We start from the raw sequence: 144,179 nt of genomic DNA, 5'->3' as shown, positions 1-144,179 counted from the left end.
CTTTGATACCATAAAGAGAATGTGGGGGATAGGGAGATCTTGAGTTCCTTGTAAGGAACTCAAGCAATGTGGGGGAGAGGGCGAGCAAGCTAGCACACACACACACACACACAATGAGAGAATAAGACACAAAAGAGAGATGGATGGCTGAATTTTCTTCTATCTTTTTCTCTTCTCTATAACCATTGACATAAAGACATAAGGGTGCATGTACGATAAGGAAAAGTACTCTCCTACTATAACATATAATGGTCGGTTCCATAGTGTGAAGCCAACTATATGAGCTGACACTATAACTATGCCATACTCTAGTAATCCAAATATGGCTATAACATAACCTATCGTCCGCCCCACCGGTCATAAAATCACCAACCATGCCAATGGCATAAGTGCAAAAGCTATCACCCAAGTGGGTTATTAATATCCGCGGCTGCAGCACTAGTTGAGCTCGATATCTCAACAGGATTTCTCCTTGCTAAAGGGATGAAGGAAGAGCTCTCTTTTCCTAGATGGAGGCAAATAGAGGTTCATCTTTGGCAGTGGTTCTCTCTCACAAAAGCCAGGGAAAGAAGAAGAAGCTAATGCAAGAGGGAAACCTACAAACAAACCTATCTAGCATACAAACATTAAGCAAGCAGGATTTAATAATTTACATGCAAGCAAGAATAGAGAAAAAGGGGGGCTCACAAGTATTCTATTACAAGGGAATGATTATATATATTTCTTAGTGGAAAAAATGGCATATACAAGTGACTATTTTTCATACTAGGCCGACTAAATTAAAAAATGGATCTGCTTGTATTACTAGTCTTAAGCAAGTATACACAAAAGTCCTTAGACTTTCCGTATTTGACATTAAGCAAGTATCGTTCGGCATCTATTAGTAGTCTTAAGTAAGTATGTATGAAAAGTCCTTAGACTTTCCCTATTTGAGTTTATTCTCATGGTAAGGCTCATTTATATGTTCCAACACCATCTTATAAAGGATAAGTACCTATTTGAGCGAGTAAGATGGTAAAGCATCTTATGGTAGGTCAAGTGGGTGAAACCATGTTAACCTACCGAGTAGTTAACATTCATGTCACTTACCATTAGACTTCATAGGTTAGCATGGTTTCACTTGCTCGATAGTAAGATGCTTTTACATCTTACCCACTAAAATGGGAACTTATCCTTTGTGAGATAGCAATGGATCATATAAATCAGCGTTATTATTAGCTTAATGAAAAGTCTAATGACTCTGTGTAATACTTGCCTATCATTAGCTTAATGAAATGTCTAAGGACTCTGTGTAGTACTTGCTTAAGACTAGTAATAGAGGCCAGATCATTTTTTAAGTTTGGCTGACGTACTGTAAGAGCTAGTCACTTGTAAGTCACTTGTAAGAGCTAGTCACTTGTAAGTCACTTGTAAGAGCTAGTCACTTGTAAGTCATTTTTGACATTAAGCAATACACAATCATTCCCAATATATAGAATACTTGTGAGCTCCCTTCTTCTCTATTTTTTCTTATATGTATGCTATTAAATCCTACTTGCTTATGTTATTGGTTGATGCATGTTAAATAGTTAGGTTTCGCTCTCACATTAGCTTCTCCTTCTTATCTTGCCTTTTATAAGAGACAATGACCACAAAGATGAATCTGCATTTGCCCCCATCTAGGCAACGACGAGAGCTATTTCTTTACCCCTTTAACAAGGAGTAATTTGGTGTGACAATGGAGCTAGTGCACCCACATCATTTTGCGGCTCTAAGGCAAGGCCCAATAATGACAAATGATACGGCAAGGATAAGTAAGCTCTTGATGTGAATGCCAGTCTAGTTGGATATGTCTCCCTAATACTGGGAATTTCCTTGTAAAATAGAACTTATTGGGACGACTCGGATCTTAGAGGACAAAAAGGTTCGGAGGCTTGCTATGTCATCTTGCACAGGCGATAGTCACACTCCCTTGGTTACTCACTCAAGTGGGAGGTGGTGCCTTCTCGGTGTCTTTGAAGCAGCAGATGAAGTTGTCACCTTTGAGCCAATTGAGATTTTGTTTTGGAAAGAATGTGTTTTAGCTTGAGGCTCCGAAATTGGAACTTTTTGTGTTCTCTTGAGAATGGTTGCAGGTTTGGTAAAGACCTTTGCAGACTCAAAGGTTCCCTTATAGGTTCTATGATTGGCTATGGGATAGGTAATATGTTATTGAAGTCTCTCACCCTTTATTACACCACACATGTCTTCAAACAAGGAGGCATAGTCAATGGCTAGAGGCTGTTTTGGATATCTATATGAATCATATTGCTTATATGACTCATAGCTCTCCTATTTTTTCATACTCTTAAGTTTGTCAAGAAAAGTCATTGGAGTATTATTGTACTAGTGCGGTTCTAGGATATGGTAGTAATAGAAGAGGTGGCTATGACATTGGTGGAGGCACGTTTAGAATGGATGGTAGGGTTAGTGGTTTCTTTGGTGTTGAAAGCATGTGCTGTGTGGTGCGTGAGTCCACCTTGTTAGGTTTCCTTGGTACCAAAAATGGTGTCGGGTTTCCACCCTACGAGGTTTCCTTGTTACCAACAATCGTGCCGCAATCCACCCTACTCATTTTCCTTTGTGTTGCCAACAATAATGGGATGTAATATTGTGGTTCTTGTGGCACTAATAATGATGCCTAGATATTTGTAATGACAGGGACACTCTTGTTGACTATGGTTTCGACTATAAATTATACATGAAACCATATCTCTTTGTGGTTCATAAGTGTGGGTGTCTAGCTTGAGGATCTAGTTAGGGATGTGGCCTTGAGGTTTCCCTTAAGGATAGCCTTACCACTACTAGTCTATTATCTGTTGAGTGGTTTTTCTACCAACTCATCCATGCTTTTACTTAGATTTTAGAGTTTTTTGAGGTTTTTTGGAGTTAATGAGGGGCTATTAAGGTTTTTGGGACTTGATGAGGGGTGATAAAGGTTTTTAGTCCTAATTAATAGTGGTTATATAAGGAATTAAGTGTTTTTAATTGTTTTTTATTGATTTTGCACGCTTTTAAGCTACTAATTTCCAACAATGAATGAAAATTTATGAAATGCATGAATATAAATTTATACTCTAATAATCCATACTTAATGGAGCTCAAAGCTTATTATCTCTTTAGAGTGGATTTCACTCTTAATCACAATTGCTAAGCTATTTCTTGAATGAAATCTAGATGCCAAAATCATGTAAATCACCATAAAACCAGGGTTTTCCATTTCCCCTTCTAAGGTGTAAAACTAGAATGCCCTAATACAAAAAAGCTTCAAAACAAAATAAAAAATAACAATTATATCCAAAGCTCCAAAGATGCATGCCTTTTAGAGTATGAACTCCTAATCAACACTGATCAATATAGGGTGATGCCAATAACTTAGAATGGATAGAAGAATGGAGGTAAGTCCTAGGCTAGTCTCTATCTTGGCAACGCTAAGTCAAGATCTTACCTTAACCTTACTGAATCAAGTGTTATTGGGTCTTACCTTAAGACACAAATGGAACTCCTTGATGTGGGTATGCTAGCTCATTCATCACCTCCTCACTCCGTTGTTACACCATAATGCTCCATGGATATGGGGGTGAAGGAAGAGCTCTCTATGCCTAGATGGAGGTAAGAAGAGATAACCTTTGTGTGGTGGTCCTCTCTAACAAAAGGTGGATGGATGGATAACCTTCAAAGTAAAATAAAAACAATAAACACATCTAAAGCTCCAAAGGTGTACGCTTTTCGGAGTATGACCTCTTAATTAGCACAGTTTTGGTGATCCTCAAGAAGAAAACAAAAACATTTATGTTTTATCGGGCTTTTGTCCCATATTGTAAAAAATAGATACTTCTATAAAAGGTATTGAGAGCTTTGGCTCATTTCACAGATTTCTTGAATGAATACACTTCTCATTATGAACTAAGCCTTGTGCATCTCTCGTCTTCTCTCTCTCACACTCAAGAGCTTTGTTTGGTTTAATGCTTTCAAGTTTAGGATTATAGCTTGTGAGTAGATGAGTGTAATCTATTGTTGTCTTGAGTTTAGAGCTTTCCTTTTCCTCTTGAGTGTAAGATTCCTCCTCAACCTAAATAATGAATAGGCTCTACTTCAATCCCCTATAATCATTCCCTGTTTCTGAATACAAGAAAATATTATTTTTCCTTGTTTTTGTCTAGTGAGATGAAAAATTCTAGAGAGTGGCAATTCAACATTGAGATATTTTTGGATAAACAAATTCTCTTAATATCAAAAATATGTTTCCCTGAAATAAAAAATTTCCTATAATCATTCCCTGTTTCTGAATATAAGAAAATATTATTTTTCCTTGTTTTTGTCTAGTGAGATGAAAAATTTCTAGAGAGTGGTAATTCAACATTGAGATATTTTTGGATAAACAAATTCTCTTAATATCAAAAATATGTTTCCTTGAAATATGTTTCCTTGAAATAAAAAATCAAAATAAATTTTCCAAGGTGCATTAGGAATCAATTGAAAATGATTTAAAAGACCTTAGCCTAAGGGTCAAGATTTTTTGAAATTTTTGGATTATCGTCCAATTAAGGTTCCTATGGGCCAATAAGATTAATCCAAGTGTTGAGATGAGATAAATCCAATGAATAAAAGAAAATACCCAAAAATGAGTAAATGTCTACATAAGATGAAGAGTTGACTAAGTACAAGATTTATTAGTTAAAAACTATGAGATATTACTAAAAATTTAAGATTTTAGAGTAATCATACAATTTTGACACCTTGGTAAGGAAAGGGGCAGACTTCAAGGAGGTGTCTATTTCACACATGTGAATGAGTTTTAAAATAAAAAATATTAGGATATTTTTATCTCTCCTCTCTTCTGGATCAAACTAGATCAAACTGGATCAAAAAGGGAGCCAAACTGGTCCAAATCTTGTCCAAATTCAGCCAAACTGAAGCTGGAAAATTTTGGCCTCCCCAACCTATAAATAGACCCTCATTATTTTGTATTCTCATCTGTGAACTAGACCATGCCAGTATTACCTTAATATAAGTATATTTTCTATTATCCTCTAAAAATCCTCTACAATTTGGAGAGATTGGAGCTTCTCTCTCTCTTCAACCTTCCTTGGAGCTTTCCTCTCAACATACTAACCAATTGATTGGTTGGGAGCCTCTCCTAAGAATAGAGAAGCAACCAAAACAAGAGGTAAGATGTGACTTTATGGTTTTTCTTTAATCTTCTAAATGTTTTTCACTTCTCAACCCCTCTCAAGCTTGAGAAGTATTCAAATGAATGGTTTTTCAATGCAGATGAAGCTCTCTAATGAATTCTAATGATTAATCATAAAAAGTTTACATTTATGCTTAAATAAGGATGTTTTTAAGTATATCTCTCTCTCCCCCAAAGAATGGTAATTCCTATGACCAACTCTCTATTCAAATGATGCTTCTCATGGAGCAATTGTCAATTCTAAAATCAAACTCTATGCTAGTCAAGCTAGAGGCTAAAGAAATGGCTTTTTAATGCTTTTATGTTACATAAATTATGATAAAATTATGATTTAGATCCATAAATTGGATTTAGATCTATTGATAGTTAATCTATCATAAGTGTATTACTAAGTCTTATGCTTTTTAAAATTATTAAAAATTATCAGTAATAGTAGTGGAGCTATGGAAATTTTTTTGAAAATTAACACATAAATCATTTTTGTGCATAATGTGAAAAGAGGACTTCCTACCATATTTTAGGATTAGTCATCCTATGTTAAATGAATAATTCTTGTCATATCCATGAAAAATTAATTTTTAATGTTTATGTATAAATAGTTAATTAGAGAAAAAGAGGAATTTTCAATAATTTTATTTTTATGATAAAAGAGGAATTCCCATGATAATTGAGATCCATGCATTTCAATGGAGAAAGAGAAAAAAAAGGAATATTAAAATAATGTTATTTTATTTAAAATTAAAGAGAAATTTTAGTTAAATTTATTTCTATGCATAAGAAAAATTTAAATGATAAAAGAGGAATTTCCATCATATTTTTAATTCAATCATTTAAATGGAAAAAGTGGAATTCTTGTCATATTAGGATTAATGGATATTTTTATTTAATTTTTAAGAGAAATTTTAGTTAAAATTATTTTATGCATGAATAAATTTAAATAATGAAAGAGGAATTCCCATCATATTTAGAATTCAATCATTTAAATGAAAAAAGAGGAATTCTTGGTATATTGAATATTTTTATTTAATTTAAAGAGAAATTTTAGATAGATTTATTTTATGATAAAAGAGAAATTCCCATGATATTTGGATTGCACTCATTAAATGAGAAAAAGAGAAATTTTAAGCTTATTAAAAAATAAATAATTATATTTAATTAAAAGAAGAATTTTTATGATATTTAAGAAGAGAAAGATTTGAATTAATTTTTAATGACAAAAGAAGAATTTTTCACCATAATTCCACCTAGGGAATTAAGGTTGAGAAATTAAATGGTAGAAAGAATATCTCTAGATATTTTATTTGGTTAAATCACTAAATTGGTATTTATCCAAAAATAGATATTTATATGAAGAAAATCCTTGTTAGGACTAAACTGAATGATTTTGGTTAGACTACGAGAGGGACGGACAGTAAACCTACTTGTCCATCTCTCGATTTGAATCAAGCAAAAACTTTGTGACCAATTCCAGTTCCTAAATAGAAAGAATAGACCACCATTGAATCAAACTAGTTTTCCTTTAATCGAAATCACCCAGAATCTAGTTGGACAATCAGTCAAATGATGGGTAGATTACCCTGATGAGAGATCAAGGATTCTCATTATAAAATTGGAAAATTAAGGAAAAAGGGATTTTGTGGAACCAATCTCAAACTGGGAATTTTACTTGCATAGAACCTCTGTTTTTCATTTAAAGAACTGTTTTATGCGAGAATGCTGGAGGAAGCATTTGGCATGTGTTTAACTAAGAGGAGGTTCGTTGTTGCAACAGCTGTGGTGGCAAGAGTTGTCGAGGGACGTCGCTCGCGGCAAACCTTGCTGAGGTCTTGACCAGCCTCAGTATGGTTAAGATGGTGCGCTCGGTGTATGATGGGCGAGGACCAACGAAGCGGTCCTCCCTGAGTGAAGTGCTAGGACACCTAAGGAGGATCCTAGAGGGTTCTGACCAGGTGATGCACGGGCTCGCGGTTGCTAGGACACCCATGCGTGCGTCGAGGAAGATTCAGATGGACTAAAAAGAAAGATTTTTGTGAATCAAATTTTAATATTGGATCTCATTGGTTGGCCAGCTGGTCTTCAACAACGGAGAGTCTAGATGACATATTTTGTAACACAATGGACTTGGTAATTTTGGAGGATGATGATCAGTAATATTATGATTTTCATTGAAGGATTGTTTTAAAGACAGTCGAATCTGTTATAAATGGCAATTTCATATCGGGTGTGTACGTGGTATGCCTACTTTAAATTTTGCTTGAGAGCCGACTAGGGGACTTGGGAACTCTTTTCCTCGGTACCCGGGTAAAACATAACCAAATCTTTATAAAGGAATCCCACCAATACAATGGTCAAGTGGTTGGCTAACCCATGGGCCGGTTGGGGTTAGGCTGGATCATCGGGGGATTCCTGCGAAACAATTAAGATACGATTAGTTATGTTAGTTAGATTTAGTCCTGAGAAGACCCTTGTTCTATGGGAGGGAATCAACGGCGGCTGTGCCTCGTTCAAGAAGAAAAAAATTGGTGATTCTATGGATCAAGTGCAAGTCTCTTCTTTGATCTAACCATGTGACTTTAGGTTCAGTTGGATCAGTTTAACTAGTTAAGACTTTGACTCGTTATATTAATTCCCTGTAGAAGATTTTCCCATGGCGGAATTGCCCGTGCCTTCCGGGCGAGGAAAGTTTTTTCGAGCTCGGTTTTGGAGGAACCGCCAGGCTAGTCTCTTGTCCGCACATCCACAAGTAAGGCCCCGAGTGTGGATCCCCGCCCCGCTGCTTCCGCTGTCAGCACCCTCGGAGGGGATCTCACAGTTGGTATATTAGAGCTTTGTTGAAGGCTAATAAGGACAAATGAATTCTTATCAAGAATTGATACATTAGGGCCAAAAACGTCTCAAAATTGGCTGTGTAAGGAATTCGCTAACTTGCTAATTAGTAGAACGTTGACGATCAAAACGGCTCCAAATTTGACCGTTTTGGATATTTAAAGCGTATCTATGTGATTGAACACGTATCTAAGTACATATTTTAAAATCTAAAAAAATATATCGTTTTCATGCTACTCTTTAATGGCTCGTCTCGAAATTTGTCCTCTTTTAGTGACTTCGCGGGCAAATACTTATTTCTCTTACTTTTGAATGACCATTCCCTCCGAACGCGCTCTCATCCATTCTCTAAGAATTTCACAAGCTACATCTCATTCTCATTCTTCTGCGTCTCTCATCTTCTAATAGCTCTGCTAATATTTTTAGCTCTGTTAGTAATGAGTGATACATCTAATCGTAAGTTTCATTTGAATATCAAGCTCAACCAAGAGTATGCAACTACACGGAGTGTCTACCAAAGACCCCTTTCATGTGCGAATGAAGCTCAACATCTTCGCAACGAAGGAAAGAAGCATATTGACCTATGGACAGATGGAAGTCTATATCCACCGGATCCCAGAACAGGAAGGTATCCTTCTTTTCACACACCACATGATTTGATGAGATTTGTTGGTGATGGCGTGGATGGCTTACTTGGTTATAGTTCAAGACTATCTCAATCACATGCAGAACATATTACATATCTTCAAAATACTTTATCTTTGAATGCAACAAAAATTATAGAACTTGAAAACAAAATAGTGTCTTTGAAACAAGAAAATGATCGATTGAAAACCTTAAAAGAAACTCCAATAGGGTTAAGAGCACGAGTAAAACGAATGCGGGATGTAGTTAACTTGACAGAGAGATCTGGACAAAGGAAAAAAAGGTTAAAACTTGTAAGAGATCATGTTACTACCCTTCTAGGATTTGACATGTCTAATGCTCAGGAAAGGGTAAGATTTTTGAATGAGCTTATGAATAGGTCGGATATCTTGAAACTTTTGAAACTTCCTGAAAATCAAACTAAAAAAAAACTAGTCTTTCAACATCTACTAAAAGATATGGACTTATTGGTCCAGCCTTCCCAAATGCAAGAAGTTTGTGACACAGTGGGAGTGAGTAGAAAGGGATACAGAGCCATCTCTAAAACCTGGTTCAGGGTCCTTAAGTATTACAAAATCAAAGCTTTTGGGTTGCCTAGACCTCACAATGTTTGAAAATATAGAACTCTGTTAAATGAGGAAATTTCCAAACATTTCGGAGAGTATTTCTATATTGAGGGAACAATGCCATATGAGAGACAAAAAAAAAATCGTCTTTTGAATACAACGTTTATAATAAGAAGATTTTTGAGCAACCATGACACCAAACAAGTCAATGCAATGTGGAACTGCTGGAAACATCTATGTGTCATTACCACAAATGTCAAAAGTAGACCAGATGTAGCCAACAAACGTATGGAAGTTTGGAAAAAACTCGACAATTTTTTCGAAGTCCTAAGACAACAAGTTGGTTCAAATACTTATGCAGATGATTTCAAAAAAGCAATAAAGCTTTTAATAAAAGCTATCATAGATGCTTGGGGAGAAAAAGACATAACTTATTACTTGGTGAGTATTCCGACTTATCAAAACAGTTAAAATTAAAGTGTAATTTCTTAAATTTACTAACAAAGAATTGTCTTTGTAGCATATTCTTTACTTGCATGGACCATATTTTGCTACAGAAGGACCCCTTGCAACATGGAACACACAAGGAATGGAAAAGTCTCACTATCAAGCGAGAACTTCCTTTTTCAGATGTACTAGAAGAGGAGGTGGTCAAAGAAGAAGCAATGCACTTAAAGAATTATTCAATTGGTTCTACAGGAGGCAATTACAAAGGATGAGATCAAAGAACCAGCAATCTGAAACTACACAAACACCTCAAGATAGAGACTAATGATTTACTAACACATTTGTACCTCTTACAAAATATTTGCTGAATTATAATCAATCCTTGTAAAATATTGTGTGTACATTAGTTTTTGATTCTCTTGGGACTATTCGGCATGTCACCTCTATATTCTCAAAAATTTTCTCCTTCTATAACCTCCAAGAAGATTGATATCTGACTCCTCAGCTCTGCTGCAGCTGCATAGCTAGAGTAGCAAAGAAAGTATCCTGCTCTTGAGGCATTGAAACCTGCAGCATATCCAAAGATTCTAAGAGCAGCAGCTCTCTCTAGAAGCAAGACCTTGTTAGCATTTATTTGAAGGGGAGTGTATCCCATGAACCTTGACAACACCTTCAAGGCAAATATTGGCAACTCAGCATCTTCAGAGAAGTTCATGTGGAATGCACAGAACACAGCCTTATCCAATGTAGGTAAGTAGTGCATGAGAGCAGATGAAGGCCTTCTTGACCTAGTCCCTGTAGCTTTCACTCTGCTGCCTTTAGCTCTTCCTAGAAAATCATCCTTATCAAGCAATTCAATCTGCAAGACAAAAACCTCACTTTAAAAAAATTACAATCACAATAACATTTTACAAAAGATTAAAAGGAAACTACCTTCTGCAACTCATCCTCACTTACTACTTTGTCTTTCATCAAGTTACATGAGCCAACCCTTTCCAATTTATCAGAATCTACCTGAAGCTTGAAATCTCTGCCAAAAGACTCTACACCTAACTCAATAAGCCTGTTCTCAAAATCCTCATCTCTAAGGGAAGGTTTCTCCTCATCCACTCTTTTAAGGCACAAGGCAAGTGCATCAAGAGTAGGGATAAATGAGTGGTCAGATATTTGCAAATCAAGTGCCAAAAACTCTTCCTTTGACTCTACTTCTGTATCAATAAAGTCTTTGGTCACCTCACAAGCTTCTGAAATTGCTGCAATACAGTAGTCTTCCCTGATATTGAAGAGACATTGAAGATAGGACAAAGGAATAAAATCTTTCTCATTGATATAGAAGAAAGGAAGGCTTGGAACAGTAACAGAGGATTTAGATATGCTTGCTTCCTCTAAGGGCTCTTCAGTAACAGTGAAAGCCCTAAATTCAGCAACATCAAGATTTGCACTTTCTTTCTCCTCAGCTTGAACATCAATTTCTTCCTCTTCTAAAATCTCACTTTTCTCTAGCTTTGAGATTGTGGTGACATTTCAGTTTTCTTCCTCCTTCTCTGCATCAATATCTAATTCTTGCTCTTTATCTTTTATTTCTGCTCTCAAAAATAGAAAGAAAAGAAAGGAGACATCTTTGGGGACAAGGTTACAAAGCTTCTTATGAATTGGACAAGAAATGGATGAAGGGCATGTGAAAGAGATTCTATTTGAAAATCTACTGAACCTCTTTGTAACTTTGGCTTTCTCCACTGACAGTTGAGTAAAATCTGTAAGGTGACAAAAATCATTGTCTCCGATATGAAAACAATGACCTTCAATTGACATTTCAAATTGTTTGTACTCCTCTTCAAGAATGTCCTTAAGCTTCATCAAAACATCTGAAAGAACAAACCTTGGATTGAATATCTCCACTGCATCTGCGTATACCTTCATGTCATGACCATCTTGCAAAATAGCATTCAAGAGTCTTTCACTTGGGCTTTCTTCAACAAGTTCATGTCTTCCCTCAACACTTTTACTCATTGTGATATTTGAGAAAAACGCTGGAACAATTCTGAAGAAGGCTTGGAAGTCACTATATGGCAGAGCCCGAACTAAGCGAAAATAAGTGGTCCAAAATATTTGGAATGCTTCTATCGCTTGGTGCGGGCTTTGGCAATTTGAAGGTTCAAAAAAGAGAGAGAGAGTTTTTGCAAAATAGAGCTTGCAAAATAGGGGCCGACTAAGCGAAAATAAGTGATCCAAAAGTAAAGGAATGTTTCTATCATCTGGTGCGGGCTTTGGCAAAAAAAAAAACGAGAGAGAATTTTTGAGAATATCCGACGGAGCACGTGGAGCGTGGCAAAAATACCTTAAATAGTGACCGTTCGTGCCACATGGCAAAAATGATTGCATGACACGTGTATCCAACGGTCCTATATGTACGATGGATTCGAGGTATAAAAATTTAATTTTCTTGAAAACATTTTTATTTTTCACCGACACGGTATCAAGCAAAATCTCCTTTTACCCTTCTCACCCATATCAAGCGATAACGCTCATCCGAACATCTCGGACCTTCTTCATCGCTTGGTTCCGGATCCACCCCTATCACTTGGAAATTCCCCGAATGAAGCGATTGAGCTATTCCAATGCTTTTGGAAGCTTTTCATCGCTTAGTTCCATCTCCTATTGTCTCAGCTCGAATCAAGCGATAGAGCTAATCCAAACAATTCGGATCCGCCCCATCGCTTAGTTCGGGCCTTTGTTAGTTTTTTTATCTCAATTCACAAATCACCCCGATCGGGTCTATTCTTTTTCTTTAACTTCAATGGCGAGGACAAAACAGACTGCAAGGAAAGTCTACGCCCCTTTGGAGACTGAAAAAGCTCAAGACAAACCAGGATCTTCCAAAACGCCAGTTGTCGATGAAAAACAAGAAAAGCCACCTCCAAAGCCTCGTGCTAGGGCAAGAGCAAGAAAGAGATTAAACTATCAGGTGAAGTCACTAAGAGAGATCAGAGCGGCACAGAAATCTACTAATCTTCTCATCCCTCGACTGCCATTTATGGTTGGCAGAATGAGAAACACAAATCTTGATAAAGTCCGATGGGAGTCACAGGCCCTTATGTGTCTTCAAGAGGTTGCTGAGGATTTTTTGATCGACTTTATGAATGATGGATACATGGCCCCACTGATAGACCCAAATCTGCAAGTAGCTTCCTCAACCAAGCTACCTCACATGCTGCCATAGCAGCTCCTCTGTACTCGGCCTCTGTACTCGATAGAGCAACCGTAGGCTGCTTCTTGCTGCTCCAAGTCACAGCAGCACTCCCCAAAGAAAACATGAAGCCACTGGTAGATCTTCTATCTGAGATACTACCAGCCCAATCAGCATCTGTGTACCCATGTACACATATCTCTGTCCCAGTCTCATAGAATAGTCCACAATGCAAAGTAGACCTCACATACCTCAGTATGCGTCTCACTGCATCCAAATGCGATTTCCGTGGAACCTACATAAACTGACTCACCAACCCAACAGCATAGCTCAAATCTGGTCTGGTGATCGTCATATAGATCAAGCTTCCTACTATGCATCTATACATAGTAGGATCCTCCAAGATCTCTCCTGAATCTGCACTCAACTTGCCATTCTGATCCAATGGCACAGAAATAGGCTTACAGCCTGTCATACCATACTTGGACAACATGTCCAAGCCATAATGTCTCTGCAGTAATCCAATACCATGTGGTGACCTAATCACCTCAATGCCCAAGAAGTATCTGAGCTCCCCCAGATCCTTCATCTCGAACTTCTGTCTAAGCAAGATCTTTACATCAAAGATCTCTGCATCATGGTCCCCCGTAATGATCAAGTCATCTACATAGATGACAACAAGCACAACTCCTCTATCACCATGTCTCACATACAGCCAACTCTAAGTCATTGCCAAAAGCCAAAATGCACCAATGCCATAAGTGTTCAAAAGTCAAGTCACCAATTGCCAAAACAATCCTAAGGTATAAGAGTCAAGAGTCAGGTTCTGAAAGGTTAAAATAAGCCTATGTGTAATTCCTTATAGGGATTCACATCATTGGTACATCAGCGCCACAATTCTTTTTTCCACAAGTCAAGTTACTTTTGCTAGAGAGAGAAGTATAAGGATGCAGTTGAGTCTCATGTGCAGGATAGGAATAAGAGTCAAGTCCAAATGAGTCACGAAGTATAAGGATGCAGTTGAGTCGCATGTGCAGGATAGGAATAAGAGTCAAGTCCAAATGAGTCAGGAAGAGCAATGGAACTACACCTTTAAAATACACAAAGGGACCACACATAGGAATAAGAGTCAAGTCCAAATGAGTCAGGAAGAGCAATGGAACTACACCTTTAAAGTCATACACATCCTACACCAATGTAGGATGTGTATGACTTTAGAAATGATGTATTTTGTATTCTTGTATTTATCCTAGCCTATATATAAGAGAGGCACTCTCTAATGAAGAAATGCACTAGATTTACTCCTCTAATGATACAAGAGTTCCATTAAGCTCCTTATCACTTCTCTAATCTCATTAAATATGTGTTAATCATATCTCTAATCAAGCTTATGTGTCTCCTTAATCCACCATGAATATGTTACTCTTTCTCATGCTTTAGTCCTCAAATCCCCTTTAGCTCAAGGAGTTGAACACTCTTGGAGGGACCACCAATGACCAGAGGAGCCCTATAATGTCTCACATCCACCTTAACATAAGTTCCTAATAATCATAGTAAACAATTATCAAAGATACCGATGTCATGAACATTAAAAGTAGTTCAGATAAGAGTTGCCTCCCTTGTGGAGATAACAAGGGATCTCTCGCTCAAACCATCTCTTCCCCCGAAAGAGAAAAAACCGTTTCCTTCCAAAGAAACTCAAGGAGTAGCCCAACATTGTGTTGGGGGTACTAGAGAAAGAGATAATGAAACAAGCCCAAGAGCTTAGGAAGGTGCAGGTTAACCCAAAGCCAGTACTTAAGCAAGTGGTTGAGTATAAACTACTGATCCTACCTACGTGTATCCCATACCCAATTCTAGAGCTAAACCTATGGGGAACCTTAAAGCATGCCAAAAGCACTGACCAAAACTGTAACCATTCTTAAGAAGCTACAAAAGAGCTAGTTTTAGAGCCTCTACCTTTGGAATCAATTCACACAGACCCTATATTGCTAGATATAGTAAGAAGGACTCAGTGGGAGGTAAGTCACCATAATATTTTCTCAGAGGTGTTTGGATGACTTTATTTTGACCTCATTTGAGGTGATTATGATTCGTGACCACTTTATTTTGACCCCATTAGTAGAGGCACTACATCCTAGGGGATCATTATGCATTCCTTACATGTTGGCATGTCCAAAGCCCACCTCTAAGTGAGTACGAACCAAGTTAGTATGAATATTCTCCGAGGTCTCATGCCTTCTTGTCCTCAAAAGTTCGAGTCCCAAGATAAGTTCTCTTTTACAAGAAAATTTTAAACTTTGGAGAGACTTATTCGACTTGATGACTAGGAACCTAAGAGCCCACACCTTGCACCTTGTACCTAAAGAGGAGAATTAGTTGTGCCGCATTGAGCGCCCTCCTCCACACACCCAAAAGGAATGGACAAGTGCCCATAAACAAGTTGGGAAACTATTTTGAAAGCGATGAAATGAATGTCACGTTACTTGTCATTTATAAAGGAATGATGATCTACACAATCTTGGATGATGGTGGTGCTATGTTAGCACAATCACCAGGCATAAGCCTCCTGGTCAAAAGAACACAACTAAACCGAACCTTTGGGTGTCTTTTCACTTCAAGAAACCCCAAAACAATAGGGCCATAATAACTTACCTAAGGGGATTAAATGCTCAAATATATCAGAACTCAGATTAAAGCCTTTAGGCTAAGCTTCCACCACACATTTGTGGTGATGGATTTTCAAATAAGAGAATTATACACCATGATCCTCAGAAGGCCTATGAGAGATGAAAAAGGCTAGTTTACTATTGGGAAACCAATTACATTTACATATGTAAAGGTAGCCAATCCTTGAAAATAAACTTGAAAATAGGGAAGACTCATCTCATGGGTCAAGCATTTCACCAATGAGTTTGAAACAACTGTTTGGATTGCTTGAGTTAGTATCTAGAGAGCATACAACACATAAGCTCACACCATGTCAATTAATATTTGTAGAGCTTGTAATAAGATGTTTCTGGTAAAGATGAGGACCAAGCATTTTGCCACAATGAGTTTTACATAACTGTTTGGACCACTTGAGTTGATATGTAGAATGCATAACTGTTTGGACCACTTGAGTTGATATGTAGAATGCATGTGCACATTTGCTTGAGTGCTCCTATATGGTTTGTAAAATAATAAATATGCATAGTAGATCATATAAGGCATTACTAACTATTGTAACAAGATAACTTCACTCTAGTAGGGATTTTGCTGAGTGGTCTTTGAAGCACTCACTCTTCTCAACTAGGGTGCTGATCTTCTTATTCTAGTACTTGGTCAATGTGGGTAGGTTTAGTGCCTATACCAAATTAGATTTGGTCTTGATAGCATGTTTCTCTGCCTCATTCTCAAAGCAGTTGATGGCCACACATTCGGTCTTCTGGTTGTAAGTGGTAATGTCCTCACAACATCTTTTGAGGTCCGTGCCCCAAGGTGGAAATTCCAAGATAGGGCACCATCCCTATCTTGTCAAAGCAAAAATAGTTTCCAAAACCTTCTTTTTCCCTTGGGGTATGGGTTGGATCGCGAGGCCATATTGCTAATGCAACAACTTGTGTTATCAAAGACTTATGCACCCCTCAATCGATGCAGCACTATATCCACCTACAAAGAATTAATGGCCAAGGTATGCAGCCTTGCTATTTTATAGATAATCAATTGTTTATAAGCACAATACCACTACTAGACATTCAAGGCAATCCACTACAATAATTCCCCATGTTAGATACAATTGTGTTACAACTTCATGTAATCCTTTATTGCAATATGGTTCTTTCACTTGGCACTTTGGAAAAATTCAAGGCAATCCAGTACAATAATTCCCCATGTTAGATACAATTGCATTACAACTTCATGTAATCCTTTATTGCAATATGGTTCTTTCACTTGTTGGCACTTTGGAAAAATTTTATGGCCGCCGATAAGGGATGACAAAGACATCCCCTTCTTATAGGGCATAAACTGGACCACATAATCCAACACCACTTCTCTGTGTATCCACCATAACTTGCAAATGAGTATGCACTACAATACACCCTAGTCCTTGTGTGCCTTGTGTCTTCCACCACACATAGTCTAGCCATAATTCCAACCATTTCTCTATTATCCACAATGAAAAAAAACTACATGTGGTTAGTCGTCTCAGTAGAGGTGGAGGTGGAGAAGACAATTGCAGTCAATCGGGGAAGCATGCTCTTTGTGCTCTCCACTCATGAGATTTGTGCAATTGGGGGTTTGAGTATTTATAGTTGGTCGATAACATGGCATAAATGATGGTGGAATTGGATGATTGGAAGGAAATCGGATGATTGGACACTAGAGTTGGGTAATCAAAATCACTTGGCTAGACTAGCGATTGCATGTTGGATTAGATGATTAGCCTTAAGTCGATTGGAGATAGTGATTGGCCGATTGAAGCTTTGATGATTAAAGTGGGAACCATCGACAAGACTATGCTAATGATTTGAGGTCTTGTGATTCATCTTGGTGTGCGATTGGAAATTGGGGGTGTAGAATTGATGATATAAAAGGAGGATCAGCCCCCACGATTGGAGATTCGGATCGTTTAATTTAGATGTTTCAATCGGAGAGTCGAATCATTGAATTGGACCTTTCAATAATCAAAGATCAGACCTTTTTTTGTGTGCCTCTTCTTAGTGCATTAATCCCAATAGTTTAATTAGTTCCTAAATGCATAGGACCTTTATTGTGGACACTCCTAGGTATGATTTGAATCCATGAAACATATTGTACAAGTACACCTATAGTGAGGGGGTCAATGGGATTTTGATGGCGAGGATCATCATGGCCATGCACATACTCAAGATATGTGTATGTGTTGAGATATTAACCTCAACTAGCACTGCAGACATTGATGACCCGCCTGGGTGATATCTTCCACACTTATGCCACTGGCATGGTTGGTGAGATTATGATTGATATGTTGCTAGTAGGGATGATAGGCTATGTGACATCCACTTTGGAGTACTAGAGTTATGGCATAGTTAAAGTGCCAACTCATATAGTTGAGTTTACACATTGATTGTGATTGTATGTTATTGTAGGAGAGTACTTTTCCTTATTTAGTATATACTCTTATCTTTTTAGTTGTTTGGTTGTAGAGAAGAGAAGAGAAGAAGATAGAAGAAAATCCAGCCATCCATCTCTCTCTTGTGTATCTTGCTCTCTCTTGTGTGTGTTTGGTTGTAGAGAAGAGAAGAAGATAGAAGAAAATCCAGCCATCCATCTCTCTCTTGTGTATCTTGCTCTCTCTTGTGTGTGTGACTTGCTAGGAACTCTAGCTCTCCCTCTTCTCCACATTCTCTTTATAGTATCAGAGCGTGGTTCAAGGTAAGGAGCTTAGCGACAAGCAAAGGAAGTAGTACATGGGTAAGAGCATCATCAGCTCTTCCCCTTCTTGTTTAGGTACAACACCCCTTGGGTAGCTCTAGGAGCTACACATCTCCGATTGAGGAGTTGTCTTTGCAAGCATGTAGGTGCCTATGTGGTGCGTAGTACCTTGAACTATACTTTGTACTATAGTTCTACAACTAGATTTGCATTTCAAACGTGTTGCGGTCTCCATTTGGTCATTATTGTAAGGTGTTTTTGAGCAATTCTAGGGCATTCTGATTGAGAATTGTCTCTACTCAAACCTGGTTATTACAGTGCAACAGTGTATTTTGGGAGTGCAAATAATGTTTGCACATGTATTACTAATCTTGTGTGTATATGCATGTACTGTGGTGACATACAGGTTGTGCTGAAGTACCGCTCGGACAGTAGTCACAAAAGATATTGTTGTGTTATAGGTTGCATGCAAAAATTATCTATTTACAGGTTTATGGTTGCTGCAAGAAAACATGTCTGATGGACTCAATTAGATTGTTAGGTGAGAAGTTGGACAAGAACAACTTCCATGCTTGGAAGTTCAAAATGACCAATTTCTTGATGGGTAAAGTATTTTTAGACTATGTCGAAGGAGATAATAAGGAGCCTCCAAAGTTTTTTGAAGAGAATATCACTCCAACACATGTAAAGGCACTCAAGGACTAGAACCAAGGTGTAAGGAAAGTCATGTATTGGCTTTCAATCAGTGTCACATACACAATGATAAGACACATATAGGATGCCAACACTCCATTAGTTGCATGGTATAACATGATGCAGATGTTCCAGACTAACGTTCCAGCAGTTGCACAGTAGAACCTGATAAAAGACAAATAATGAGAGAGCACACACACATGAGAGCCAACCCTAATAGATTTATGTAACCCTAACCATAGAGGAAGCCATATCCACTCTCACACAATGCATAATAGAAGAATACTACACAACACCACACACTACATGTGATGTGTTCACACACCAAATAATCCTATCTAATGTCCACACACTGTGGGCCAGCTAGACATGGTTATTGTCACACACATGCTACTATCTACCATGCCAGCACATATCATGCCTGCTGGCTCTAGTTGTCTCATCGAGCTTGTAATCTCAACAACCCCTCTCAAACTCATGATACAGCCATAGATGAAGATGAGCTTATGCTATCAACACTCCCCCTCAAGCTCATCGCATGTACTCCCACTTCCAACATGGTATGGAAGTACTCAAGCTTCTCTCTCTCAAGTGGCTTCGTAAATATGTCAACAACTTGCTCTTCAATCTTCATATACCTCAAGTCCACTGTACCATCCAACACTTTCTCCCTGAGAAAGTGATAGTGGACCTCTATATGTTTGGTCCCTGCATGAAAAACTAGGTTATTGGCCAACTGTATGCTGCTCATGTTGTCATAGTGTATGACAACCTTGCCCTCAATAGGCTCACCCAAATCAGTCACCAGGAGTTTCTTTAACCATACTCCTTCACATATAGCTATGGCTCCTCCTCTGTACTCAGCCTCTGTACTAGATACAGCAACAATGGGTTACTTCTTGCTACTCCAACTCACCATGGCACTCCCAAATGTAAAGGCATAACCACTAGTAGATCTCTTGTCTCATAGGAGCTATCTACCCAATTTGCCTCCATGTAGCCATATACATCTAAGCCTTTACCATGCTCATAAAGAAGACCATAATGTGTAGTGGTCTTTACATAACGCATGATCCGTCTCACTGCATCCAAATGAGGCTTCCTAGGGCTTTGCATAAACTGACTCACTAGCCCCATAGTATAACTCAAGTCTGGCCATGTAATAGTCATGTAAATGAGGCTGCCAACCATCTTCTTTTACATAGATGGATCTTCTAACTCTTCACCAAAATCATCCCTCAACTTCACATTTTTCTCCAAAAGGGTGTACTCATGGGTTTACACACAGTCATCCCATATCTAGCCAACATATCCAATGCATACTGACGCTAGACACTAGCCATATTCATGCAAAATCACCCAAGTTAAAACTGCCCACTCAATGCCTTCTTGACATGCATAATATCTATAGCATGATCACCTGTCAGAATCAAGTCATCCCCCATAGATGACAACCACAACAATCCCATGATCTGTCTTCTTCACATATAGTGAAGAATCTGCCATAGAAACCTGAAAACCAATAGAGATAAGATGTCGGCTTATCTTATCACTCCAAGCACGAGGTGCTTGTTTCAGCCCATAAAGTGCTTTCTCCAACCTACATACATGAGTGGGATACCTTGTGTGTACATAACCTTCACTGCTCCATAAAAACTTCCTCTTGCAAATCACCATTTAGAAATGCATTCTTGACATCCATTTGATGCATTTCCCAACCATTTGCCAATAGCTATGGCAATAATTGACCTCACAGTTCCCATCTTTGCTCTACAGGGCTAAATGTCTCATCATAATCCAAGACTTGGGTCTATGCATAACCCTTAGCAACCAGTCATGCTTTATGACGCTCAATCAAGCCATCTAACTTGCGTTTCACCTTGTAAACCCATTTACAGAGCCAATAACATTCTTGCCTTGTAAGGCAACCAAATCCCAAGTATCATTATGAACCAATGCATCCATCTCCTCATCCATTGCCTTTTCCCATACATGCTTTCCAATAGCTTCTACATAGCATGTAGGTTCCACATGCTTTACCAAAGAGGTCATATATGCATAGTGCATAGCAAAACCATAGTATGTCAATCTATCAACTGGGTATCTGACTCTCTGTGATCCGCAAAGCTTGTGGATCACTCTGTACACCTATCACTCTAGCATGTGGAGATACATATCTCTCTTGCTTTGTACCTAGTGTGCGTAAGACTAGTATGCCAAGTTCCTCATCCAAACTCTTTGAACTAGATGACTCGTATCCTGTAATTCCAATACCTTCAACTTTCTTCTTTCCTTTGCCTATAGCACTACTAATAGTGCTTCCACTATCATGCCTCAAACGCCTTGACCACATGGACGTACACTGCTACCACTTGACTCTTGTGGCCCACACATAGAAGTAGAACTTGCTTGTGGCAAGTCCACATGCACATCATCATAACACTCAACATGCTATCACTCATGTTGGGAGTGTGCCATTGGTGATGCATAATGGCGAGGTGAAGCCTATGTCAGTTGTTTTGTATGTGTCTTCCATTACAAAGAGTTTGGCTTCTGTTGGTCAAATGGTTGAGCAAGGATTACAGGTATGATTCAACGAGCATGATTGCTTCATTGAAGACTTTAAGAATGACTGTAGAGTTATTGCCAAGGGCAAGAAGGAAGGCATGTTATTCAAATTGGATGTAGGTATTCCAGAGTTAAAGTAGGCTATGTTTAAAAGCCGTAATGTGGTCCAAGATATTGACTGTAGAGTTATTGCCAAGGGCAAGAAGGAAGGCATGTTATTCAAATTGTAGGTATTCCAGAGTTATGTTTTCTAAAAGCTGTAATGTGGTCCAAGATATTGAGACGTGGCACAAAGGTATTGGGCATGTGAACATAGAGAAGTTTAAGAATATGCAATCAAGATGCATAGTTGGTGGGCTGTCCAAGTTCAAATATGATGGGAGTATGCATGTATGTGATGCTTGCCAGTTTGGAAAGTAAGCAAGGTTGCCATTCCCTAGAGAAGGCAACATGAGTAGCATGCCACTTGAGATTGTTCACAGTGATGTATGGGGGCCTGCACAAAGCCCATCTATTATAGTGGCATAGGTACTATGTAACCTTCATGTGTCATCATAGAACCCAGTACATCCTTCATTGCAAACAAATGATTTGCACTACCATCATGAATATTGGATGCAAATTTACCACCATGTACTCTACCCCCTCTCAAATCATGCGGTTTGCAATACAGTCATGAGCCATGTGACCAAACTTTCCATAATTGTGAACAATCCACATGCTGCATAGATGATTGTTGGCCTTGCCAATGACCTCTTCCATGAGCATTACCTTGACCTCTTCGGGATGCATAACCACAACCACCTCTAGCACCGAATGATGGCTGAAAATTCTATTGAGACTGTGGTGACCTATCGTGCCAACCACGTCCACCTGTATGTCCTCTTGTACTAAATCTCCCCTTGCCTCTAGCACCTCGATAAGTATAAAATGCTTGATCCCGTGCATGTTCATTTGTGCTAGATGAGGCACCTGAACCAAGTTTCATCGCTTCCATGATAAGTAATGAAATCGGCTCATCAAAATCTAGGGAGTCTCCACCTCTAACCCTGATAGAAGTTTCAAATGCCTTGTACTCCTTGCCCAAGCCATTCAATGTAATGGTTACCTAATTATCATCATCCATGGGGGCAACAATAGATGCTAATGCATTAGCACATTCTTTGATCTCCTACGCATAATTATTTATACTTCTATTTTTGCAAGTCACACCATGTAGTTTCTGCTTTAATTGCATCTTCTTTAGTGTTGTATTCGTATCATACAACTTTACCAAAGTATCTCGTGCATCCTTGGGATTATGTGTGTCATGTATATGGCATAACATGGTGTTTGTTACACAAATCGAGAAATAATGCAACACTTTGAAGGCCTTATCTATCCGATTTTGATGTGTTGTAAGCTAAGCAGGAGTTGCATTCATTTGGGAAACCCTTGGATCCATCTCCGTGCTTGTCACCAAGTTCCATAGTCCTTTGCCTTTGAGGAAATTTGTCATATGATACTTCCAGATGTGGAAGTTATGTCTCTCAAGCTTTTCACCAACAATTTTATCAGGACTGTCACACATTTTTCTTAGCACAATGTTCACTAATTATTTCCAATGATCAACTCAGACATGCACATAAATACATATACTTTGACACCCAATGATGTCCACACATCCTCCAATTTTTATGGCGATAACTTCCACGACTCAAAAACAATGTTTGCAAACAACTTGAGGCCACTCACAAAATCTAAGAAATGCATCTAAAATAGTCCTCCATTTTCTTAAAATCTTAAATTTGTTCGTATTATGCATGCAAGATCATCCAAGTAGCATTTGAGCTCAACTATGTACGAATAGTCCACTCTACCCTATTGTGATGGGTTTTGCCAAGCCTTCCAATCCTCCAAATCATTGGGAAATGATCAAATCAAGTGTGGACCATGTACATTGACATCCATATATCCTCCATGTTGCATATAAACATCATCTGAGATCATTACATGCCAAACACTTGCCAAATATTGTGCTCTGTTTTGATAAAAACTTGTAAACAATGATTTTCAGTCACTAATCCTGCTCTAATCTCTTCAAATGAGATCCAAATTCAAAGCCTAGGCATTAATTAGCTCCGTATGATGTTGATCCACCTCCGTGTAAGAGGAATTGCTCCAATTTTGAGTATTGAAGGAGTAATTGATGATTAGTAAGCTCTGTTTTGCTAATTATAGGCTTACTCCTTTGCTAATTTGCTCCAAATCAACTCCAATCTTGTTGTTTATCATAAATGAACTTCTAAAAAGCTTCTCCAAGCTCACATACACACAATTACTAAGCTTCATATGTATCTAACCACCTCATATAGCTCAAAGAGGCATCAAACAAGTGTAAAATGGTAAAACATCTACTCCAATGGCCTGTTTTTCAGCGCTGCCTGCTCCTAGTGAAGTTGGAAAGCTTTTCAATCATCAATGAGTGCACGTCTAACTTAGCAATCCACCTATGTATGCCCCCAACACATTAATTGTTCCAATTTTACCAAGAATCACCTCCAATGGCATCAACTTTGGGCATATACTCTCTGGTTTGTGAAGCTTCCAAAAACAGTGATTTTCCCTCTTGTTCAATGCATCAAATGTATTCAAATCAATGCTTGTGCTTGCTCCCAAGTTGCTATTGCATCACACAATGCCACATACATGTGTCCTTCACCTATCACATTCATTTTCCTCTTCCAATCAAGCTCTTAAGCTTTCCATTAAAGCCTGCAAAAAACCAAAATTTTCACTTGCTTTGGGCAACTCAAATCCTACTTTGCTTGTGTCAAATCACCTGCAATCTTCTCAAGGGTGTTTAGCTTTGCTTACCCGTGGTCCTTAGCTTTCAGATCTATTGAGTAGTTGTGTGCTCCAAGATTCTCTTTGCTCCAAGCTCCAAGCTCCAATGGATAGCTCCAAAACAGAATTTTTCCTCTTCTTCACTCACTCACAAAACCCTAATAGAGAGCACCAGGCTCTCATACCATGATAAAAGACAGATAATAAGAGAGAACACACATATGAGAACCAACCCTGATAGATTAATGTAACCCTAACCATAGAGGAAAGCCATATCCACTCTCACACAATGCATAATAGAAGAACACTACACACCACACACATGTGCTATGTTCACACACCAAATAACCCTATCTAATGTCCACACATTGTGGCCAGCTGGACGCGGTCATTTATTGTCACATACATGCTATTTTCTACGATGCCAACACATATCATGCTTGGCTCTAGCTATCTCATAGAGCTTGTAATCTCAAAAACCCCTCTCAAGCTGTATAGCCATAGATGAAGATGAGCTTGGGCTATCAACAAAACCTGGTGTAGATATTCCAGACTAACACAAAGGCAAGGAAACTATAACTAAAACAAGAGCTACATATTGTGGAGAAGAAAAGCATGTCTATTAATGAGTATGCTTTAAAGATCATGGGCATTATTGAATCTCTTGGGCCTATCAATGTATCAATGGAAGATGATGATTTAGTGAGCGTCTATCTGAATGGACTTGGCAAAGAGTACAGTGAGCGTCTATCTGAATGGGCTTGGCAAAGAGTATAAGCCATTTAAGACCTCCATTGTAGTTAAGGAGAATGTTCCCAACTTTTGGGACTTAGTGTCTATGATGTTCATAAAAGAAAAGTCTTTGGGTGAGGATTCATATTCACAAAGCAAGAACACATCAGAAGAGGCCTTCTACTCCAATTGAGATAGAGGCAAAGGTAGAGATCGTGGTCGAGGGTAAGGTGGTGGGTGGCCAACATGGAAACCAGAATTATGGACAATAGTCCAATGATTTGAAGCAGCAATCATGCACAGTTGAAAGAGGCCAATCTAGAGGCAGGGGGAGCCAGAGGGGCCGAGGTGGTTGGCAAAGAAATCAGAGTGCAAAGAGCATAAAGTGCTATTATTGTGGAAAACCAAGGCACATGGCAAAGGACTGCTTTTCAAAAGTAGAATGACATTAAAAGTGGAAAGTTGCAAGTAAGAAAGCTATGCATCATCTAGTAAACATGGTGGTGATGACAAAAGTGAGCAACTGTAATTTGTGATGCAACACATGCTCAGGAGATGTGTCAGGATCTAAAGATATATAGTATGTGGATTCTGGCACCTCTAACCACATGACCAATCACGGTGAGTGGTTTAGAGACATGCAAAAAATAAAAAAACCAGGTTATGTGGAAATAGGTAATGATACTGCACATCCGATTGTGCATGTTAGTAAAGTGCCATTGTCTATGCAGGATAGAAAAATAAAGTACTTGGTAGATATACTTCATGTTCCAAATATTATACAGAACCTGGTTTCTGTTGGATAAATGGTTGCGTAGGGTCTACAAGTGAGGTTTAATCCTCAAGGATGTTTTGTGAAAGATTTCAAAAATCAATTCGCTTAGTTGTTGCAAAGAGTAATAGAAATGAGAGCATGCTTACTTTGGATGTGAACATGCCTAAGGTAAAGGCTTCCATGTTTGTAGTCATTTGTAGATATTAACATATGGCACAAGTGCAAGTACACTCCATAAACACAATGGTGAACATTGTAGAAAGAAAAAATAGCACATTGCAAAAGGGGCATGTTCTTGATGTCTAAAAAGAATATGCCACATTATTTTGGGCAGAAACAGTAGTAGTAACTGCTAGTATGTACATTATGAACAGGAACCCCTACAAAGTTGTTCATGGTATGACACCTGAACAGAAGTTTATAGGCATAAAACCAGGTGTATCTCACTTGAAAGTATTTGGGTGTATTTCATATGTGCATGCTCCCAATGAAATGAGAACAAATTTGGATCCAAAGGCAGAGAAATGCATCTTCATTAGTTATGGTTTAAAGCAGAAAGGTCATAGATGTTATAACCCTACCACTTGTGATATGCAAGTAAGCAGAGATGTTATCTTTGATGAGGTGAGTATGCACTAGTGAAGGCAACAAAAGATGTAGATGTAAGAAGTACTGATAATGCACCACATGCAGAGTAGCAACAATCATAGGTGCTTAGTGGACCTGGAGATTCCTCTAACAATGGTTCTAGGGTTAGTCTAGTCCAGGGAGGCAGGTTGAAGATAGATGTAGATACACATGTAGCATGCAAAGGGAAGGAAAAGGTAGATCAACCTTTAGTACCTGATCTATCTGTAGGTCACTCATATGTGGATGGTGACTTTAGTGGCTCTCAACAGAGCCTTGTGAGGAGCTTGGCATTCCATTTGTAGTTATTCCTAGTGTAAGGAGAACCAGGGTTGTTTTAAGGACACTTGGTAGTGATCCAGGTGTATGCAGGTCTACGAGGGTTAGGTACCCTATTTGACAAGTTAAGATATAATGGATATACAGTCCATCATTATGCTTACATGGTTAAAGCAATACAGGATTTGGATCCTACTTATTTTGAGTAAGCACTTGGAAATAATAAATGGGAAGATGCCATGAATGAGAAGATAGTAGCATTAGATGCAAATGGAACATGGGAGTTAGCGCCTTTGCCTAAGAAAAAGAAGGCAATCAGATGTAAGTGGGTCTATAAGGTCAAGAATAATGCAAATGGTTCAGTGATGAGTAGGGGCAAGATTAGTTATCAAGGCCTAAGAAAAAGAAGGCAATCAGATGTAAGTGGGTCAAGCATAACGCAAATGGTTCAGTGAGTAGGTATAAGGCGAGATTAGTTATCAAGGACTATGCGCAAACCTATGGCATTGACTATGAGGAGACATTCAACCCGGTTGTGAGAATGGAAACCATGAGAGCTGTCATTGCTATGGCTGCTGAAGGGTTGGTCTTTACATTAGATGGATGTAAAGAATGCCTTCTTGCATGATGATTTGCAAGAAGAAGTATACATGATGCAGCCACCAAGTTATGAGAGTGATACATACCTAAATTTTGTGTGCAGGATACGTAAAGCCCTGTATGACTTGAAGCAAGCACCGATAGCATGGTCAAATAAGATCGAGGAGTATCTTGTTACCATTGGATTTTAGATATCCAATGTAGATTTTTTACTTTATGTGAAAAAGACTATTAACCACTCTAGCTTACATTACTTTTCAAGCATGGCTACGCTTATTGTACTCATGTTTTGTAACCACGCAAAGCGCTTAATGTAAAAGAGACATGGGATGAGCAAGCTTATGGCTTGTGTAATGCCGGTCATAAAGGAATAGTTGTACATAAAGCTAGAAAGACTAATTTTGGGCCCCCAATTGTAAATAGGCGAGTGACCAACCGTTGTAAACTATGATCTCTTGTATATAAGACACTTGATGAAATATGAAAGGGGACAATCCCATTAGTCTCATTTGAGTCTTGTCCCTAAATTTTGTGTGCAGGATACGTAAAGCCTTGTATGACTTGAAGCAAGCACCGATAGCATGGTCAAATAAGATCGAGGAGTATCTTGTTACCATTGGATTTTAGATATCCAATGTAGATTTTTTACTTTATGTGAAAAAGACTATTAACCACTCTAGCTTACATTACTTTTCAAGCATGGCTACGCTTATTGTACTCATGTTTTGTAACCACGCAAAGCGCTTAATGTAAAAGAGACATGGGATGAGCAAGCTTATGGCTTGTGTAATGCCGGTCATAAAGGAATAGTTGTACATAAAGCTAGAAAAACTAATTTTGGGCCCCCAATTGTAAATAGGCGAGTGACCAACCGTTGTAAACTATGATCTCTTGTATATAAGACACTTGATGAAATATGAAAGGGGACAATCCCATTAGTCTCATTTGAGTCTTGTCTCTCTCTCACTCACTCACTCACTCTCATGAGCTTGTGGTTGTATGCTTACTTGTTGTGCTTGCATGTTTGATTGTTGGTGTGTACTTGTAGGGATGGTGATTCTTTAGCTTCTCTCCTTCTCTACCCTCTCTTTTCTCTCTACCAAGTCCCTCTTGCATGCATGTGGCATGAGGTGAAGGTTGAGCTTTCCATAGCTCCTTCGCTCTTACTCTCTACCTAGCCATTGAATCTTTACTTGGGTGACACAAGTAGAGGTGGAGTGAGCCCCTAGTGGCTTCACATCGAGGAGTTAACCCTCATTTGGGTTGGCAAAGTGCAACCCTCTCCAGACTTGACCCTCGCATGTTCTCTCTCTCTCTCTCTCTCTCTCTCTCTCTCTCTCTCTCTCTCTCTCTTGTGTGCAAGGTATTATGTTAGGATTCAATATATGGCGCCGCTGTCGAGGAATGCATTTAGCTTAGGGTCCTCCACTTTGTGCATTTGCTAGAGTCCTTATTTGGCCCGGTTGGAGTGCAAATCCACCGGTTGGTTGCTTGATTTTAAGCTTGTTTTTGTTTGTTGATGGTGATTCCATGGAGCAATGGAGGTTGATCGAGCATTGGAGCATTGAGATCTTCACCAAGCATAGGAGAAGCAAGTAAGTGCTCAAACATAGCCCTTGACATTCATGCAAATCTATGATTTTTTATTCTTTTTTCATCAAGTTTGCACCTTAGCTTAGTTAACAAATTAATCTTAATTAGTTAGGTTTCATTAAGCATTGTAGGCATCAATAGATAGCTTAAGACTAGCTCTCGCTCTCTATTGAGTCAAAAATCCAAAAAATTAGTGGAAAGATACCTGAATTAGCAAGAATCTGAGGGAAAAACCAAGGGAAAATCGCATTCTCCACGCAGTTTTGAGAAGCAAACATTCCTTTTACAAGCCACGGCCATGGCACTTGTGCCATGCTAAGACTATATCAATAGAGTCAGATATCTCCATTCTCACTACAGTGCAAGAGACAAGTTCTCTGATGAAAGACTATTGGGGAGATTCCTGGAAGGTCTGGATGACATGCCCTTGCAGAATTCATTATATGTCATGGCCCATACCACCTTCGAGCAATGTTGTAGGAGTGCTATGGACTTTGAGGACAACTTCAAGGGAACATGTTCCCGAGAACTTCATGAGGGTACATCAGACGCCTCATCAAGACCACCATTACCAAATTTGATTGAAAGAGCAAAGAGTCCGTATACCTGGACAGCAAGTTGAGTAGTTAGCCGCACCACTGCATTAATGAGCAATAGATGATCCAACACTAGAGAACCGGCCAAGGTGAGGATGGGGTTGGCCAAGTGTTGCATGACGAATGAAGATCAATGCAAGGATGCAACAAAAAAGACACTTAGGGCTCTTGTAAAGAGTTCCAAGTTGTAGATGAATGTGGGAGAGGGCTTGACAATAATCCCACATGGGAACTTTTGGGAGTTTTAGAGTTTTTGTATAAAAAGTGGCTCATTTGAGAGCTAAGAGGACTCTTTGGTCATTTGGTTGAGAGGCTCATAGAGAGAGCTTGCTCCATAGCTCCTTCTCATGTGCTCTCCCAAGGCTCTCCATCTCCATTCTTGCTTCAATCTTGTACTCTCTATTCTCTACGTATTCAATGATTTGAGGTTGTGGTCTACACACTTGCTAATCTAGATTTCTTAATGATGTTTTGATGCTAAAATCTGATTTGTGAATTGTAGAGTGTATGTGATGAAGCTTGTGCATGAAATGATGTGTAGTTGAGGCTTGTGTGATAGCTCTTTGCATGTTAGATTCTTTGCATAAGTTGCATTTTTATGCTTAAGTGTAGCCTAATCTTGATGCTTTGATTATGTTAGATTGATTGCTTGAGTGTTGAAGAAGGATTGAGTAGGACTAGAAGTCATTAGTGTGTGGTTAACTAATCTTCTCCCATTCGGGATAGCCTCTAAGCGCTAACCGCATGGATTGACAAAGTGTGTGGGTTGGAGTGTAGCCTCCGCTATGCTATGATGTCCCAAACAATGGCGCCGCTGCCGGGGAACGCACACCTAAGTTAGTGAAGGGTGTTAACCATTACTTCTTACTAAGTGCTCCATTGATTGCAAAATGGTGGATTAGGGTAGATTAGAGTAGAGTTTGCAAGGGCATTGAGTGTGTGATCTCAAGGGCGCCTTGTGTGTTTTCTGTTTTTTTGATTAGAAGCAAAAAAAATTAAAACCCCATTGCGGTAGAGTAATCCCGCCATTAAGTAGGTTCAAGTGATTTCTGTTTTTGTATTTTTCAACGTAGGGGCTGTAAGAGGTGTGTCATTGGAGGCGCAGCAAAGAAAAATAAATAGATATATATATATATATATATATCTATTTATACATATATATATACCTTGCAGCGGTTGGGCGGCCGGCTTATAGCGAAGGCTTGTGGGAGGTAGAACATTGGAGGCGGCTTTATAAATATATATATATATATATATATATATATATATATATATATATATATATATACATTGGAGGGACGTAGGCTTTGGGTCGGCGGCTGTAGGGCAACCGCAGGGAAAAAGCTGGCCATAAGCGAAGGCCGGAGAGGCTGTGAGGCGGCTGGCTGTAGCGGTGACGTAAAGGTGAAAATAAATAAAACAAAAAAACAAAAAAAAGGCCACCTGGCCCGCTGAAGGGCTGTGTGGAAGGCGACTGGCCTGCACAAACCTGCAGATTCTAAGCACCAGTGCAGCTGTTATGATTGATGCTTTAGCAGTTAGTTAGCTGATCAATCGGCCATAGCCAGTACTAGCCAAGGTAGCACTGTAAGGAGGAAGGCGGCGAGCTTCAGCCTGCTGGGCGGGGTCAAGTGAAGAAGGCCGGCTGAAAGCTGAGGAGCAGAGGCGGCTTTAAAAAATATATATATATATTCTTTTATACGCTGACGTGGTGGCAGCCGCTGCAGAAGTGAAGTGAAGGGCGTCGTCTGCATCGAGCGCAGCAGCTAGAAGGCATCGGAGTGGAAGGCGTCGTCTGCATCGAGCGCAGTGGGGGGCGTCTACAGAGCTAACGTGCCAGTTGAAGAGGAGCAGGCGTCGAATAGAGCGGTTGACTGGTGGCGTGGGTAGCGAAGAGAAGCAGGCGCAAAGGAAGTGGAGGCAAGAAGGCGGACGTGTAGCATCAGCGAAGGCAGCTGAGGAGGCGGAAGACATGGAGTTGAGAGGGCTGTAGAGGCTGCAGGCAAAAGCGTGTGGAGGAGGCCAGGTGGCCGAGCGAAGGAGCGGTGAAGAGAGAAAGCGGTGCATTGAAGACGCCGGCGAGAGCGGTGAGGCGCAGAATCCGGGAGGCAGCGAGACGAGAGGGATAAGGTTGGTGCATTTTTATTTTTATTTTATTTTTTTATGTTTTTGTATTTTTTAAATAAAATAATAATAATAAATAAATAAAACAACAAAACAACAACAAAAAATTATATAAATTTTTTTTTAAAAAAAAGAAGAAGAAAAAAAGAAAAAAAAAGAGAGAAAAAAAAGAGAGAAAAAAAGAAAGGAATTTTAAAAAAAATATTTTAAAAAAAAGAAACAATTTTTATTTTCGTATTTTGAGTCCATTTTTCATTTCTTAATTTTTTGTTTAATTTTTTATAATTAAAGTAGCTTGCATTTTTTTAGAATTTCTGTAAATTGTGTGCATAATTAGTTTGTATAGCGTGATTCATATTTTTTTGTAATTAGAAAAAAAAAGTAAAAAAATATAATCATTTAAAAAAATATAATAAAAAAAGAGGATAGATAGTTACACCACACATACTCATTTTAGTTGCATTTAGTGGTTAGGTAGGGTAAAAATATATATATATATATATACATATATATATTTATTTATTTATTTATAAAAAACAAAAAAAACAAAAAACAAAAACAAAGACAAAACAAAAAAAACAAAAACACATAAAAAACCAAAAAAATTTGACCTTATGCACTTGCGGTCGGGACATCTTATAGATTCTGCCATAGGGCCTAGGGCACCTTCTAGAGTACCTACGCAGGAAAGTGGGACCCAATCGGTAGGAAATTTGGCAGATATTGCTGAAACCCTTTCTGAATCCCAATCCGATACCCTTTCCTCCAGAACAACTAGCTCATTGTCCATGGACAATCTAGGGCCGACAAATAGTCATCCCTTAGCCCCAAATAGGACACCTGCAAGATCTTTTAATCCATTTGAAGCCGACACCATGGGGTTAACACTTAATGTGAGACTCCAATATGTCTACACGAATGCTCAAGGAGCTGAGATCTTTAGGGATCCACAACAACGGTATCTTGTTAAGATCGCAGACATTTTCTCAAAACTTGATAGAGCACCTCTAGTCAATGACCAGGGTAACATGTACATGGGTGGAGATGGTGTTCGCTACGAAGTCACCTACCATCCAGAAAATGTAGACAAATTAGGGGAGCTCTCTAAAACCAAGTTCTTTGACTTATCGAAGCTTTCCAGAGCAAGGGAGTCTAGAGATGATTGGCTCATTGAGCCGGACACGCCTGGACCCTCCAATGCCCAGTCCCCAAAGCCATCCATAGATGATTTACTTCTTGTAGATCTAAATTTGGAAAGGGATAGGAAAGGCAAGAGCAAAATGGATCAGGGGGCTGAGAACCAATGGGAGTTTGTACGACAAATTCCAATGACAAAGGTCTTACAGGATGACCCACTTCAAGAGGTCTATAAGGACTCGTTAGAGGGATATTATGCCACAACTAGATTGCCACAGCTCGATCTTCCTCTAGCACTGGTGGTGGTAGTTGAGAAGCTTGCAGGACACATGAACCGAATAATTGATAAATGGGCCAATGAATACTGAACCTTAGAGATTGGAAAGAGATTCGGGAACTCACGTGGAAAGGACAACCATTATTCATGGAAGTGTTCTCAACAAATACAGCCAAACCAGGAGAGACAGCCTTTCTTGGAGAAACTGTTGCTCCTCCCCTACGAGAGTTCACTAGAGAGGGACCCTCAACATCAAAATGGACCACTACTAGTAGCCCAACTCTAGCACCAAGATATAGTCCTACACCAAATGTGCGACCATCGGTCACACCACAACAACATCTTTCTCACTATGACAATCGGAGGAGAGGGGAGCCAACTCGGCCTCCCATAAATGCACCTCCTGAAATGCGGGTGACAAGATCTTTGGAAGGGTTTGGTGAGGCTGGTAATAGGGGACCCACACCAATTTTGGATGCATGTGGACCATCTTACCAAAGAGAGGAACAATTCCCACTGAGAGTGAGAGGCCGTAGGCCCTATGATGAGTATTCAAGACAAGTAAGGCCATCAACTCTTCAGAAACTGGTAAAGAAGTATGAAGGGTCGGGAGATCCATATGACCATGTGGCAGCATTTAGGCAAGCAGTTCGAGCTGAGCAAGTGGCTGACAAGCATACTCAAATTGAAGGATTTGGACTCACTCTTGAGGGAAAGGCCCTTGCTTGGTTTCAGGCACTAGAGGTTTTAGACAAATCTTCTTTACGAGTTTTGGAAGAGAGATTCATTGCTGCATTTTCCTTGATGGGAATTCAACATGACACGGTAGCACACATCTACTCTTTCAAGCAAGGCGAGAATGAGAGTGTTAGAGACTGTGTAAATAGAATGAAGCAGTACATTAATCGTTGCCCAGAAGATAAGAAGCCCGCCCAAAGTCGATTAATTTCTCTCTTCTTAAAAGGACTCAAAAATTCAACACTGCATACACATCTCTATGCGAAGAAGCATACAAATTTCAATGAGTGTTGCCATGATGCTATGGATTTCACCGATAACTTCAAATTCCAAGATGGTTCTGGCCCTGAGGTGAAACCTAGAGATCAGTGGGGTGATGACCAAAGTTTAGGGTCTAACGCTCTAGTAAATCCAGACCAGATAGCTAACCTAGTACTAAGGAGATTGGGACAGACCTATCGTCCACCCATGCAGTCACAACAACAACAGCAGAGAATGAGGAGTGTACTTCCTACACGTCCACATCTTTGTGGAGCATGTGGCGGTAACCATAAAACTGAAGAATGTAATACCTTTTCTCCTCTAGTCACAAACCAACCCACAAAGAAGTGGTGCCAAGCCTGTGCTTGGAACTTTACCCACACCACACAGGAATGTACTCGTATTGCAAGAATGAGACAGGAGCGTGAGCAGCCAAGGGGTGGAGTGACTCCACAAATGTATCAACAGTATACTAATTTTTAACGTAAGCCACCGATGGCACAAGAGCAAGCACGACCTGTTCTTGGTGCTCAACCTCCTGCTCCTGGGACTGCTCCTATAAGGGTTGTGGACTACGACAATTCAAATATGTGTAGAGACTTGGTAAATCCAGGCTATGTGGAAGAGGAATATGTATCATATTCATCCAAGGAAATCTCTTTGAAAGTCCCGCATACCCAAGCCAAGCACTGGTGGCTCAACCAGGGGAACAAAACTCTTTGATGTTGCTAGGCGGCTACCAACCTAGGACTCCAGGCCCCTCAGGTCAATGGCAGCCAAGGAAAGTAGAGGCTAAACCAATGGGCCCCTGTTATGAGTGCGGAGAACCCCATTGGGCTCGTGATTGTCCACATCACTCAAGGCAAGCATCTCGATCCAATACAACAGTACAACAGTTTCCACCAATTGAAAGATATTGTCTAGGGTGTTGTGTAGAACACTTCCCAAAGGATTGTCTGCTGAAACCACTTGAGGAAGGCACCTCTCAACCAAAGGTCTCACTCAACCTTGTAGGGACAATTCCATCACCACCTTCATCTGAGAATGAGGATGTCGTGCCACTTAGAGTCATGACTAGATCACAGACACGAAATGCTGAAATACAGACTGATAAGACACCTCGAACTAGGGATGCAAAGACAAATCTAGTGGACAAGACCCTACAGTCCAATAGAAAAAAGACCACTAGGAGGAAAAAGAACCGAAACAAGCAAACTAAAAGTGCATCCACTAGTTCTCAAGAAGCCTCTAAACAAAACATGAGGGATAAAACTTTTACATCCCAAGACATGCATGAGGAACATCAACCTCAACCAGGACCTAGTGCTAAACAAGATGAGACTAGTACGACCGAGGATAGTTCTGGGGGTTCTGTTTTTGTGGATAAAGTGAATGAGACTTTAGATGCCATCATTGATGCTCATAGAAGTCGCATTGCAGCTTTATCTGAGCTACCCAAGAAGCTTCAAGAATACCCAAACCCTCGTGAGGAGAAGATCAATCTAGCTGTACATCAGCAACTCATTAGGGAAGCTCAGTCAATACTTGAGGGACCACCACCACTTATTCCTCGGGGCCCAACCTCTCTTAAGCCAACATTAGAAACCATACCAGAAGTGTCATCAAGTCGGGAAATGAAAAGTGAGCTCATTTCACAAGCTCATAGCGAAAGGTCTGCACCAATTGACACCCAATTGAAAGGAGGTATTCGGCCACCACCTAGCCTTGTCTTCCCATGCAATGATGAAGTTATTGATGCTAATGAGGACATGGCAAATGAGATGTGGGTCGCGGTTCATGAGAAAGTTAATGAGAACATGTCCTCTATTAGTTCGCCTCCATTCTCTGAGGTGGATTTTACCAGGGGCACGGAAAACAACTTGAGACGCCCAAGCATCCAGGAGGAAGTTCAAACAATGGCTTCTCCTAGAAGTAAGCATACACTGAAAACCTTACCATCATATCTGGGAGAATAAGAGAACTGTTCTCAAACCTTGAGGATGCCCTCCATGCATAAAGGTTTAACAAAGGAGAAGGATATGAGTATCGTGCAAGCTATTTTGTCAGCACCAGTGGCTTGTACCTTACCTTTGCTTGATTTGATAAAAATTCGACCTGAGTTGTGGAATGAAATTGCCACATGTTTGTCAGAGCCGGTATTGCTACAAAAGGGTCACAATGAGTGTACTATACACCCCGAGACAAAGCATGTTATGCCAGTTCCTATCAACAAAGTAGGAAAATTTTGTGAGGACGATCAGGGAAATGCTACCCTCCCATTAGAAGTGCGAAAAGTATCTTCAACTGCAATACTTGATAGTGGTGCAGGAGTGGGCATTGTGACAAGGTCCATTTGGGAAAAGTGGGGCAAACCAGCTATTAGGAGTACCAGGATGCGCTTGCAGCTAGCAGATGGAAGCTTAGAACATCCCCTTGGGCTGCTTGAGAACATATTGGTCACCACATGTGGGATTGAATATGAGCACACCTTTGCAGTAGTGGATTTTGGAAAACATCCAAACTATGAAGTGATATTGGGTAGATCATTCATGCGACAATTTAAAATGATTCAAGATTGGGGATACAATTATTTGTACCTCCGACATGATTCTGTCATCACAAGGGTCAACCTAAGGAATCACTCATATCGTGATGTAACAAGGTCTCCAATAGATGAGTTTGATTCTGCTTCATCTGAGGGCTCAAGAGTTACATTGTCAGATGGGCGAGAAGATCTGTGGATGTGTGGAGCCTCATGTAAGGATTTCAACACTGAGAGACTTAAGGGTAATCGAAGTGTATCAGATGAGGCATACATTCCACAACCTTTCCCTGAGCATTTAATTGATCCACTAGAATGGAGTCATGTCCTTTTTGCAACATTATCGACATGTGCTTTACCGAAGCCAATTCAATTTTGTGACTCAGATGGATATGATATTATACCTATACGAATGGTACAACCACGTGCCCTTCTAGATGATTTGTACTATAGGGATACATCCACAACAGCACTGCAAGTAGAGGAAGTCTCTGCTAATCCACGAGCTTTATCATGTAAAAAGGGTGGTGTTTCTACCCTACACAACCCACTTTCAAAATTTGCTCTTGAAGCTCCAACACAAATGATGTGGATAATTGATGAGTACTCAAGTGAGGGCCATGGCTGGCATGTCCCAACTACTCTAGTCGCTGCTCAAAGAGGGCCAGGAAAGAAGGAATTTTCAATTTGGCTACCCAAAGATGCGTACAAACTTGTACCATCTAGCAAAGTTGCTAAGCCTCCTAAAAAGCACATCCTTTCCAAGCCCAAGCCTCAGATTGTTACTCGTTGGGTCCCAAAACATGTTCTTAAAGCACAAGGCTATTATGAGGGTGCAACAGCGATTTGGCTTCCAAAATGCCATGGTTTGCTAGGGGTAAAAGAATGTTTCAGAAAGATTCCAAAAGCCACCCTTGGTTTTCCATATCAGTGGGTGCAAAAGAAATCAACACAAACTCTTCAAGATAGGATAGGTGGCTGTGATAGCACCTACAAATCCACTTGTGTTGATCCTCCTAAAACATGTATTGAAACACCAGTTGTCTCAATTTCTCCTTGTTACACAATTCCATCATCAACTGGTGTACCTAAGACAAATCAAACTTTACATGAGTCTCATTTGAGCATAGATTCTAGTACTTCAATGCCTAAATCCTCTTATCTTGCTCAAATTCCAAGACAATTGATAAAATTCCCACCCAAGAAGGACATATCTAAAACCAAAGATAAGGCATTAACACTACAATTGAAGCTCTTTGGTAGATCAATGTTTGAATAGTGTGGTTCCTTATTCCTTATAGAGGATTGTGTTCTTTTTGAGATGATCTCCACCACCAGCGCAAGGGTAAGCTCAGCGACTCCACAATAAGATCGACAAGCCAGGGCACTTTTCTCCCACTGGGTTTTTTCCCCTCGGCTATATTCAGTGATTGGCACCAATAGCAAATTTTATTTCTTTATTTTCTTTTCTTGTTTGCTAATAAAAATTTTGCAGAGATCTCAGCTAAACAAGAGCATCAAAACACGCCCCAACAGTCCACCTACCGTACACACAAATTAGGAAGGGGGGAGACATGCTACGACTACAAAGACCAAGGAGGAGCAATCTGCACAAAATCAGTAATGCATCAATGCAAACGAACAACATCAACGGGCACTACAACAGGTGTATTCAAATCTTAATCTTTTGTTCTTTATGTGCTTTTATCTTTTGGATATATGGTTTGCATGTTCACACAATATTGGCTGGTTTAAGTTTTTGATTAGTTGTTAAAATATGGTGAGTGAATTCTAGATTCTTAGTGAACTTAGTAGAAGATATTTCTATTTAAAGACAGTGTAGGATATATACCAATGGAGTATGCCAAGTTCTTATGCTTTCAAGGTATATTAGTTATCCCTAGTGGTAGCTACCTCTTAGGTATGAGCTAGGTACTAGGAGTAATAAAAATTTATGAAAATATACCCTAAAAAAATATATACAAAGTGAATTGAGACATGACCTGTCTACAGTCATGTGGAATGCTTGGTAGGACCTGGGGTTGTCTTAGCACCTTGGGGCCGATGCTTTGGTTTCCATGGGGAATGTCTAAAAGCTTCAGAAAAAGACCTTCAAGGAATCTATCGCCTTGATAGATGTTGGTAGGACTCTGGGGTACACTATGGGCCCTCGAGACCGATGCCCTCATCTTCATGGGGTACTCCTTATGTCATAAAAGAAAGAAAAAGGGTCTGTCGCCCTTGAGATACTTAGCGATTTTTAGATTCTCTTGGCGGAGGTCTCTTGGCCATTGCTTGGGTCTCATTGGGATGGAACCTTAATCTTTATCACCTTCTACACACACATCAAAAAAAATAAAAATAAAAATAAAAATAAAGAGTTCTAATCACCTTTGCTCATATTTAGGAGTAGGTTTGCCACTTAGGAATAACTTAAATACTTGTAGGACATTGAGACTGCGGTCATAACCGGCGGTGTACAAGCATACTTGCCTTTGCATAGCACTATCTACCACTTGGTGTCTCACTTTGACTAGTCTTTACTCACCTATTTTAGTACTCTTTAAAACTTTAATCAGCCTTGCACTTGTATGCTCACATGTGAAATTGTCATTGCTGTTTTTTCTTTTCTTCTTTTCTTTTCAATAAAAGGCTTTAATGTATCCATTGTTTTTTTGCAGCTCTTACTACTATCGCGCTCGAGGACGTGCGCAAAATAGGAAGGGGGGAGTGTTGCATAACGAAGATCAATGCAAGGATGCAACAAAAAAGACACTTAGGGCTCTTGTAAAGAGTTCCAAGTTGTAGATGAATGTGGGAGAGGGCTTGACAATAATCCCACATGGGAACTTTTGAGAGTTTTAGAGTTTTTGTATAAAAAGTGGCTCATTTGAGAGCTAAGAGAACTAAGAGTTTTTGTATAAAAAGTGGCTCATTTGAGAGCTAAGAGAACTCTTTGGTCATTTGGTTGAGAGGCTCATAGAGAGAGCTTGCTCCATAGCTCCTTCTCATGTGCTCTCCCAAGGCTCTCCATCTCCATTCTTGCTTCAATCTTGTACTCTCTATTCTCTACGTATTCAATGATTTGAGGTTGCGGTCTACACACTTGCTAATTTAGATTTCTTAATGATGTTTTGATGCTAAAATCTGATTTGTGAATTGTAGAGTGCATGTGATGAAGCTTGTGCATGAAATGATGTGTAGTTGAGGCTTGTGTGATAGCTCTTTGCATGTTAGATTCTTTGCATAAGTTGCATTTTTATGCTTAAGTGTAGCCTAATCTTGATGCTTTGATTATGTTAGATTGATTGCTTGAGTGTTGAAGAAGGATTGAGTAGGACTAGAAGTCATTAGTGTGTGGTTAACTAATCTTCTCCCATTCGGGATAGCCTCTAAGCGCTAACCGGGTTGCATTCACGGATTGACAAAGTGTGTGGGTTGGAGTGTAGCCTCCGCTATGCTATGATGTCCCAAACACCAACCCCATCTCTATCCGAAGAGGGAGCTTGTATGGTGCCTGATCTGTCGAGCTAACCATACTAGCAAGGAGTGTCCACATTTGCGACCCCATCCCAACCTCTATTGCACATATTGCCAAAGATGGGGCAATCACGACGAGGTGTTAACCGCTCTAGTTAACATTACTTTTGCAAGTTTAGCTACACTTATTATACTCATCTTTTTGTAACCGCGCTAAGAGCTTAATGTAAAAGAGACATGGGATGACCGAGCTTACGGCTTATGTAATGCCGATCATGAGGAATAGTTTTACATAGAGCTAGAAACACTAGTTTTAGGCCCCCAATTATAAATGGGCGATGCCATTGTAACTATGAGATCTTGTATATAAGACATTTATGAAATATGAAAAGGGACAATCCCATTAGTCGAATTTGAGCTTTGCTTCCTTCCTTCCTCTCTCTCTCTCTCTCTCTCTCTCTCTCTCTCTCTCTCTCTCTCATTTAAGCTTGTGTATGTATGCTTGCTTGTGTTTGCTTGCTTGTGTTTGTATGCTTGCTTGTGTTTGCTTACTTGCATGCTTGATTGTTGGTGTGCGCTTGTAGGGATGGTGATGCTCTAACCTCTCTCCTTCTCTTCCCTCTCTTTGCTCTCTATCAATTCCCTCTTGCATGTATGTGGGATGAAGTCAAGGTTGAGCTTTCTATAGCTCCCTCCTTCTTGCTCACCTAGCCCATTGAATCTCTTCTTGGGTGACATAAGAAGAGGTGGAGTGAGCCCTTAGCAGCTTCACATCGAGGAGTTAACCCTCATTAGGGTTGGTTAAGTGCAACTCTCCGAACTCGACCCTTGCATGTTGTCTTTCTTCTCTTCTCTCTCCCTCTTTTGTGCAAGGTAGTATGTTAGGTTTAACATCTTTGGCGCCGCTGCCAGGGAATGCATTTAGCCTAGGGTCCTCCACTTTGTTCATTTGCTAGAGTCCTTGTTTGGCCCGATTGGAGTGCAAATCCATCGGTTGGTTGCTTGTTTTTGTTTGATTTATGGTGATTCCATGATGGAACATTGAAGGTTGATCGAGCATTGGAGCATTGAGATCTTTGCTGGGCATGGGAGAAGGAAGTAAGTGCTCAACATTGCCCTTGACATTAATGCAACTCTTTGATTTTTTGTTCTTTCCTAGTTTGCACCTTAGTTTAATCTACAAATTAATCTTAATTAGTTAGTTTTCACTAGGCGTTATAGGCATCAATAGATAGCTTGAGACTAGCTCTAGCTCTAGCTCTCTATTAAATCAAAAACACAAAAAATTGGTGGGAAGATACCTGAATTAGCAGGCTTAGGAGGGAAAAACCAGGCAAAAATTGCAGCCATTCCCTTTACAGGCCACGGTCGTGGCACATTTTCCATGCATGTTCCCTCCTCACTGGCCAAATCTAGGAAGATCTTTACCCCTGAATGTGGTAGTTGCATTAAAAATGGAATAATTGCATTAAATTGGGCATAAAGAGCATTTAATTTCATTCAACCAAGTTGGTACAACTAAATTTGTCAGGGAATATAGTGGGTGGCTGTCAGACCTACAGCCTTAAATTCCTGAAATCCCCTAAAAAAACTTTAAAAATCTCTAAATCTAACAGTACCACGGCCGTTCTTTCTATGCCATGGCCATTCCTTCCTGAATGGTATGCTCGTTCCAGAACTTTCATTGTGTTTGCCACGGCCATGTCAGTTTTGCCACGCCCATACAATCTCTTTTGCACCTCATATTCCGAAAGCGTACAGTCGTTCCACTTGTGGCGCGATGCCCGTACCACTTGTCCTGTCCAAAGTGAATGCCAGACGGACTTCAGTAGATCAGGTTGTTTTGCCTAAAGCGCATGCCCGTGGCAAACTTTCCACACTCATACTCTTCTCGGCCCCAACTTGGTATGCCTATTCCAAGATTTTCCATGCCCGTACCTTCTCCATGCCAAACCACACACGCGTTCCTTTGTGAAGCCCGTACCTTCTCCATTCCAAACCACACACCACTTCCTTTGTGAAGCCACGCCCGTGACCTTCAGAAAGTGAATGTCCGTGCCATCTGCTCCCTGAGAAGCGTATGCCCATTCCCTTCAGCCTCTTAAAGCATGTTCCCGTACCATCCCAAAGCGTACGACCATACCATTCCCACAACAACAAAAGAAAATAGACTTTTCACAAGGGGGGTTGTTCTGCATAGTAGTTCCACATTTCCACGCACCTACACTTAGGTAAATTGGTGCGAAATAACCCATTTTTTTACGAAGTGAACTCTCCCGAAGCTCCTTGCTTATACAGTTGGACCCATCGGTCAATACCGTGTGGAGTCAAACGGTGCTCGTCTTTGACAGCACTAGTGAAAGTGAAGACCACCCCAGTACGAGACACAAAACTCTTGACCTCGATATAGGAGAGCTTGAACCTTAGTGCATGGACAGACCACCTATCCAAGAGCAAGCTCCTCCCTCTCCCACACATTCACACAGAAGCCTTGTTTCGGGGGTCAGCAATTTTATCATGGGAAACACACAGTCGAAAGAATTGCAACCCAAGGTGAGAGGTATGGACCACCCACAAGAAAGTGAGCCCACGCTATCTCTAGATCCTAGAGCAAAATTAGGAGAGAGTGAAAGCCAATACACCTAGACTAAACCACCAGTCTCTAGAGAGCCATGCCTATTTCATGAGCGGTTGATTCTTATAGGGCCCAAAGACCTATACAAGACCTAGGGCCAGGTCCATCATCTCAAGGACCAGAAACATCATACCAAAGAGAAAGGGTCTACCCAGGCCCTTCACATCAGTCCAATCTACCTGTATATTAACAGTACCCCCACCACATGGAGGATACCTTGGGTACCACATGGGACCACAAGGGGCACAATCTAGCCCACCTATAAGACAAGGGCCTCCAATTGTATATTATCCTCCTAGCCCCGCTCCTCCTCTAACCTTTCCTCAAGCTACACTTGCTCCAAACATGGCAGGGATAACCCGAGAAATGTTAAGATTAGCCATGGAAATAGGGAGGGGGTGGCTATGGGCATCATGGCCCCAGCACCAATGCAACCTGCCAAGATTAGAGTAGAACAAACCTACCAACATCTCAAAGCTTATCACTTTTTGATGCGACTAGAAATCCCATTCCACATTAAGAGATGTTTAATCAAATTTGTGAAGCCTTTGGCCACGTGGAAGATCAGGTTAAGTTGAGTGCCTTCGGCACCACCGTCGATGGTAAAGTATGCCAATGGTTTAGGACCTTAAAATCTCAGAATAAAGCTACCTTTGAAGCCTTGAAAGAGGCCTTCAAAGTAGGATATTCTCACCAAGGCACCAGATGGAGTCTAGTTGACGAGGCGAGACGAGCAGTGACACAATGTCAGACAAAGGGATGGTAAAACCATCTGAGATTACATCAATAGAGTTAGATATCTCCATTCTCACTGTAGTGCCAGAGACAAGTTCTCTGATGAAAGACTCATAGGGAGAGTCCTAGAAGGTCTAAATGATGTACCCTTCCTCACGGAACATCCTCCGCCCCTAGAGATATTGCTGGTCTCTCTTCCTTCCTTTCCTCTCAGATCCCAATTTCTATCGGCACCTTGCTTCAAGGTAGCCCAAGCTTATGGAAAGATCTGAAGGTCTGGATGGAGGGATGCCTAGGGGCAGACATGCAAGAATCCATGGAGCTAGATAGCTCTAATGAGTATGAGGAAGAGGAACTTGTTATATCCCACGAAATCACTGGCACCCCCAAAGTTTGAGTAAATAAGCTTGGACAATACTTCGAAGGAGACGAATTGAATACGGTTTTGCTGATAACCTTCGGTCACAACAACGATCCTCAATGGGAGAGCAAGAGTAAGCATTGTTACAAAACAATGCTGAGAAAAATAGTGCCATGGATGACGCCCCATTGCTAGTCAAACTCGTAGATGGAGCCACAACAAGACCCATTGGTCTATTGAAGGATTTAAAAATAAAGACCCTTGGAACCACTTACCGCCACACCTTTGTGGTGATGAATTTTGGACGTCAGCCCGTTTCTTATGATTGCATCCTTGGATGACCATTCATGAGAGAATCTAAGATGATCAATGACTAGGATACCGACCACATTTACATTTGAATAAAGGATCAAACTGTAAAGATCGACCTACACACGTGAAAGGTACACCTAATGAGTGGCAGACCCTTCGCAGAGGACTCACTAACAACAACTAGATCTACTGCAATCCATATGTGTCAAACGTGCCACAAGACACTCAACAATGAAAAAGATAGTGAGGAATGTGCACCTCTTCTGGAGCCGAAAGACTTTGAGAATTGGATGCATATCCTTGCCACCCTGGACATTCTACCTAGACGCACTGGCACAAGGTTTTCTGTGCTAGACAGGCAAGAGATCACATCCTTGCCACCCTGGACATTCTACCTAGACGCACTGGCACAAGGTTTTCTGTGCTAGACAGGCAAGAGATCACATCTCTATACATGCTTAGCTCAGCATACTTACCTAGCGTTACCTAGCCAAGAACTTGAACATGCCATTAGAGCGGAACCATCAAGGAACACACACTCCCACAGGAACCACAAAGCGCAATGGATTCCCCGGGCGAGAGCGATATGTCTTCCCAGATGATTCAAACACCCACTAGCTAAAGTATGTTGAGGATGTTGAGGATGATTCAGACACCCACTAGCTAAAGTATGTTGAGGATGTTGAAGCACATGACCACTTCAACAAAATATGGCAAAAGGAGTTCACCACCAGTAGCTCCCTTTTGGTCCACATGACCACCCCAAAGCCAATGGAACCCATTGAATCCACAGTAGAACTAGAAAAGCTTTGCCGCTCTACACACAGAGTATGCAATAAACTGTTAGCGCTAGAGCAGAAAAAGAAGCCAAAAGGATAGTGGAAGAAGAAAGCGCAAGGGCAAAAGAGCCCAAACAGGTGCCCAAACATTTTAAGACCTTTCAAAGGGCTGACAGATTCGTCCAATATGACTCGACCCAAATGTCTCACAATGGACAACTAGGGACCTCATATGATGGTTCAGCCAAGGTCAAAGAAATAAACCTGGCAAGCCTGAGCAAAGACCCGAGGCCAATATATATTGGAGAAGACCTCTCTATAGAGGAAGAGATCAAGCTCATTGCTCTGCTTACAAAATTCCAGGATTACTTTGCCTAGAAGTACACAGATATGAAAGGTGTACCTCCCGAAGTAGTAGCACACCATCTCGATGATTGATGGAGAAAGTCCGGTCAAACAAAGGGCATATCCGCCGATGAACCCAAAATATTCCAAGATGGTTCGAGAAGAGATTGACAGACTCATTAATGCTGGATTCACCTATGAAATAGAACATATGGAATATTCGGAATGGGTATCACCCATTCCGAATATCACCCATTGTAATAGTGCCCAAGAAGAACGGGAAGGTAAGGGTGTGCATAGACCTCAAAAAGTTCAATGCCGCCATCATAAGGGATCATTACCCCTTACCCTTCACTGATCATGTGCTAGAATGCGTAGCAGGAAAAGAAGCCTACAACTTCCTTGATGGATTCTCAGGTTACAACCAAGTGTTGATCGACCCCAACGATTAGCACAAAATAGTCTTTGCCACCAAATGGGGCACATATGCATACCATGTCATGCCCTTCGCGGTTTGCCCCCACCAGCACCTTCTAGCATTTGCATTGCCTACAAGGAATATCTTCGGAAATTCCTAGAGGTCTTTATGGATGACCTTTTTGTTAACTCCTCCTGGAAGGCACACCTTGACTGTTTGCGTAGAGGTGTTAGAAAGATGCAGGCTGTATCACATCTCATTGAACCCACTCAAATGTCAATTTTGGGTTAAACATGGAGTGATCTTGGGACACATTGTCTCTAGGTAGGGAATCTCCACAGATGATAGCAAAGTGCAGCTCATCCTTGATCTACCCCCACCCACTAACTTTAAGGGAGTCCAACGCTTCATGGGACATGTCGGCTACTATAGACGATTCATTTTTATGTATGCTAATATAGCTCGCTCCCTTTATGGGTTCTTGATCATTTTTTAGTGGACGGAGGAATTCCAACAGGCCTATACGACCCTCAAGAAAGCCTTGGCAAGTGCTCCAATTTTCAGGTCCCACAACTAGGATATTATCTTTCATGTCCACATCAATGCCTCCACTTTTGCTGTTGGATGTGTGTTGGACCAACCAGGTGAACACAAGATGGACTTCCCCATCCACTTTTCCAGCCGCCAACTCAATGAATCGAGCAAGGAGGTAGCACACTTTTTAGCCAACGACTTACCAGTGGACCCCCTCCTCAACAAGGATCGTGTCCGTCACCTAATTAAGCAGGCATCCCCCTACCAACTCATTTTTGCAGGACAACTCTACAGGTAGGGGGAAGACAAGATTCTTAGACATTATGTCTGTGAAGACGAATATACCTTCCTTCTAGAATACGCTCACTCTGCATGTGTTGGTGGGCACTTTACATATATCATTGACGTAAAGTCCTCAGAGACCTAGGTTATGAAGTCCAACTTAATGGCGGATGTAGTAGAATATGTCAACAAGCGGTGTGACGAGTGCCAACGTGCGGCGATTCCCCGCTTTAAGGACAACATGCCCCTAAACCTTGTAGTGTCCTTACAACTATTTGAAAAATGGGGCATCGATTTCATTTGAGCCATCAGTCCAACATGAGATACACTCAAGCCAGATATATAATTGTTGCCACGGACTATTACACTAAATAGGTTGAAATTTAGGCTACCCGTAAAGTTGATGCATGATTGACTACCAAATTCCTTTATGAATCAATCATCACACACTTCGGTTGCCCCCTCGAGCTCTTGAGCGACAATTGGACACATTTCATTAATGAGGTTATCCAATTCCTCTTGCAAGAGTTCCTTGTCACTCACAGAAAGTCCTCCCCCTATTACCCCCAAGCGAATGGCCAAGCAGAGAGCATGAACAAAGTTTTGTGTGCCATTCTGACTAAAACTATAGAGGCCAGGTGCAACGACTAGGAACAAAAGTTGCCAACAACACTGGGCTTAGAGAACTTCCTACAAGGTAGCTACCAATGCCACCCCCTTCAGTTTAACTTATGGCACTGAAGCGGTCATGCCAATGGAGTTCTTGATCCCCAGCTTACGCATTGTAATACAAGAGAAGCTCACCCGAAATGTCTTAGACTATCGCCTTTTTGAGCTTGAATGAAACATGCCTTCTAGCTATATACATCATGATTTTTGAAAAGCTAAGGCATAAACAATGGTTCGACGACCAGCTAAAAGAAAAACAAATGAACGAGGGCAACATGGTCCTCCTATTCAACACAAAGATGCACAAAAAGAAACTCAAGCTCAGAGGCTTAGGAAGGTGTTGTGTGTATTGAGACACTTGATGGTAACAAAATGGCTAGTATTTCAACGGTAGCAAATTAAAACGCTACTGGCCCACTCACTGAAGCCACCTTAAGAGCCGTCCATGAAAAGAAACGGTGCAAAAAGGCCCATGAGAATATGAAACAAGCCACCCACAACAAGAGGCCAAGGCGAGGCAATCTAAGCTTTGGCAAAAACAAATCATGGTCAATATGACCCAAGTGGTCGACCTCAAAAAGAGGAAGAATGGGAGGTGAAGCCTACCCGGTTTTGGTTAGGAATGACCACCCCAACAAGCTTCCTCCAAAAATTAGCTCTTGTAGATATAGGGGCTAATTACAATTTAATGTCACACGAAACATGGTGTTCCCTCGGGGAGCCTGCACTAAAAAATACCCCTGCCCCACAGTCAGAACAGTGGCATCACAACATGTTCATTGCTTAGGCATAGTCACACTTAAATTCCACATTGGAAATAATCCCTTAGAAGGGAAGTTCTTTATGATGCTTGTAGGAACAATAAGGGAGGAAATAGTCCTTGGACGAGGTTGGATGGGACATAGCAGGTGTAACATCGATTGGGACGTAAGGACGGTGACCTTACAGTTGGCAAGTTATGATCCTCATAAACAAATGAAGAGCCTGTATACCCGCTGCTGCTCCCACATGCCAAGAGGTCACCCCCCCCACTCCCCCTCATCATTCCTTCTTCAAAATCCCTCAAACCCATCCCACTTAGGCCGCTCACACTTCCAACCACACCATTGCCTCTTACACCCTCCCCCACTGCACTCAGTCCACTCCAACATATCCACACCCACACAAGCTGCTCGCCCACCACCGAAGACTAACCATACTAACACTTCTAATCCAACTAACACAAAGCATGCCATCTCCCCTAAGAAGCTTCTAATAGCACAGGGCTATTATGAGGGAGCATCTACATTGTGGTCCCTCGACGATCCAACTCTCACCCTCATCCACCACAGGCACCCTGAGCTCCTCATCCCCCTCATCTCAGCAACCAATTCACCAACCACAACCTTACAGGAGGGTACGAGACAAACGTCAGCCCAAACGCTCTCCACGTCATCCCTATCCTCAATCAAACCCTCAGTCGTGCTGCCCAAAACCAGCATTGAGGTGGATCCTCAAACCTCTCATATAAGGCCAACATTTCTACGAGAGTAATCGTCACATTTGGATCCCCAAATCACCCCAACTCCCACCTCGTGTCACTCAGCAGTCATCGACCTTTCAATGGAAACCCAAGGTGGCCTTCACCACAAAGACTGCCCAAGAAAAAGGAAAGAAAAAGCTTCACAATGATACTCTAAACCCCATTCTTCCCGTCGACTCGACAAACCTTACCAATGATATACCCTCAACATCAACAACTCCTCCACCATCATGATGATAAGGCTACCTCGGAGTACTCCAAAGCCATTGTCAACCTCTTCAGTTTCAGGTACTCCTTTGTCATCATCCTCTGCAGCACACAAGGAATCAGACGTCCCCACCTTGCCATCACCCAATTGGAACCGACTCCTAACTTTGGCAAATTGGGCACAAAGTCAGTACAAAACCTGCAATGGGGTATAAAATCCAACTCAAGGTGCCCCCCAAAAAAAATGAATGATGAAGCGCCACGGCCGTACCATTCACCTCCCCCATTTACCATGGCCGCACCAAGCAGAACTTCAGATTTGCCTCGGCCATTCCGAATATTCCACAACTACACCAACATTCATTGAAACTGCCACCCACGGCCGTTCCAACTTTTGATCAACTTGCCACGGCCATACCAACCCACAAAATAAACTATTGCGGTTGTTCCATCATCAAACCCAACTGCCACAACCGCACCAAATATTGCTCAAAATGCCACGGCCGTACCATTCCCCCAATTCAAGTGCCATGCCCGTTCCCTTCTCATCCAAAGCTTGGTACACCCGTTCCAACAACTGCCACGCCAGTACCAAATCCAAACCAGGATGCCATAGCCGTTCGCTAAAGATGCCATGCCCGTACCATTTAGGTTACCATAGTCGTGTCCTTCTAGAACAGTATAAATTGGGTCCCACCCCCTCATTTCCTCATTTTTAGCTCTCTGTGTAGCCAAACTCTTATAGTTTTTTCCCTCAAGCCCTCATGTTCTCGCACCTTTTTTCCCCCAAATGGTTGATACCTCGGACTCCTCCCGGAGGTCCAGCACCACCCCACCCTCAGGAGGAAGCGCTCGGCGGGGGGCTGCTTTGAAGAGTATGCCCACCACCTTATAAGTAAACAAATTAGACAATTAGACTAGTAAAGTGATTTTTATTAGATGACAAAATGTATATAATACACCACAGTAATAATCAAGTACATTTTGTCATCTAATAAAGTGATTTTTATAAGTAAACAAATTAGACAATTAGACTAGTAAAGTGATTTTTATTAGATGACAAAATGTATATAATACACCACAGTAATAGTCAAGTACATTTTGCCCACCACCCTATAAGTAAACAAATTAGACAATTAGACTAGTAAAGTGATTTTTATTAGAAGACAGATAGGAAGAGAGCATAATAATCAGAATTAGAATCTTTAATATTTCTTAAACTTAATCAAGATGTAAGTTTTTTACATATCAAGTGGCATGTTATTATATATTGATTCATACACTACATCTGAAATTTAAAAAAGAAAACTTCCTTTCATCGTTGACTGATTCCATCTGAACAATTGGAAACTTGATGGCCCTGATAAGGTGTGAGTAAGTCAAAACTTCAAGTTGGTCATCAAGAAGGCGACGGATCTGAATTAGGGAGGGGAGTATGTTAACCGCACTGGTTAACATTGTATTTAAGTGTGGTTACGCTTCATGAGTATTCACGTAAGTTCATCCCAATAATAAGCCATAGTCTCCAAAAATACAAAAAGTGTGCTTTTCCTTGCATGGCACTCTCTTATGCTCAAAATAGACTGTTCATAAATTGAGGCTAGCATCAAAGCATATAATGCTTTACAAAAATATTAAAGTTTGAATGTTCAAGTCTAAGCTTGATAAATCTAAGCATCCAAACTAAATCAAAATGTGCACAAGCTAGCATAAATATATACACTCAACCAGACCCCAATTGTATTAAAGACAACACATGCATAAGACACTACAAAACTGGAGTGATTTTAATGAACAATTTTTTTTACAAAGACGTATTATAAGACCAGATTATTACAATAGAAAGTAATGCAAATAGTATCCTCATCATCATAGATTCCTATGTGGTAAATGACCTCAGGCAAGTTGGAATCGATTTGGGTGAATTGCACCATATCGGGCACATACAATAAAATAAACCACTCATATTCAGTATGATATGACAACACCACCAAAACCGGGAAACCAATATATATGAGCCCTTGCACCATGGAAAGAGTGCAAAACAAACCAAGGTCGTGGGGCTTTTCCCAACTACTCGGTTTTTTCTTGGATGGTTTTGATCCTTCCATGATCAAGATAGTGTGCTGAACCACCTCGAGTGGTACACCCTTCATTTCCATGTATTTCCAGGCAAAACAATCCTTGAATTCTTTTAAGAGAGCAATGAGCTCTTCTTCTTCACCTGTAGTTAAGTCGTTAGCAATGTAAACAGGTTTGGGATCCTCCCTAGCTCTGCAATGTCTACCCTCCTTAACTTCAATTGTCCCGTCTCATAAGACATGGATTGGCCATTTTCCTTCACTCTTTTGGCCATCAATTGAACCACTTTTCGTTTGTCAATGGTATAGGTTTTGAAATGGTCCAGCACAGAGAACAAGTCTAGCTTGTCATCCTCATCATCTTCTGTCCGGGTCATCACCTTCTTTGCCTCTCGCTTGACTTCAATCAGAGCCTTATTTCGTTTTCTTCGTCCAACCTTGGTAAGTTTAGGCGGATTAGGCTCTTAAGGAGTAATTTATCTTCTTGTTTTCCTTCCAAGGTTATCTTTCCTCACCCCAGTTCTTAGATAACTCCTCACGCACCTTAATGACTTCGAGATATGGCAATGCCTAGCTCCCTAACCATGCCTCTAGCCATATGGACTTTCTGGGAGGTGATTAAGGTTCCTAATCTTAGTTGATGGCGATTATGTAAGTAACTAAGTGTTCTTTAATTATTTTTTATTGATTTTGCATTCATCTAAGCTACCAATTCAAACAATGTATGAATAAAAATTACTATCCCACTCTAATCCACACCTAATCCACACCTAATAGAGCTTAATGCTCATGTTTTTAGAGTGGATATTCCACCCTTAATCATACTTAGTAAGCTATTAATGGCTTAATGCAACAAGATCAAAGCCTCATGGGCTTCAAAATCACGTAAAATTCTAAGAAACCAAGGTTTTTCCCCTTCCAAGATATGAAAAAGAATGCCCTAATGTAAAAAGATTCAAAATGAATTAAAAAACAACAAAACTAAACACATTAGAAGCTCTAAAATCGTATGTTTTTTTGAAGTGTGATAGCTTTGAATGGATAGAAGAATAGAGAAAAGCCCTACGGTGCCAAATATGTTTAAGGCAAGAGCTTACCTTAACCTTTGCCGAATCACATGTTGTTGGGTCTCTTGCCTTCGAGCCGCAGTGTAACTTTACGATATGTGGGTCTGCTAGCTTATCTATTGCATCCTCACTTTGTTGTCACACCAGATTGTTCCTTGCTAAGGGGCTTCGTGGTGGTTCTCTCTCACAAAAGGTGGGGTGAAGAAGAAGAAGCTAATGCAAGAGGGAAACCTCCAAATAAACCTATCTAGCATGCATCCATCAAGCAAGCAAGATTTAATACTATATATGTAAGTAAGAATAGAGAAGAGAAGAGCTGACAAGTATCTTATTACAAGGGAACAAACGCATCTTTCTTAGTGTCAAAATGACCTGTAAGTTTTTGCACTAGGCCGGTCAAACTTATAATTGTTCTAGCTACTATTACTAGTATTAAGCAGGTATGTATACAAAGTCCTTAAGCTTTCCCTATTTGACATTAAGCTCAAGATAAGGCTGCTTTATATGTTCTAATGATGTCTTACAAAAGTTAAGTTCCTGTTTGAAAGGATAAAAGGGCAAAGAGCCTTATGGTAGGTCAGGCGGGTGACACCATGTTAACTTGTGTGGAGTAGTTGACAGAGACAGAAAGAGAGAAAGTGATATTAATGTTTATAGAAGGCCAAAATGACCTATGAGATAAATACATAATTACAAGACCATGCCAGCCTTGAGTTGAATATGTGGTCCAAAAAAGAAAAACATACATGAAAAACATCACTACTAAATCTGGAATATCAAGTATCAATTACAATCACCTCCACTAAAAATTAATCGATATTGGTTTTTTCTTGGGTTTCTCTTTTTAAAAATCCTCAATGAGTGCTCTACCACTGCCCACGTGCCTTGTTTTCAACCTGCCTCTGACCTTGGTTAATTTTGAGCTGCTTTAACCTTGGTCTAACGTTGGTTAATTATGTGTTCTTTTGCTTGAGATGCATTTGGGCGAGTTCCTTAGCAATCCATATGTTGGTATCCTTAAATTTGTTTGATTATTTTAGGACCCCCGATCTTATCATTTTTGTAACAAAGTACTGCATGATTATTGTTAACCTCTCTCTATACACATAGCTTAACACCATATACTTCTTCACATGACGGTGCACACACACTTGTATATGCATATCACTTTGGTGCACATATCCTATATTTGCCATAGGATACTGGGGTAACATTGAGCTTCATTTATATCTTTTGTGGACTCACCATGTGGCACTTGAGCATCCTACATTTTACTATATATAGAGAGCATGAGTAAGGGAGAACTCACTTCCCCTCTAGCCCAAGTCATGGAGTCCATCGTGTGTTCTTTTTCTTTGAATAGGATTAAGGCCCCTCTCTCATCTTAGAGGTTGAGGTATCTTCTTTTAGGGTTTTCTTAGGGTTGAGTAAGGGCTTCTTCTTGCTCATATGAGAGAACTAGGGTGTGTTGATTTGGGCATGGCTTGCTCACTCTTAAGCACTCCCCATGTGTGAGAGGCTTGTGGTTGAGAACTTCAGTGTGGGATTGCCATTTTCTCATTGCTATGTGCTTGTTAGTTGCTTGAGCTTGGAGTTGTGAGCGAGAGGTGAGTATGGAGTGAGAGTGTATGGTGACAATTCCCTCTTGTTACCCTCTTCCTGTAGATTAGGTTATTCATTCCTTAGTTAGCTACATTCCCTCTTGTTACCCTCTTCCCATGAGATTAGATTATTCATTATTCATTCATCTAGATTACAATGGAGATTAGCATATTATTTCTTCTTTGCTTGTGGGGTTGGGTGAGAGACAAACTCTTGATCCCTCCCATGGATATCTTATTGACTCGCAAACGTCGGGATTAGAGAGCATCTTACCGATGGCTTAAGAATGGTTCCATTTGAGTGCTCCCATGGGTATTCCATCAACCCACAAATGGCTAGATTAGAGAGCACCTTGTTGGTGGTTTATCGTGGTTTATCAATGGAACCATTGTTAAGCCATCAGTGAGGCGCTCTCTAATCCAAGCATTGCAAACCATTGTTGAGAGAGAGAGAGAGAGAAGCTCATGCCTTATTTGGAGAGATCCAAATAGATCTTGTTGCTATTTTAGAAAAAGCTAAAAATGAAAAAACTCTAGAGAGATAATTAAAACTTCCCGTACTAATAAAAAGCTTATTTAGCACTTGAATAATAATTCATGTGTCTTGAGAAAGAAAGAAAATAAAAGAAGGATTTGAGCGCCCTATAAGGCACCCAAATGTTTTTCTCTTATTAATTAATTAGTTTGTGTTTAATTTCTCATTGTATTGGTTTAATGTGAATTTAATAGTAGATGCACGATGGAACTCCTGTGTATGTGGCATCTACATGTTGCTTCTGGATAAGGTTGACGGGCGTTGTTTTGCATGTTGCCGTCTTTCTGGAGATGGCCTACTTTTGGAGGCAGCCCGGTCTTCTGCAGGTCGCTGTCTTTTTGGAGACGGTTTGCTTCTGGACCGCTTCTAGACCTCGTGCTTGCATGATGTAACTCCTCTCTCTTTGTTGCATGTGCATGCTGCTTTTGGAGATGACGTGCTTCTGGACCTCATGCCTGTAAGATGGAACTCCTCTCTCTTGTCACGTGTGCATGCTGCTTATGGAAAAGATTGACGCGGCATGCTTCTGCAGGTTCCTGTCTTTCTGTAGACACCTTGCTTTTGGAGATTTTTCGATGCTTGTGATTTCCACTATGGTGCTGTTCTTTGTTTGGTTGTTTGAGATTCACGTCGGTCATTCGGATGACAGCGCTTCTACATGACTACATGTCGTTGTGTCATTGGTTTTTCTTGTTGGTTGCCATATTGTGCTGTGTGATTCTTTTTTTTTGGGGCTGTCTGTTGGTTATTTAAGGAGTGTTACTACTACTTCTGTGTATATCATACCTCCTAGAAGGAAAGTTCTTCGTGACATTACCAATGTCATGAACGTTGATTGTCTTCCTTCTTCTTGTGTCATGAGGGGGAACCATCCACATCCACGATACCAAGGGCTCAACCTGATCGATTGTCCTACCGAATCGTGACACCTCCAGAAGGCCGTCTATTGTTCACAACCTTCATGCAGCAGTGAAGCGGAAAGCCCAGTCCTCTGGTGTATATTTATCCGTTCTGGTTATTTGGATGCCTTATTTGATTGATCATTGTTTTAATAAGCCACGAAGATGTTTCTTTCAATCTGTTGATTAATCATCTATTTGGTTTTGATTGTATGGGACTTTGTTCATGTGTAGGCTTCTCGGAACCTACTAAGAGTGGTAAACATCAGCCTCACATCATCCGTGTAACCTTTAAAAAATGATAAAGCTACCAACTCAGAGCCCTCTGTCAAGAAGATACTTGGGTTTCCAACATAGAACAAGATTAAGCTCTTTGAAGTGTCAGTCACACTGTTGCCAACATAGAACAAGATTAAGCTCTTTGAAGTGTCAGTCACTGTTGCCATTGGGAATGTAGACATCAATGTTTCTTGTTGGTGGGTACCATTGGAAGAGTTCATCAGAATGGAGTGCTTGAAGGGGTTGTTTACACTTGAGAAAGGAGGACTGGAGAAAGGAGGCACTCTGAATCATTTACACTTTCAGATGATAGTCACTTTAATGGCTCTGTTCATTGGTAAGCTCATCAAACGATACATTGGTTGGAATTCTTCAAACCAGAGGGTGGTATCATCATGTGCAGAGGTTTATGGCAAATAAGAATGCATACATTTGAAGGTATGCTTGGGTATTGCATGAAGGATTTGCACAAGCAGCACTTCAAGTTTTTCTCGCATAACATCTCCACTGAAGAGATTACAAGAGGGTGGCAACTTTATGCTCTTTATGGATAGGCTGATTTAAAGAACAAGGTCTTCTTGTTGCCCGGGCATATGTGTTTATGGATAACTACATCGCTAACAAGCTTGGAGCCTTGCTTCAAAGCACACTTCTAAGAATGGTCCACACTGGCAAATACTATCCAACTGTATCCTGGATAATTCCAAAGAGACGGGGAATGGCACGAGTAGAAGAAGGTCTTCTGCAATTCGGAAAGTGATGAAGCTTCCTCTCCTTACACAATGTATAAACATAGATGAAATCTTCTGCATGGATACTCCCAATGTTAGGTACTTCAATCCAGTATATGGACAGTCCAGCATATATGAAGATGCGAATGATGCAAACGAAGATGTGGATCGAGCATATGGTCATGCCAATGCAGCTGCACATCTAAATGACTCTGATTAACATGATGGAGAGCCAGGCAACCGTAACAATTCTATCATCATCGATGAGATGAAAAGTCTCATGAGCAAGAAGATTACAGTGCATCTTATCTATCTCTTTGGGAAAAAACGGAAAAGTTTAAGAAAGCTATTGTCGATGGTGATGACTACGTCCCACTATCACCTAGTGTGTGTAAATATGTTGGGCTTTGTGAGGAGGAAGCATGTAGCTTTATTAGAATTCACTTTGAAAAGTAAGTTTGCATGAGGGTGGCAATTTCTTGGTTTGTGTGCTGTTGTTTTCATCGTACGTCTGCGCTGTAGTGTCAGAACTTCACTTCTATGTGGTTTGCCAATTTACGTTGCCGTCTTTATCGATGTAAAAATCGATTGTAATAAGCTTTCTTAATAATAAAAAGCAAACCTTTGTTTCCTTTCTTGCTCTTGTTTTTTCCACGGTTTGACCTTACAAATTATTTGTTGGCTGCTGGAAACGGGTTACAAAATAATGCACACCAAACAAAAAGCTCAATATATATATATATATATATACACAGGAGACAAAAATTTATTAATAGGAGACAAATATTTAATAATACACATGAATGAATATATACTCATAAATCGGGACCACCGAAAGGCAAGGACAAGGGGTGGCGTCCGATGGGAAAAGCGTTTGGGATTGGGATTGTTCTGGCGCTCTGGGGGATTGCGTTCAGCGGGGGTCTTATGTGAAGATAGATGGTGTGCAAATCAATAAGGGTTGAGAGAGAGAGAGAGAGAGAGCGAGGAGCGCACGAGACAGCGAGCAAGAGTGATGATGATGCAACGAGGTATGCCTCTCAGCTTGTGCTTTCATGGATTAACACGGTTGCATGCCTTTCTTCAATTTTGTTTTTGCTCCTCTCATCAGGTTTCGCGCACACACACACGCCCCCGCCCCCCAAAGGCCCCGTTTTCTTTATGTTCTGCCCAACCCAAACACTTGTGTTGGCTTTTGACAGGTGAGTTTTAGAGGGACGGGATTTTAGCCCCTTCCTTTAGCAAAACCCTTTGTTAATCCCGGCAGGCCACCGTTGGTATCGTGGTCGCTTTGTGATCACAAGTTGTAACGCGGGAAGACCAAGCTGCACCAAAATTATGACTTCATGATCTATCATCCATGGAAAAAAAAAAAAACCCCTTGCTACTATGACCTTTGCATGCCTGAGACTTTGCTTTGAAGGCGATGGAGCTCAAATTCAAACAGCTGATAATTCCCACATCCTAGTGGAGCCTTCATCCTTTCATATTAACACCTCTCTATGCATCCATCCGTTCATGATAACACAGAGAATCGAATAATAGCCTTGCTCTCTACTAGTCTATGCCATCCTTTATCACATGGAGAGATGAACGTGCCAGAGACAAACAAAACCTTGATCTGGCCGGCACACGACTTGTATTAGATGATATGTACTTCAGACATGTCTTGTGTCTCTGATATTTTATGTGTATCTTCAAGGGTTGAACTTAAACTCTTCATTTTTGTGTTCATCCTTTTCATATTACATAGTGGGAAGCACCCCACTGGCTTGGCCTCTTGTTCATTTGGAAGCAAAGGCAAAATGTCTTATACTTTACTTTACCACATGTTTTGTAAGAGAACCAGGGAGGGCAGGTCAAGATTTTGATATACTTGTAACCAAAGCAAGCTTATTGCCTTCGAGTGTATTACGGCCTATGTAGCTCTTCCCTCCTCACAGGTTACTTTGACAATGGGAAATCACAGCCATTTTCTTGCATAGTTTAAAGTGTAAGTAGTGGATTTGTGAACTCACTTGTGTGTGGTGACAGAGAGAGTTTTTGTAGGTGTGCTTATATATAGGAGCAGAAATTCCTTTTGTCCTTCTTGTGCTTTGAGTAGGCTTGTCTTGTTCTTTTTATTTCCTTTTTCAGAAATTATGTAAACATCAACATACAAAACACGTAGGCCCCCGAAGGAACACCAACATCGATGTGAACAGTCCCTATTGGCCCCTTGGGGGTGGTTCTACATCTTCCCCATTCCCACACTAAGGGTGTAAATCTTAGCCTTGGGGTAGCCCTATGGGCTGGCCCCATCTCTACATGCAAACCTACATGCCTACAGAGGTTTGGCATCCAATTGCAAACTAGATACACAGAACATCTGACATCATTCCAGAGGGAGACTTGCAGCACGGACTAGTATTGCCTCATGTGCAGGACAATGCACACTTGACCTCACATAAAGTGGAACCCTGCTGACTCGTCCGGGACCGGGCTCACATGGGACTAGTTTTCCACTCCAGGTCTTGCACCTTCTCGTTTAGATATGTCCACGTGGCATCCAAGTGCGTCCCAAGTGCGGGACACACGTGACAATTTGTTTGCAGAAACCAAGCTACGTGAATTTACCACCATGATCTAAAACTACCCAAATAGGTGTTTATTTCCAAGGCATGGATAGAGCAGTCCCGAGAACTCCTAATGTAGAATCCTCTTTAGAACTGACCCAGGGCCCAGGCTGTGCACACCAGCCATGGCATGGGTTGGAAGGGCTGTCGGCCAATCGTGGGCTTTTATAAAGCTGGTCGACTGGATGCTAAGGGGAGTATAAATACTCCAACCAAGAAACGATTGTTCACAAAGTGTTGAAGCTACTCAAGGGGCCCGGAAAACCAAGGAGAAGCTAACGCAAGGGTGAAAACTGAAGGTCAAGGGCAGAGATTTATCTCAGCCAAGAAGGTCAAGATTCAAGCTTTGTTTTTATGATTTGCATCATTCTAATAAAGCAAATACACCATTCGTTGGTGGGGACCCTACAGAGGGTATTTGGGATCCAATACTGTGTCCTCTTCTCCCTCTCTCTCTCTCTCTCTCTCTCTCTCTCTATTTTCCGAAAAAACAACTACTTCAGTTTTGTGCGTTATATTCGTCGTGAAAGATTGCTGAATTCTGAGCATTGAAGTTACCGATTCGACCACAAAGCGTTCGCATGTTACATTTTCTGCAAACAAATGTTGCCGGGCAAGTTGCATTCAACTTATGTAATCAGATGCGGACAACCATCAAAAAGCAAAATGTTGTCGTTTGGGAAGGGTTTTTTTTCCAAGGGTGCATGGTTTCATCTGAGTGTATGTGAGAGGTGCTTTCTTGTTCCACCTTACTTCACTTGGTTTTGTTTTATTGTCCACATTGGTTGATGCAGCTGCATCAGCATGAGCATCAAAGTGCTTACTTGCCCTTGTAATGGTATTAAAGCTTGTAATGGCACTTGCAGCATGCTATATCATGTACTTCTGCTGTTTTTGCAGTTTCCATGCAATTTGTGCTCAAAAGATATAGAATATGCAGGGGAAACCTTCAACATTTGCTAGGTCTATACACTGTGTGGAAGCATGTATGGTCCTGACTATTTTGCAGTTACCAAGCATCGAAAGACTAGGACTTAAGATTAAGGAGGAGGGTTTAGATTTTGCGATCGAGTTTCTAATAAGAAGGCCAGATTTAATTTTGTGATGTATATTGAGAGGGTGCTTTTTTGTGTTGCTTAAATTCTCCCCAGTCTTACTTAGATTAAATTGCTACTAAATGCTTCTAGGCTTGTTTCTACCAGTAACTGTTCATTCATGGAATTCTCTCTTACTTCTCATGCAAGTGGAGCTGATCTGTTCAATGCTGATCAAAGAGAGATTAATGCTAATCTTACTTAGCAAATAATGAACACACAATAGAGAAAAGCCAAGAGAGAGCCTAAAAACTGTATATTGCTAAAAAAATGAATACATACGAGTTCACAGATTATAAACTGGGAGCTTGGGTCAGGACAAGTGTGGAGTGAGTCGTCTGGACAGCTTTGGCACATCCTCATGGTCATGGTTAGTTGGCCCAGTAGGCAGTTGGCTGACCAGCCAACTCTAGCAGCAGACTAGCCTTATAGACACCTATATAAGGGCTTAGGGCAGATTGAGGTCATTCATAAGAAAGAGGAGCAGATGTAATCCAGAGTTTGCACTTGGCCATAGATGGAGCAGGTGGTTCTCAGTGGCACAACAGAACCACCAGTTTAGGGTATGCATGTAGCTAGGGTTCTTTAATTGATTATAAGAGAGCTTTGATTACAACAAGGCTGGAAACTTAGCCGTCACATTAGAATTCCTGAAGGTTGCAAAGACCTTGCATCATGGCTTCATATCCACTCGGCATCCACAAACAAGTCCAGCCATTGTTCACATCAAAAGATTCTCACACATGAGTCCTGCATATAGAAGCTTTCTCCCATGATCAGGGCTGCCACAACCATCCATAGCCTCTCACCCTATGAACAACATCACACCCTGACACATCCAGTGCTAGTGCATCACAACACAGACTCCCAAACTGTCTCCCAAAAGAGAACTCGCATCACAGCACAGCATACCATACAATCGACACACCTGTACCAACCCTCTCTACCTTCCAAGGATACTATCCATCTCTGTCATGGATTCCCTGTCCCCTATCCAATCAGTAGCAAGGTTGTACCAAACGTGTCCATTCTTGTACCTTCTACGTGCATGTGACCTATCTCTTGGAGAACCATAAACATGTTTCCTTGAGAAACCTACGACCTGTTTCTCGTGAAACCCTTAGGCCTGTTTCCCTTTGAAACCTTTGTCCTGTCTCCATACAGAACCATTCAATAACAGTGCCAACAACGGCATACATCTAGTTACCTGTTCCCTCATGAAACATCTGGAAACATAGAGATGCCCATAACTGTAGGTCCCTCTGTTCCTTTCCCCAGCAGGAAGAAAACAATATGCTCCATGAGCATGCAGCCATGTGAGCTTGCATCACTTCCATGCCAAGGAACATATTCAAGTGACCTGTACTTGCAGCCAACCAAAACATCCCATAAACAATCTCAAAACAGTCTGGCTGTGCTCATGTTCGTAGCCACATGCACTGCCACGAAACAGTCCATAAACCCTTTCCAAAACAGTCCCGAACCAAAGCAAAGAGAAGCTGAAAGTTCCATCTGTTGAACTCCATCGACATGAGGTCTATGTTCATGAGGAACCAGCCCGCTGTCTTTTGCAAAAAACACACCCCCTCCAAAAAGCACCAGGGCTGCTGGGCGTTTCATAGCAAGCAAGGGAGAGAAAGAAAAAGTACATCCTCCTGGCTGCCTTTGCCCGACCAGGAAGAACACACACACACTTCTCTGCCGCAGCACGTCTCCTGCTGTTCAGCCAATAGAGAAGCGCATCCAACCCTCTTCTTTCTGCGGTCCAGCCAGCCCGCCTGTAAGAGCTGTCCAGCGCTCTGTTTTCTGCAGTCCAGCGCTCTGCTTTTTCACCAGTCAAGAGGCGTGTAGCTGCCATACCATCTACTCGCCCCTTTCCAAGTGAGAAAAAGCCCCAGCGCATGTGCACCAATAGAGAGGCGCCTCTTTTTTGCCCGCCAATCCCTCTTTTTTGAAAAAGCACACACGTGGCCCCAATAATAGCATATGGGCCACGTTTACTTTCATAAAGGGTAGTAACAAGTTTTTAAAGGCTTTTAAAATCTTTTGTCTCCTCCCCTCACATGGAGTTGTGAAAAAGGGACCTTTATAAAACCTTAAGTCCTTTTTGACTTCCAAAACGATGCCATTCACACTGTCCACCATGTTCCCGTGCACGCCTGCATACTGTCTAGAGAAAAACACAGGGTTGTGACATCCACTCTAAGCGCCCAAAGTCAGGTGTACAAGTCCCGTACATGGTCTTGGTCAGGTGTGCATTGTCTTGCACATGAAGCAGTGCCAGTGCGTACTGTGAGTCACCCTCTGGAATGATGTTAGGTGTTCGGCTTGTAGCCAGATACTAGGCTTTGGGGTCTTAGAGCATGTAGTTAGGAGAAGGGGGTAGGCCAAAGGGCTACCCCAGGAAGGGGTTGTATCCCTTGAGTGGGCATGGGGTAGGCCTTAGGCCACCCTAAGGGCCCAGGAGGCCTATGGCCATTAGCCAACAGCCCAAGGAGAGGCCAGGCTGTGGTTGGCCAGGCCTTGGGGGCCTAGGCAGCCTGTCGGCCAGCCCTTATGGGCTTGGCCAGATAGCAATGGCTGGGGGCCAGCCCTAGAGGCTGCACAGCCAGGCGGCCAGGGCACAGTAGCCAGCCCAGCCATGCGCAGGCTGGACAGCCCAGCCAGAAAGGCAGCCAGTTCATTGGTGTGAAAAGCGCTATCAAAAAGGGCCAGATTCAAGTTGTGGGAGAAATAAAACAGGCTGACTCTCTTCATGGGCCCACCAATCAGCATAGAAGCACTTTAAATAGCATAGGCTGTTTATTCATTTGTCATCTTACCACTCACAAAGGGTTGAAGGATTCCAAGGGCAAGGACAGCCAAGGGGAACTCTACAGCCAAGGTGAAGGTGAAAGGTCAAGAGACAGAATATTTTATAGATTTGCACGATTCTAATAAAGCAAATACACCATCCATTTTGGGGGCCCTACAGAGGGTATTCGGGACCCAATATTGTGTCCGACTCTCTCTCTCTCTCTCTATCTATCTATCTATTTCTGCACATATCTCTCTATATTGTGTGTTATCTTCGTCATGAAAGAATGCTGAATTCTGTCCATTGAAGTACCGATCTTATTCATCAAGCTTCCGCACTTTACATTGGTATCAGAGTTTCTTTCTTCAAGTGTGAAGATTCAGCCGGAAAACTAGAAAAAAAGAACAATTTTTTTTTTCCGCTTGTGTGGTTGGTTTCTAGACTCCAAAGGACCTTTCCTTACTATGTGACTCGTCCCTTGAAGGACGGTTGGTTTTTAGCCTCCAGAAGCCTATGGAAAGTCTCCCACACGCATGGTGGATGATTTTGTTGCGATCTGAAAACGAGTTGCATATTCCCACTAGGGCGAACTTCGACGAAGAGAAAGAACAAAGAAATCCGGCACAAGAAGCACTAGGGAGTCCTTCGAGGATGGCATACATGAGTGTGCATGAGATGTTCTAGACAGCAATCACAAACCATAACACCAAGTTGGAAGATGGAAGACAAAACCCGTACCCCAGCCTCTTTTTCTGTCTCCTCCTCCTCTCTCTTCTTCTCTTTTCCAAAACCCGAAAGCAGATCCTCTTCCGAATAATCCTTATGGAGGATTACTATGGTAGTCGAGTTCGACACTCGAGCTGCAAATGCGAGCATTGGAGATTTGATTAATGGAAGACCGTCTGGGAGCATTCCGTGCTACCACATAAGAAGATGCCAGGCAACGCGTGGAGCTTGAAAGATTTCTTGCGGCTTTAGACGCAAGAGCGACACCAGCAACTTGATTCTATGGCTCTTTATTCTTGGCTGCATTAATTTGAAGCTTATTTTGCTGTTGTAGAAAAACTGATACTGATAGAGTGACCATGGCTAGTAGGTATTTAGGGGGCAAGGCCATCCCATGGTGGACTTAGTGGGCTCATGCCCACATCAGATTAGGTATGGCAGCTTATGTCCGGGATGAGTTGGTCTTAGATCTTAAGCGGCAGTTTCTACCGGGATGAGTTCGTCTTAGATCTTAAGCGGCGGTTTCTACCGCCCCATTATCTTGAGCGACCCAAGATGAGTTCAGGGGGCGTGTCAAAATGCGTAACCAGTCCTGTAGTTTGCCAACAAAATTTCAAACTTATGTTTGCAATTGGGCATTTTTGATAAGGACAAGAAAGAGCAGTTCCTCTATGGCCTTGATACGCAAATCTAGTGGGAAGTGCGGATGTCTTGGCCAACCACCTTCGAAGATGCACTCTCACGTGTGCAAAGTGCTGAGATGAAATACAATGGAGGAAAGCCCAAGATTTCTTAGCCTTCCACTCCCAAGGCACCTGCCGCCTCGAGGGAAAAAAGGACAGAACTAGATGTGATTTTCCCTAGGAGAGAGCACGGGAGCCTCTGGTTCCAAGAACTTGACTAATGCGTCCAAGCTTACCCCAGACCAAAAAGCTCAAGCAAGCAAGAATAATGGTAAACTGAGTCTTGAAGAGACAGCTCAGTACAAGACATGTTTATTTTGTCATACAAAAGGACACACTTCTAAGGATTGTCCAAAGAAGACTACCACTCCGTAGACTACCACAGTCTCCACGGATTTCGTGGTGAGCCTCGCTCCCACACAGACCCCAGCGGTCGTGCCTAGTTCTTCGGATCCCGGTTCTTAGGTTGGTGCAATCGTTAGCCGGGAGCTCGGAGATAAGCAGACGAGCGTCCAAGACTAGGAGTATGAGCGTAATGAACTGTTCAAGATGTTTGGCTACATAGGTGGCCAGAGGGTTGTCGTCTTGTTTGATAGTGGTAGTACGGAGGATGTGGTCACGAAACAAGAGGCTTGGTAAGCTCGGTTGCCATTGACTTCGGTAGACAAGAAGGTTGAGGGATTTAGCACAAGCATAACGACGAGCATCAAGTTTGAAGCTCAAGGTGCTAAACTAGTGATTCAGGGCATGGAGTATGTGCGAGACTTTATGGTTGTCCCTCTTGTAGGAGTAGACATTATTATGGGAATTGAATGGTTTTACAAGCTCCAACCACACATTGATTGGGACAAGCACACGTTTTGGATTACCTGAAATGTATCCCGAAGCCCCAATAATCATTAAGTGTGAGCCAGGGATCCCAAACTTTCCTCTCATAAGCCACATGCAGGCTAAATGAGAATATCGAAAGGCGCACAATGTGCAATGCTTTATATCTAGACTGTCGAGATGGTGGCCAATGCTTCCGAAAAGTATGAGGCTCTCCATGAGGAGCTCTAGAAGATTTTTCTTCGGGACAATATCCCTCCCCAGCTCTTCCCATCTAGACCGGAGGACCACAAGATAGACTTCCTTCTAGGCTCGGTGAAGCTTGGGGGGAGATCGGTAACTTCAATGCTCAGAAAATTAGCACACTTGTTGCGACGAAAATTAACGCACAAAACTGAATGTAGATGTGCACAAAAAATAGAGAGAGAGAGAGGGAGAAGAGGACACAGTATTGGGTCCCGAATACTCTTTGTAGGGCCCCCACCACGAATGGTGTATTTGCTTTTATTAGAATAATGCAAAACTGAAATAAAAGACTAAACCTGGACCTTCTTGGCTGAGGAGAATCCTCTGCCCTTGACCTTCAATCCTTCACCCCTTTGTGTTAGCTTTTCCTTGGCTGTCCTAGCCCTTTGATTGGCTTCAGCACTTGGGTGAAATATGAGATGAATGGAACTGATTTATGCAATGGGTATTTATACCCCTATTGGAGACTGGTATAAATGGAAGCGGCTGGTTAATAAAGCCTCACGACTGCAGAAAATAGCATTTAATGTTATTAAATCCTACGCATTTAGAGCTGGCTGGCTGGCCAGCATGCGCATCTGCCTTGGGCTGCCCCACACCTGGCCGATAGGCCTCTAAGGGCTGGATGCCCTGTCGGCTGCCTGTCCAGGGGCCCTAGGGCTGGCCTACAGCCCTTCCAGCCCAAGCTAGGGCAAGTGGGCACAACATGGGGCCCTCTTGGCCCCTTGGGGTGGTTCTAAACCTCCCCATGCCCACTAGGCTTGGGTTTGGGGTAGCCCTATGGGCTGGCCCCTATTCTACATGCAAACCTACATGTCTACACAGAGGTCTGGCATCCAGTATCATACCAGATACACAGAACCACTGACATCATTCCAGAGGGAGACTGACAGCACGGACTGGCACTGTTTCATGTGCATGACAATGCACACCTGACCTTGGACGCATGTGCAGGACAATTCACACTTGACCATGGACAACTGGAGTGGAACCCTGGCTGACTTGTCCCGGATTGGGCTCACATGGGACCAGTTTTCCACCCCAGGTCCTGCACCTTCTGTACAATTATGTCTACGTGGCATCCAAGTGCGGGATGCACGTGACATCCCCTTCTGCTTAACTTGACGGAAGCTGCATGGCCTCCAAATAATCCGTCAATAACACCCGATAGTCATCGAAAAACTCTTTGTCAAGACATACCGCTTCGTGGGTCCCTTAGTCGTGAAACTTCGTGAGGAACTGTCTTTGCCTTTGTCCTGAGCCATGCTTGAAGCGGTCAAAAGGATCTGTTCGGGAACCATAACTTCAGCTTCATCAATGATATTTGGTTTTGCCTTGTTTTTAACTTCTAAAGGGATCGGACTTGCATACGGTTTTAACCAACTGAGGTGGAACACATTGTGCATAGTCCAACTGTCAAATCCCCATAGGATCTCCTTGTAGAACGCTCCTGGTACAAGACTCGAAACCTGCAACCAAGCGAATGTGAAGGGGGTGCAGGCTTACCTCCCAACCTTGACAGCCCACTAGTCTTGGTTGTCCCCACCGAGCCACGAGCTAAGCTAACTAGATGGACGTACTAACCAATCTCTACCTCGTGACGTCCCATACCGCCACGAAGCTACCCTCGCGGGCCTCGAGACTGCTGCCGGCCTTGGCTGCATATAAAGTAGGTGCACGTCTGCAACACTAGATCCAGGCTCCTGACCATAGAGCGCTCACAAAGACACGTGAGACTCTATGGACTAATGACTAACCTTGGCCACCCTTTTATAGGTTCTTGGCCGGTCATCGGGCGTCCACACTTGGGCGCCCGCTTGTCCATACTTGGGTGCCCGCCCGTTAGTCTATCCCAAACTCAGCTCGCCAATCAGCCTACCTAGCTCCAAGCTTCCCCAAACCTCAAAGCTAGTCTTGTGTGCGTGTAGCACACGGTAGATACACACTGTGCACATGACATACTCCCCTTTCTCTAAGAGCTCACTCCTAAGCTCACTAAAAAGCCAGGGTTATCCTGTTGAAGGGTAGTCAATGTCTCCCATGTAGCGTCCTCCTCAACACGATCCTTCCACTTGATCTTGTATTCCGTGATAAGTGTATTACGCAATCGTCTTTCACGAAATCCAAGAATCTTTTCAGGTTTGTGTGGTAACTTGCTTGTTCCACCCAGTACTTCCTTAAGTCTACTGACATGAAATACAGGATGAACTTTAACATGAGAAGGCAAATCCAATTCGTATGCGACTGAACCAATCCGTCGTGTAATACGAAATGGTCCACAGTATCTAGTATCTAGGGGATAATTTCGAAGATCGACTTGTCTGTAAAGTCTCAGAATCTTTGGGAACTTGCAAATACACCATCGTTCCTTCAGAGAACTCTCTGGATGAATGATGTCTATTAGAATAAAATCTGTCTCTGTCTTGAGCACTTCTAATAGATTCTTTCGCAACTTGTAACATTTCTTGCATATCTTGCAAAAATTACGTGCTGCATCATGCCGAAGTTATGAAAATCCCATTGTAACAGGTGATCTAGGTTGAAAACCATACATAAGCATGAAAGGACTAATACCTGTACTCGTATGCTTAGTATTATTATATGCAAATTCTAACATAGGAAGATATTTCTCCCATGAACTCTGTCTTTTGGAGACATATGCTCGAAGCATATCCTCCAAAATTCGATTAACTCTTTCAGTATGGCCATCAGATTGAGGATGATATGAGGAACTCAAATTCAAAGTTGTTTCCAACTTCTCAAAAACAAGCCTCCAAAAGTCACTTGTAAACTTAGAGTCCATATCACTGACTATGTCTTGCGGTAACCCGTACAGTCTAAACAATTGCTCGATAAACTACTATGCTAATTGCGTAGCTGTAATTGTCTTTCGTGTCGGTAAAAATCTAGCCATTTTTGTCAAGCGATCTACCACAACCCAAATAGAATCGTGGCCTTGACTTGTTCTTGGCAATCCGGTAATAAAATCCATGGAAATACTTTCCCATTTATTACTTGGGATTTGCAAAGGATGCAACAACCCAGCCTGTCTAAAGCATTTAGCTTTATTTGCTTGACAAACTTGACACTTGAGAACATAATCTTCTACATGACCCTTTCATTACTGGCCAATAAAAAGTGTGTTTCACTAACGATAATGTCCTGTGTACCCCAAGGTGTCTAGCAGAAGGGGCGTCGTGACACTCCTTAAGAATCTTGGATCTAATGTCCGGGATATGTGGTACATAAATTTTGTCATTACAGAATAGTAAACCATTCCGAATCATCTACTGACCTCCTGCAGCCTGAATGGTAGGCTGCTCAGTCATTGAGTCTTGGTCAATCAATGAGCTCCCGTCTTGGATCTTTTGCCAATATGGACCAAAATAACTATCAGTCGTGCAAAGCTCTCTCAATGACTGAAATAAGTCAGTAGAAATCTCGGTGAACGACAAAGTATTCACCTCTCTAATTCGATTAAGCGCATTTGCGGCATTATTCATGGACCCTTTTCTATAACGAATCTCAAAATCAAAATCTTGCATTAATTCAGCCCATCAAGCTTTCCTTCCTCTCAAATCATTTGAATCACACACATACTTGATTGACTGATGATTTCCGAAGAAAAACAACAAAACTGAGAAAAGAACGAAGTTGTTTCACTGTCTGCGGTATAGGCCAGGCCAGATGAAACCGGCCTCTGGTAGAAACCAAAGTGCGGTAGATTAGCAGTCGCCCAATCCAATTGTAGTCCATACAATTAATCAAATAAATAGGAGCTAGAGTGCTCCAAAACAAAAAGGAGAACGACACCTGTTGGCCCCAAAGCTTGGCGCCTCTTTCGGTATTTCTTTAGTCAATTTCAGTGGAAAGATTTAGATGATTACAACATGGCCATCCATGGCTCGTATGTCTGCAAGTCCAATCTGCCAATCCTCAGGACCTCTTAGCATAGAGGTTACACAGCCTTGTGTCCCAAGAACACCACTGTTATCACCTCTAATTTGCTAAGTCTGTACATCCATGAGGCCTTGAATAAGCATCTGACTGAACCATGCACATAGCCATAAACTCAGCCATGAAAACCAGTCCACAAACTCATCCAAAACAGCCCACAAACTTGTCTTGTTTCCACCCTCTGAACTGCCAAACCCTTCCTCTCACAAAGGGCTAGAGAGAACCACTCGAGAGCAGTCTTGAGCCAGTGAAAAGAGAGACTTCAAAAGACATCACCTGCAGTCCCACTTGCTCATAAAGAAAGAGAGACTTACAGTCTTTATGTCGATTTCCACAAGAGAGAAAAAGACTTGAGGAAAAGCCCCGAACTGTCCTGTCCTCTTGTCTTGTAGCTGGGAGAGAGAGACAAACAGTGAGAGAACCTGCTGTCCAGCCTTGTGTTCCCTTCTCACAATTCACACTTCCCAACTGACAACCATCTTCTTGCCAAAAGCAAAGGAGAGAGAAAGAGGTGAACCTGTAGGTGCCTGTTTGCTCTGCAGCCAGTAGCCAACCAGCTCTTCAAAAACTAAGGAGAGGGAGGGAGAGAGAAAAAGTCCTAAATCTCTGTTCTGTAGCACAGCCAGCAATCAGCCTGTTTCAAACGCTTAAAAGCATGCATGGAAGAATATTTTACTGCCTCTGTAGCCTCAGCAAAACAGCCCGCTTGCAGCCCTTCCAGAAGCCTCCAATGACCAGCAGCGCAGGCTCCCAGGAACTGTCCAGCAGCGCAGGCTCTTAGGAACTGTCTTTCCCACGCCTGGATATCAGGGCTGCCCGCCTACTGTCCCTCCAAAAGCAAGAGTAAGAGAGAGAGAAAGAAAGAAAGAAAGAAAGAAAGAAAGAAAGATTTTATTAACGTCTTCCAAAAGACCGAACTCGGCCTATGAGACAAAATGAAAAAGTACTGAACTAAAAAGCTGAATCTGGGTGTGCAATAAGTACAATGAGTGGTGAAGGAGAGAGATGCAGCCTGCAGCCTGTTTGTATGCGTTTTCTTTTCAGAAACTCCCACGACTCCAATTCAGCAAGACATCCAAAGTGAAATGTACAATATGGCAAGATCAACGTCCCAATCTCTCTAAGCCATGCATATGTAGCAACATTCACTGCAAACCAATGGTGTAGTAATAGTCCACATTGTATACCACTGTGAACTATACATAACCACAACATCCAATGTGACTAGTACACATATATCATAGAAGTCCCATAAGAAGATGTACTGTCAGTACCTTCGGGTGAGACAAAAGCTGAAACCGGCCTCTGGTAGAAACCAAAGTGCGGTAGACTAGCAGTCACCCTTCCAATTGTAGTCCAAATAAATAACAAATTAACAGGAGCTAGAATGCTCTAGAACTGAAAGGAAATCGACACCTGTTGGCCCCAAAGCTTGGCGCCCCTTTCGGTATTACTTTATTCAAATTCAATGAAATGTATAATTGAGTACAACAAAGCCAGTCCAGGAAAGTAAACCTGTATGTCCAATCTGGCAGCCCTCAAGACCTCTTAGCACAGAGGATTCACACACAGATCTGTGTCTCTTAGAATGCTCCTGGTACAAGACTCGAAACCTGCAAACAAACCAAGCAAACGTGAAGGGGGTACAGGCCTGACTCACCTCCCAACCTTGACAGCCCACTAGTCTTGGCTGTCCCCACCGAGCCACGAGCTGAGCTAACTAGATGGACATACTGATTAATCTCTACCTCGTGATGTCCCATACTGCCACGAAGCTACCCTCGCGGGCCTCGAGATTGCTGCCGGCCTCGGCTGCATAAAGCAGGTGCACGTCTGCACTAGATCCAGGCTCCTGATCATAGAGCTCTCACAAAGACATGCGAGACTTTATGAACTAATGACTAACCTTGGCCACCCTTTTATAGGTTCTTGGCCGGTCATCAAGCATCCACACTTGGGCACCCGCCCGTCCATACTTGGGTGCTCGCCCATTAGTCTATCCCTAACTCAGCTCGCCAATCAGCGTGCCTAGCTCCAAGCTTCCCCAAACCTCGAAGCTAGTCTTGTGTGCGTGTAGCACACGGTAGATACACATTGTGCACATGACACCAACTCGGAGGTAGCTTCAACTTCATTGAAGCCTCGTTAATCTTCCTCTGGATGGGAAAAGGTCTGAAGCTCCTGAATGACAACTTTGGGCATGGCTTGCCCACCTGTTTCAACCTTTGCTTCATAATCCGAAGATACACCCAATCCCCTTCCGAAAACTTCATATCCCTTCCGTCTTTATTGGCATGTCGAGTGTAGGCCTCTTGCGCTTTAGCCAACCTGTCCTTTACTGACTCCAAAATCTCCTGGTAAGACTCCGTCAATCTATTCGCTTCAAGTACTGAAGATGAGGTCCTGGTCAATAGCGACTGGAATGGTCTTCCAAACGCTGCCTCATATGGAGTCCTACCAATAGCTGAAGAAAAAGAATCATTCAAAACAGCTTGAACTAAAGGCAAATATGATTCCCACTTACCTTGCTGATCGTGGACATAACACTTCAACACATCAAAGGCCAATTGGTTGTAGATTTCTGTTTGGCCGTCCGTCTGTGCGTGAAATGCACTGGAAAAATTCAATTTAGTACCAAAGTTATCAAACAATGCCCTCCAAAAATGATTGGTAAACTTGGCATCTCGGTCTGACACTATGGTCCTAGGAATCCCGCCAATCGGGTATCAATGCCGAATGAACAACTGGGCAACATCTTCGGCGGTCACATTGGCCTTGCATGGAATAAGCATAACAAATTTGCTTAATCTATCAACTATAGTTAAGCACTGAGTATTACGCTTACCCGGACTGGGAGGCAGATTCGTGACAAAATCCATCGAAATATCTTGGAAAGGCCCCTCGGGAATCGGCAAGGGTTGTAACAACCCTATCTTCTTTCCACGAGGAGCTTTCACCTTTTGACAAATATCACAGTGTTGTACATATGAAAACACATCTCGCCTCATCTTTGGCCAATAATATTGCCGTTCCAATTTATCCAAAGTCGAATTCATGCCCCTATGACCGCTAGTAATGGCGTCATGGAGAAGAGTTGCCCTGAACGACTTATGACACACAGTTGGCCTTTGTAGAAAAGCCAACCATCGCGTATCAAAAAGTGGCATGGTCATGTGGCATCCAATGCCTGTTTCCACTGTGTACCGAATTCCTCGGAATCCGCGTACATGTGCTTCATGTCGTCTAGTCCCGTACCAACAAGGTCGAGTCTAGTGGTCTGAATCAAAGTCACTTGTTCCTTCCTGCTCAAAACATCAGCCATTGGATTGGCCTTTCTTGGAAGGTACTCAATCATACCACCAAATTGCTGGAATATCTGGCTCTGGCGGTGCTGTCGGTCACTCCACTTTGCACTTGGCATTGTCTGAATCCAGCGTAATACCTGATGGTCAGTGCGAACCTCAAAGTCACGGCCATAAGGAAAATGTTTCCAATGTTTCAAGGCCTGTATAACTGCGAGGAGTTCCTGATCGTAGACTGAGAAATTCTTTTTCTGTTGTAATACACCTCCAATTGCGATGTTACTCGCATCGGTGATCACTTGGAATGGCTCGTCCCACGAGGCAAGTGCTAGAGAAGGTGCCTTTGACAAAGGCACCTTGAGGTTCTTGAATGCCTGCAACGCTTGTGGAGTCATTTGAATCCGTTGCCTTCTTGGCTTGACACCCTTTAGCAGATCGGTGAGATCTGCCGAGAGATCAGAAAACTTGTCTATGTGGGTGGAGTATGCCTGGCATATACTCACAAAGGATCTGATGTCATAAGCAATCTGTGGTACTTCCCAATTGACAATCTCGGCCACCTTGGCCGGATCAAGTCGAATGCCTTTTGCACTAATTATATATCTAAGGTAATGAATCTCGAACAAATAGTTAAAGAATTCATGGTAAGCTTCGTGCAATCTTTCCTAGTCAAACAAACATTTCCTTGCGAAGAGTTCCATTTCAACTTGGGGATGCACGTTTTCGAGACGTTTGGTCATAAAAAGTTATGGTCCTAGGTTCGACCTGAGCTTCTTCACCTTCTCGTCAAAAACACATGTACTTAAGGTTGCACTCAATGTATAGCCCAACAACCCAATAAGTTAAAGAATTCATGGTAAGCTTCGTGCAATCTTTCCTAGTTAAACAAGCTTTTCCTTGCGAAGAGTTCCATTTCAACTTGGGGATGCACTTTTTCGAGACGTTTGGTCATAAAAAGTTATGGTCCTAGGTTCAAATCTTGGGGACATCTTGCTCCTCCATTGGGGGGGTTCATGGTGTGTAGTCATGCAGGGGGGCATGAGGGTTGCCACACTCACACGTTGAGTGTTATTGGAGGTTCAACCTAAGCTTTTCCACCTCATCTTCGTCGAATTGCTTGGCAACATCAGTGTGCAAGTTGGTTCCTCGAAAAGCTCTGTCGCTCTGTGAAACTGGCCTCTGGTAGAAACCAAAGTGTGGTAGACTAGCAGTCACCCTTCCACTTGTAGTCCAGATATGAAAACAAATTTGATTGGAGCTAGAGTGCCCCAAATCTGAAATAAAACCGACACCTGTTGGCCCCAAAGCTTGGCGCCCCTTGCGGTATTTCTTTATTCAATTTCAAAAATATGTAAGGCTGAGTACAACAAAACCAACCAAGAGAATACACTTGTATGTCCAATCTGGCAGCCCACAATACCTCTTAGCACAGAGGATTCACACACAGAGATCTGTGTCTCAAAGCAACACTCTGTGCTTCCCTCTGATCAGCCAAGACCATTCAGCAGGACAGCCTTGAGCATACATCTGGCATATCTCATGCACATGATTCCACAACTCAGCACAAACATACATTCACTGTCCAATCTCTGTTTCCACCCTTTTCAATCTGCCATACCCCTCCTCTCACAAGGGGCCAGATAGCACAACTCTGCACCAGACATAAGCCAATGGAAAGAAAGAAAGATGAATAAGTTCAGAGCTTACCAAATCAGCTCGTGGTTCTGCACTCGCGAGGCCAATTGTACCAGTCTGTGCATGCCAGAGACTGTCTGTACTTTTCCTCTTGCAACCACTTGACTGTTACTCCAAATATACTTTGATAGGACACCATCTGCAGCTGTCCGTACAATCTGTATGTTCATCTATTGCTTGCATTAGAAGAATTTGCAGCAACTGAACCTGTCTATGTCAGAAAACTGCTACTGTACTGTCCTGCACAGTACCGCCTGCCCAGCTAACAGCGACTGTACTGTTCCGTACAGTATCCACCTGCAGCCCCTAATCCGTACAGGTCAGAACCAGCCAGTAATCGCCTGGATCTGCAACTGCCTGCTCCGCCTGTTCTCTGATCGCCGGCGCCGCCTGCAACCACAGCCGTCGCCTGCCCTGTACAGCCTGTACTGGCCATGTGGACTGTACGTCTGTACGGCCTGGTCAGCTCTCAGCCTCTGTTGAATGGGAGAGTTAGAATAGGGTTAGAGTTCATGTGGGAGACATACACAGAGAAACAAGGGAGAGAGAGAGAGAGAGAGAGAGTTGTGGGGATAAGTCAACTCACCAAGTGTGAGTGTGTGACTCCCCTATCACACATGTATATTGCACTAGTACACATAGTGCACTTAGTACATTAAAAGTACTAAGTGTACTATGTACTATAACTTATGGGCTTGTACACACTATAAGGGTGGGCATTATGCCTTTACCCCAACAACCTCCCACTTAAAGGCAAAGTGCCCTTAAATGAATTAGCATGTACATGATAATATACAAGGCCATATCAAGGCTGAAACTGGCCTCATCCAATGCCCATCAAGCGTCTGCCAATGAGCAAACCGCTCCGGAGGCAAACTCTTTGTCAACAGATCAGCCGGGTTGTCATCCGTATGAATCTTAACAAGCTGAATTTGCTTGTTCTCTATCACCTCTCTGATGAAGTGATACTTCACATCCACATGCTTCGTCTTTGCATGAAAGACAGGGTTCTGGCACTCTGACTGTCACAATGCAACAATGGAACATCCCCTGTATAACCCAAATCAACCACTAACCGAGATAGCCATAATGCCTCCTTGCAAGCCTCTGTGGCTGCAATATACTCGGCCTCTGTAGTAGATAAGGCTGTGCACTTCTGCATCCTGGATATCCATGACACAGCACCTCCTGTGAATGTAAAAACATAACCGGTAGTAGACTTCCGGTTATCTGGATGACCGGCATAATCCGAATCCGTGTAACCATGCACTAATGCATCCTGTTTGCCAAAGCATATGCACATATCCTGTGTGCCCTTCAGGTATCTCATGACACCTTTCACTGCTTCCCAATGCTTCTTGCCAGGGTTGGCCATGTATCTAGAAACCACTCCCACTGCAAATGCAATGTCCGGCCTAGTAGCAACCATGGCATACATGAGACTCTGCCACAAGCTGAAGCATACGGAATCTTGGCCATATCAGCCCTGTCACTGTCCGACTGTGGGCTGTCCATAGCACTGAGTTTCACATATGGAGGCAAAGGAGTACTAGTCTTCTTCCCCCCGTCCATATTGAACCTCTGCAAGACTTTGCCAATGTATTCCTTCTGAGACAAATACAACACATGCTGATTTCTGTCCCGAAGTATCCGCATACCCAAAATGTGATTTGCATCACCTAAATCCTTCATATCAAAGGTTTGATGCAGCCTCTGCTTCAAGGTATCCATCTCCTTACGAGATTTCCCGGCAATCAACATATCATCAACATACAAGATGAGGATCAATAGACTGCCATCCAAAGCTTTCTTGGTGTACAAGCAGTGATCTATGTCACTTCTCCTGAATTTCTGGGATTTCATGAATGTATCAAATTTATGATACCATTCCCTTGGTGCCTGTTTGAGCCCATAAAGACTCTTTTTCAGCTTGCATACAAGCTTCTCCTTTCCACTCACTGCATAACCCTCTGGCTGTTGCATATATATCTCCTCATGGAGATCACCGTGAAGAAAAGCAGTCTTCACATCCATCTGAATCAAGTCCAGATCATCATGCGCAACCAAAGCTAACACAGCTCTAAGTGTGGTCATTTTGACCACTGGAGAGAAGATCTCACCAAAGTCCACACCATATTCCTGCTTGAAGCCCTTAGCCACTAACCTGGCTTTGTATCTTGGCTTTGCATCAGGTGCAACTTTGAGCTTGTAAACCCACTTGCATGGCAAAACCTTCTTGCCTGCAGGTAAATGCACCAACTTCCATGTTCCATTTTTGTGCAGAGAATCCATCTCTGACTTCATGGCACGCTCCCAAAGAGCCTTGTCTGCCCTCTGTAAAGCCTCCTTATAACATGAGGGCTCCCCACAGTCAGTAAGCATCAAGTAGTCAACCCCTGGAACAAACCTGTCAGGGGCCCTGGAGGGTCTTGTGGACCTCCGTACCCAATGACCATCATTTGCAGGTTGCTGTCCAGCCTGCATATCACCTATTGGTGGCTCCTGTTCCATGCCATAAGGCTGAAAAATCATGCCCGGTATCTCCTCTAACTGTGGTATATCCATAGGGATATCTTCTGCCATCTCTGGCTGTCCATTTGGACCATTTTCAGCACCATTTAAGGGCTGGTTTTGCTGATGTAATGGCTGATTTACAGCCCTTGGTTGTTGTCCATGATGTCCATCATCATCAAAGATGACTTTGCCTAGGCTCCTGTTGCCTTGCAGGCTCCTTATACACTCTGCCAGGCTCCTGTTGCCTTGCAGGCTCCTTATACATGCATGTTTCATCAAAAATGACATCATTGCTGCGTATAATCTTTCTATTCACGGGATCCCAAAGTCTATACCCCATTTCACCTCTGTCACCATATCCTAGGAATATGCATTTGTGAGACTTAGGATCAAGTTTGGTGCGCATTTCCCTGCGTATGTGCACGTACGCAACGCAACCAAACACTCTCAAGTGCTTGTATGACGGAGGCTTCCCTGTCCATACTTCCTCTGGCACTTTCCCACCAAGCCTCGTGTTAGGTGACCTGTTTATAAGGTGAACGGCTGTCATAACAGCTTCAGCCCAAAAACCATGAGGTAATGCAGCATGTGACAACATAGAACGGACCTTCTCCTGAATGGTCCTGTTCATCCTCTCTGCTGTCCCGTTTTGTGGAGGATCATAAGGAGTAGAGAGCTCCCTCTTGATGCCTTTAGCATCACAAAAGTCCTGAAACTGTTTGGACATATACTCTCCACCATTGTCGGAACGCAAAGCCTTCAGTGTTTTGCCAGTTTGATTCTCAACAAGAGCAACAAACTTCTCAAACACTGAGAATGTATCACTCTTCAAACGAAGAGGATAGACCCACACCTTGCGTGTGGCATCATCTATAAAAGACACAAAATATTTTGCCCCTCCCAAAGAAAGCTGAGGCATCTCACGTACATCTGTATGCACAAGCTCTAACTGAGCATCTTTCTGTCCAAGAGCTTTCTTGTGGGGGCACTGGAGTTGCCTACCATATATACAATGCTCACAAAACTGAAAACTTGAAAACTTTAGAGAAGGCAAGTAACCCAAACGAGACAATTGCTCCATTCCTTTGACACTCATGTGTCCCAACCGGCTATGCCACATAGAAATTTCCGGCAGCTCGGTTGCATTTACATTAGCATGGTGACAAACACCTGCATGCATGAAGTAAAGAGTGTCCACCTTAGAGCCTCTGGCAACAACCAGTGAGCCCTTACTAATCTTCCACTTTCCACGACCAAATGTGGTAACATAATCAGCATCATCAAGCTGTCCAGTAGAAAGCAGGTTCTTCTTGATCTCAGGCACATGCCTGACATCATGGAGCATAAGCTGTGAGCCATCTGAAAATACAAGCCTCACATCACCTCTGCCAAGAATCTTGCATGCATGGTTATCACCCAAATAAACTACTCCTTCATTGCCAGTAGTATACCTGACAAACAAGTCTCTGCAACCTGTGAGGAGGCACCTGAATCAATGATCCATGAGTGCATACCATGACCACCTGTAAGAAGTGAATGGGCATCAAGTGAAGACGTAAATAGGACCTCATCCTCACTGTCACCTGCATGTGACACATTGATTTCTTCAATCTTGACTCCACTTTTGCCCTTTGGCTTTACATCTTTGGCTTCATCTTTGTCTTTGTCTTTGCCTTTTCTCTTTTCCTTTTGATCATTTTTCCATTTGTAGCATTGCTTTTTGATGTGTCTCTTCTTGCCACAATAATGGCATTCCAAGTCCTTTTTGGAGCGAGACTTGCTCCTTCCCCGTTCTTGGCTTTTACCCCTTTGCTGGGATCTCCCACGTGCATTCATTGCATTGGACTTTCCAACAAAGTTGTTTTTCCTGTTCATCTCTTCTTGAAGAAGAGCACCCTCAACATCTGCATATGACAGCATAGCATTCGAATTGCTAGTGGCTGTCCTGAATGTGTCCCAACTCTCTGGCAAAGTGCATAACAGAAAAGTGGCTTTGAACTCATCGTCCATTGCCAACTTTTGATTTATAACTTGGCTGACAATACCATTAAACTCATTTAGATGGGCTGTCATAGACGCCCCTTCCTTCATCTGAAGACCTATGAGTTTCTTCAACCAATACACTTTGCTTGAGGCACTTTGCTGGGCATACAAGTCCTGCAATCTCTGCCACATTCCCCGAGCTGTCTTCTCTTCACGAATGCTGAAAAGTTAAGAGTCTGACACAGACAACATGATAGTAGATCTTGCCAGCTCATCCATATCTTCCCACTCTTCAGCAGTAAGAGAAGCGGGCTTTACACCCCTTTCTTTGATAGGCTTGTGCTTCTTCTTCTGGAGCAACACATTGTAGCACTGGGTTTGCCAAATATCATAGTTATGTGAGCCTTCAAGCTTCTTGATGTGAAGCAATGAAGAGCTCTCACCTGTGGTTGCCATAGCAATATGCAACCTGTCAATGCCTGACTCCCTGCAAAATGTGCAAACACTGCACCAATAGCACACAAAGTGCTCACAGTTGTTCTCCCAAGCTTTATCTCCCGATGCGGAAGCACAAATGCAACTCTACTCCCACTTTATGTGATGAAATCACCAAAATCTGGTTGCTACAGATTTAGGACAGCACCTTAAATGTGCTCTGTTTCCCTTCCAAAGTACTGTACAACAGTACTAAGTGCTCATCAATGATGTACCAAACTTGTACCGGCAAGTACAGCAACTGAAATTGAACCTTTTCCTCACTCAAATCAGTGTACAGCCATGCCAAAACTTGCACAAAGCTGTGCCAAATCTGTACCAGCAGGTACAGTAGCAATAAATGCTCTCCTGGCTGTCCAAATGAGTGAAGATCAGACTTTTACAGTCCCGAACACTGCATACAACAGTTCCGAACAGAAATTGGGCAAAAGCCCCTTGACTGCAAGCTGATTTCTGAGGATTCAAGGCATAAAAGTCTTGCCTGCTGCTTTGCCAAGCTTAACAAGCATAAAATCTTGAAAAGCCCCTTGATTTAAGATCAATTTCTGATCATACATGGTACATTGACACACATGAAGGCATCCAGAGTCTTCGCGATGCTTCCCCCTGGCCACATATACATCCAATACATGAAAGCCCCTTGATTTACAGGCACATTGAGTGCTTGTCAGGCATCAACACATTGCCCAAAGCATCAAATGCGATTGCCTTCATGCAAATCAATCCAATCGGCACAAAAGCCCCTTGATTTGCACTGCAATTTGCTGCAATTTTGCCCGAATGTGCGATTTCTCACATCATACAGCATGTATGAATGCTTAATTGCACAATTACATCAAAAGCCCCAAATTTTGACATCCAATTTCCTGCAAATTGATCCTGATTGTGACCAATGCCACCCAATTTTGCCAATTTCGCTCAAAAATTGAGCAATTCGGCACCTATACCTGCTCAATTAATGATTGTACCTGCTCAATTGCAAACCCCAAAAAAAATTGAGGCAAATACCTGGTAATTTCTGATTTTTCTTTTTGTTGCAGGAAAAGGGGTTGATGATTTTTGCTGTTGCAGAAAAGGGTTGATGCTGATGCAGAAAGGGGGGGGGGGGGGGGGGCACTTCTTGCTGATGTGCCTGCTGCTGCTGTGCAGGTACGGACGGCTAGGCAGCCCTCTGCGCTGCCAAATTGCTCAGTCCCAGACCCTGACCTGATCCTCATAAATGGAGACGCAGGGACTGAAGCAAAACGCTGCGAGAGCAACGAAGAGCAAGAGCAGCAGCGATGGCGTCGAACAAGCCATGAGAGAGACAGAGATCCCTTTGCTAATCCCGCAAAAATACACGGCCTGCTGAGAAAGCAGTTCGCATCCCGATTGAATTGAATTCAAATGCTGCAGGTTCGGACGGCTGGGCGGCCCTCTGCGCTGCCAAATTGCTCAGTCCCAGACCTCGACCTGATCCTCATAAATGGAGACGCAGGGGCTGAAGTAGAACGCTGCGAGAGCAACGAAGAGCAAGAGCAGCAGCGATGGCGTCGAACAAGCCATGAGAGAGACAGAGATCCCTTCGCTAATCCCGCAAAAATACACGGCCTGCTGAGAAAGCAGTTCGCATCCCAGATTGAATTGAATTCAAATGCTGCGAACCTGCAGCACGGCGCCCGAAGGCGATCACGTCCAGGCTTTGGCCGGAGCGCCTGACCGCCTGTAACGGCCGCCCGATTGCTGTGCGCTTAATAGCCTTACGCTACGTGTGTTTTCGCTACACGCGTTGCTGCACTTTTTGGACCAACGCCTCAACGCCACTTCACCACTTCGCGCAGGCCTCCTCCACGCTCACCGCACCAAAACCTGTTGAAATCTCTGTTGTGTGCACTCCAATGAAGCACAAAACCAAGTGCAATGGAGGAGCAAAGCTCCGCTGAATATCCTCCTCAAATCACGGCTGAAAATCAGCCCACAACACTCATGAAGAAGGCCTCTACCCCGTCGGCAACCGCGAGCTCTGATACCAGTTGAATGGGAGAGTTAGAATAGGGTTAGAGTTCATGTGGGAGACATACACAGAGAAACAAGGGAGAGAGAGAGAGAGAGAGAGAGTTGTGGGGATAAGTCAACTCACCAAGTGTGAGTGTGTGACTCCCCTATCACACATGTATATTGCACTAGTACACATAGTGCACTTAGTACATTAAAAGTACTAAGTGTACTATGTACTATAACTTATGGGCTTGTACACACTATAAGGGTGGGCATTATGCCTTTACCCCAACATCTGTCAGCGCCGCCTGTACCAATAGATGAACCTGCAGCAGCAGTCGTACTGCTGTACTTGCTGTCGTACAACTCTGTACGGCCTGCACACGTGGACTGTACGGGGCAGGTTTGCACAGAAAACAGCAGCAAACACCACAGCCAGCAGTCGACCAGCTTCTTTTCTCCTTCTCCACGCTTGTTACACGACTCTCCAAAAGCGAGAGAGAGAGAGAGGTGAGAGAGGCATGCAACTCCAAAAGTGGAGTGGCCTCTCTCTCCAAAAATGTCCTAGGGCCCCAACTTTAATAAACATTAAAGTTCCCTAGGGGCCACTAAGGCCTAGGGGCAACTTATAGATAAAACATTAAAATATTAATGTTCTAGTTCCCCCCTTCACACCTGGAGATGTCCACACATCATTATCTCTGTCCGGGCACCCCAAATGTGAATCATTTAATATTTTTGCTCAGCAACCACCATGCCCACACTTGTGCTGTTCCATTTTCACAGGGTCATGACATACCCCCCTCTTGAAAAATGGCAAGCGTCCTCGATTGCATTCTGGTGATACAACAAAATATTCAGAGTGAAATATACAATATGGCAAGATCAGCGTCCCAATCTCTCTAAGCCATGCGCATGTAACATCATTCACTGCAAACCAATGGCGTAGTAGTAGTCCAAGTTGTATACCACTGTGAACCATACACAACCACAACATCCAATGTGACTAGTACACATATATCATAGAAGTCCCATAAACAGATGTACTGTCAGCCATTAGTACCTTCGGGTGAGACAAAAACTGCACCAAGCGACCTCTAGATGTCATCTGAGCTTGTCTGTATCAAGGGAGTGGAGGTGCTACCCCCCTCTTGAGCATAAGGCAATGCTCCAGACCCATGCTCTGCTGAACCTGAATGAGCCACAACAAGAGTCGGCTCTAACTCAAAGACATCGAGATAAAGCTGCAAAACCTGAGATGAATCTGTTCGCATCCATCGGTGAATAGTTCTTAACTTCACAAGATAGCGACGGGAAACTTTACCTCGTACCTTTCTTTCCTTATGTGCCAGTATCTGCTCTGGAATCAGAACCTCATCAAGTTCCTCAACTTCCGGCTGAGCCTCATCTGATACATCCTCGGGCACATCCCCACGGAAAGGTCTAAGGAGACTCACGTGAAAAGCATTGTGAATCCTCCAGTGATCTGGTAGCTTCAAACGATAGGCTACCTCACCAATCTTTTCCAATACCTGAAAAGGCCCATAATAACGCATGCTCAACTTAGGGAATAAGCGCTCTTTACCCTTCATCTTCTGGAGTCTAGCCTTTTCAAAGCGCAAAAGAACCCAATCACCCAATGCAAACTCTAAAGCACGTCTGTGACGGTCTGGGGCTTTCTTTTGCTTTTGCTGAGTTTTCTGGAGTGCCAACTTAACTCTCCGATAAGCTTCATCCATGTTTTCCACATACTGATCAGCCTCAAATATCTTATCCTTTGTGTGCAAAATGGGTGGTACCTTCTTCCCTCCTTCCACAATCTCAAAAGGCGCCTTGCCTGTCGAGGTATGAACAGTGTTGTTATATGCAAACTCCACTAAAGGAAGATACTTTTCCCATTGTTGCTTGTGCTCTGACACATAACACTTGAGAAGATCTAGCACTGTAGAGTTAGCCTCTTCCGACTGACCATCTGTTTGTGGATGAAATGATGATGAAAACTTGAGAGTTGTACCCATGTTGTCAAACAACCCTCTCCAGAACAAACTCGTCATCCGTGGATCACGGTCACTAATGATAGACGTAGGCAAGCCATGATACTCGAAGATGTTCGCCATGAACAACTTCACCATATGATCCACTTTGATCGTCTTTCGCACGGGAATGAAATGGGCCTGCTTACTGAACCTGCATATGATAGTCCAAATGCCATCATTGCCCGTTTGTGTCCGTGGAAGATCAAATATAAAATCCATGGCAATGCTCTCCCAAGGTCTATCTGGAATAGGTAAAGGCTGTAGTAACCCTGGTGTCTTTTGACTGTCAAACTTTACCTTCTGACATACGATGCATTGCCTAACAAAGGCAGCAACATCTCTTCTCAAGGTTGGCCAATAAAAGAAAGTCTCCACTGCTTTTAGCGTGGCGTCAATACCTCTATGACCTGCATACGGTGGAGCATGACTTTCAATTATAACCTTGAGGCGCAATGGCCTGGTAACACACAGTCTGCCATGCATCAATAAAAACCTATCTCTAAGAGTATAATGTTCATGCCGCTGACCCTCAGACATCTGATCATACAACCTTTCAAAGTCCTCATCATGGGCATACTGCTCTTTCATTTCATCAAGCTCATGATGATAAGCAAGTGAAACTGCTGAGACCTGTGGCTTGCGTGACAAAGCATCTGCCACTACATTCTTTTTGCCTTCCACATGCACAATCTGGAAGTGAAACATAGACAAAAAGTTTGCCCAACGCATATGCTTCTTTGAAAGCTTAGTTTGCGTGAGGAAATAACGCAAGGTCTGATGATCTGTGTGCACAGTGAAATCAGCCCCAAGCAAATAGTGTTTCGAGGTAGAAAGAGCATGAATTACAGCCAACATCTCTTTCTCATAAACCTGTAAATGCTTCTCGGCATCTTGCAATATTCTACTCTCATAGGCTATCACATGTCCTTCTTGCATGAGAACTGCCCCATTGCTACTTCCACATGCATCACACTGGACAACAAAAGCCTTTCGGAGGTCCGGTAACACCAATACTCCAAATATACTCTGATAGGACACCACTTGCAGCTGTCCGTACAATCTGTATGTTCATCTATTGCTTGCATTAGAAGAATTTGCAGCAACTGAACCTGTCCGTGTCAGAAAACTGCTACTGTACTGTCCTGCACAGTACCCGCCTGCCCAGCTAACAACGACTGTACTGTTCCGTACAGTATCCACCTGCAGCCCCTAATCCGTACAGGTCAGAACCAGCCAGTAATCGCCTGGATCTGCAACTGCCTGCTCCACCTGTTCTCTGATCGCCGGCGCCGCCTGCAACCACAGCCGTCGCCTGCCCTGTACGGCCTGTACTGGCCACGTGGACTGTACGTCTGTACGGCCTGGTCAGCTCTCAGCCTCTGTCAGCGTCGCCTGTACCAGTAGATGAACCTGCAGCAGCCGTACTGCTGTACTTGTTGTCGTACAACTCTGTACGGCCTGCACACGTGGATTGTACGGACAAGTGTGCACAAAAAACAGCAGCAAAAACCACAGCCAGCAGACGACCAGCTTCTTTTCTCCTTCTCCACGCTTGAGCTTACACGACTCTCCAAAAGCAAGAGAGAGAGAGAGAGGTGAGAGAGGCATGCAACTCCAAAAGTGGAGTGGCCTCTCTCTCCAAAAATGTCCTAGGGTCCCAACTTTAATAAACATTAAATTTCCCTAGGGGCCACTAAGGCCTAGGGGCAACTTATAGATAAAACATTAAAATATTAATGTTCTAGTTCCCCCCTTCACACCTGGAGATGTCCACACATCATTATCTCTGTCCGGGCACCCCAAATGTGAATCATTTAATATTTTTGCTCAGCAACCACCATGCCCACACTTGTGCTGTTCCATTTTCATAGGGTCATGACACTCTGGACCTGGGATGTGGACTGGTTCATCCTAGAAGATTGGGTCTGTATCACATGGTTTACTAACAACTGTGCAGGTTGTTCTCTAGCGGGGTGAAACCGGCCTTCATAAATTTGACTGGCGGTGAAACAAACACTCGCACACAAAACACTTCAACACCTTTGAGAACCTGGAAAAGGAAAGCAAACAGGGGGAGCTAGAGTGCTCTTGCAAAAATTACACAGACACCGATTGGCCCCAAATCGCAGTGGCGCCCCTTGCGGTATTTCTTTACTTGATCAAATTTGAGTACAAAGTACAACTTGTAGAATCCTCCACCAACAGGATCCCTTATAGTTTCACCTAGGTCTTCCACACAAGCGCTTAGCAAGCCTTACCCCATGTCTTCTTCATCAAGAGCCATTCGCAAAGCCTTAACCCTTGATCTTTGTCTTCAAAAAGCCTTCAAGCTAAGTGTTCGAGGACCTCGTACACACTCAAGGCTCAAGACTTGCTAGCCGGCACCTCTCATGGCGCCCTTCGTCTCTTGTAACTTTACCTTAGATGTGTCCCATGATCCAAGTCCTTCCACTTGCTAGCCAAGGCACTTTTCGTAACACCCTTGCTCTCTTCGTTAGGAGAGCCTCACAGCTTTCACTTCACATAAGCCATGCTCAATAGAGACCTTGACTTTGGAGGGATTGATAGCGATCTCATGGCTGGTGTGGGTGCCTTCAGTCGAGGCACAGAAAGCGGTAGTGTCCTCAGAGGCGGTTTTATGTCCCGTAACAAAAAGGTGCTGCATGCGAGGGGGCGAAGGGTACCCGGTGAGCTTGTCCATAGGCCCGCTCCCATCCTGCTGGTCTAAGCCTGTCCGGTCTGGCCTGGGAGATGCCCCAGTGATGTGGCCTGCTCCATGCTGCAGAAAGCCGTTCGCCTGGCTGCTGCCACACACACAGCCGCCACCAGCATGTGGCCTGCTCAGCACCCGGCTGGTTCGCTGCTGTGTGCCCATCCCTTGCACTGCCTTCCCAAACCTGTGGTACGCCTGCTTTGACTTGCTTTTTGGCGACTGGCTGCTGCCGTGCACCCCTGTCATGTGCATCACAGATGCCATGGACATTTCCAGGGCTAGATCCAGAAGAGGCAAGCAGAAAAAGACTATGAACCAGTAGAGCCAGAAAATAGGAGCTTCAGGTGTGGCATCTGAGGTGAGCATGGAGCAGGACAAGTGGGGTCATGGAGGGAAGCAGTCGGCTGAAGCACATGAACCCAGACTAGAGCTGTCGGCTGCAAGGAAAGGAGGGATGTTGGCTGTCGGCTGACGTCAGCAGGAATGGTGGGCAGCATGCGCATCAAAGACAAGGACCAGCAGCAGTCGGACAGGGCAAAAAGGGGATTATTTGGACATGGAACTGGCCGGCCAGCAGTCGGCCAGCATAAAATGTCAAAAGCCCCATATAAAAAGGGCTCCTTGCTCCTTGTTTTAATCATTCCACCCACTAGGGGTGTGAGTCACTAGGGGTCCCATAGAGGGGACAGAATTTAGGGTTAGGAACCTTTTTATGAAGGCAGCCCATGGCTGCAAAGATCTGTACCTTTTTTGTACATAGTATATACTGAAATTCCAGCACTTCTCACTCTCTCTCTCTACTCTCTCTCTACCTGCGTTTTTGCATCAGGGTGCGTTTTTGCATCAGAAGGTCTTCAAGAGTGTTTAGGGCTGAAAGAAGACTACCCAGAGCTTCCGCGTGTTGCATTGGTATCAGAGCATCAGGCTCAGCAAAGCTAAACATTGATTCAGTCCCAGATGATGGTGTACAGGTCCAAGGTACAGGAAAGTACACGGATTCGAAGCCCAAGGCGGGAACACAGATCGGGAAGAACTCCCAGGAGGTGTGTTGGTGGTGTTCCACAGTGCCAGATAGGGATGGCAGTTCCGTGAGCCAGATGGGTTCTAAGGGAACGGTCCCAAGGGAGGTTGATCCTCCAAGGGTGATGTGAGAGTGCCAGACTCAGTTCCAGGAACGAAGACCAAGACGGTGTTCAGAGCTAGGGCAGGAATGGATTGTGGACTAGAGGAAGACCAGATGCATAGATCTTCATCAGAGACAGAGTGGTTTGGAGAACAGATCGGATTTTCAGAGAAAATGGTTTGCCAGGGATGGATGATGACAGAGGGACTTCGGAACAGGATTGGGATGATGACAGTCATCCAAGAGCAGGTTGGATTCCCGTCATCAAGTTTAGCAGAGGGGGATGTCATGTGCATCACAGATGCCATGGACATTTCCAGGGCTAGATCCAGAAGAGGCAAGCAGAAAAAGACTATGAACCAGTAGAGCCAGAAAATAGGAGCTTCAGGTGTGGCATCTGAGGTGAGCATGGAGCAGGACAAGTGGGGTCATGGAGGGAAGCAGTCGGCTGAAGCACATGAACCCAGACTAGAGCTGTCGGCTGCAAGGAAAGGAGGGATGTTGGCTGTCGGCTGACGTCAGCAGGAATGGTGGGCAGCATGCGCATCAAAGACAAGGACCAGCAGCAGTCGGACAGGGCAAAAAGGGGATTATTTGGACATGGAACTGGCCGACCAGCAGTCGGCCAGCATAAAATGTCAAAAGCCCCATATAAAAAGGGCTCCTTGCTCCTTGTTTTAATCATTCCACCCACTAGGGGTGTGAGTCACTAGGGGTCCCATAGAGGGGACAGAATTTAGGGTTAGGAACCTTTTTATGAAGGCAGCCCATGGCTGCAAAGATTTGTACCTTTTTTGTACATAGTATATACTGAAATTCCAGCACTTCTCACTCTCTCTCTCTACTCTCTCTCTACCTGCGTTTTTGCATCAGGGTGCGTTTTTGCATCAGAAGGTCTTCAAGAGTGTTTAGGGCTGAAAGAAGACTACCCAGAGCTTCCGCGTGTTACATTGGTATCAGAGCATCAGGCTCAGCAAAGCTAAACACTGATTCAGTCCCAGATGATGGTGTACAGGTCCAAGGTACAGGAAAGTACACGGATTCGAAGCCCAAGGCGGGAACACAGATCGGGAAGAACTCCCAGGAGGTGTGTTGGTGGTGTTCCACAGTGCCAGATAGGGATGGCAGTTCCGTGAGCCAGATGGGTTCTAAGGGAACGGTCCCAAGGGAGGTTGATCCTCCAAGGGTGATGTGAGAGTGCCAGACTCAGTTCCAGGAACGAAGACCAAGACGGTGTTCAGAGCTAGGGCAGGAATGGATTGTGGACTAGAGGAAGACCAGATGCATAGATCTTCATCAGAGACAGAGTGGTTTGGAGAACAGATCGGATTTTCAGAGAAAATGGTTTGCCAGGGATGGATGATGACAGAGGGACTTCGGAACAGGATTGGGATGATGACAGTCATCCAAGAGCAGGTTGGATTCCCGTCATCAAGTTTAGCAGAGGGGGATGTCATGTGCATCACAGATGCCATGGACATTTCCAGGGCTAGATCCAGAAGAGGCAAGCAGAAAAAGACTATGAACCAGTAGAGCCAGAAAATAGGAGCTTCAGGTGTGGCATCTGAGGTGAGCATGGAGCAGGACAAGTGGGGTCATGGAGGGAAGCAGTCGGCTGAAGCACATGAACCCAGACTAGAGCTGTCGGCTGCAAGGAAAGGAGGGATGTTGGCTGTCGGCTGACGTCAGCAGGAATGGTGGGCAGCATGCGCATCAAAGACAAGGACCAGCAGCAGTCGGACAGGGCAAAAAGGGGATTATTTGGACATGGAACTGGCCGACCAGCAGTCGGCCAGCATAAAATGTCAAAAGCCCCATATAAAAAGGGCTCCTTGCTCCTTGTTTTAATCATTCCACCCACTAGGGGTGTGAGTCACTAGGGGTCCCATAGAGGGGACAGAATTTAGGGTTAGGAACCTTTTTATGAAGGCAGCCCATGGCTGCAAAGATCTGTACCTTTTTTGTACATAGTATATACTGAAATTCCAGCACTTCTCACTCTCTCTCTCTACTCTCTCTCTACCTGCGTTTTTGCATCAGGGTGCGTTTTTGCATCAGAAGGTCTTCAAGAGTGTTTAGGGCTGAAAGAAGACTACCCAGAGCTTCCGCGTGTTACAACCCCCACCCGCGATGCCTTCTCTTAGCCCTTGCGACTGGTTACTGTTGTGCACCCCCAACCAACGCCTTGCTTTTCACCATGCTACCTCTCTCTTCTCGCCCGCGCCAACACCAAGGACATGGCCTTGTCTTGCCTACAGCGGTGCCTCGTTTGCTGTGTGCCAACGACCAGTGTTCGCTTGTGTTCTCTGGCGACCTTCTATCCATGGAGAAGCAATCGCATACTACCGTCAACTCCACCACCCTCCCCTTTTTAAGGAGGCGCCTCAAACATTCAGTAGAGAATGGGGCTGGAAAAACGCACTAAACGGAGTGGTTAAAGTAGAGAATGGGGCTCCAAATTGAAGAACATTCAGTAGAGAATGGGGCTGGAAAAACGCACTAAACGGAGTGGTTAAAGTTTAGAACGCACAAAATGTCTATGGTGTAAGCCATGGCATCTCTTTGGCTATTCTAGTTCTCTTGTTCAGTTAGGGGTTGTTTGCCAATTACTACGAGGGGATACGTCATTTAGCAGAGCAATACTTTGGAGTGGTACATGGCAATGACTTTTAAACGGGCATACATGCGTGCAAATAGCATTCAAGTTTATTTGTCGTCTGATGGGCATAATATCATGTATGCCATCATTCCATCTTTGTCAATGACAAGCATTATTTCAGTGCAGACAAGGGGTTTGAGAAGTAGATATCTTGCACCTTAATGTGGCTGGATGTGTAACGTGTTAGTACCTCTGTATATGGGGTTGTTGGCGGGTGAACAGGTCCCACAGTTCACGGCTGCCAAAACGGATGCTGACCAGATGCACCAAATAACTGACGCACCATGAGCCGACGGTCTTGCATTCCGGATAAGAGAAGTAGTTCAAAAGAGAAGGAAGCTTCAAGTGGATAGGAACTCTATTTTTAAAATCTTTGAGGAAGGAGAATGAGATGGGCAGGGCCATACAAAATCTCGAGGAAGCTGGGTACAAGAACATTCGAATTAGAAAGTCTAGATGGCAAAAGACTGTCAAAGTCAGTCAATGGCTATAGGCTAAAGCCGTACCATGGACTTGTTCCAAAAAAGCGTCTCGGGAAACCGGATCCGGAAGATAAAGATCCAGACCAAGAGGTAGTCCAGATCTTGAATGATGTGCTATCTTATGATAGATGTAATCATGGAAAAGGAAGAGCCAGTTGTGGGGTTGGCGATGCCAATAATGCCAAAGGAAATAACCATAAATAGTATGCATAGGGAAAAGGGTAAATGTGCACCCCTACCCCCTCATAATATCTATTTTTGCATAGAAATCCTCCAAAAGCTGAAGATTGTGCTCAATCATGAGGATGTTTGCGGTGCATGGCTAAGTCATCAAAAAGTGCACCTAGAGCCAATGGTCCCATTAGTGACTGCATCCCCTTCTTGAGCTGGGAAAATTGCCATGTGCCTTACACTGTGACTTTGAGCCTATTGAGCACCGCTAATCTCTACAATTGTGCTTTTTGTGTCCCCTGATCTCTATCATCAACCAACCAAATCAACCTTTTTAGCAAGATGGTGGAATTTGAAAACTTGAGGTTTGTTGTCTCCAAAGAAGCAAGAAAGCACGCAGAATGGGGGGGTAGGCCTCAAAGAGTTTGTGGAGCTGCCGTGGGAGGAATTGTTGCTTAATTTGTGTGCAGAAAGGCAGCTGGCCAAGTTACAGAAATCAAACATTATAAAACTGCCATTTGGTAAGAAAGTGAAGTTTTTGCCAGCTTATGTAGCAGAGGTATTCAGGCTCCCTATACAGAAGAGATTGGAATCAATCCGGTGGAGGAGGATCTCATCCAGCCGTTCAGGCCATTGGAAGAGCCAAAGTACAAGATCATAGGCAGCCTGGACGAGGACAGACAGAAACCGTGTAATTACATCACGCAAGGTGAAGGTTCGTATTGGGCTCCGTATCGAGGTTTGGCAACACTTAAACACCTGTGATTCTTACGACAGCTCAAGACAATAGACGAAACTGAAAATAGATAATGCTCTGTACACCACATTGGGGCCGGAATCCCGGGCTGACCCTCCCCTCAATACCAAGTGTATTATTGGAGTATTTTATTGATACAATGTTCCATGGGCTGTTAAACCAGACTTGCCATAACTGCACCAAAAATGAATACAGATACCAAACAAGTAATCGGAGAAGAGCTCCCTTCGTTGTCAATGCCCCTCGAGAAATCTTCCCGCCCTTAACTGGAGTAAATAGTCATGATACTCGTTTTCGGGTCCACACACGATGCTGGTGTGCCCGTACTGGCGCCCAGAACACCAGATGAGAAGACCGGTCTTGGACACATCCCAGTCAGCAGACGAAGAAGAGAATATGAGCCAAGGTACAATACAAGAACAAAGATAGAATTTGCATCTGGCAGCGTTAATGTACCAGCTTACTCAAGTGAGAACGATGGGACTGGACTTGATTAATTCCAGATGTGCACCAGTTCTAGAAAATTTTTCTCCGAAGTCTTCAAGAACCAAAAGAAGGGTTCGACTGCTACCACAGTGTCCACCAGGTGTGCTAGGTGTTGGCGGGTGAACAGGTCCCATAATTCACTGCTAGTGGATGTTGACTGGACTCACCAAATCGAGCCGGCGGTCTTGCATCCTAACAACCTTTTACAATGGGTAGTACCTGGATAAGAGAAGAGGGACAAAAGAGGCCGGGACATGGGATGGTAACAGAGGTTTTTTGATTTTAAGCAAGGGTACTAGGTTGAGAGAAGGGCATACTGCCAGTTTGTAATGAGGAGAGTCTTGTAAAAGGCTCTGGCCACTCTGGACTAACCTGCAGCCAGTCTCCAATGAATACAAACATGTGTTGGGCGAGTCTTGATCGGACAGCGACAGGGGTACTAAGAAGTTTATTAAACTTCAATTGTCCAGTAACAACAGCAGCTTCTGAAATCAGGGTCGGTTTTTGCATGAACTCCTCCCCCGCCTTGTGAGGGACTGAGATGGCTTAAGGGACAGCATCCAAAATGGTTCATGTTTACACCAACACAAGTTGGGAAGACGAAACTGATATAGAGCTCACACATATATAAGCTATTGGCTTCTTCCTCTCAAGGAGGACAGGAGACATAGAAGATGGATGTGACTTGGTATGGACATGATTTGAGGTGACATAAACTTCAAAATATCTTTTAGAAGCTTGCTAATCAATATTCACTAGCATGAATATCACTTTGAATTATGGAGGAGGAGATTGTTGCCTCTAAGCCCATCCCCCGACTTGCCATGATCACATTTCCCTTACCTACTTACACGTAAGATGATTCCCGATTGTGATATGGAGTCGTACAGTAAAGATTTGAACTCTTACAGTAATAAACTCAATACCCATGTTCAGTAGCTATGTCTACCCCTTGGCTCCTTCTGGCCTGGTTCATTTTTTAACAGCTCTACAGATATGTAATTGTATTTGCAGCCTTCAAGGTTGAAGGTTCAAACCAGATGGTTTTAGCTTTGATTCCAAGGATTTCCAACTTCCAAGTAATGAGCGTTGGAAAGGTACATGGGTCATGGAATTTTTTTTTGTGGAGGTTACATGAGTATTGCATCAGCTCACAAAGTCACCTTCTAAATTTGGTCCAGGAGGATAGTACAAGAAAATTCCGACCTTTATTTTTTCGACATGGTTTTGCAAGTACAGGAATAAACCAAATTGTATGATAGCCGGCAAGTTATGATTTCAATGTCGTCTCAATAAAGTGAGGTTTCCTTGCCTTGGCTTTTGTCTACACACATTTAAGTGTGGCGTTAGCTTGTGTCAACACTTTTATTCGTACCCTTGACCAAGGATCAAATTTTGATCCAGCATTGGTAAGGTCTCTGGCCTTGATGATAAATTAATCATAGGACACAGAAAGGAGCTATGGCCACAAAGCCATTGTGTAGTAAGTAAGAAGAGGGAAGTGGGTTTTTTGTTATGAATCTATACTGGCTTCTCCTTTTATTTGTTGCCTTGTTTTGTCATGTTTGCAGGTGGTGACATATGGGTGGTTGTGTCTTCACCTTGAGAAGTCTTGACAGTGGATCTGGCTTTCCATGACCCCGACCCAGAAATAAGACTCTAGCAGCTGTATTTCCTTTTGTATCGCAAAGTTCATTTTCTTGAGTATGTTCCTCATGAAGGTGTCCATAGGGTGAACTGAGTCGCAGGGCCCAGGTTGGAGTTGGGAAGCGTTGGTCTGAGCAGCCGAGGCCAAGGACAGCTAGTTTTGGTGATCCAGAGCAGTAAATAAAAGTGCTGTAGTGTTTTTGAGGAGCAACAAAAGGACATCTTCTAAAGAAGATTGCTCAGCGGCATTGCTTGGAGTTTTGTTTGTGGGTGTTGTTGGTACTGACAAGGCCAGGACCGATGCTAGACTTCAAGGTGGACGCAAGGTGGTCTTCCAGCTTTTTGGCCAATCAGTTCCTTGGTGGAGGTTGCACTGGAATTTTGTGTGTATTCTTTTTTGTCCACTGTATAGCTGAGGACAGCTGTACTTTTAGTGGGGGAGAATGTCACCCACCTGCAAGTACAAGGGAGGCAGCAGCCAAGGCTTGTGTGGGCAACATCATGGACTACATACAGCCAAGTCTTGTGTGGTCAACCGTGGGCAACCCACAGGGAAGTTTTGGACAGCCTAAGCATGTGCAGACCAGTGTGGCCAAGGGTTGGGCACATTTATAGCCTGGTATAAACATGCTAAGTGATTTTTATGACATATTTTTATGGCTTGCAAAAGGCAACCTCAATCCTCCATTGAGATCATCAATTAATTTGCATCTTGAGAGATCTTCAAGCAGGCCAATAAGGTGATTGGAAGAGCAGGAGGACGGTCTGGCAGCCAGCGTTTGCATTTGAATTGGGAAGTTTACTTGCAACTTGGGTTGAGATAAGCAGGGCTTAATCTATTCTTTGTGCATTGACAATCAATTTCACACACACATACATACATACATACATACATACATACATACATACATACATACATATATATATATATATATATATATATATATATATATATATATATATATATATATATATATATATAGTGGCTATGGACCTTTTTTAAGTTTTGTTTATATATAACTCAATTTCGACATTAAGCAATACACGTTCAGTCCCTTGCAATAGAATACTTGTGATCTCTCCCGCTTTTCTACTCTCTTGTTTGCTTGTGTTTTGTTGGATTCTTGCAAAGCGTGATGGTTTGCTCGCATGATCAGGTTTGAGTGCTCCTTTTCTTGAGCTTCTTCGCCCTTGCATGCTTACAAGCAAGGGAGAAGCCTACACTCAAATCTATTCATGCAAGCAAACAATCAAGCATGCAAGAACTTAACAAAACACAAGCAAACAAGAGAGTAGAGAAGAGGGAGAGCTTACAAGTATTCTATTACAAGGGAATGAATGTGTATTGCTTAATGTCAAACGACCTATATACAAATGACTAGCTTTCACACTAGGCTAGACAAAACTTAAAAAAGGTCCATGGCAACTAGTGCTAGTCTTAAGCAATTAATATATATATATATATATATATATATTATATACTTGCTTAAGATTAGCACTAGTGGCAATGGACCTTTTTTAAGTTTTGTTCATATATAAGTCAATTTTGACATTAAGCAATACACGTTTAGTTCCTTGCAATAGAATACTTGTGATCTCTCCCTCTTTTCTACTCTCTTGTTTGCTTGTGTTTTGTTGGATTCTTGCAAGCATGATGGTTTGCTTGCATGAACAGGTTTGAGTGCTCCTTTGCTTGAGCTTCTTTGCCCTTGCATGCTTAAGCTCAAGCAAGGGAGAAGCCTACCGTCAAACCTATTCAGACAAGCAAACAATCAAGCATGCAATAACTTAACAGAACACAAGCAAACAAGAGAGTAGAGAAGAGGGAGGGCTTACAAGAATTCTATTACAAGGGAATGAATGTGTATTGCTTAATGTCAAACGACCTATATACAAATGACTAGCTTTCACACTAGGCTGGACAAAACTTAAAAAAGGTCCATGGCCACTAGTGCTAGTCTTAAGCAATTATTATATATATATATATATATATATATATATATATATATATAGAGAGAGAGAGAGAGAGAGAGAGAGAGAGAGAGAGAGAGAGAGAGAGGTTAGATGAGGATTGTTAGTGTGTGTTTGTGTTTGTTTGTTTTGTGCTGCAAAGTTATCACTGATAACACAATCGAAGCAGTACTAGTCTTACAATGAGCTACATACACATCGTATTAGCTATCCCAACTGATTACTGGGTCTGTTACAGTACCAAGGGTCAGCCAAATACACACTGCTGGTCCAAGAATTGATAGTACTACATGCGAGGAATATCTTCACAATAATGTGGCACAACCTTGGCCACAAGGGCTGGTCAACAACACCGTACAGCATTGGCCTACTTGCAACCAAGGTTCGTGTTTGTTGGTCCACAATCTGCTTTGCAAATCCAAGAGCCAAAACCAGCAAGCTATTTCTACTTGCTGCAAAGTGCGGTCATAACTGAGTATAAGCTAGAGTAAGAAACAAAACAGCGAAGTACCAATATCTAAATTCTACTATGCATGCATTTGTAAGAGCACTCTGTCATGCAACCAATAAAAGATGCACTGCAATGCATGTTGGAAGGGGGAAGTATTACAGAGGCTGAATGTCTGAGCACATGCAACAAGTCTTAGAGTAACAGAAATATATGCAAATACTATGAGTTTGCTAACTTGAGAGGAGCAAGAGAGAAGGTGCAAACTACAATAAGGGATCAAGAGGAAAGCCACCCCTGCACAAATAGGCATGGTATGTACATTAGGGATCAAAGACAAAGGAAGAGGGGGGTTGTACTAGCCAAATAGGGTGTTGAAAATGCTCGTATTCCCCCTGCTGACTGTAGAGAAGAAGAGTTGTGACTGCTATGAGACTTCAAGAAGTCTTTCTGCTGTGTTTACCATGCATTTTGAAGTTGCCAGGCTTATAATACAAAAGAACTGTGCTGGTTTGTCTGTTATGTGCTTCTAGTGGAAGCACTTCAATTTTGTGTCTTGATTAAGGGCAAGCTGAGCCTGTAATTATATAATGTGGGGTTTCTTTTCTCTGCTAGTCTTTTTTGCATAATTACTTTTTTTTAAAAACTTCACAAGATATTGGATGATTGATCACTCACATTTTTGTGCCTTGAATAGGCGAGCAAGGTTTTGGTTCAGAAGGTCTCAAATTTCAAGCAGGTAGTAGCCAGGGTCCCTGTCCAGTCAACATGCTGATCAATACTGAAGACCAGGAGGTTTGGAATGGCTTGGGTTTTTTTGGAAGTGATTCTCGCAGAAGATTATTAGTGGGGGAATCTTCCCAAATGGCAGTGATGCAAAGTGTACAAAGAATAAAACGACAGAACTGTGGAAATACAGTGCAAGGGCACCACAATCTGATCTTTGGAAGCAGGGACCAGATAGCTTCTGGGTCCAATGTAACAAATGTGGAAGCTGAAGGCAACATAAGGCACTACCCTGGGCCAATGTTTGCTGGGTCCCATGGCGTGACAGATCAAGGTAACAGGATCTGGACGAATGTCAGAAATTTTCAAACTGGATCTGCTGAAGCTGGAAGCACCAACTCCTCTGTGTTTTCATGCAATGACGAAAGTGTTTTAATGGAAAGTTGTTGGAGTGCAAGGTTACCAGGTTCTGAAGGGGAAATTCCACAGTTGCCAGATCGTGGTTGTATGGGGAGTTTAATAAGAAACCCTCACCCACACTTAGGTTATGGAAGCAGGAGCTCTTGTAAAAGGAAAAGCACTATGGACGGTGCCACAGAGTCCGTGGGGTCACTAACTTTTAGACCTTCATCAGGACGAGGAGAGACTGATTTTTCCAGGTTTACTGAAGGACCTGGGACGAGCAGGTCTGACACTGCGAATCCAATGTCTGCTGATTCTATTTCTACTTCTATGATCCCTGTTTGGGATGAACCACATTATCCTAGACACAGCAGTGTTGTGTATCAATCCTTGAGGGCCAATTCGGTGCATTATCCACAAAGTGGAAGCTCCAACAGGTACCGTGGCAGGCACTTACTTGGGCCACGAGAACTCTATCAGTCTCCCTCTATCATACTGAATAGCAGTGTATTATCAGCTACTTTGCCATCTCAGACATGGATGACTAGAGGAATGCTGATAAATGAGCACATGGCAGAATCAACAGGGAACATTGATATTGGTCTTCCTGAGACCTCATCATTTAGTCAAAGAAACGGCTCTTCTGATGCTATCACTTGGTGTAGAAACAATAGCTTTCTAGGAGTAAGCTCCAATCACCCATGTGTTGTCAGAACATCTAGGAATTTTAACTCTGGTACCTATGTGGGGAATCATGCAATGCATCACTCGAATGGAGCTATTGGAATTCCTGCTGCTGACTGTAGGATGCAAAACACACTTGAACCTCCAAGCAGGGTCATATCTGGCACGACAAGTAGATCTCTCCCTTTTAGAGAGTCTTCTTTATATGCCTTTCATCTGGCACCCAACCCTTATCCGTATCCAGGCTCAGTTGCCTCACAGTTGTCTGCACATTCTCCACCTGTACCATTGAGCAGACGTAATGGTTTTCACTCTCAAGGAGGCCTGTTCTCATTTCCTCCTGCATCATGTGTGACTACAAGCAATATGATTCTCAGGCCTCAAGCAGTATTTGGAAATACTTATCCATTATTTGCAACCATGCATGGATCAACCGAATCTCGTGAAGGTGGTCGAACAACACCAATGCAAAATCTTTATCTCACGCCTTTCCGGGGACTACAAGTTCTGCCAGCAGAGGGAGTAAGCCATCAACAGTTTGCATCTCATGTAAGTAATCTTTCTCGCGTGCCTATAATATTTATTGAAGGCCTCTTCTGAGATTGCTCTCAAAATAAAAGTTGGTTGAATGAAACCCTCTATTCTAGTGATTGATTTCAGGGGTTTGTTCTTTTCAGGAATCGTTTGATCATTCACTGGTTTACAATGGGGTTGATATTCATGAGCAACATAGTAACATGCAGCTGGATGTTGATAACATGTCATATGAGGTATGCAGTATATTATTTGAATTGATTCAAGGGGGATCTGTCTGTAAATACCCTTAATGCAAAGTAATAGATGTTAATACTGAAATCTAGTGTTACTTTCGGCAGGAGCTTCTAGCTTTGGAAGAAAGAATTGGTAATGTAAACACAGGGCTCTCTGAGGATGACATACAAAAGTGCTTGAAGACGAGCAGACACTCCTCTTTTGATTTGACTAAAGCAGTCATCTCTCAGGAGAGTGAAATAAAATGCAGTATCTGTCAGGTTAGATTTCTTCAATGTAGCGTGAATTTTGAGTATCTTTTTCAGATTTAAGTATATGTGTTTTACACTTGGTGGGACTGATACGTGCAGGAGGAGTACATGAAAGACGATGAGCTCGGTCAACTTGACTGTGGTCACAGTTACCATACTGCTTGCATTAAGCAGTGGTTAGTGCTGAAGAATCAATGCCCCATTTGCAAGGCTGCAGCATATTCAGAGTCTTAGGTTTTACTGCTTTCAGTAAGCATGCTTGTTCTGCAACTTCAATTGGACAAACTGTGCATAATTCTATTTAAACACTTTATTGGCTGCTCTTTTGAAGGCAAAACTGGTGATTAACATTGTAAATTCCACCCAATGTTAATTGATTCCCATTTGTATCAGGTTTTCTGTATTAACTCTCTCTCTCTCTCTCTCTCTCTCTCTCTCTCTCTCTCTCTCTCTCCCCCAAAACATGGCATGAAGCCCTGTAGCATGCCCTAAACCCTAATTCACTGCTGGCCAACATTTTAGGAAGCAATGCCAGGTTCTCTCTCTCTCTCTCTCTCTGTGCACCACTCACCTCCATAGCGTACCCCCCCCCCCCCCCCCCCCCCTCACTATATTCACACCCTATAAGGGTTTCTGTTTACCTTCCAGTTCCAGTTTCATTTTCTAGGTGCTAGTAGTATCATCTTTATTTTTCATTTTCTGTTTTTTTATCCAGACATTGTATCAGATCCAGACATATACACTGGCAAGTAGAGGATGGGCTCCTACTCATGGATCCCTTGGCACCTATGGATAATACCATTACAGCCCAGCTGGCATCACTCCTACACACGGCTGCATTACAGAGCTTCCCACATTGTGTCCACTCAGGAGAGCCTGCGAGATCTGGGACTATGCCCCAGAACAGATGGTATGATGACGAGTGCAGAGCCCTATACTCACGGCTCCGCATACAGAGAGCCTTGGGAGCCCTCACAGAGCAGGAGTCGAGGAGAGAGATGAGGAGACTTACTCGCCGCAAAAGGCGGGCCATCGCAGAGATAGAGGAGCTAGAGATCTTTCATTTCCTCATGAGTAGAGATAGCCCTGGCTCATGGCGGCACTTTAGAGAGCCCCGGACACCGACACCTATTGCAGACCCACAGACATGGCACACATATGCAGAGGGCCTATACCACGCCCCACAGCAGCCACCTATACCTCAGCCCCACAGGAGCCTCGACCTACCACAGCTAGCTTCTTTATCCACTCGATGGTACAGGAAGCTATCCGCCGCCTACAGCATGGACAGGCCGCCGACCATATGGGCCTGCAAGGTGAGTATCTCATATATGCAGTAGATTCTTTGGCTCCTTTTCTTGCACACCTGTTTAACAGGGCACTAGCAGAGGATTTGCCTGCGGAGTGGACGATGCACACCATTGTGCCGATTCACAAAACAGGGGATATGTTCGATCCGAGCAACTACAGGACGGTTATGGTTGGCCACGTGTTGGCCAAACTCTATGGTGCAGTGTTGGAGCAAGAGCTTAGCTTATATGCTGAGCGAGCAGGTTTACGCTCATTAGGGCAGGCAGGCTTCAGGAGAGCTTTCTCTACCACTGACCATGTATTCACTTTGAGATGTATGATTGATCAGGCCAGAGTGAGGAAGAGAAAGCTCTATTACTGCTTTGTGGATTTCCGCAAGGCATTTGACACAGTACCACGAGAGAGGCTCTTTCAGTGCCTGTATTCTCTTGGCATACCAGCAGATATGACATGGGGCATCTATGCATTATATGAGCAGGTTTTTGGGCGAGTCAGATGTCCAGGAGGTATGTCTGAGACTATTGCTAGCACCATTGGTGTGTGAAGCAAGGATGCCCACTTTCCCCCACGCTATTTGGGTTATACATTGATGAGGTGGCTGACTTCATTACATGGGGAGGCGGAGATGGAGTTGATTTAGCAGGTACCTCAGTACATATTATGCTTTATGCTGATGATATTGTATTAGTGTTTGAGTCTCCAGGTGACAATCCATAAACCCTTCCAAAACAGTCCCGAACCAAAGCAAAGAGAAGCTGAAAGTTCCATCAGTTGAACGCCATCGACATGATGTCTATGTTCATGAAAAAAACCAGCCCCTGTCCGCCTTTATGTCCAGAGAAACCAGCCCCCTGGCCACCTGTATGTCCAGAGAAACCAGTCCCCTGTCTTTTGCAAAAACACGCCCCCTCCAAAAAGCACTAGCGCTGCTAGGCGTTTCATAGCAAGCAAGGGAGGGAAAAAGAAAGCCAAGGCGCATGTGCAGTCCCATTGTTTTTCCACCAGTAGATAGGCGCACCTAGCCATCTGCTTTTTACAATCCAGCGAGCCCGCTTGTAAGTGCTGTCCAGTGCTATAAGTGCAGTCCACCATAAAGAGGCGCTTTGCTTTTTCACCCTAAAAGAGGCGCCTGCAGCCATGTGCTTTTTCACCCATAAAAGAGGCGCATAAAGCAGCCCGCCAGTCCCTTATTAGAAAAAGCACACACGTGCCCCCCAATAATAGCATATGGGCCACGTTTACTTTCATAAAAAGTATTATAATGTTTTTAAAGGTTTTTAAAACCTTTTGTCCCCTCCCCCCACATGGGGTTGTGAAAAAGGGACCTTTTTTTAAAAACCTTGAGTCCTTCTTGACTTCCAAACCGATGCCATTCACACTGTCCGCCATGTCCCTGTGCACACCTGCATACTATCCAGAGAAAAACACAGGGTCGTGATAGACACACTGGCATGATCATCAGTGCAACATTTGTACAGAAGTAGAACCTTTTTTAGGATTATTTGTCGTACGCCATGACTCCATTGTGAGCCCTCAGTCCAGGGACAGTCAGGCATGAGTATAGTCAGGCACGAGTTACGTAGGTCAGTCTGTGAGCTTTAGAGGTTAGTCAATCAGATGTCAGTCCTCTTAACCCACTTGGAGAAAGCATCATGTAGGACCATGTAGGTGTTTGCCATAGCCTTAGTTGCATGAGTAGGCATTTGTAGGATATTTCTCATAGAAGCCCCAAAGTAGTCCAACATGGACTAGCCTTGCAAACAGCTTCCATGCCTTTGCCATGCAGTCGGCCAGCCCTTGTGGCTTAGGGGGCCAGTTGGATAGCACCCGACCAGCTCTACAAGGCAGCCGACTGTGCACGTGCTAGTCGTGAGCATTAATTGCAGCAAGTACCACAGCCGAATGTGCATGTTGACCATCGTGAGCATTAATTGCAGCGGACAGGGTTTTTCCATCAGCCGACTGGCATTATTCAGTCGTGGGACTTTTTATTCAGCCGACAGCCCTCTACAGGCAGCCGATTGTAGTCCTGAGGTGGTATAAAATCATGACCTCAGCCCACAAAATCCATTCAGGTATTCAGAAAAGTACCTTCAGTTTTCAGCATCCAATCTGTTTAGGCTAAGGAAGGAAGATACTCTTCACACTCAGTGAGCATATGTGCAGTCCTACAGCTATTTGGACTTGCAGCAGTGGCCAAGGAGAGTCTTCAGCAGAGCCTCGGGATAGGTGGATACTCAGCCGACGTATGGTCTTTTTCGTCGTTGCGTTGGGCATTCATATCATTTGTACTCAGCATTGTACAGCATTTCTCCAAAGAATAATATAAGCAAATATTCTTGCTTGCAGAGGGGGGGGGACCAATACTGTGTCGTCTTCTATATTTTCTTTCTCTTCTCTTTCCCTACTCTCTAAAGTTGATGCTAAAGATTCTCACCACATAAGGTATAAAGAAGGCCTTGTTGTGCATTATCACGATCAAGCTCAGTGCATGTAACACATGAGGGACTCACCACGGAGTACATTGCCCATGCTGATGACACTCTTGCGTCCTTACTAGGCTACATGTTCAATAGTGCCATGTGTGAGGGATTCCCAACTTCGTGGTCCACTAACACCATCACCCCCATCCTCAAAGCCGGGGATCCACTTGACCCTAATAACTATAGGATGATCATGATTGGCCACACATTGGCCAAGCTATATGGATTAGTGCTAGAGATAGAGCTCAGTTCCTTTGTAAAGAGACAAGGATGTAGGTGTCGGAGAATGCATAGGCGGAAGCATAAACTGAACAAGAGAGAGAGTAGAGAGAGCTTGTGGACAAGATCACCTTTTATAATAGCAATAGGCTTTACAATGGCAATAGCCACTAGGAGATGTTGACGGGAATGGATGATGAAGTGTACAATGGGAGGCCTCCTTTTATAGTGCAGTTTGGGAGCTGGTGGCCGATTGCTCATAGAGCTGGCCAATAGCTCCACGACTCCTAAAATAAGAGAAAATGAATAAAATACCCAAAAATGGATAGAGCCCATAAATACACAATATCCTGGCCACCCAATTGGTCCACCCGTGCTTTCTCATCATGTATGTACATTGGATTGGTGTCCATGGGAGTTGTATATGCCGGGGATTGATGCCACTCATGTGATACTGTGGACTTGGCTTTCCGGTGGGACTTGTGCTTCTGTGTACATGCCCGGAAATGCCTGGTGGATTGATGTTCCATTGGGTCTGGTACCTCGTGTACTTGCGTGGAGCATGTCTATTTTGGTATAGTCTCATGAACGGGGATTGTCCATACCAATGTTGCATTGCATAGCATCTCTATGTGCTTGCTTGCAATTGAAATTGCATGCTATTTTCATGCTTGCTTGACCAATGTGTAGTTCCGGGTAAGGGGACGCCCGCCTGCGAACCGTGTGTGTGAAACTATCTGCTGACATGGTTATGTGGCATGTGACAGGTGGTAAGTATTGGTTATAAATCTAGCCTTAGGAGTCAACACTAATTTATAAGTGAGTGTGTATACACTTCATTAAGTTTTGGGGACCAAAACTCACTTATAAATTATGAGTAGCTCGGTGTTCACACACAATGATATCCCGAGGTGGATAAAACCCAACGTCCACCGCCTAGACCTTATCCCCTTTGTACAAAGGGAGTAACCAGCCATGTGTCCTCTCTAGCTCGCTCCACAAAGCACCTGCCTGCCACCCAGAGTGGACAACTCACCACCTCACTCCTCTCTCTAGAGGTAGGCACCTCCTCCATGAGGACATTTGGGCTGTATTTTGTGCACTTTCTCCTTCCCAACTCCATATCCAAGCTTGCTAAGGTGTTTCCGAAGCTTCCAAGAGTGTTTCCGGGTGCTAATCACTCTCCTACACACTCCCAATTTTTGAAATTCCATCGTGAAGACTTCCATTGTCATCGACTCTACTTGCAATTGGTAAGTTTTTATGCTTAAATATGGAAGCAAGTAGCAAGAGAGAGGAACCGAATGACAAGATCACATACCCTGTGTAGTGTTCTCTTGTCCTACGTACTCTGTTGCAGATTGTTGCTACCATGTGTTGGTGGAACAATAGAGAGCAGATGGTAGGGAACATGGGCACTTGAGAGGGTAGTGTGAGTTGCGAGTCTACATCGACAATCACTTGTTTGCAATACTGTATTCATATGCATTGGTATGGAAATCTGGTCAGAAATGCCCACGACACTATGTACTTGATTCTCCTAAGATTAATGTACTTTATTTGAGGGAGGGGCCGGCCGTTTCGACTCATTGTGTGTCTCTTGTCAATTCAGAAAATTACTTCTCATATTTAGCATGCGTCCATTAAATCTTAGTGTGTATTTAAGTGTATTGATTAGCATTGTGTTCAACCAAGTTACATTGGTATCAGAGCATACGATTCTCTTTCACTTTTATCGTGAGAGACGATCACCGTGAACACAAGCTATCTCTATACTTAGAACACTATGGATAGCCATACAGTGAATGTTGGAGATGCTAACACAAGAGGCGGGGACAATGAATTGCATGCCTCCAATGCTTTAGACGATAAACAAACTCATGTGGTGCACGATAGGGAACATGAATATGTGGGACAACCATCCTGTGACAAAGAGAAGATGCAAGAAGAAGAGTTTGTACTCTTGAGAGGACTGAACTTGTATGCAGGCTCTTCTCCATGCACAACAAGAAGAATTGAATCTCTACCGCCGCGAGGATTCATTGGTACATGATTGTTTGAAAGCCAAGAAAGCTGAATCTTATATGGATCATGCAATGGCAATGATTGCTCAAGAGTTGCACATGCAACTGAGGGATGGAGCACGTGCATACTTGGCCCGTACCGAGGATGCCTATGCAGAAAAGGCAACCATTCCACATGTCTATCTATGCCTTACGCATAACCTTTTGCTCCTAAAATGATGCCAGTCATCACAGGGGCTGTCCCAATGGACAAACATGCAGGAAACCATGTTGAGATGCAGGTACATGCATCAAAGTCTCGTGACTTCAAAGCCGGAGACAAATCTGTGAAGTTTGACGCATATCATGGAAATATGATGCATCAAAGGCACTTGCTTTTATTACCCAGTTTGATATTGCTTTCAGTGATGATGATTTCACTAAAAAATCCATGATCCGGCATATAAGCATGTTCATAAAAGGCATTGCTGTCCATTGGTGGCTCATGGAGAAGCTCTCACCGAATCGTGTTAGATCATGGGAAGAGTTCAAGGACAGGATCTACGCTCAATTCTTGCCTCCCAATGTCTTGAATGAGATAACAATGAAGTGGGATTAGGTGAAGAAAAATGAAACAGTGAATGCATATTGGAAAGTGCTTTTGGAGGTGTCTCCATTTATGCATGTCACCGAGGTGGAAGGGAAGAGAAGTTTTCAATTGGGATTGCAACCTGTATACAAAGCGGGACAACAAATGTATCCGGGTCACACCTTACACCAACTAATCGTAGCCGCCACTGCCACCGAGCAATTGGAACTCAAATTGAGTCGATCCAATAAGGCTAAACCCTCATTTCAAGGCAAAGAGAGGGTTGTCCAAAACCTGCAAAATAATGGACAGCCACGTAAAAATGACCAAAACCAAGATAAAACATGGGCCAAAGGCTGAAAATAACACTACCAAGAAGTGTCCCTTCAAAGTGAGAGACTATGGTCTCACTCAAGAGCAGAAAAAGCAATATATGAGCGAGAGGAAATGCTTTACTTGTGGTAGCACCGAGCATATTGCAAAGGCATGCCCAAACAAGAAGAAGCGTGATAATGCAAATGCATCAAAGCCTAATGTGCAATGGTTCCGGATGTGCAGGGCAACACTTCACATGATAGCAAAGACAGGGTTGTATGTAAAGCTTGGGGACAGCTTAAGGATCAGCCCGCTTTGTTCATATTTGATGATTGTGCAACTGAGAACTTCATATCTACACAGATGGCAGTTGCTTTGGGTATTGAAGTGGAGGACATGGGTCCTCAAATTGAAGCCCTTTGTTGGTAGAGAAGTGCAGGTCATGCCTATTATTGGCAAGTCGTGCATACACATTCAAGGCTATGTGGATCATAAGGATTTTCTTGTGGTGTCTTTGAATGGCTGTGATATATTGCTTGGAAAGCTTTGGCACACACGTATTGATCCGTGCAAGGCTTACAAGACCAATAGGATCACCTTCGTGCATAAAGGCCGAGAGCATGTAATTGATGCTGGTGAAGAGGGTGATACCATTCCCCTTGTATCTCATGTACAAATTAAGAAAGTAATGAAAAAGAGTCTTTTTGTGTACTTGATTTCTTGTACGGGATCATGTTGAGGAAAATAATGTACATGTAAACACTCTTAGTAATGATAGCTGAAATTCTTGTAAGAGTACAGTGATTGTTTTGCTGATGAATTATCAAATGAGTTGTCACCCGTATGACCGGAAGATCATCGCATTGATCTTGTACCGGGTAGCTCACTACCTAATAGGCCAGCCTATTGTGTAAGTGCATCCCAAAAAGAGGAGATCATGAAGCAGGTGAATGAGCTTCTTGAAGGGTTTGGTTTAGCCAAGCTCTTCCCCATAGTGTTCACCTATCCTCTTGGTTCAAAAGAAGGATGGATCCTTTCGTATGTGTGGGGATTATAGATCTTTGAATAAGCTTACCATCAAGAATTGGTTTCCGATGCCACGCATAGACGACATCCTTGACAAGTTGGATGGATCGGCATGCTTTAGCCAAATTGATCTCAAGAGTGGGTATCATCAAGTGCGTGTAGTGCCTGAGGATGTACACAAAACTGCTTTCAGGATAGCATTTGGACTTTATGAGTATCTTGTTATGTCCTTTGGTCTTACAAATGCATTGGCTACATTCAATAGAATGACGGATCGCATATTCCGTGGGTACTGGAAATTTACAGGTGTCTTCTTTGATGACATCCTAGTCTTCTCGAAGACCGAAGAAGAGCATAAAGCTCATTTGGCTATTGTTTTTGAAGAACTTCGTAAGCATAAACTCTTCATAAATGCAAAGAAGAGTGAGTTTTTCTTGTCAGAGATACATTATCTTGGGCATATTGTGTCCAAAGATGGAGTGCGGATGGATCCTGCAAAGATTGATGCAAGTCAGAATTGGCCCGAGTTGAGTTCGGTGCATGAGCTTAGATTATGCTCTTACTACTACAGGTTCATTCGGCACTTTGCATGGATTGCTTCTCCTTTGCATGATTTGACAAAGAAGGCGACCACATTCAAATGGACTAAATGATTTTGGTATTCTATGTGATACGGAATCATTTATCTATCAACAATGAAGATTTACTCGATTTTATTGATGCTTTTTGTCATTTTGTGTACATCTGACAATTCTATTCATGTCAATCAAGTTTCTCGTTCCCTGTTTATTGGGATGGACTATGTTCTTAGCTCCTTTTTATTCAGGCTTATTATGGATTATAGATCAAGCTGACAAGTCAGCTATGTGGAGTCATCTCTCAAGATATCTTATGCATATGCTAATGAGATATTTCTTTTGGCTTCATGACGAACTTGACAAAGGGAAAAAAAGCTAAGTATACTTTGAGTTTTGCAAAATTGTTACTTTTTGAAATTTATTGCGAGTGTTTTTGGACACTTAACCCTTGTATACCTGTACAAGGAGAATTGTGTGTTGTTTGTCTTGAACTGGTTCAGGTAAACATAATGGTTGGAAAACCTGGTTTACATACGAACATGACCAAGGACTATGGCCTAGTTTTTGGGCATATCTTTGCTTGAGGATTTATACCTATATGATGGTTCGATGCATCTACATGGTTATCACTGCCTCAGTGATTCTTGGGCTTTATACACAACTCTTTGGATCCTTTTGCTTGGATGGAGTATGTTTTTGGCTCCCTTTATTTGGGATACAGTGGACTTATGGAACTCATGGATATCTCATGGATCGAGGATTTTTCTATGGATTTCTATTGACGGGACGAAATGCGTGTAAAACTATTTGCAGCAGAAATGTTTATGGAGCATTAGGATATTTATGCTTGTGACCCATTCTCATCTTATGTTCTAGGCTTGAGCCCACCTCTCCTTCCAGGTCTGTGATCAGAAGACCACCACGGAGTACACATGGTAGAGTGAACTTAGCTCACCTTCCTTCCAAGGCGTGTGGTTGGAGTACCAATACGAAGTGTATGTGTGTAACTATTTGGAGGTTTGATTAAGAAAAAGCACCATTCTTGGTCAAAAAGCAAGAAAAAACAAAAAGTCAGATAGGATTGACTGCGAGCCAAGGGTGCCGTTGCAGAGAGGAGACTAAGCCGCACCAAAAAGCTAAAATACGCTTTCTCAAAAAGCAGCTCCAAGGCCAAAAAGCAAGGCCTTAAAGCCAGAAAAACAAAGCACCTAAAGTTGAGTAATATTTTACTATTAAAAAGACCAAAGCAAAGTAAAAGGCAAAAGCAAAGCAAAAGCATCACTTTTTGGCAAAAGCAAGGCTTCCCCAAGTATAAAAAGGCTTGAACCTCTCTTGTAGCATCATGAAGGAGATCGTGGAGTGTATGTGTAGGCATCATTATGATCATGGAGTGCTTCTTCTTCGCCACATCAACACCTTTTCCAACTTGCTTTTTAGATGTATGGTTAGTCCTAGGCTTGTATGGGCATATGCATGGGCGATACGGACGCGTGTATGGAGCTGTATAGACATGTACAGAACTGTACGGATATGTACTGACAGAAATTTCAGAAATCCTAAAAATTTCAAAAACCCCAAAACTGTTCCAAAAACCCTAAAAACTACTTTTTGGAGGTTTTATCGCCCGAAAACCATTCAAACAGATTTTATATCAGTTTTCTTGTGAGAAAGAGCTTTTCCATGGTTTTCTTCATGGACAAGGCTGTAGGAGTTGTGGAGATTACTCATGGGATGAGGGAGTGTTTCTTGGACTTGGATCTGAGGAGAACTTGGACATAGAGCTTGGGCATGGAACTTAGACATATAGCTTGGACATGGATCCAGACTTAGACTTGATTTGGACTTGGATTCGTTGGATTTGGATTTGGATATTGGATTTGGTACTAGCCCGGTGAGAGATACTTGTGGGTTATTCTCGTGGTGTGCTCGGCATCAGAGATCTTGTGCCTCGACATCGGCATCAACTTGGATATCCTACATCGGCATATCTGTTTGTTTTGTATTCATCGATTGTATTGATCCTGGCGGCCAGCGTCCCGTGGATTGTTACTGAATAAATTCCTGAAAGGGGACGGGGCCTGTTCCCCGCTCAATGTGGTGTACTGTGCAAGATCCCTATTCTCTTCTATCTCTCCCCTCTCTCTCTCTTATCTTTATCTCTTGGACACATGGTTGAGTCTGTCACTGCAAGCACCGCTGGGCTTACAATGTGGTTGAGTGAACTTGAGCCCATCTCTCCTCCAAAGTGTATGCTCTAAGTACCGACACGGAATGCATGTGGCAGAGTGGACATGACGCCTTGTTGGCAGGGGACTTATGTCTACGCCCAAGGGTCATGTGATCTAACATCTCGTTGGCAGGGGATTATGTATGTGCCAATTGTGGATGGATTCATTCATGGAAGGGTGGTAACCCTGGTGAGTGAATTCTGTGAACTCATGGAAGGATGGTTACTCTAGTGAGTGTCGCATGAACTCATGGAAGGGTAGTTGTCCTAGTGAGTGAAGCCTTGTGTGGAAGGGGAATCCCTGGCAAGCATCTTGGTTTCAAGGAAGGGTCGTTGACCTGGTGAACCATATGGACATGTGAAGCATGTTTGGCTTGGGCATGCATATGGATCATATTTATGGATACTTAAGACACAATTGGCTCTTGTGCTTGTGTTTGATTAATATCAGAGTTGTTGACGTGGTTTGTGGATTTATGGATATTTTGGACATAGTTGACTCTTGTGCCTGTGTCTGGTTAATATTAGAGTTGTTGACTCGGTTTATGGAATTATGGATATTTGAGACACATTTGGCTTGTGCCTTTTTTTGCTTATTATCAGAGTTGTTGAGTCGGGATATGGATAAAGATTCTTTCTTGATACGGTTGGCTCTTGTGCCCGTTTCTGACTTCGGATCGTGGATTTGGATTTATGGCTTTAATGCCCACAATTATAAAATATTATGGATTAACAATGCATCTGCTATACTTGAAGGATATCTCAATGGGATTAGGTTTATACAATTGCGGACAACTGCTTTATAAGATGGAGGGGATGTCACCATTTGATCCCTTCACTAGTCTTGACCAGTGTTTCACACATTGGGTGGAACGAAGGCGTGAACGGGGATGTTTCCAGAGAAGAAAGCGGGAGCATCAACTGGCAAAGTTTGGCCTGAAAGACGGCTTCTGAGCAAAAGCAGCATGGGATTTTCATCATTAAAGTGACTTATAATGTTTATAAGTCTGTTTTCACACATCATTAATGAAGGGCTGCGCCTAGGGAGAACTTGGACTACAAGCTTGGCAAAAAGCACAAAGTTGATATTTTTGGGCAAAGTTAAGCTATTCTGGTAAAAAGGGAAAAAAGCACAAAGTTATGGACTGTTTTTGGGGACTCTTCCTCAGCTTTTGGAGCTGAGCTGTCTTGCTGAAGTACTATTGTGGAAAAATCTGCTGTTTTCACCCGCACCTTGGTTATCTTTGTAAAAAGCTTCTATGTCAATAAAAGAAGTACCTAGGGGGGGGCTGGCCGTTCCGGCTTAGTGCAGTGTTTATTCATAGTTCTTGTGGTTTTTCTTGCTGTGTGTTCTCTGTCTGAAGGCTAGAAGAGTTCTGTCTTTTTGTTTTGGGTCTCCGCTATTTGTGAAAGTATCCTCCCACCACCTACGGGTGGAGATGCGGCGGGCAGAGCGCATATTGAGAGATGGAGAGAGTATCTACAGATTATGCCACACCGGTTGAGATGGAGAAGCACTATACTTGTCACTGCCTAGTGTACTATGAGATCCGCGGGAGGTACCACTGTCTCTTCCCGAGGGTTTTGGCCCATTATCTAGGATCATGGACTTCCTGGACCAGCGCTGCTTTGGACTCTTCCTACTGGAGCTTCGTAGACACGGAGATACACTCCTAAGACTGTCCGCCACAGCCACCACTCCTCCTTCCTCTTGAGCCGACGATCACCAGATTCTTCCGGGCCTAGGGAGGATATATCGGCATAGTGGACCTTGTGGGTGGTCTACCACAGGATACCTCAGCTCTGCGCTGCCCTTGAGGAGTCACTTTTGAACGAGCTTGCACGCTTCGATGTACCCGGGCATCCCCAGCCCATGGGACACCAACCAGGAGTCTCCCATCAGCTCCAGATTTAGGACATGCTCCATTGCCATCACACCACCTTCCCCTGTGTACCATGACAGAAGGGGTCCTCTCGGCCATGCCCAGTAACCCCATGCTTGACATACTTGAGAGAGGTGTACCCTCTACTGGAGGATGATGTGCCCCACATGCTTCATATTCTTGTGTACTCCATGATGAGAGTCTCTTGTACTAGTGCTTATACCCCATGTACTTCCCCACGGTCATTCTATCAAGCCTCACTTTCAGAGAGCTGTGTTATTTGTACTCGTTTTCTTTTTCTTTTCCATGACGAGACATACCAGGGATAGCATTGTATCACTTTGCTCTCATAGACCATGGGGTCTTTAGGAGATGTTTAATATAAGTTTCTTTCTGCTTTCTGTCTTTTCAAATCAATGTTTTCAGCTTTGAGAAAGTTAAATGTTTCTGCTGATGGTTGTCACAAGTACTTCTGACCGGATATAGACTGCAGCATTGCAGCTTCTTATTGGATATTTTTCTGAAAAGCATTCCATGTTTCAAAATGGAAACAATCAGAATTTGTAGGGATGGGGTGTGAGGAGAACAAATTTTAAATCAGAAAAGCCATATTAAGTCCTGAAAATTGAAATCTACCTTGCTTTGTGTTTCTTCCCTTATTGAGCCTGTGTCATGGAGTATCAAGGATTCTTTGCTTTGCTGCTCATCAGATGTCACCTTGTAGGAAGCCACCTATTTGGCACCATACTCACAGATTTATGTATGCATATATGTGATGCATGTGTGTGTGTGTGTGTGTCTGTGCGCATACGTGGGCACCCACACATGTATAGCAACCTACACACATTGCTCTCATTATCTATGTAATGTGGGACATTTGTGTGCATGTATGTACTCCTGTTGGTGCACTGACACATCTGCATATTATGCATGTGCGCCATGGGCATGTGATCACAAAAACACCCCCTAGAACCCTTTATTTGAAATAATAATACAACTCATTCAAAATATTTTCAAAGTGATGTTGAAGTTGTGTTCAGTTTTGCAGTGCTAGCCAGTGATAGGAAAACCGAGGTTGCAATGCTTGTATCATAGAGCTATAAAGCTTCTCCAAAACTCACTATAGCCTATGCCAATGTCCTAGCTGTACAAAAATTGCAAGGCAAGATGTAGTCTGCCTTCCCAGCCTTCAATGTGAATGGTATCCTCTTGTGCATTGCTGCACTTGAAACTATGATCCGAGACTTAGGTCTTGGCATTATCCAAGTCACGCGGATTGATTTTTTGCCAATTTCTGAGCATGGTTCCAATGCTACCTTATACAAAATGATCTTCAATATTTTTTTGCACGTTCATGAAGACAGCATCTGGTTTGTTAACTTTTAATGCTTGTAATGACCTGTGATGCCTCACCAGCAGCATTCATACACATTTCCTCTTCATTTTTCTTGAAGCCAAAAAAATGATGAAAATAGCAGTTTTTTACAATATTATTCGCACCAATTGAAAGATAGGCTAAGGCTATCCGTCCCCAAACGCTGCTCACTAGTGGCGAGACAAACGGTCGCTTGGAGAAAGCACTTGCTACGAGGTTCATCACATTCAGAGCCCACAATACTCACAAAGGACTCTCTTTAATATCACGAAGAAATCTACCTTAGCCACTAAAAACAAGATGGAAGAAAACTTAACCTTGAACCTCCCTCCTACCTTGCTTTTATATGGAGTTTACAATCTTGATCTACCCTTGCTCACTGAACTTACAAAGTACAAAAATCTCTTTTCCTAAAGCTAACTTGGTATACCCAAAGTGCCAATCATATATAGTGTATTGTAGCATTTAAAACCCGAGTGTTCATCTATAGTATACCATGTGAGTGCTTACATAAAAAATTACTAACAAAATCTAAAAGTAAAAAATCTAAAAGTAATGGAAAAGAATGAAGAGTTGGAGGAAAACAGGAAGGTATTGTCAAAGATACCAGATTTATGGATGATGTACACATAAAATGTCCAGGAAAGTAGAAAATCTAAATGTAAAAATGAGGATAGTCATGCGTTGGAGACATTGAAAGAAAGTAGCATAAAGAAGAAGTTGGATTTGATGGTGATCGGTGAAGGAGAAAATTCAATATGAGTGGGATAATGTTTTCAAAATTAGTCATTCCATTTCTAGCCAATTATCTCATTGTGAGGGTAGCATGATAGGTTTTTCTTATTGGTACGTTTTCTTTTGACCCTTGCTCTGACAAGGCGAGACACCTTGCCCACCACCACCTTGTCGGTAAGTGCAAGGTTAGCATTCTGATCATAAGGCACTCAGCCACCTCAATGGTCTCCATCAAGGTCTTCAACATTGTACCACCCATAATATAGGGTCCAGAAGGGACTTGTTCAAGTCAAGAGTTGATTGTAGCTTGGTGGAAGCATATGTCCTTGGGCCTTGCCGTAATTGTAACTTCTTGATGTGGGTTCGCTAGCTCGTTTGTCACGTCCTCAATCCATTGTCACACCGGAATGCTCCTTGCCAATGGGGCGAGGGAAGAGCTCTCTATGCCTAGATGGAGGCAAAGAGATATACTTCTTTGCGGCGGTGGTTCTCTCTCAGAAAAGGTGAGAGAAGAAGAAGAAGATAATGTGAGAGAAAAACCTACAAACAAACGTATCTAGTATCCATCCATCAAGCGAGCTAGATTCAATAGCATACAAGTAAGCAATAAAGGAGAAGAAGGGGAGCTCACAAGTATTATATTGCAAGAGAATGACTATGTATTGCTTAGTTTAAAAAATGACCTTTATAAATGACTACTTTTCACACTATATCAGTCAAACTTAAGAATGGTATGGCAAACTTTTACTAGTCCTAAGCCCTTAGACTTTTCTTATTTGACTTAAGCTCAAGTTAAGGTTGTTCCAACACCATCTTACAAGAGATGGGTGCATGTTCGAGCGGGTAAGATGGCAAAGTGCCTTACACAGTAGGTTGAGCAAGTGAAACCATGTTAACCTATGGAGTGGTTAACATACCCTCCTTTTTAATGGTGATCACATTTGTTCAAGTCAAGAGCTTACCTTAGCCTTGCCGAAGCATGTACCATTGGATCTTGCCTCTGTGCCGCAAATGTAGCTTGTCCGTCGTGTCCTCACTCTGTTTGCCAGCTCAGGACTCGTTGCCAAAGGGGTGAAGGGAGAGCTCTCAATCTCTAGGCAAGAAGAGATGATCTTTCGTGATGGTTCTCTCTCACAGAAGATGGGAAAAGAAGAAGCTAATGGAAGAGGAAAACCTACAATCACACCTATTCAAACAAGCATCCACATCAAGTAAGTAAGAATATAATAGCATGGAAGCAAGCAAGAAGAGGGAAAAAGGAGACCTCACAAGAAAACTATTCCAAGGGAATGATTGTATCTATTACTTATTGTAAAAAATGACTTATATACAAACAACTAGTTTTGACACTAGGCTGGTGAAACTTAAAAAATGGTTCTATATGTTCCAGTGCCATTTTACAAAAGATATGTGTTTGTTCACATGGATTGATGGTAAAGCACTACGGTAGGTCGAGTGGGCGAAACGTAGAGTGGTTATTAACATACCCCTCTTTCTAATTCTCACACCACCCAAATCAGCGGATGATGTGGATGGTCCAAGATATGCCCTGGAGTTGTGGTCGAGGTTAAGTGGTTATTTTGGAAGCCAGATGTAGGGCAAAGTGATGGGTAGCTTTGGGTAGCCTTGATGAGAGAGGCGACTTATCGAGGTAGCATAGGAAGTGCTAGGCGATGTAGAGGTGCTTCATGCCGGGTCTCCGTTGGTTGTGGAAGTGGTGTGGACCCTTCAATATGAGGTAGCTGGTAGAAGTGATCCACACCTTGTCATTGGTGGAATGAGTGTCATGACCCAATGGAATGATTAGCATGGTTAGATGGAGGTCCACGGTGTCTTGGTGCACCACAAGATATTATGCTCAGGGGACTTTTTCTTGACGAATACGTCGATCAGGGTGAGGTTTTGTTTTGGTGTTGAATTGGAGTGAAATAGAGGATATAGGCATGGAAGAGGTACTTGCAGGTACTTGTTGCAAGGAGGGTTCTTCAGTGATGGGTCATATGATGGGCTAGGCTTGCACTTGCCATGGTCTCCATGTCCAGAGATGTACCTGGAGGGTTAGCGTTAACGAGGTTAGTTGTAGGTGTAAGTGTTTGTGTGTACCGTGAGATGCGAGAAGTGAAGAAATTTATGATGCCCATAGTGAAATATGCAGGTGACGTGCTTGGGCAATGAGCGGAAGGTATGGGCGGAAGGTATGCCCATGTGGGTGCACTTCTCCAAACAAAAACTTCTCTAACATAACTGCGTTCTTTGGCTTCCTTGGCTGCTTTCTTTGACATTTACTTGATAGTCCTTGTCTTGGGGAGTCAAGGTTATTTCTTTGTTTGGGACATGGCAATGGACTTTGCGCAAAGTTGTGGCCATAGCTAGGCGGTCTCTATGCCTTGAGGGATTTGGAATTATTGAGCACTTGGGATAGAGGCAGGGTGGGTTGAATGGGTGGTGTGGTCGAAGACAAGGCCATGGAAGGTTCTTGCTTATTTGGGGAAGGTCCAAGAGGTGATGGTTCATACCCTGGGCTAGGCTCGTGCCTTCCATGGCCACCCATCCAGAAATGTACTTGGATAGCTGTTGGTGATGAGCCTCCACGCAAGTTCATGAAAGAACAATTCTTATGTGTCTATTACATCGAGAGCCCGTGTATATATTGTAGGTGACATACATGGGCATTAGATAAAAGGTGGGGTGTAGAAGCTTCGTCCAGTGAAAACTCCAACATACTGCTTTCTTCGACACTTATTTATTTGACTCTTACACATGGTTTGAGATAGGGAATTGATGGCTCATGTGTAAATATGTACATGGGTTAATTGCGAACTATGGGTGACTTTTCGGACATGGCCGAAAAGATCCGGGTGGGAATGAGATTGGGTTGTCCATGATAATGGAAGAATTTAGGACATCCAATCTGATGATGGGTATGTATATGGGTCAACCTGCAAACTATGGGTGGCTTGTCGGACATGGCCAAAGGGATCCAAGTTCTTCTTGAGCCTCTTTTTAACATTCGGTCCACTTTCTTGAAGCATTGTGATGTCGGCGGAAAGAAGGGAAGCATTAGCGAGCTTCCTTGGCTTGGGGCTGAAATTTGGAGTGCTGGACAATGTCGCGTTTGGGCAGACAGCTTTGTTGTGACCTTTTGGGCATGTCTACCTTGCTTCAAGAGTAGCACAGATGGAGGCAAGTTTTGTTCCGTGGAGGGAGATGGAGAGTGTGGTTGAGTGAATCACTGCTTTTGCTGGCTTTGGTTGCATTGTTGGCTCTTCAAAGTCAGAACAACCAACAATTCTCAGTGATTTAGGCCCCCACCAATTCCCAAGGTAAAGACTTTAAGCTTTTAGTTGATTCAAGCACCACTCATTCTTTTATTTTGCTGCCAAAGTTAGGTGCTCTTCTCGGTTCTCTTCCCAGGGGAGGTTTTCATGCACCCTCTCTCTCTCTCTCTCTCTCTCTCTCTCTCTCTCTCTCTCTCTCTCTCTCTCTCTACACTTAGGTGCTCTTCTCGGTTCTCTTCTCAGGGGAGGCTTTCATGTGCCCTCTCTCGCCTTGTTTTTCTCTCTGTTTCTATTCTTCTCTTTTGTTCTATTGCACGCTTTCCTTCTCTCTTTCTTTCTTCTTCTCTCTTTCTCTTCTTTTCACTTATTTTCTTTCTCATATTATCATGATTAATAATAATAAAATATTTTTGAGAGTTTTTTTGGAAGTTTTTCTTTTTCGGGTGATAACATGGCAACGTGAGCCTATATGATGATGACATGGAGATGTGAGCCTACATGATAATATGATGATGTGAGCCAACTTAATAAGTTTTTTTTCGAGTGATGATGTGGCAATGTGAGTGTACATGATGACATTGGCGATGTGAGCCAACTTTTTTTTTCAAGTTTTTTTAAATAAAATAGTTAGTTTGTATGTGTAAATTTTTTTATCATAGGGAGGGGTTGTTTCTAAATTCTAGGGGGAGAATTTCAAAGGATCTAAGGGGGAGGACATTTAAAAGGACCTAAGAAGGGGTAGTTTATAGGGGGAGGGTTGAGTGTGCGTACGTGTATATGTGGGTGCACATGTAGGTGAGTGTGGGTGTATGTATGTGCTATGTGCTTGTAGGTGCATGTGCGTAGTTTTAATATTTGATTATTTTTTAGTTTTGGTTGTTTTTAGTTTTGTTTTGGGTTTCAAAATTTTTTATCATTCCCGAGTATATATGTATGTACAATTAATAGGAAGTGCTATCATTCTCAAATATACGTGTGTACAATTAATAGGAAGTACTATGTTACATATGTACAATGGCATTTTAAGGTTTCAGCTTAATATGTGGCCTCACTGAGCGAAGGTGGAGAGTCGCTTGTCCATCCACGACGAAAGCCTTGACATCACTGCTGCGATCAGCTTTGTTGGCATGCTCGTTGATTGAGCTTTGTTTGTCTTTTTGGTTCTACCCACTTGGATCTGATGTTTAAGGGTGCATTTATGGTGGTATTTGGCCACACAACCAAATCTCCTCAAGGTCGATGCCAAGTCTTTCCTTCCAAAGGCTTTGGGCATTTGGCCACATAGCTAAATCTCATCAAGTTTTATGTCTAGCCCTTCCCCCCCCCCAAAAGACTTGAACTCAATTCCTTGTTCTCTAGAGATTTGGCCATACAACCAAATCTCAATCTCCTTAAGCTATATGCTCTACCCCTTCCTTCAAAAGGAAAAATTTCAACTCCTTGGCTACATGACCAGATCTCCTCAAGCTCGATGCTCATGCTCTTCCTTCCAAAGTCTTGTGCTGGATTCCTTGATCTTTGGATATTGGGCCATCATGGAGATGCTTGACGATGAGAATCGCGTGCTGAGGTTTTGCCATTCTGGGAGGGAAGCACAGGCTCCACGTGGACAGTCATCATCCTACCCGCCTACACTAAAGACACCACCACATCCGTTGTTAACGTTGACACACTGTGGGAAGATGCAATGGTCGCTATCTCGTCTGCTTGGGTCTCTCAAAGGAGAGGTCACCCTCATCAAGGCCTTAGTGTTACCCTACACACGTGCACCATATCAAGATATCACCCGCTGTGTTGTTGCTTGGTTAGTGTGAGGAAATTAAGGGGGTTTCTCATTTGAAATTCTTGGCACTCCTACCTACTCTAATAGTGGATGTGTACATAAAGCTCTTGTGTACATTGTGTACATAAAGCTCTTGTGTACATTGTGTACATGAATTCTCGAAACAAAAAAGCAAAGTTAGGCCGCATTAATGCGGCCTAATTTAGGGTGTGGTCTGAAACTAGGCCGCATCAATGCGGCTTACTTTCATACCAACAATATATTATTTTAAAAGAACCTCATGGGTGCTAGAGGAAGCGGACATCCAAGGTGTGGAAATCTTCAAGCTCCACAAGACTGGACCTAATGCTCTGGAGAGTCCTTCATCTGAAGCTCCCAGTGTTTTTTTAGGTGGATCTCCCTAGCCTTTAAATTCAAGGATGAGGCCTTAGGAAGGAAAGAGGAAACCTAGGAGGAGCTCCAACATTGCACCTTGTAATGAGTAGTGCACGTGTTCTAGCGTGAGTCCCTCCCTGTGTTGGTAAGCACAGTAGAGCTTTGCTACAATTAAGGACAATGAAGGAAGTGAACACCATGCTCAACATATCATCAAGAAGACCTAAGATGCGACCTCTCATTGTTTGCCTAAAATTAAATACCAAATCAATTCACAAGGCTTGTGAAGTAGTGACCCGAAACAATTTGTCTAAAGGTGGAACCCTGTAAGATTTTCTTGGCTTTGGAAGCATACCTTATAATACTTTTTTGTAAGGGCTAATATCTTACCTGAAGCTCCTCTATAGTTCTTGCTAATCCTCTCCCTATGATGCCAACAAATCATCAACAAATCATTGATGCCACTCTCCACTACACGTGCCCAACTATGATGAGGCCTGCGTTTTCCTAGCTCCACTAAGAGAGCATTGGACTTCTTTATCATATCACACAAAAATGTAATCTTTGACGAACACCTTTCCAATACAGCTTGCTGCCGTGTCAAAAGACTTTTCATATCAAAAGGCTATAAAGTTCTTGTGTGGTCGCTCGGTCTTTGTTCTTGCTTAATTTCGATTGCTCGGTGTTTTGATTGCCTCTATTGGGTGCATTGTGGAACACTTATCTCTAGTGATACGATAAAAGATACATGTCCCATTTGTTGTAAACCACAATTGTTGGACTATTTTTTGGTCATGGTTGGCTTGGGATAAAAACCCACATTGGAGCTGTGCCCAAAGATGAGGCAGATGAAATTCTTCTTTATAAAATTTAAGGCACTCGTAATAGCGCTAATTGATGAATTTGGAGTTCAAATGCCTGTTTTTGGCTCCTATTTCTAGGGGTCCCACTATTCCTCTAGTCATCTCTATGTTTCCAGGGGTCCCATTGTTCCTCCACTCACCTCTAAGTTTTGTTGGCACATTTCCTCCCACCAGAGCTCCTCACTTAAGGTGGATCCGAAGGAGTCTAGCCTAATGCTGGTCATTTGCTAGGATTGAAGGCTTGGTGGTTTAAAGAAGTTTGGTTTGATACACTGCAATTGATTGTATTATCATTTTCAATATCTAGTCCAGATTAGGTTTACATCAAAGGTCCCTAGTATTTCTTGATCACTCACGTTTGTAGGCTCACGTCTCTAGACTCACATCTCTAGGCTCACGTTACAGGTTCACATCTCTTGGCTCACATATATACGTTCATATCTGTAGGTTCACATCTCTAGGCTAGCAGGTAAGAGGGAAAATCGAGATGGCAAAGCGCCTATGGTAGGTTGGGTGGGTGAAACCTTGTTAGGTGGTTAACATGATCCATCTCTTACATGTCAATGATATCTAGACTTCATGTTACTTTAATTTTTTTTGACTAGCCTTAGGTCCAAGATCCTTGCATTAGATTTTTTTCACTACCGATATATGTTTTTTATATTAGCCCATAGGTGATGCCCCCACTGTCGAGGAAGCACCTTGTGGGATTTTAAACCTATGATCTCATGGTCCTAGATGAATACCTTTTACCACACTTGAGCTATAACCTCATTGATAGTGTTGATGTTATTGTGTATTGTACATATATGTATAATATTATTCAATACATCATGTGCTTTTTGTTAACCAATCTTAGGGTTAATATGCTTAATCTATGAAGTAATGATGTCCAAATCTACAACTTGGACTGAGGGGACTTGGAAATGGTATGACGGAACACTTATGATTCTCGCTCTCTAAGAGTGTGTGGCGACAAGATAGAATGGATTCCCTATGAATGTACTTCATGTAAGTATTATGAGATTAAGCATTATATGAGCAATAGGTCATTTATGAGCCTTGGGTGCCCAGTAAGTGTGTGTGAACACTTATGGCCTTGCATGTAAGTCACTTTCTCTCATAATGTAATATACTTTTCCATTGTGGAGTTGAATCTTGATCTTATGTTAATCCTCTCTCTAATCTTCTTCTTTAATGCATGCTAGTAAGCTTGTATGAGTGTTGTAAGGTAAGAAGAGCCGTAGTCCAAGGTGATGGTGTGACAATGCTCACTGGAGGAGACGATGATGAAAATTGCTCCCCAAAGAGGTGTGGAGCTTGGAGACCTTAAGGGTTACGAGCTCAGCCATTGGAAGAATCCCCATGACGGTTGTAGCTTGCTAAGATAATTTCTTGTGATGAATGTGTTTCTAGGAGAGACTAAAGCGAGGAATAATAGATTTGATACCATTATCGGGGAGAAATCCTTTGGCTTTTTCATTGCTTGTTCTCTAAATCTATACATACCCCATTGCCCATACTCTCTAGTAGTGGATTCCCATGAAAATGTGATGGTGTGACAACACTCGCAAGCGGGAGACGACCAAAATTGTTCCCCAAGTAGTCATAGTCTAAGGTGATGGTGTGACAATGCTCGCAAGAGACAAAAATTATTCTCCAAAGAGGTGTGAAGCTTGGAGACCTTGAGGGTTATAAGCTCGGCCATTGGAAAGGTCCCATGACGGTTGTAGCTTGCTAAGGTAATCTCTTATGATAATGTGTTTCTAAGAGAGACTCAAGTGAGCAATAACATTTTTGGCACCGCTATTGGGGAGAAATCTTTTGCCTTTTTTTGTTGCTTGTTCTCTAAATATTTACATATCTCACTGCCCATACTCTCTAGTAGTGGATTCCCACAAAAAGAGTTAGTTTGGTGGAGATTTGTGGTCATTTTGTTAATTTTTTGCTCTCTTTTTGTTTTGGAGAAAATGTGTTTTAGCTTAATTTTAGACTTTATTTATTATTTTTGTTATGCTTAGATTGATTTAAACGGTTTATTTAGCATTCACATAGGTTAATGTAGGCTTAGAATGCACCATTTGCATTATATTAAGCATCAAGAAGCATTTTAGTGAAACTTTTGCTCTCTGTTGTATTTTTTACAGACTTTAGATGCTAGTTTTTATGCTTCCAATGAGTTTTTAATGTATTTGAGTAGATTAGAGTATTAGCATCTATTTTATTCACTTAATCATTAAAGAAAGTCTTAAAAACATAAAAAATCTCTTAATTTTTTAACTAATTTAACTAATTGGACTGGTTTTTTACATTAAGAATGTGATTAGTGAAGAGAAAGAGTAGAAAAACCCAAAAAAATTAGAGCTTTTAGTGGTTGTTTGGTTAATGTGAGCTTAGAAAAAGAGGTTAAGAGTGTGTAGAGTGCATATTAATGCATTATTGCACCAATTCAACACATAAAACTCACCAAGTTAAGGATTCTAGCTCTCTTGTGCATAAGAGAAGAGCCCATTATTAGGAGCTCAATTAGTAATTCCTTATTTGTTAATTCACACATTAGGTAATGCACATGCCTTAACAGTTCATTGCTCAATCTAAAGATGTGCTTAATCTATCCAAAAACAAAAAAAAATACTGAAAGGGTTAAGCACAACTTATATTCAATGTAAAGATGCCCTGTGAGTTGGATAGAATCCACTTTTGGTGAGTGGCATTTATGCCATGTGTAAAAGGTGTGTAAGAGGGTGTTAGTGTTAACTTTTGTCTTGGCTTTTTGGAAAAAACCTCTTACACCCTCTAATTTGAAATTCAAAACCACCTCCTCCACACAAACTAGATTCCAAAAACCACTATAAAAGCTCGGATTTAGAAAAGAAAAGAAAAGAAAAGTTAATCATGCTAAGGGCAATGTGAAAAAGTAGGGAGATTCACGTGTCATGGTCGTGAAAAACTTAAAAAATATATTTTTAAAAAAGTTAAAAAAATTTAAAAAAATTTTGAGATATTCACGCCAATGATGACATGAAAAACCAGAGAAATTCACGTTGATTTTTTTAAAACAAAAAATCACTCTATTTGAGGAACTGCCTTGCCAAGTCTAAAAACACGTATCCTAAAAATCTCATCCTCAAATTCTGAAAAATTTTTGGCATAAAAAACCAATCTGGTTTTTCACGACGGTAAATTTCTTGAGAAATTTACGTTGAATTTTTTTTAAAAAAATTTGGGGTTAGAAAGGTGATCAAATGATAGAGACTAACTGTTAAAGTCCTCTCTGGAAGTGATTGTGAACCTAAATTTTGAAATGTTTTTTGGTGTGAAAAACCAAAGTTTGCAAGGGACCGTGAATATCTTAAGTTTTTAATATAAAAAAAATCATTTTTGAGGTTGGTGAGGCGATAACCAATTTTAGATTGGCAATTAGACTTAATTGGAAGTGATTTTAAGCTTAACACTTGAATGGTGTGAAAAACCAATGTTTTTTACGGTTGTTAATATCTCGAGTTTTTCACGTCTTAAAAATTCACTTTTTGAGGTTGGTGAGGTGATAACTTGTTTTGGACTCACTAAGGCTTTACTAAAAGTGATTTTGAGCCTAAAATTTGAAATTTTTGGTGTGTTCATGGTCGTTAATATCTTGAGTTTTTCATGTTTAAAAAAATCCACCTTTTGAGATTGGTGAGGTGATGAGATTACATCTTACGTGTATGAAAACCTTGAACTCACAATGTGAGGATGGGGATAAACTCGATGATACACAAATGAAGTGATGTTTCCTCATGGGATTAGAGAAAAACACTTTGCACAATTAGATCGTAGTCTCAAATCCATACTCGTTTGATCAATGTTGCAAAGAACCAATCCCTTTAGATAACCTGATGGAAGATACCATTATTGAGATGAACTTTTCCTCATCTAAACTAGGGAAAGAGGGAGCATAGGGAAAGAGGAAGCAAAGAGACATTGATCTCTGATATGTCCATAGAAAAATTCTTTAACGCATTGGTTGAAAACTTTGGAAAAGTTAATACAAGAAGAAAGGGGATGATCTAGATTGCCAGCAACCTTTATGATCCCTTCTCTTGTAGACCTAATGTGTTGTTCACATTACTTCACGAAGCACCATCATTCCAATTCACATTACATGTATCCTAAGCTAGTCTTTCTATACTGCAATCATTTACAAGGCTTTTGGTCATAACATCTCATAATGTCACATGCACCAATTGCAAATTACTTCAAAACCAAGGAGCCCCATGCACCCATTTGGTCTACTTGACTCAACAAAAAGAAACAAAAAAGGGATAGAATTTGCTAAGGAAGATAAACAATGCAATGCTTATATTATTGACGTGGACTACACAAAGTTACAGGCTAAATGCATCTATAGTTCCTGAAACCACATAACCCATGTGTAATCGATGTGCCATTGATCACATGTTCCTAGATTGCTTGAGGAGAAATGCCTTGTTGTAAGCTACATTACAATACCCAACACTAAATATCTTAATGTGTAGAATGGAAACATGTTCATAATTCCACTCAATATGCTCACACGTAAGGTACAAGCAAAAGCCTACAAAAGAACCCTCTACACAAGTGGTAGAAGAAAATGTCTTAAAACAAGAAAAAAAGATTCACAGCCTCCTAAACACAAGAAAGACACGGACTACACATTGTGAAGAGGTTAGGACTACACCTCAAGACACAAGAAAGATGCTTGAAGAAAGCCTACGCCCAAGGAAGGTAAAGGAAACATCATGCATAAGCATTGACTCCAATGATCCGATATATACGACATTTTCTACAAGTGCTCAAAAGTAAATTCACTCTCGTTGCATATGGGAAGGAACAATAAGAACTTGCTAGTGATTCAAGAAATATAAGATGAAAAAACAAATTCTAGCACCTCATCTAGTGCAAGTGAATGTCATATCAAAGCACTAAGACCCGACCAATCACCCTAGGATAAAAACAAGAGCCTTAGCAAACAACACGCTCAAGAGACCATGCTTAAAACTAGTTGAGGTGTTGCTAGATCACTAATTGACATTATACCACTTCTTGTTAAACCTAAGAGAATTCCCTAAAAGCACACAAAGAGGAGTACCAATTCCCTTTTCAAGAGGAAAAGGTATTGTGTACCAAAATTAATCCATTAAACCATGGTGAGGATAAATAAAAGGAAGAATCCACATATGATACTACAAGTCGGTATTTAACTCCAACGTCTTCACTTGCTTCTAATAAGCAAGTTCCAGTAAACATGATGAGGGGCCTTCAGTGTCATTGTTCACTTTGAGTGCTACATTGGATACATTCTCAATAATGTTAAGAGTCAAAATGAGGAAAACTATCCTTTAGACCAACTCTTTGGGAATACATTCGAGATTGCGGATTCCATGCATCCCATCTCAAAGCGAATGGGAAACTAAAATGAAAGTGAAACTGAAACATCCATGGTTTCTTTTGAAAAGCTAATCAAATTTTGGCTATATTTTCCTAGGGGAAAGAATGTCAAACAGGAATGAGTGGTGCTAAATAAGGGGAAATAATGTTGAATAGAAACGAGCAGTGCTGCTTGATCCTAAGGGGAAAGGATGTTGAACATTATTTCTTGAGAGGAAATAATGTTGAATGGAAATGAGCAGTGCTTCTTGATCCTAAGGGGAAAGGTTGCACATTCTTTCCATAGGGGAAGAATGTTGAATAGAAATGAGCGATGCTTAGTCCTAAGGCTAGCCATAACATTGTATCCGAGGACACTTGGGGAGAACCTGCAATCACTCGTAGACATATTGAAGTGATAAATGCTAATTAGGATTACATGGAAATATGGGGTTATTTCACTCTTCTCATTTAGGATGTTACATACAATGGGAGTTCTAGGAGATGACCTTGAAGAAATCATCTTGGATAGATTTTTGGATAATTACTCAATTGCCAAATCAATGCAAACTATCACCTTAGAACACCTAGTGAGTACATTCACAATCCTCTTCCAAGAAGAGGAGCCGTTGCAAGGAAACCTTGACCAACTATGGAGCTTGAAACCGGAGAACCTAAACTTGACCAACTATGGAGCTTGAAACCGGAGAACCTAAACTTGACCCTATTCCAAATCCAAGATTTAAACTATGGAGCTTGAAACCGGAGCACCTAAACTTGACCCTATTCCAAATCTTCCAAGATTTAATGTGGACTTTAAAGCCTTTGGAAGTATCAACATAAGTCAAGCCAAACTTTATCCATGGCATGCATATAATTTCATGACCCTTAAACTATAAAAGCTAGTAGGTCAACTTATGCCACAAGATCATCTTAAGTGGATTATCTTCATCCAAGTCATGAATATGCCATGTTTGGGGTACTTTGAACATACAATCTACATGTAAACTAATCCCCTTAATAGCAAGTTCTTTGTGGTTGAGTTTTTGTTAGAAGAAGACATGGGATGGGAATGGATTATTGCTACCAGTGAAAAAACCATGCTTTAGGAGTAACACAATCAACTTGAAGGTCCACAACATGGATATGGTGATATCGTTTTGTGATAGGGAGAATCCGACATTGAAGGATATGCATAATGCTGCATGTAAAAGGCTACAAGGCTCCTCCCAAAAAGCTCCTCAACCTGAAAACGTGCCTTCTCCATTGGGGAGGTCCACAACATGGATATGGTGATATCGTTTTGTGATAGGGAGAATCCGACATTGAAGGATATGCATAATGCTGCATGTAAAAGGCTACAAGGCTCCTCCCAAAAAGCTCCTCAACCTGAAAACGTGCCTTCTCCATTGGGGAGGTCCATCCTAAAAAAATCTATGTTCTTTTTTCTCTCCATCCTCACCATCAAAAGAACAAGCTTCTACCAAAGGAGTTAAAGGCTTCTAACTCAAAAACCTCATCACATCGATAGCCCCTCTTGAAAATAAGCCAAAATCATCAAATGATGATAACACAATGGAAGGTCTCTGCCCATCTTTTGATACCATGGAAATATCTTAACAATGACTTGGATGTGGTGGATATATATTATGTGGTGGAACAACATAATCAAAGGTCATCAATTGCGTATGTTATCAAATAATGAATCTCCCCTATAGGAGACTATCCATTATCTAGCCAATAGTCTCTTTTAAGACCTACCAAAATCAATAAATACAGAGCCAAATGACTAATAAAGAAAATTCCCAATAAGAATGCATAATAAAGAAGCCAATTAGTTAGTAGAGGGAATGCTTTACAAGAGAGGTCAACATAACTATATATCGTTTTTCTAGGTTCCTAGTCTTTTGTGCAGAAGTTATGCTTCTTCGATCAAAAACATGATTTAATGGTTGATTCTCCCTTTTTCACTTTCTTAAGTTAATATATATAGTCACCTTTTTGAAAAACAAAAATGAACTCCTCATCGTAGGACCACTCTAGAATTGTTGAACACTTTGCAGCAAATTTCACTTGAAGTGGGATTCATAATTTTTGGTGTCACCACAATTTATTTAATGATGTGAATGCAGCATAGCGACAGAACTTCGTTTGTTTAGGAGGCACCACTTTCTTGATGGTGGAGTTGTCAGACAGTAGCCTTGATGAAGAAGCTTTCACCATCCTACACAAAGCAACCATGACCTCCACATTGAAGCAGTTCCAAGCGCTCTCTCTCTCTCTCTCTCTCTCTCTCTCTCTCTCTCTCTCTCTCTCTCTCTCTCTCTCTCTCTCTCTCTCTCTCTTTATGCACCTTGATGTTGAAGAGCTAGAAATGCTTCTGGAGGCTAGAAATGCTTCTCTCTCTCTCTCTCTCTCTCTCTCTCTCTCTCTCTCTCTCTCTCTCTCTCTCTCTCTCTCTCTCTCTCTCTCTCTCTCTTCCCATGAAAGTTCCCTCTGTGGACATGCATGTAAGTTACCTCTCACAACTTGGAGCCCTAGACGTCAAGCGTGAAGCCGAGCAGGATAGGGAATGGTAGAAGAGAGAATAAGGAATGGCAGCTTTACTATGGAGGACAGGGAGAATGAGGCAGAAGAGAGGGAAACTCTAGCAAGGCAAAGGGGAGAGTCGTTTGTGCGCAAAAGACACCACTCATAGAAATAATTTTACTAGTCCCAAATCTGAATATATTTTAAGTCTTAAAAGATTATATTGAAATAAAAGATTATTTTCAATTCTCACCTTAGGTATGCTATGATATGGACCTATATAACTCAAATACTATTCCACCTATTTATGCTTTCATCTTGCAATGGTATCCACTCTCCCTTTTTCTTCATCCATTGCTCGTAGTGGAATTGGATGTATAAATTTGAGCGTGCTTTCAAGTATCGAAGTGTGATACTTGAAATCACAACTCTATAAGAATATACATCTACCTTATGCACCCCTTCCACTATATTCCATGCATTTCCAAATAAACCATTCATCTGCTCAAATTGCAATTTCTTACAAATAAACATTGCTGGAGTGGCTTGTGGCAAGATCTTACAAAACACATACACAAAAAGATGAATGCGAGCATACCAACTAAGACCTATTTATCAAGAGGGCTTTGTAAATTTTAAAGAGGATTGGATATCACTAATCATCTTTTGTTTGAAGACCTATTTATCAAGAGGGCTTTGTAAATTTTAAAGAGGATTGGATATCACTAATCATCTTTTGTTTGAAGGCATCTACACTCCATTTATCAAAGGATTGGCCACTCTATACTGCCTAATAAGGGAAATGGAAGCTTTTCAAGCCTTCCATAGTCTCTAGACCTAGAGGGAACTATGTAAGAGTGTGTGGAAAATAATATTCTACTGCTAAGAAGTGTCCTAGAGTTCTTGTTAGGAAATAAAACATCACTTATGGTGGAATGGAAAGCACTGTGAAGGTCCCTATTATGCTCTTCAATGGTTGTTCCTCTATATAACTTTATGGGAATATATCTCCATACACAAAACCACAAAAAAAAAAGAAGTGAACAACAAGGGTGGTATAACAAAATGATTTGAAATAGAACCACATTAGTAACAAAATACTTAGAATTACAAGGAAACTTGGTTTTTGTCATTTGAGGAGGAAGATGAATGTCTGAAGCCATGTAGACATATTGAACTATTGCCACCATGCCTTCATTTTGAGCTTTCTTGAAAGCTAGCAATCCTCCCTTCCACAATGATGTTCCAAAACACCATAAGCGCTTGAACTCTGTGTGGCTCTCTTAATCTTGGCTGTAAGTAAATCCAATCATTAACCTTGAATATCTCTCCAACCCACATACCTTACTCATTCCTAGAGTTGTTAAGAACATACTCAGAGATCAAATCACTAGGTCTCCTATTCGATGTTTTCATGGCTCAGAACTTTCTTATTACAAGAGGATAAAGTGACTTAGGTGGGATTAGAGGAGGAATAGGGAGGTTAGAAGGCTACTAGTTGAGGCCATTGCTTGCAATCTCGCACTGATTCTGTGTGTGATTCCATGGAAATGGCATGCCGTGGATGGAATGGAGACAAGACAGTATGGCTTCACATTCAGTGGTGTGGAAGTATGTTCAAGGGCAAGGTATGAGATGCATGGTATTCCAACTACAACATGTTCAAAGGGCATGGTATGAGATGTATGGTATTCCAACTACAACATTTTATAGATACAAGGTTGAGTTTGAGAATGGTATACGAAAGTCAATGCACAAAAACAAGGGGACTATAAGAAAGGCATGGGATCACACAAAACTAGGAAGGGCAATAATTCAAGAATTTATACAAAACAATTGATAGATGGTTCTAGGGGAAACCAACTAATTATCGTAGATGTCTACAAGAAAATGGACATTTTGAATGAGGTTAATATGACATTGCAGCATCTCAATTAGAAAGAAATGTCAACATCAAAATTTGGCAGCAGGATCTGGAATACAGAATTCAAGCATGTTAGCCTTGCCAAAATAAGTGAGTTTTCAAAGTGCACTATATCAGTGGAATAAAGGATCAATTGGAAGCCACAAAGTGCCAAGATGAACATAACAGATTGATGCATTAAAGAAAAGTCCACATGTTGCAACAACTTAGTTATAGAAACCTCTACTATGCTTGATGATTGACCTCACAATTAAATCCTAATAAGTACTTATTCATAATACATGATAATATGGACCAAAAGAAAAAAATGTTATCCAAGTATGATATGATAAGCTGTAAGAATATTTTAGTGCCATTGGAGAAAAACACAAAGCTTTCCATGGATATAGGTGAGCTTTTAGAGAACCCCACTATGTACAAGCGTATAGTGGGTAGCTTGATCTACATGACCATTACTAGGGCAGACATGAGCTATGTTGTTGGACTTGTGAGTTGGTTTATACAGGTCCCTAGGAAGCCACACTTGGATGTGGCTAAATGGATTCTCAGGTACATAAAATCCACAGTTAATTATGGACTTTTCTATGAGGCTGGTGTAGAGATACAGCTAGTACTGCGAGGGAGTGGCAGCATTTGGAGCATTTCTTGGAGGCTCTAGTGTGTTCAAGTTGTCGTTATTATGAATAATATGAGTCTAAGGAGGAGGAGGATATAATGACGAAGAGGCAGCTCTTGTGAGGGTTGCGTTCCAAGGCAATGATGCCAAAGTGTACACTCACATAGTGGTGGAGAAAGGGTTTTGATGGCACCATGAAGGTCGTCCCCAAGGAGTTTATGGTCCGGTGTATATGCCGCTAGTGGGTGATAGGCTATGTTATGGCGGCATAGTTATAGCACTAGCTCATATAGTCGGGTTCACAGTATTGACCGATCATTATAAGTTATAGTAGGAGAGAACTTTTCCTTATAGTATGCACTCTTATCTCTTTAGTATTATGGTTGTGGAGAAGAGAAGATAGAAGAAATTTCAGCCATCTCTCTCTTTGCCTTTCTCTCTCTTGTGTATGTGTGTTTGCTTACCAAAAACTCAAGCTCTCAGGCTCTCCCCCACATTCTCTTTATGGTATCAGAGCTTTAGTTTGTGTGAGATCTAAGGAGGTAAGCAAGAGGCAAGAACAAGGCAAGAAAGAAAGTGGTATATGGGCTAGGGTATTTCCATCTCTTACACCTTTGGAGTTGTGAGAGCTACAAGCAAATAGGGAAGTTATTGTCTCAGATTGAGCATCCTCTTGGGTGAAGAAAGAAGACCATATTGTGTGTGCAATTAACTACGTTAACATTACGTTAAAAAACTGAGTTTTTATACATTTTGATGTGATTTGGGTGTGTTTTGAGCCCCATTTTGGCTCGATAAGTTTTATGTATGCATTCTCTATGAAGAGTCAATTTTGCTTGTGCCTAATTTTTGGTTCGTACAAATTTGTAGTAGAAATTTGGTTGTAAGACAGTCTACGCAAAGAAACTAAGAGTTACCATATTGATGGATGTATGTGTATGTGATTGGTTCACATACATTAGAATTAAAACAAGTTTATAGTACCACTATGTTGGCTACAACAAGGGCAAAAGTTTTTTAAAAGCACCATTTGCAAGTAATCATGTCTAATATTTTATCCTAGATTGTGAGTGAAAAGATCGACAAGAAAAGATTCCAAGCATGGAAGTTTAGGATGACAAATTTTTTATGGGAAAAGGATATCTGGAGTTCATCAAAGAACCAGATATTGGTGAAGAAAATCCCACCCCTTAGTAAAATGCAGGCATATAAAGCATGGCATAAAAGAGCCAAAAAGTTGTTGTATTAGCTGTATCAGTTTCAGTAAGAAAGATTCTATGATTGCGCATATATAGGATGCATAAACACCTAAGGAGGCTTGGAACACCTTGGTGAAAATGTACAACAAAACACCCAAGCTCGAAAGATATAGCTAAATTAGGAGCTACATAATGTGACCAGAGGAAAAATGAGTATAAATGATTTCTTGTAGTGCAGGTTAAAGAGCATGTAGATGCCCTTGCTTCTATTGGATCACTATAGTAGATGATGATGATATGGTATCTGTGACCTCGAATGGTATTTAAAAAAATATAGTCAGTTTCAAACCTCCATTAGAGGTCAAGAGAACTTTCCTGATTTTTAGGAATTGATTACTCTTCTCATCCATGAGGAGAAGGATATTGGGGGAGGTTCATTCTTTGGAAATTCAAATGAGCAGGCCTTCTACTCAAATATAGGTAGAGGCAGAGATAGATCATCATCTTAGAGACTGAGGTGGAGGCCATTTTGGAAATCAAATCTAGAGCAGCAACAACAAGAAAATCAATCTCATAGGTAGCAGATGCCACTTTAGAGGTAGAGGGAGCCAGAGAGGCCAAGACGATTAGCAAAGAAATCATAGAATGTTATTACTGTGGCAACTAGGGGACATGGTAAAGGATTGCTATAAAACGTGAATGATGTCAAAGTGGAAGTTGTAACAAGGCAACTATGCATCATTAAGTAAATAGGGTGGCATGATGATAAAAGTGGACATCAATTTGTGATGCAACACATGCTCAGCTCCTCAACAAGAGATGTGCCAAGATGACGAGATATTTAGTATTTGTGATGTAGCACAAACCAAGGAAGATGGTAAAGGACTGTTAAAAAAAGTTGAATGATGTCAAAAGTGAAAAGTTACAACAAGGCAAATATAGATCATCAAGTAAAAGGCTGGTGATGATGACAGAAGTGAGTAGCTATTTGTGATGTAGCATATGATCAGCTCCATAATAGGAGATATTTCAAGATTATGAGATATTTGGTATATGGATTTTGGTGCCTCTAACCACATGACCAATCATCGTGATTGGTTTAAAGATATGAAAAAATCAAGATGTATGAAAATAGGTGATGATACTGTGCATCCCATTGCGCATGCTGGTAAAGTACCTTTGTTCATATTATGAAAAAATGACACTTGACGGTAGATGTACTTCATGTTCTAAATATTACAAAGAGCTCGGATAGATGGTTGAGCAGGGTCTACAAGTGAGGTTTAATCCTCAAGGGTGACTTTAAAAATCAATGCTACTTGGTTGCAAAGGATAACAGAAATGGCAAGTTGGATGTGAACATGCTTGAGGTGAAGGTAGCCATGTTTATGCATGGGATAGGTGTCATTCCAAATATTGACATATGGCACAAGCACATTGATCATGTGAATATACACATTGGTTAGGTGAATATATAACGCGGCTAAAGTGTATGTAGGCCCAAAATATTATTGAATATTGTCAAAGTTTAAGGTTGATGGTGTGCATAAAGTATGTGAAGCATGCCAAACATGCATTACCACATGAAAAGCACATGATTGCAAGTCCATTAGAGATGTTATACATTTGGATGTATGGGAACCAACAAAAACTACAACAATTGCAAGTTGTAGGTATTATGTTACATTAATTTAATGATTACATTAGGAAAGTGAGGGTTTATTTCATGAAGGATAAAAGCGAGGTGTTGCACACTTTCATAGATTTAAAGCCTTAGTCGAGAAAGAAAAAGGCATGCAAATAAAATGCCTAAGATCGGATGATGGGAGATAGTATTTTTCCAATAAGTTCAGTGATTTCTTGAGAAAGTGGGGAATTAAGAGATAGTTTATATGCAAGTACACTCCGCAACAAAATGGTGTTACACAGAAAGGAAAAATAGGCACATTTTGCATAAGTGGCATGTGCCTTGATGTGTCTGAAAAGAAATGTGCTAGATATTTTTTTGGGTAGAAGTAGTAGCACTATTGTTTACATTATAAACAAGACTTTTGTTTACATTATGAATAGGACCTTGACTGTAATTATTTATGCTATGACTCGCGCATCTAAATAGAAGTTTATAGGCATAAAACCAGAAGTGTCTCACTTGAAAGTATTTGAATATATTCTATATGTGCACGTTTCCAACGAAGTGACAAATCCAAAGGACCTAGAGAAATCCAAAGGACCTAGAGAAATGCATCAATAACTTAGATATATCAATAAGCAAGCATAAGGCAAGATTGGTTTGCCAAGGTTTATGTGCATACATATGGCATCTACTATTAGGAGAGGCATTCAGCCTAGTTACAAGAATGGAATCGTGAGAGATGTCATTGCTATGACTACAGTGAAGGGTTGGTCTTTTCTTCAGATGGATGTAAAGAATTCTTTCGTTCATAGTGATTTTCAAGAAAAAGTATACATGATAGAGCCACTGAGTTATGAGAGTTATACATCAAGATTTTGTGTGCAGGTTATGTAAAGCCTTGTATGGCTTAAAGAAAGTGCCTAGAGCATGGTCAAACAAGATCAGGGAGTATATTATTACCATTGGATTTCAGATATCCAATACAATTTTTTTACTTTATGTGAAAAAGACAGATAAAGGGATCATGCTATTAGTCATTTATGTGGATGACTTGATTATCACTGGTGATAGTGAAACAAACATTCATGCTAGCATAAATGATGTCAGGATGCTTTTAAACCAGAAGTTTGAGATATAGGATCTGGGTGAGCTGCAATATAGAGGTGGTGAGATCACCCCATGACATTTTGTTATTACTACAGAGGCATCATGGCTTGGACATGTTGTCCCAAATATGGTATGATAGGTTGTAAGCCTATTTTAGTGCCATTGGAGCATTACACAAGACTATCTACAAATGCAAGTGAGCTTTTAGAGGACCCACTATGTATAGGTGCATAGTGGGGGTAGCTTGATCTACATGACCATTACTAGGCCAAACTTGAGCTATACTATTGGACTTGCGAGTCAGTTTATGTAAGGCCTCAAGAAGCCACACTTAGATGTGGCTAGATAGATAAAGTACACAAATGATTATGGACTTTTCTATGCGGATGGCATAGGGATACAATACAGATGTTGATTCGAGCTAGTAGTGTTGCGTAGACAAGAGATCTACTAGTGGCTTTATGTTTTATTTTAGGAGTGTTTTTGTGAGTTGGAGCAGCAAGAAATAGTCGAAAATTACTTTGTTAAGTATAGAGGTAGAGTAAAAGGGCATTGTCAGTATCCTTTTTGCATCAAGTGAGAATCAGTATTGCAATGGAACATAATGGATTGTGGTATTAGATTGATTTCCAAAAATTCCACCACTACCCATAGGATGTACATGGCAAGATCTACTCTAAGGATTGAGTCATAAAACTCAAGTAGACATAGTTTCTCGCCTATCGTGGACCATCTTAGCTACATGTATAAAAGGCCGTCTTAAGATCATCTCATAGGAGTCAAGTTGTTTGGTAAAATCCATCACAATGAAGGTATGCTTCACTCGATGTTTCAACACTTTGATCTTAAGATCTCGTTGCATCCCAATAGGCTTGGCAATTGTTCCGTCAGCCATCTTAACAACAATGTCAAAGACTTCAAGCCGAGGTCTACTAACCTATCTTTTTCCAACACTTCCTCGAGATTAGACTCACTCTTGTGCCACCGTCTAAGACTCCCATTACTGTGATTCCTTTGGCAATGAGACAGAAAGGGTTGCATTAGTCTCATCACTCTCAACGTATTACCGTCTAAGACTCCCATTACTGTGATTCCTTTGGCAATGAGACAGAAAGGGTTGCATTAGTCTCATCACTCTCAACGTATTACCCCAATTTGTTCAATGGAATTTTGATTTCAGATTTAGTCTAGTCATCCTCCACTTGAGGCTCTAGCACACTCCCATATAAAGGATGTAGCATATGAATGCATGTGCGAATGATGGTAACCCAATGTGAAGTTCCCTATTAAGGAGAGATTTTAAAGCAGCAAAAAGTTCCAGGTGTCCACAAAAACGTGCAGTGATTGTGGTTTCTATTTTTGAAGCCATGAATTCCATCAATTTGGGAATGTTCAATTCTGTCATCTCTCTACCATATGAGGACACTAGGGAGGTTGGAATCTCCACCTTTTAGATGGGGTCAAGGGTCTCATAATTGAACATTCTCCTAAAAAGATAAGGATCCATGCTTGGGACAGGTGAGTTTTCATTTTCTTCCTAGATGGCACTAGGAATTTCCAAAGATTTGTGGGTTTTGATGGGTTTCCGATTATCAGGATGAACAATGTCTGAGACTCGCACTAGTTTTCGTTTCGGTTCTAACTCATCTTGAGTCTTTGTAACCATATCTGTAAGATCCCTGTTCCCACCGAGCAACGGATTCGGGGTACTGGCAGCGGAAGTAGCGCTTCTCGCGCGGGACAGGGGTCCCACACTCGGGGCCTCGCCCACGGATATCCGGATAAGAGACTAATCCGTCGGTTGTTCCAAAACCGAACCCGGAAAAACTTTCTTAACCGGAAGCACGGGCGATTCCACCAGGATAACTTTTTACTCTAACGTAGTCAAGATCATTTCTGATCGAGATGATCCAATTACATCTATAAGATACTTAGTCAGTTCAAGGAAGAAACTTGCACTTGGATCATTGGGATCAACGCTTTTTTCCCCATTCAAGAGGCACAGCCGTTGATTCCTATCCATAGAACAGTTACTGTCCGGGATTTAATTTTTTTCTGTCGTAAAAACAAAAGTTTGAGTCTCGATTTACGGATCCATCAGTCCAGCCTAACCCCATCCAATCCCATGGGTTAGCCAACCGCCCAACCACTGTAGTGATGGGATCCAATTAAAAATTTGGTTAGGTTTTGTCCCGGGTACCAAGGAAAAGAGTTCCAAGGCCCCCTAGCCGGATGTTCATGCAAAATAAAACTAGTCACACCACTCACACACCCAATATGAAATTGCCTTTTTCAACCAGATTCAACCAGTTTAAAACAATCCTTTAATAAAACCATAGTATCATTGATCACCATCTTCCAATTTATCCAATTGATTCTTAATTTTCCATCATTCCTTCATCAGAGTATCTATGGCATCATTGGCAACTAGAACGCTCAGGAGCCGTTTCGATAGTTCCTAGCCCATAATACTTGGCAATATAATCACTTAACAAGATGGACTCTCGTTGAAGATCAGCAAGATCAACCAACAGATCCATATAAGGAGCCATGGACTCATCCATTGAAGACCAGCAAGGTCAATCAACCAGATCCATGCTCGATTTCAGAAAACAACTCCAACTCTGTTCCAATATCTTCCTCGACGCACGCGTGGGTATCCTAGGCGACCCAGAGCCCGAGCACCGTATGGTCAGCACCCTCTAGGATCCTTTGCAGGTAACCTAGCGCTTCACACATAGGCCGCTTCCTTGGCCCCTCATCCACCGTACCGGAAGCTCACCATTTTAATCGCACCGAGGCTGGTCAAGACCTCGGCCGACCTTGCTACACGAGACGTCCTTCATTGACTCCCCGTCAGCAGTTGCAACTTTCTCATCACGACCTTAATCACAAGACGGTCAAAATGCTCCCCCCAGCATTCTTGACATAAAACAATCATTTACAAACAGCATTTACAAACAGCATTTACAAACAGCTTACAATACAATTTCTATTTTAACTTTCATTTTTCCACATTATCCTTCCTCAATCTACATTACTTATTCCATATTCCATTTATATGTATACTCATCCCATCACATCATTTCCATCTCATCACTTCAGATTCCCTCACATCACAATCGTATATTCACATCCATACATCCACAACTATATGCGTACATTCACATCTACATGCATACATCTACATCCCTATGCATACATCCACATCCACATTCACATTCACCTCCATACATCTACATCTACATGCATACATCCACTCCACATTCACATCCACCTCTATACATCTACATCTACATGCATACATCCACCTCTACATCCACATCTACGTCTATACACCTACATCTACATGCATACATCCACATCTCCATTCACATCTACACCTATACATCTACATCTACATGTATACATCCACATCTCCATTCCCATCTACATCTATACATCTACATCTACATGTATACATCCACATCTCTATTCACATCTACATCTATACATCTACATCTACATATATACATCCACATCTCCATTCTCATCTACATCTATACATCTACATCTTCATGCATACATCCACATCTCCATTCACATCTACATCTATACATCTACATCTTCATGCATACATCCACATCTCCATTCCCATCTACATCTATACATCTACATCTACATGTATACATCCACATCTCTATTCACATCTACATCTATACATCTACATCTACATATATACTTCCACATCTCCATTCTCATCTACATCTATACATCTACATCTTCATGCATCCACCCACCTCCACATCCACATCTACATCTATACATCTACATCTACATGTATACATCCACATCTCTATTCACATCTACATCTATACATCTACATCTACATGTATACATCCACATCTCCATTCTCACCTACACCTATACATCTACATCTACATGCATCCACCCACCTCCACATCCACATCTACATCTATACATCTACATCTACATGCACACATCCACCTCCACATTCACACTCACATCCATACCTCTACATCTACATGCAAACATCCATATCTCCATGCATAATAATATTCTTTTAATTAATCTAGGATGATAGTTCCTAGGATATGGTAGGAAGTCCTCTTTTTATGCTTTGAATGAATTTATTTTATGCGTGATTTCTATAAAAATTTTGCCATAGCTCCGCTACTATGACTGATAAATCTCAATTTTTTTTTTCTAAGGGATAAAGCTTATCATTAAGGAAATAATTAGAATGGTCTCTAATTGGGTCATCAATCCATAATGGATTGAATCATCAATGTGCATAAACTAAAAGCATAGCAAAAAGCCATTAATTTGGCCTCAAGCATAGCTTGATTAAGGAAAAGCTTTATGAAAAGCTTTATGAAAAGCTTCATTTGGATTGAGAATGGGTCATGAGTATGGCTATTTCTTGAGTGAGAGAGAGTAATTACATAAAAACCATTAGAATTTAAGCATAAATGGAAATTAACTTCAATAGCATTTATTAAATTATGTAACTCTTCACTACTTTTCACCAATTAACTTCAATAGCATTTAAAAAACCATACCAATTAAACTTGAGAAGAGAGAATCATTGAGAAATTATAGAAAAGATCAAAATTCAATATACTTACCTTATGATTTGCTTGATTCTTTATTCGCGGTAGAGGCCCCCAACCAATCAATTGGTTTAGTATGTTGATGGAGCCACCAATAGGGATTGAAGAAAGAGAGAAGTATCAAAAACTAGTGAATTATTAAAGAATTCACAGTTCTTGGCTTAGGTAGAGTAGAGTAACAATGCCTAAGACACTCTATATTTTGGCTTAGGTGGAGTAGAGTAATAAAGCATAAGACACTATATATTTTGGCTTAGGAGGAGTAGAGTAACAAAGCATAAGACACTATGTATTTTGGCTTAGGTGGAGTAGAGTAACAAAGCATAAGACACTATATATTTTGGCTTAGGTGGAGTAGAGTAACAAAGCATAAGACACTATACATTTTGGCTTAGGTGGAGTAGAGTAACAAAGCATAAGACTCTATCTAATTTGGCAAAGCATAAGACCCTATCTAATTTGGCTTAGGTGGAGTAGAGTAACAAGGCATAAGACTCTATATCTTTTTCAACAAGGGGAGGCTTCTATTTATAGGAAAATTTGAGCTCCTAACCAAACAAACTGATTCTAGAATTTTCCAAGTCAGTTTGGTCACTTTTTGACCATTTTTAGGTCAGTTAAGCTAACTTTTTGGAACTAGACTTGAATGAGGAGAGAGGAGAGATAAAATATCTCAATTTTTATGAGTTTAAAATTTATTCAAGCATGTGAAATATGCACCTCCTTTAAAGAATTCCCCTTCTTTACATATGTGTCATAATGGAATCATTTTAATATTGCTCATAGTTTTTTACTAATAAGCCTTGTATATTTTCAACTCTTCATCTTATGTGAGCATTTAAGGGACTCCCCTTCCTTACATATGTGTCATAATAAAATCATTATTCCCAAAATATCTCATATTTTTAATATTGCTCATAGTTTTTTATTAATAACTCTTGTACATTTTCAACTCTTCATCTTATGTGAAATATGCACCTCCTTTAAAGAACTCTCCTTCCTTACATATGTGTCATAATGGAATCATTTTAATATTGCTCATAGTTTTTTACTAATAAACCTTGTACATTTTCAACTCTTCATCTTATGTGAGCATTTAAGGGACTCCCCTTCCTTACATATGTGTCATAATAAAATCATTATTCCCAAAATATCTCATATTTTTAATATTGCTCATAGTTTTTTACTAATAAACCTTGTACATTTTCAACTCTTCACCTCATGTGAGCATTTACTCATTTTTAGGTATTTTCTTTTTACAATTTGGATTTATCTCCTCCCTACACATGGATTGATGCTATTGGCCCATAGAAACCTTAATTGGACCATAGTCTAAAGATTTCTGAAAATCTAGACCCTTAGGCTAAGGTTCTTTATACCTATTTCCAATTAATTCTAATTGCACATTGGAAAATTCTTTTTAAATTTCTGTTTCAGGGAAACTCATCTGAATTATAAGAGATATTTTTCTATCCAAAAATATTCAAAATCTGAATATTCTCTCTCTAGAATATTTTCTCTCTCTAGGTTAAAACAGCCACAAACAAGATCTCTTATATTTTAGAAAAGGAATTGATTACAGGGGAATATACTAGACATCAAAAAGGGGTTGGGGGAGGAATCTTACATTCTATCCCACTTAAAAAACGCGAGATGTCCTCATCTCGCAACTTGGAATAATTTCGCAAGATGCACGAATATGAGACTTAGAGAAAAATTTTAATCACGATTAACCACCAAGAAAAGTCTTAAAGAGAGCAAGATTCAAAATAAGAACAAGATTTAAACTTTATTCATTCACGGGACTTATACAGTAAAGATAGAAGAACTCTTTACACTTCCATAAGCCCGTCCATCATATGGTCACAAAAGCAGTCCTCACAAGCTGCACAAGTATAGGGTAACTCATCTATGGGAATGATTCTGCTGGTTATTGCCGCACCTATCTCAGTGGTATGAGGTGATCTAACAAAAGGACCTCTGAGAGGCAAGCCAAAAACGGGGTAAAGGTATATCTTCTCATGAGGAAGAAAACATGCCAGTAAGAAGACCCGCTCAGAAAACCCAAGATGCCTTGATCTCATGACACAGTAGTATCGGGGACCCAAACCCAAAGCTTCAATAACCATGGCCAAGCGGACATTGTTACGAAAGTGTTGCTGACCCCAGGGTGTTACCCTAGTTATGTTTTGATAGGTCCGCCATTTGGTCTGCGCTACAGAAGTTCCTAGGTGAGGAAAAAGTGAGCGCTCATACTGTTCTATAAAGTCTTTCTTCACAGACTCTCTTGCGTCTTGAAGGTGAGAAATCATCATGGATAAAACTAGTTCTTGTTGCCAAGCCATGAAGGAGATTAAGAAAGAAAGGAGATTGATGGGAGTAAGATTACTGTGAGCGACAAGTAAAAGTTACGACTTATATAAAGGAAGGAGCTAGCGTAACCTAGAAGCCAACGGTAACTTGCCACTGAAGTTTTACCGTCTTTCCATGATTTGGGTTTGGCACATTTTTCTATAAAAGGCATTAAGAATTTTGAGATGAGGAGATAAAAGAAACTTGTAGGCTAAGTCACCTACTTTCTTTGAATTCAGATATAAGGATCATAATATCTGAGGGATAACTTCTTATACTCCCCAAGAGATAAAGAACTTCTTTTGGGCCATACTCGAATGAAAACCAAAACCTTGGTATCCAAAACACCGATTCTCACTTCTAAACTCATTGTTCTAAATCCTTAAAATAGGCGTGACTCCTGAGAAGTATTTTAGGAAAAGGGTATTCCTTTTTTAAACAGAAACTTTCTTTTATTTTAGAGAGGGAATAATTATAAGATCCGAAAGGGAGATTCTTACTCCTATATACCTCGAAGGCTGGGGAGGAATCTTACATCCTACCCCACTTAAAAAGTGCGAGATGTCCTCATCTCGCAAGGTAGAGGACAGCTCTTATTCTTAAGATCCAATTTTTATTCTGGGGTTGCTTATATTCTGGTCAACCCAACAGAACACTGGGATAAATATCCCTTATATAGAACTCATCATTAAATAACAATTCATTCAGATTATATCATTCATATCTTTAACATGATAATGGTCCATTAGACCGAAAAGTTTCCTTCGGAACATTCCTCCACACGGAAATTTCAGTCAAGCAAGTTCTCAATTTGACATCCCTTAACTTGATCTACCTGTCAAGTATTAACAGTAGCAATCTGACAGCACAACCCACTAATCTCATAGTGATTTGCTGAATTCGTTATCATCATTCTAGTTATGAATATCATCACAGGGACTCGTCCCATTCCCCCTCATTGTGGTTTCATTATATTTCAACTAATTTTTAAAAATCAACATTTTTCAATCAGCATTTTCAATCAGAATCCAAATCAATTCATTCATTCTCAAACAGAATTAAACATCATATCAATCACATTCGAAATCATCATCTAGATAGCATTAACGCTTATAATTTCAAGTCTTAGATTTACTCGTATATATTGTCAGTAAAGAGCTGCAGTATACTCTCGGTATATACGGGTAGTCACGGCCCTTGGAATTATAAGGTAAATACTATCATGTCTAGGCCTCAAGCAAGTCAGGGTTTCTATATAATTGCGGTACTTCCATCTGAAGACCCAATTACCAAAATTACGAGTTTCAGTTTGAATATCAAATTGTATGAATTATATCACACAATTATAACCTTTTTGTGTTTCTTGATAAATTTTTGACATATTTGTCTTCTCAGTTGATCTTTATTAACCAAATGCTCTGATACCAGCTGTAAGATCCCTGTTCCCACCGAGCAACGGATTCGGGGTACTGGCAGCGGAAGTAGCGCTTCTCGCGCGGGACAGGGGTCCCACACTCGGAGCCTCGCCCACGGATATCCGGATAAGAGACTAATCCGTCGGTTGTTCCAAAACCGAACCCGGAAAAACTTTCTTAACCGGAAGCACGGGCGATTCCACCAGGATAACTTTTTACTCTAACGTAGTCAAGATCATTTCTGATCGAGATGATCCAATTACATCTATAAGATACTTAGTCAGTTCAAGGAAGAAACTTGCACTTGGATCATTGGGATCAACGCTTTTTTCCCCATTCAAGAGGCACAGCCGTTGATTCCTATCCATAGAACAGTTACTGTCCGGGATTTAATTTTTTTCTATCGTAAAAACAAAAGTTTGAGTCTCGATTTATGGATCCATCAGTCCAGCCTAACCCCATCCAATCCCATGGGTTAGCCAACCGCCCAACCACTGTAGTGATGGGATCCAATTAAAAATTTGGTTAGGTTTTGTCCCGGGTACCAAGGAAAAGAGTTCCAAGGCCCCCTAGCCGGATGTTCATGCAAAATAAAACTAGTCACACCACTCACACACCCAATATGAAATTGCCTTTTTCAACCAGATTCAACCAGTTTAAAACAATCCTTTAATAAAACCATAGTATCATTGATCACCATCTTCCAATTTATCCAATTGATTCTTAATTTCCCATCATTCCTTCATCAGAGTATCTATGGCATCATTGGCAACTAGAACGCTCAGGAGCCGTTTCGATAGTTCCTAGCCCATAATACTTGGCAATATAATCACTTAACAAGATGGACTCTCGTTGAAGATCAGCAAGATCAACCAACAGATCCATATAAGAAGCCATGGACTCATCCATTGAAGACCAGCAAGGTCAATCAACCAGATCCATGCTCGATTTCAGAAAACAACTCCAACTCTGTTCCAATATCTTCCTCGACGCACGCGTGGGAGCACCGTATGGTCAACACCCTCTAGGATCCTTCGCAGGTAACCTAGCGCTTCACACATAGGCCGCTTCCTTGGCCCCTCATCCACCGTACCGGAAGCTCACCATTTTAATCGCACCGAGGCTGGTCAAGACCTCGGCCGACCTTGCTACGCGAGACGTCCTTCATTGACTCCCCGTCAGCAGTTGCAACTTTCTCATCACGACCTTAATCACAAGACGGTCAAAATGCTCCCCCCAGCATTCTTGACATAAAACAATCATTTACAAACAGCATTTACAAACAGCATTTACAAACAGCTTACAATACAATTTCTATTTTAACTTTCATTTTTCCACATTATCCTTCCTCAATCTACATTACTTATTCCATATTCCATTTATATGTATACTCATCCCATCACATCATTTCCATCTCATCACTTCAGATTCCCTCACATCACAATCGTATATTCACATCCATACATCCACAACTATATGTGTACATTCACATCTACATGCATACATCTACATCCCTATGCATACATCCACATCCACATTCACATTCACCTCCATACATCTACATCTACATGCATACATCCACTCCACATTCACATCCACATCTATACATCTACATCTACATGCATAAATCCACCTCTACATCCACATCTACGTCTATACACCTACATCTACATGCATACATCCACCTCTACATCCACATCTACATCTATACATCTACATCTACATGTATACATCCACATCTCTATTCACATCTACATCTATACATCTACATCTACATGTATACATCCACATCTCCATTCTCATCTACATCTATACATCTACATCTACATGTATACATCCACATCTCCATTCCCATCTACATCTATACATCTACATCTACATGTATACATCCACATCTCTATTCACATCTACATCTATACATCTACATCTACATATATACTTCCACATCTCCATTCTCATCTACATCTATACATCTACATCTTCATGCATCCACCCACCTCC

At 41.9% G+C, this 144,179-nt stretch overlaps 1 pseudogene across 1 annotated transcript; it reads left to right on the top strand.

Annotated features, from left to right (window-relative positions):
- Positions 1 to 56,961: 56,961 nt before the first annotated feature.
- On the top strand, positions 56,962 to 107,730 carry LOC147639833 (uncharacterized; annotated as a pseudogene). The gene is made up of 7 exons (XR_015262058.1): positions 56,962 to 57,151; positions 95,316 to 95,459; positions 96,223 to 97,886; positions 98,015 to 98,107; positions 98,213 to 98,368; positions 98,459 to 98,608; positions 107,132 to 107,730. The product of XR_015262058.1 is annotated as an uncharacterized LOC147639833 (transcript).
- The last annotated feature ends 36,449 nt before the right edge of the window (positions 107,731 to 144,179 follow it).

This window comes from Cibotium barometz, chromosome 3, assembly GCF_041138505.1.
Source record: "Cibotium barometz isolate CiBa-2024 chromosome 3, ASM4113850v1, whole genome shotgun sequence".
Lineage (NCBI taxonomy): Eukaryota > Viridiplantae > Streptophyta > Polypodiopsida > Cyatheales > Cibotiaceae > Cibotium > Cibotium barometz.
Note: the sequence above shows the minus strand (reverse complement) of the source record. Positions and strands in the feature narration are given on the sequence as shown.